Here is a 144,179-nt window from a genome sequence, read left to right on the forward strand (position 1 = left end):
ACAGAGTTACTCACCTGATTTGAAAGAGATGACATGGCAACAGGAAAAAATAAGATTCAGAGTCCTAATAAGAAACAGCTTTATGTGGAACAAAATGAGTGTGATTGTGTAATCCCAGTTGGCCGGTTGTAAGAACAGGGAGGAGAAAGGAGTATGGGGAACATGTTTCAGATGTGATTCAAGAGATCCTGGAGCCAGTCCTGACCCTCTGGGTTGGAATTTCTGACTCTCTCCTTTGCCTTGACTCAGAATAGGAAACCATATCCTGACCGCGCATTGCTTTTTATAGCATTAAACTTTCTTGCCAACTTCCTCCAGAGCACAAGATCATCCCTCATCGTCTCTAAACAATACGCCAATCATCAGATGGAAGTGAGGGGGTGCACTGTCCTGCTTGCACCAAACATAACCCAGGCCCAGAACAGAAGACAAACAACGGGAACAGAGTTTGGCTTTTGTACCCGGCCTGGTAAATACAACATGTTCTTACAGGTTGGAGAACCGTCTGGCTCATCTTTGTACTTTCTCTCTTTCTCCCACTTTCTTCTAACTTGGATCTCATCGTTCTGCTTTGACGCTGGCCAAGTTCACAGTTGTCGAGTGGATAATGGATGGTTTGTAAGATTGGTAATATGCTAGGGCTGAGGAGACAGGCAGCCAGGCATATACTGTCTGTATGATAAAGTGACTTCTCTTTGATCCCGAATCCCCGCCCAGCCCTATTGGCCGTCCATCTGCTGATAGGAGGATAAGAACAGAAGGACTTAATTCCTATTCATTCAGTCACAGTACTTGTGTTGGCAACGGAACCCGCGGAAGACCCTTTACCCCTGGTAGTCTCACAAGAAGTTGAGTGGGAGCCACTTCATGTGTGTAAGGTATGTGGGTGCTTGGAAGCCCAAAGGGACTGTTAATAGAATGCAAAGTGTTTGGTAGTCCCTCATTAAAAATGGATTTTGTTTTCAGTGCTTTAAGGATGGAACAGTGAAGTTGGAAACTGTGCTTGTAGTTAGGAGCAGGTCTCCTGCCAGATTCCAACAGCTTTAAGGGATATCCAGTTTTAGGTTTACAGTACTACATTCTGGCTCATTGAAATTGCATCTAAATGTTGCCAGAATGTGTCATAAACTACAAAATCTGTACAAAAATATATTGACATAATGACTCTGTAGCCTTAAGTCAGAGGGGTAGGAGAGAAATTCATTCCCATCCACATTGTTCTTGCTCTGTCTTATGGCACACTTGGGTCACCTGTCACCTGGGACAATTATCATTCATGAGATTCCGACCCTGGTCCGACCAGTTCTCTCAGCTGCTGAGAACACAGTGTTAAAGGACTAAGGAATCAGCCTCGCCCTGTCCCCATGGCCATAGACAGCATCCCGACTTGTGCTACACCCCTGGACTCAGACCTGGGGATCAGACCAAGCAGGACCAATGCCCACCTGCTCCTAGGATAAAGTCCCACATGTCCTGCTGGCTTTGCCATTCTTAGTTTGTATCACTCTTCACTCACCAGGCTCTAGACACAAAGTATCTTCTTCAGGCCAAGTTCCTTCCTGCCTCTGATCCTTTGTTCACACTCTTCCCCTTGCCTGGAACCCTCTACTCCTGGCTACTTCTTGCTTCTCATCTAATACTCAGTTTACAGGCTGAGTTTTTATGGGCAGCTTTCCCTGACCCCTGGGACTAGGTTCCATTGTTGCATTTATCAAATTGCCACTTAAAACTTCAGTTTAAGTTATTATATCTAAAAGATACCCGCAACTGTATGTTTATCACAGCACTATTCACAATAGCAAAGATACGGAATCAACCGATGATTGGATAAAGAAAATATGGCTCACATCTGTAATCCCAGCACTTTGGGAGACTAGGACTGGAGGATTGCTTGAGCTCAAGTTTCAAGAACAACCTGAACAATATAGCAAGACCCTATCTCTAAAAAAACAAAAAAATACAATGATTAGCCAGGCATGGTGGCACATGCTTTTAGTCCCAGCTCCTTGGGAGGCCAAGCCGGGAGGATCACTTGAAGCCAGGAGTTCAAGACTGCAGTGAACTATGATCTTGCCACTGCACTTTAGCCAGGGTGAGAGAGCAAGACCCTGGCTCTTAAAAAAAAAGAGAGACAGAGAAAATGTCACACACACACACACACACACACACACACACACACACACACACGCCTTGGAATACTACTCAGCTGTTAAAAAAAGAATGAAATCATGTCTTTTGCAACAAGGATGGAATTGAAGGCCTTTATCTTAAGGTGTTTGAAACCAGCCCTGAACAGGAGTGCGAACCCTGTCTCTCCTAAAAATAGAAAGATTAGCTGGGTGTTGTGGGGGGTGTCTGTAGTCCCAGCTACTAGGGAGGCTGAAGCAGAAAGATCACTTGAGCCCAAGAGTTTGAGGTTGCTGTGAGCTAGGCTGCTGCCACAGCACCCTAGCCTGAGGCAAGAATGAGACTCTATCTAAAAAAAAAAAAATTAGGTGAAATAACTCAGAAAAAAAATGTCAAATACTACACTTACAAGTGGAAACTAAATAATGAGTACGCATGGACACGGGGAGTAGAGTAATAGACACTGGAGATTCAGGGCGGGAGTGGGAGTGGAATGAGAAATACCCTAATGACGGCTACATATGCTAATTGAGTGAGGGTTACACAGAAAGCCAGGACTTCCATACTACGAAATATATCCATGTTACAAAACTGCATTTATACCCCCTAAGTCTATAAGAAATAAAACAAACAAACAAATAAAACCCTTCTGTTTCACGTTGAATTAGGCCCGTGATTCCCAAGCTATAATGTACCCATGAATCCCCCAGGGATCATGTTAAAATGCAGGTCCTGATTCAGCAGGTTTGGTGGATAGTTTGAACCATCTGGTCAACGGCCTGCATTTCTCTTAAGCTCCCTGATGCTGCTGGTCCATGCACCACAATCTGAGTAGCCACGGGGCCAACATTTCTCAATCAGAGTTCCAAGAAAGAATAAAGCCGAACAGGAAATGAGCTGAGCTACTATTTTCTCCATTCTCCTAAAGATGATGCTTAACAAGAACCATTAACTAGAACTTACTTCATTACACATCTTGGATATCTTAGGGCAGGATTTCTTGATCATTGTACTACTGACTTTTATTTTTAGACTGGATAATTTTTGTTAGAATGTTTAGCAGCATCTACCAATTAAATATCCATAGCACCATCTCCCAACTTTCACACCAGAAATGTCTCCGGACTTTGTCCAAGTCCTGCGGGGGGGGGTCAACATTGCCACCTATTGAGAACTATTGCCTTAAGACCTTAGGATGTCATTCTCTGCCAGCGCCAGATTGAGAAGTGTGGGGAGGTGAAAGTATATTGTTCATGGCTATAATGCCATTGCCTAGCACAGCGCTCTCTACATGGTAGACTCTCCATATATGTTTGCTGATTGAATAATTGAATGAATGAATGAACAAATGGAAGTAAATGAATGAAAATGAACTTTTAAATCATTCTTGGCTGGTGGGTGATTAGAATTTCCTTCACACAGCCTTCAACCTCCTCTGCCCCAATCTCCCCCTACCAAAAATCAGCAAAACTTAGTGGGATAGTTGGCATCTAAGGCATAATTTTCTAAATGTAGCATTTTCCAGGGTAAATATCCCTTTGGAAAAAAAAAGGTGAGGAAAGATTCTCACTTGAGATCTTTTTTTAAATGTCTCCCATGACTAAAATCCTCTTACAGTAAGTACCCAGAGAATTGCATTTGCTTAAAGAAAAAAACAAAACTGCTGTTTTTAGTCAAGAGTGCAGAAAGTACTTGAAAATCATACACTTCTTCTTCTTTTTTTTCCCTGCATCTTACTGAGCAAATTGTAAAATGGCAGAATTAATTTTGGTTCTAGATTGTTTTTAAAACTACTCAGACTGAAGCCTCGTGGATAAAATGACATCAGGGACTTATTTGGAAAAAAAAAAGTCCCTATAGTAAAAACCCTGGGAATTCAAAATGGAAAAACAGTAGTTGTCGTGGTTTGGTTTTGTTTTACTTAAGTGGGTGTATCTTATATGATTTCAAGAGGCAAATCACAAATAAACAAAATAAGCACCTTACTTGAAACTATGGATTCAGGCTGTCTTCAAAAAGAAGGTGAATTCACTCAATTCACTTGTTTCCGCACACTCAGCAACTTTGGTGTCACATTTTCAAATTGTGATGTAGAAAGCAAAATGGGGAACCAGCCTGAGCAAGAGTGAGACCCCATCTCTACTAAAAATAAGAACATTAACTGGGTGTTGCGGTGCGCACCTACAGTCTCAGCTACTCAGGAGTCTGAGCTGGGAGGCTCGCTTGAGCCCAGGAATCTGAGGTTGCTGTGAGCTATGATGCCACAGCATTCTAGCCTGGGCAACCGAGTGAGACTCTGTCTCAAAAAAAGAAAAAAATCTAAAATGAAAAGAAAATTAACAATAGACTTAACTTTCAATATTAGTCTTTATTTTAAAAATAAGGGGAAGAAGGATTAAAGTGATAAATTTACATTTGAATAAAGTCCAAATGACTTACAAATTATTTGGATTCAAACATTTCAGTTGGACTAGGGGTGATTTTTAAAGTTATGTGATACATTAAGAATTGAGATAAAATGGAAACATTTCCTTCATTTAAAAGCAGATTTCTTGCCTTTGTGGTCCTTGAGAGTTTCCCAAGTTGTGAGGGCTACCTGGCCTCCCACTTGCTTGCTTTGGACCCATGAACTCCTATTTCAAATCCAGCCTCTTAGGGGAAAGTAGAGTTTGTGCTCCTGACAGCTCCTTTTTTTTTTTTGAGACAAGGTCTTGCTCTGTTACCCAGTATCATAGCTCACTGCAGCCTCAAACTTCTGAGTGCAAGTGATCCCTCTTTCTTCAGCTTCTCAAATAGCTGGGACTGGAGGTGGGGTGGGCAGATACCACCACATCTGGTTAATTGTTTTTATCTTTTGTAGAGATGGACTCTTGTTATATTGCCTAGGCTGGTCTTGAACTCCTGGCCTCAAGCGACCCTCCCACCTAGGTCTCCCAAAGTGCTCGGATTACAGGCTTGAGCCACCACGTCCAGATGAGCGCTCCTTTCGTAAGAATCATGTGGTTGCAGGGGAAGATTTTCCACCTGGAGTTGAAAGAGGTCATTGTGAATTCAAATCAGAGTGTGGATACTAGTGATAGAGCAGAATCATATTCTGGTGTGGCTTTAGGGCCTTGCTCTCATGTAGGATATTTCCATGAGAGCAATCATGGTGAAATAGAAAATACCAGCTCGGAAAGACAGGAAGCAGGTGATGAGTTCTTCTCTACCACATTTCAAAAACAGAGTGTATGTGATGGGCCCCATTAAGGTTTAACTTCAAACCCAGCGAACGTTTATTAAGCACCTATTATGAGCCTGGCCCAGTGTGAAGGGCTCTTAATATGCGACATCTCTTTATACCCCATCATAAACATCCCGGCAGACTCCGCCCCCCTCCCATTCCTAAGTATAGATTTGATAGAAGAGCAGGGTTTTCAGACCTCAGCCTGAGCGTCATTTTAGCTTGGATAATTCTTTGTTTGGGGGCGCTGTCCTGTACATTGTATTATACCATTTTGACACCAGGGACTGGTTTCATAGAAGATAACTTTTTCACAGAATGGCATCAGGGGGACATTTTCGGGATGATTCAAGCACATTACATCTCTACCTCAGATGGCATTAGATTCTCGTGAGGAGCACACAACCCAGATCCCCCCCATGTGCCTTTTACAGTAGGGTTTGCACTCCTCTGAGAAGCGAATGCAGCTGATTATCTGACAGGAGGTGGTGCTCAGGCAGTGTGATACCAGCAATGGGGTGCAGCTGTAATTACAGATGAAGCTTCACTTACTTACCCACTGCTCACCTTCTGCTGTGCAGCCCAATTCCTAAGAAGCCATGGGCCAGTACTGGTCCACAGCTCAGGAGTGGGGGACCACAGATTACAGGATGTTTAGCAGTATCCTTGGCTTATTCCCACTAGATGCCAGTAGCATGCCTTGCCTAGTTATGACAACCAAAAATGTCTCTAGAGACAATACCAAATGTCCCAGAGGGCAAAATCCCCCCCCAGTTGAGACCCACTGCCTTAGAGACAGAAAGGTTTGAATGCCCCAGCAGCTGTCAAACCCCCCCCCCACTTTTACGCCTTTCTATGGTCTGACTCAGGGGTTCTCAAACCTGAATGTTTTCTACCCAATACCGTATGTGTGTATATCCCACTCTCTGGGCAGGGAATTTCCCAGGGTAATTTGAACCATGCATTTTTGCCTTACGTGCTTACATGTGAGCTTAACCTCTCCTTAAATTAAACCAGGCATCCTCAAACTGCGGCCCGCCCGCCACATGAAGCGGTGTGAATTGTATTTGTTCCTGTTTTGTTTTTTACTTCAAAATAAGATATGTGCAGTGTGCATAGGAATTTGTTCATAGTTTTTTTTTTTTTTAAACTATACTCCGGCCCTCCAACGGTCTGAGGGACAGTGAACTGGCCCCTGTTTAAAAAGTTTGAGGACGCCTGAATTAAACACCATCAGCCTCCCTGAAGAGCCTCAGTGGTCACAGAGGTCTTTCCAGCACAAAATATCTCTATGCCCAGACTGCTTCTAGACTCATGGTGATTACCACCATTACTGAACACTTCCCTGGAGCCCACTGAGTCACCCCGCTGACTCGTACTGTTGACAGAGTGAGGTAGTTCCTATTACTGCCCCATTTCACAGAGGAGACCCAAAGGCTCACAAAGGTTCAAAGACTGGCCCCACATTGCACAGCTAGTTAAGTCCTGGAGCCTATTTGATGCCAAGCTGTACTGCTTTTCGGCAGAAAATACGCCTAGTGTGCACTCAATAACCATTAACTACTGTTTACTAGTGGGAAACAAATCTGTCTAATTTGATCATAAGCAGTTATTCAAAATTACTTCCCTGAACCAAAAAAGACTGATTGTATTGGCCAATCATCCCAGTAACATGGCAAGCAAGGATACGGATATTTAGGATGTATATAGACCTCAAATTGTGTTTCTTTTCTAAAATATAAACCAGAAGCTGTCCAAACGTGCATTAACTAACTGTCAAAACAAAACCAATCATTTCATTTAGAGCTACAAAAAGACTGGAGTATTGGCGGGTACTCTAAAATAATCACAATAACACTTGCCACATCACAGGATCATTATGTGTTGGCTGCCCTATCTTCTCCACGTAGCTGACACTTCCTAAGGTCAGGAACTGACTGGGTAATCATCACAAGACCCTGTTACCATGCTGAATTTGTTGAGTTAATAAATAATACGTGAATGCACTTTTTAACCTAACAGTTGTGTGGGTTCATCTTCATTCTCTCAGCAGCTGTGGGTGGTGAATGTTTTTAAGATCCTCCTTTTCCATAGGAAGAAACTGAAGGAAATGAAGTGACCAGGCCAAGGCCACTACCTGGTAAATAGTGGAGCCAGGCTTTGGACTTGAGTCTTACGCTTTGAACTCTAGATCGTACTCTTTATACACCAAGTAAGTACTTTACAGATAAAGGAGGGTTGGGAATCCCAGGTGTTAGCTAAACTTGGCCCTGATGTCTACCAATAGTTCTACCATTGAACTATCTTAATATTAAGCAAAATTAATTCTAGCAACTTGCATCCTATAAGCCTTGAACGTACATGGATTTAGTTACGTATGCTTGTGGAGAGAAAGAGAAAAAAATGTAGTAAGTGCAGGCTCAGCACCCATAGCTCAGGGAGCAGGGTGCCAGCCACATACACCAAAGGTGGTGGGTTCGAGCCCGGCCTGGCCTGCTAAACAACAATGACAACTGCAACCAAAAAATAGCCAGGCGTTGTGGCGGGTACTTGTAGTCCCAGCTGCTCAGGAGGCTGAGGCAAGAGAATCGCCTAAGCCCAGGAGTTGGACGTTGCTGTGAGCTGTGATGCCATAGCACTCTACTGAAGGTGACATAGTGAGACTCTGTCTCAAAAAAAAAGAAAATAAGAAAAGAAAAAGAAAATGTAGTAAGTGCAGCCTACTCCATCTGTAGGCTACGGAATGGGTGCATGCACTAGGTGAGGTCAGGATGGAAGCTGGGGATGGCTGATTCTATGCCATTCTCAGGAGTCACCAGCTTCTTTTTGTTTGTGGACCTTTTCCAGCCTGACTAGGAGCCAGGAGCCAGTGTTTATAAATGTTTTTAAAGCATTTATAATGCTGAACATTTATCATATAATTTTATCTCTAATTACAAGGAAACAACTTCATGTAGTTCTCAACCAAAGAATAATATGGGATAAACTGGCTGAGCAGGACTTACTGTATTGAGAGATGGTTTTTAAATGGCTTTGTGGTTGCTTCCAGAGGGATTGGTGAGGGTAGTTTAGGATATATGTGGCTATCACCAAACATCCTGATTTTTGATCCCAAGATGTATCTGAGAGGTGTCAAGGAACCATCGAAACATCAAAATCAGAAATAAATCAGAATAAAGAAGAAAGACAACTTTTGACATTTTTTCTGAATGCTAGACATTGTTCTACAAAGTTCATATAAACTAGCTCATTCAATCATTGTAACATGCCCATTAGTCACATACTATCATTATTATTCCTATTTCACAGACGAAGAAACTGACGCACAGGGAGATTTGGTAATTTGCCCAAGGACCTGGTTAAAAAGTGACAGAACCAAGATGTGAACCCAAGTAGACTAGGCTAACTACATTAAACCTCATTTCTATCTCCCCAGCCAGGTAGTGACCCCCAGGAGACCTGGATTAGGGTTACTCATCTTTTCATCATTCCCTGGCCCTGTCCTGTAAACACTGGGAAGTCAATAAAGACTCATTTAGACTTGAATTGACCTGTCAGATTGTTGAGTATTCTTCAAAACATTTTGACAAGGGGCAGCGCCTGTGGCTCAGTGAGTAGGGCTCCGGCCCCATATGCCAAGGGTGGCGGGTTCAAACCCAGCTCCGGCCAAACTGCAACAAAAAAATAGCCGGGCGTTGTGGCGGGCGCCTGTAGTCCCAGCTGCTCGGGAGGCTGAGGCAAGAGAATCGCGTAAGCCCAAGAGCTGGAGGTTGCTGTGAGCCGTGTGACGTCATGGCACTCTACCAGAGGGCGGTACAGTGAGACTCTGTCTCCACAAAAAAAAAAAAAAACATTTTGACAAAGGAAAAAGAACAACTACCCAGGAGCTCAACATTTAGAAGCAGTCTATAGCTTGGGAAACACACCAAAAGAAGTGGAAACAGGGTGATAAAATAAAATATAAATAGCCTCACCATCATCTGTAGAGCACATTCTGATGCATAACAGTGGCTGGTCTCTCCCCCTCTCTCTCCTTCTAGAAAATACAATCTCTTTGCAATGTTTTGTTTTTGTTACTGTTTCTGTTCGCGTATTTCAAGGATTTCAAATAAAGAGGTAAACATTTTAGTGAGAATTCTATCAATTGGGCCACAGGTTGGATGCAGGCAGGACTATATGTGTCCTGGCTCTGAAAAGTGCCTTGCAAAGCCCAATCATGGATTCGAGGTAGCAGGGGAAAGGCTTAGCCTACTCAAGAAGACTGTTTTCAAGTAAGTTGACAAGCACTTTGCCAGGGTTCCTTTAATGAGCTAATTACAAAGGGCTCTTAGGTGTTCTCCAAAGCCAGTCCTAGAGGGGCTGTTCTTAAGAGACGCTGAATGAGTCATTAGCACCTGAAATACTACTATACACAATGCTGACTCTTAAAACATATAATGGAATTAATGTTTCTGCCACTTCAGACTGATCTTCTGTAGTAGTCGGAACTTTGTCTGTTGTCAGCCTCAGAAAACCAACTCAGATTGGCTAGCGTTAGGCATGGCTGACTGTCTAGGGCTTAAAGGATGTCAGCAGGGATTTGACTTTGTCCATTTCTTGACGGTCCTTTCTTTGTGTTTGTTCCATTCTCCTCAGGGAGGCTTTCCCTAAATGGTGTTAAAGCTGTTTCCAGCAGTTTCAGCCTTAATTCTATCAGGTAGCACGTCCGAGGAAAGAGAGCACCTACTTCTCAATAATTCCAGCCCAAACCCCAGGGCTCTGATTGGCTCAGCTTGGGTCACATGCCCATCCTTGAGTCAATCACGTGGCCAAAATAATGCAGTATTCTTGTTAGTCAGAACTGGGTCACCTCTACTTCTACAGCCAAGACATGAGTGGGCCCCTTGAACCACATAGCTCTAAGGGAAAGGGGGCAATTTCCTAGCGAAATACCCAGGTTCGGATGCCAGAAGATGGGGGTAGGAGTTGGGGTGGGGTGACGATGGACTCTGGGCAGGCAAAACCAATGAATGTCCCTGGAACCTTTAGATTATTTCCAACAAGGTGTTACCGAACAGAGACTTTGTGTGGTTTACAAGCATAACTTAGATATTTGAGGTTTAAAACATGGTCTGTATTGGCTACAACATTTTGAAAATATTTTCTGCAAATTGCATGCACCCACATGGCTTGAAGTTTGGGGATTTTCCTTTTTTTTTTTTTTATTAAAAAAAATTTTTTTTTTAATTCTTGGAACAAGTCCTTAAGAAAAAGAGGAACAGAAATGCCACAAAATGATTCGAAACAGACGACTCTGAGAGCAAAATTTGTGTGGCAAATCACCACACAGTTGACATTCCTTCTGTCCTGATGACATTTCTGATGCAGAATAATAGTCTCAGGGCTCTTCTCTAACCTATTATTCCTTTTCCTTTTTATGTTAATAACCTTCTTCCTAATTGCAAAATCAATACTTGCCTAATTCGGAAAGACCCAACTGCAGCAAGAAGCATCTGCAATGAGCACACACACACACACACACACACACTGTTTTGGTTAAGACAATCTATTTAATGAGTATCCTCCCTTAATTATTAGCTGGTCACTATCCTAGCCCCATTTCACAGATGAGGAAGCTGAGGGTAACTGTTCAAGTTGATAAGTAGTGGAGTTAGGAATTGAACTCACGTCAGTCTAAACTCAAAGCCCTTGCCCTTCATTGCTCAATTATTCCTCCATGCTATCCCTAGTACTTAAAGATTTCCACAACTAACTTTACAAAAGCCATGTATTGTTCATAATGCTTCCTGGCCTGTTTTTTAGTATGTCACATTTTCCCAGGTCATTTAATACTCTTCTCCACTTTTTTCTTTTTGGACTGCATTGAGTCTATTAGATGGACGTGCCAGCATTTACTTCGCTAGTCCCATATTTTTGGGCATTTAAGTTGCTTCTAATTTTTTGGTATTATGTTAATGCCACAGTGAACCATGTTGGGGGAACATTTTCTCATACATTTCTGATTATGGCCTTAGGATAAATTCCTAGACTTGCTGGATCAAAAGGATTGTGAATTTTTAGTGCTTAATACCTGTGGACAAATTGTTCTTCAGAAAGGCAGGCCCACGTGCAATCGTGTGAATGTCTGCCTCCCCACTCTGTACCACTATGCCTCTTTTTCAGAGATAACCAGCCACGAGCTAATCTTGCCTCTCATCCTCTGCAATGGGGATATACAGTTCCTTTCAAAGTATAAATCATTTAACAATATTCAAATGGTGCAATGCAAGTTCAGTGGTAAAAAAAAAATGTTCTGTGATAACTTGCATCCCCACCATGGACACCATATGCATTAGGAGAGTTTGTAATCATTTTTTTCCAACCTCTGTGACTGTTCGAATGTCCTGGGTATAGGACTGTACCCAGCACCAGTACAAATCTGTTGGTAGAGCTGAACTCAGTGGCTCATGCCTATAATCCTAGCCTTTTGGGAGTCTGAGGTGGGCAGATCCCTTGAACTCAGGAGTTCAAGATCAGCCTGAACAAAGAGTGAGACCCTATCTCTACTAAAAATAGAAAAACTAGCCGGGCATTATGGTGTATGCCTTCCCTACTTGGGAAGCTGAAGATCACCTGAGCCCAAGAGTTTGAGGTTGCTGTGAGCTCTGATGATGCCATGACACTCCACCCAGGGTGACAGAGTGAGACTCTGTTTCAGAAACAAAAACAGCTGGACGTCGTGGCTCACGCCTGTAATCCCAGCACTGTTGGAGGCTGAGGAGGGAGAATTGCTTGAGCTTAGGAGTTTGAGACTTGCCTGAGTGAGAGGAGACTCCAACTCCTTAAAAAAATGGAAAAACCCAGCCAGGAGCCAAGGCGAGTGCCTGTAATCCTAGTGGCTTCCGGAGACTGAGGCAGTGGGATGCCTATAGCCTGAGTCTGATGTTGCAGTGAGCTATGATGCCATTGCACTCTGCTCAGGGCATAAGGTGAGACTCTGTTTCAACAAAAAATAAATAAATAAAAATAAAATAAAAAATAAGCAAGGAAACAAAAACAAATCCGTCGCTAATAGGAGTGATGCATTGGGTTCAGTGATGTGGCTGACCTACTGTAAATGATCTTTGCTTATGACAGTGGGGTTATGTTGACATGATGCCTGTCATACCCCACTTCCCTTTGTACAGAAACCACCCTGCCTGCAGCCCTCTGCTTTGGGAATTCCTGGTCCACTGTTTTCTATGCCAGGATGTTCCCTGATTGGACTAGCTCATGACCTATAATATAGGTGGACTCGAAACACAAGAGAATCAGACCTAGTTCAGAAATTTAAACTTGAAGAACAGAAGCAACCAACAGCAAGCATTGGAGGGACAATTCTGTAGTCCAGGAGTCCATGGCTCTATATCAAGCATAAGCTTGGCATATAGTAGGCGTTCAATAGTATTCATTGTTGAACGAATGAATGGATTTGATACAACCAACCTCTCTCTCCTGACTCTGCCCAACATGATTCACCCTTCTGGTTGCAGCATCCCATTCCATTTGGAATCTTCCTGTAATGTAATTCTAACTGGGGGAATTCTAGTTGAAATTCTAAAATGTAATTCTAGCTGGGCACAGTAGCTCACAACTGTCATCCTAGCACTCTAGGAGGCCAAGGCAGGAGGATAGCTTGAGCTCAGGAGTTTGAGGATTCTGTGAGCTATGACATCATGGTACTCTACCCAGGGCAACAGAGAGAGACTCTACCTTAACAAACAAAAACAGCAAAAACAAAAACATGAGAGCAGGGGGAAAGGAGGTTCCAGAAGAAATGAGGAAGAGAGGTCCATTCTGTGTGAACTGATACCCTCCACTTGAACCCTCTGAATTGAAAGATGATGTATGATGTATAATCTCAGCTTTTGAGGTTCTCCGGGATGAGACACTTACATCCTTTCTGCTTCTATGCCCACACTTTTCCTTGGCTTACTTCTATTCCCTGGACATGCCCTGCACTTTCTGTCTTTTCTGAATTTATTTAACAATTTCCCAAACCTAGCTTTGTATTGCTCCTCTATCTTTCCCCTACAAGTCCTGTCACAAATGCTCCCTCTTCCAGGAGCCTTCTCTGGATCTGCCCTATTTCATTTTCTGCAAAGCCCTAGTTGCAACCTCCGATTCCCTTCCTTGATTGTTTACAGGACTGTGGTCTGTTTTCTCCATGCTGAGACTCCTCAGGTGAGACCTTGTCTACGTTGTCCATGGCTGCATGTGTAGGCCTTACCATAGAGCCCGGGATGCAGTTGGGGTTGAACAAACCTGTTTCAACTGAGCCAGCCTTGAGGTATAATCCAAGCAAGGCCGGTGAAGGATTCCACCCAGGAGTTTGACTCTGGAGTGGGGCATGCAGGTTTGGGAGGGTGGGCTCCTGCTCAGTCATCTGGTGGTCATCTGTCTTGAGTTCCTGTGACCGTGTGTCTGGGTCACACTCTTTGTCAGGCTAGAGATTCATTTTTTCTTTGTCTAGAGCTACCCCACAGCCTCCCAATAAATTATTTCTTTTTTAACTGGATCTGTTTCTGCTCCTCCCCATCACAGAACCTACATGTATACTGATCTTTACAACAAATGCTCATTTGCAAAGAAGGAAATCGAAGCATGGCCCAGAGTCACTTGTGGGTTTGGGAGACTGTTCCTAAATTCCTATAGAGCTTAGCTGATTGAAAGCCAACTCAGAACAAGATGAAGCCTGTCCACTCTATTTCCTAAGTTCCCACTTCCTTTTTGTCAGCCTGACCTCTAAGAGGCTCCTTCCCTCTCCCAGGCTATCTGAGGTTCTGGGTCCACACGCCCTTTGTCCCTTCTCCATGTTCCTGTCCACTCTGATGAGACTTGCCATAGAATTTAAGCCATGACACTGGAATGATTTCTTTGTCATCTGTCATGACCCATGTCTTAGCAAATCAATGTTTGGTGAATTCATTTGTTCATTCGTTCACTCACAAATATTTCTTGAGTACCTACTATGTACATGGTCCTATTCTAGCAAGTTAGGATATATCAGATCCCGGCCTTTACCAAGCTTACATTGTAGCAAAGGGAGATCAATAATAAGCAACAAAGTAAAATAAATAAGCTAATTCTCTAGCACTCTGGGAGGTAGAAGTGGGCGGATTGCTTGAGCTCAGGAGTTTGAGACCAGTCTGACCGGGAGTAAGACCACGTCTCTAAAAAATAGCCAGGTGTTGTGTCAGGCACCTATAGTCCCAGCTACTTGGGAGGCTGAGGCAAGAGGACTGCTTGAGCCCAAGAATTTGAGATTGCTGTGAGCTATGATGCCATAGTACTCAACCAAGGCTGACAAAGTGACTCTGTCTCAAAAAAAAAAGTTAATTCTGTGTTAGGAGGTTATAAATGCTCTGCAAGAAAAATAGACCCAGGTAAAAGAGATTAAGTAAAGGTGGGGGGTGGGGGTGCAGATTGCAATTGTAAATAGGGCAATTAGGGAAAGCTTCACTGAAGAGAGACTGGAGAAAACGCAGGTTGAGCTGGGTGTGAGTCACACGGACATCCGAGGGATGTTTGTTCCAGGCTTAGCAACCACCACGTGCAAAGGCTTTCACTGTGGAGCTTTGGAATCCATCTAATTTAGGTTTTAATCCCTAATTTTCTACTCTGTGGGAGATTGGGAAAGTTAATTAACCTCTCTAAGCCTCAGTTTCCTTATCTGTGAGATGGGAATAAAGGTGAGTTATTCAAAATGGCTAAACAGGGCTGATATTTAGTATCTGTTGCTAAACCCAAGCCCTGCCCAATCCCAGAGATTTGGGAAATAACTGCAGGAAAGTCCTTGGTGGCAGTGGGCCGTCTAGCATGACTACTAAGAACATTGGCTCTAGCTCTGTCATTTTGTAGCCCTGTGACCTTGAGTAAGTTTATGTAACCTCAGTCTCCCCACTTTAAAGTGGGATAATAATAGCAACAACATCACAGAGCCATTGTGAGGGATAAATGAGAGAATTGTGGACCATTCCCAGGAGGTGGGCTTAGCTCTGAAGAAGCACTCAATGAATGGCAGCTATTTTTTTGCTGAAACCATGGGGAGAGAGGCTTTCTTTTCTCAGTGAGACTGCTAAACTGATAGAATGTGAGCCTAGAGCTGCTAGTGGCCACCTGTGGGAGGCCCTGGCTGCAAAGGAAGCCAGGCCAAAGAAGGCAGAGCAGAGAGGTGGACAGGAAGGGACTCTTGGTAACTTTTTTTTTTTTGTAATGCAACTTGTAAAAATAACATTAAGAGCTTCTTACCAGGAGGCTGCACCAGAAGTCCATTTAACTTATGCAGATCCAACTCTGCAGTGCTCACCTTGGTGATGAGAAAGTGAGTGTGAGCCACAGAAGACAAAGGGCCAGGTCGGGGGCCCAAGTGCCAACCCAAAATATGAGGACTGAACTTGTCCTTCAGGACCTTGAGTAGCTGTAGCTGAAAGAGACATAAACCTGATCATCCCTTTTGTTGTGCAGGGATGATTCTCAACCTTATCCCAACGCTTAGTACCAGGATGCCCTTTTGAAAACCTCCCCAAATCTCACTAAGCTGTGCATGAATCTGGCAAGAGAAAAGGCATAGCAACATAAAGCTACTATGAATTATTATACACTTTTAAAGAATTTTTAAAAACTGCACGGGCGCTGAGAAACTAGTCATATGTCTACGTGTGGGAGGTATTGTTTATTCATTGTACGGACAATTCCAACTGCACTTTGAGTAGGCAGACTCTTGCTGTAGGACTGTGGAGCCCAGCCCCCACACCTCTGCAGCCTGCAGGTCGCAGTGGAGCAGTTCTTGGTATGTGGCCGGCAGCCCACTGCATGGGTCTAAGCTCTCTTCTAAAGGTCACCAGCTGATCCCAAAAGGCCACACTCCTCCTCCGGTTCTCATGAATAAGTTGCACATATATCCATCAATTTCCAGCCTTATGCATGACTAAGTGCCACTTTCTAGGAACCTACTAAGTGAGTTACTACAATTGACGAGTCATAACTAAAATTAGTATGTTACTGGGGCTTACCCAGAACTCACTGCAGTGTTCTTCTTGGAAGTCTGTGTCTGGCGTGGTGCTGACCAGCACTGCCAAACTTCCCCCGCACCAGTCAGAAAGCCGGAGCTGGTGGTTGTAGATGGGAGCAAAGGTCTTTGGCCTTGCCTAAAAATTGAGCCAAAAATCAAAAGCATTCAAGAGCTGTTGTTCTAGAATCTGGGAATTCATTAAATCTCCTCTCTGAAGTGCTTTAGCTTCCCACATCAAAATCCCTGACACTTCCAGCTACTCTCTCTCTTTTTTTTTTTTTTTGACACAGAGTCTCACTTCTGTCACCCTGGATAGAGTGCTCTGGCATCATCTCACAGCAACCTCAAACTCTTGGGCTTGAACATTCCTCTCGAGTAGTTGGGACTGCAGGGGCCCACCACCATGCCTGCACTCTTTTTCTATTTTTAGTAAAGATTGGGTCTTCCTCTTGCTCAGGCGGGTCGCTCCCTCCTGATCTCAAGCTATCCACCAGCCTCGGCCTCTCAGAGTGCTAGGATTACAGGTGTGCACCACTGCACCCTGCCCACTTCCAGCTACTCTTAATGTCAGCCCTGACTCTGCACCTTCACACCACAATGAGTTACCCACAAACCACACTTTAAACAACTGGTATCCATAAATAACATTAACATTTCCATTCTGACCTCTAAATGTCTGAAATGTCCTTTATTCATTGAATAGTTAGTCATTAATACTCAAATATAAGACTATATTTTCAGAGATAGTTTCTATAGTTCATTGCTGGAGAAGTTTCTCTGAGTATGTGGAGCCCTGGAAACCAAGAGGATGAGGTGCAGCTTCTCTCCTTTGCGTGAAGCCGGCTCTTGGGGTTGCTTTCCTGCAAACACCATTTGCAGTGATGATCAGTTTTCTCTCCCTTTGCTTCCTCTCTACTTATGTGATCTCTGCACACATCAGCACCCCTGCCCTTCTGTAGCTTCTGCTAACGTGGAAGCAGTTTGAGGCCCTCACCAGAAGCAGATACTGGCACCCTGCTTCTTATACACCCTGAAGTACTGTGAGCCAAATAAACTTGTCCTTATAAATTATGCAACCTCAGGGCTGAGTGCTGTGGTTTGGGAGGCTGAGGCAAGAGGATCACTTGAGCTCAGGAGATGGAGACCAGCCTGAGCAAGAGGGAAACCTCATTTCTGCTAAAAAAAAAAAAAAAAATATATATATATATATATATATATATATATGACAATTAGCCAGGTGTCTTGGAAGACACCTGTAGTCACAGCTATTCTAGAGGTTGAGGAATCCAGGAGTTTGAGGTTGCTGTGAGGTAGGCTGATGCCACAGCACTCTATACTGGGTGACAGAGTGAGAACCCAAAGGGTGACAGATATTGCCAATCCCACCACATACTACTTCTTGTTTTGAACTTGGATATAAAGCCTGGAACAGCATCTATCTGCTCTCTTACAACCACAAGAGGAAGCCCAGGAGAATCATAGAGATGCAAACCATGATATTGCTGTGTGATATTGCTGAACCAACTCTGGAATCACCTGAGCCAGATCTCTTGTTTGGTGAGAAAAACAAATCCCTATTTTGTTTTAAGTAATTGCTTATTAGGTAGTCTTCCGTAAATTGCAGCCAGACGTATTTTTAGGTAATTGTGGTAGATCATATTATCATTCCCAACTGTTTGCTCCCTTCCCTGTAATGGGATTATACATCCATGTTCATTGCCATGAAAATTACAGTGCCTCCCACAGGTGGAGTCTCCTTCCCCCACCCTGGCAGACTTGGAAACATGACTTGTTTTGGTCAATGGACTGTGAGCAGATATGACGAATGCCAAGTCTGGTCAAAAGCTTTAAGAGAGATTGTGTGATTCAGTTCTGTCACCTGCTGTTTCCCATCTGTCATAAGGGCAGAATGTCCCAAATATGAGCTGCTCCTTCAGCCTGTGTTCCAGAATGGCAGATGTGTGGAGCAGAGCTGCAGCAGCTGAAATGTAGCAAACATGAAATAAATGGTTGTTGTAGGAAACCATTAAACTTGGGGTTGTTTGTTACTGCAGCAAAGCTGACAAATACACCAGAAATGATGCTGTTACTCCCCAAATGGGTATGAATACTAGGTATACAAAATTAATGGTATCCACTGTTGAAGGCCTTACGGAGAAGGTGACAATAAAGCTTAGGTCTCAAGCATGTAATCAGCCATGCAAAGAATCAAGTGAAGAATATTCTAGGTCAGAGAACCACATGCTAAAGATCTAAATCAGGAAAGTGGTTGGTATTTTTAAGAAATCAAAGGAAGGTCAGTATGATCTTAACCATTCTCTCTCTTTCTAGTCCTTTTAGGCTAGATTCATGTTTCTAGTTTCTTCTCCTTAGACTTGTTAACCTCACTCAGCTTACATTGTCCTTAATCATCCCCATCTCTAAGGACTCAGCTTGCTCTCATCTCTGGCTTATTCTGCACTTAGCTATTTGGAGTTTCATACTTGCTCACTCCAGCTCTGACCCCAGAAACCAAACACCAGCCTAGACCCAGCCTGGGGGCCCAGAGACAAAAGTCTGAGGAATCAGGCAAGATAGGGTCCTTCTCGTTCCCCAGGCTCATAGTGTGGGGTTCTAATTCAGCATACAGAAAGAGGAATCTCTTTTAATTTATGGCCACACAGCTTGTTGAGCTTAATTAATGAGGCTTTGTCAACTGATTCCTGCTGCCTTGGTGGAAGGTTGAATTCTACATGCAGGATGGGAAAACAGGTGGGTCAGTGGTTGTCAGCGTAGGTAGTATTTCTGGTGGGTACTCACTGGACTTGGTCTAAAACCCTAGTAATCTTGTGCTTATTAAACCCAAGGACACATATGCTCCTAAATCCTAGGAAACAGACCCATTTTAATATACTTGCCTGCCCCCAAGTCCCATCTCTGGGAATCGGCCTTGTCACAGCCCTGGAATGCCTCCCCTTCCCTACTCCCTGTTTATTTCTCAGGAGACCTTTCTGATTTTTATTTCCCATCCTTGTGTCTTTAAAATAAATCCTGTCTTGTTCAGATGAGGCTGTGTGGATCTCTGTTCCTTACAACTGGAGATGTTCAGACTAGATTACCTACCCTCCGTCTTGCCCACAGCTGTGGCATCTGGTGGAGACCATAGCACATCATCTGCAGAAGTGCTGCCCACCTACCCCGAGCTGATTCTTTGGCAGAAAGTTTGGCTCCTCTCACAATGGAGTTGAGGTGAGCCCCAGCAAAGAGAAGCTGAGAAAGGCTGGGGAAGTGGAAATGGGAACATGGAAGCAGATGCAGAGACAGAGATGGAAGGGCTGAAGACTGTTCTGGAATTCACAAGCTGGGGTCTGCAGGGGCCCAGTTCAGGCCTTCAGGCTTGCAAACCTGTTTTGTTGGGCCGGAACTATAATCCATCCTTCCTTCCTTCCTTCCTTCCTTCCTTCCTTCCTTCCTTCCTTCCTTCCTTCCTTCCTTCCTTCCTTCCTTCCTTCCTTCCTTCCTGTCTAATTTGTTGCCTGGACTAGAGTGCAGTGGCATCATCATAGCTCCCTGCAACCTCAAACTCCTGGGCTCAACCTCCTCCCACCACAGTGCCCAGTTAATTTTTCTATTTTTGTAGTGATGGGGTCTTGTTCTTGCTCAGGCTGGTCTCAGACTCTTGGCCTCAAGCAATCTTCCTGCCATGGCCACCCAGAGTGCTGGGATTATAGCTATGAGCCACTGAGCCCAGTCTGGAACCATAGTTTTTTAAAATAAATTTTGAGTGTAAATGCTTTGGGGATAAGAATGCACTTTTCTGTTCCCCATAGTCCTCACCACTCCCTTTTGCACATCCCCCAGCTTCCTTTACTTAGTTGTGTTCTAATAGTCCGTTTCTGTAGCCAATTGAATTTGCCATCTTTAAGTAAAAGACCTGGGAGGGAAGTACTAGAAAGACTCTGTTGTTAAGTTCAACCCTGACCTCATACTTGAAATCCTTCTACCTGACTGCCGCTGTATTAGCCTCTGTTGATCATTTCAGTGCATCAGTAGTGCTGGATAAAGAGTTATGAGCAACCAGCTGTAGAAGTAAAGGCAGTATCTCAGTTTGTGTTGAACTCATACAGTAATGGGTAACTAACCTCACCTGTTACCAAAAACAAGGAGGAAGACAACCTCGAGAGTTCCCTTTAGAAGGGAAGAGGTTTCTCAGTGGGATCATTTCCGCCTCTAGGACCATCAGACTTTACATGAGAGAAAAAGCCAAATGTGTCTCCCTAAAGTGGGGGAAGGGGAAAAGAAAATGCACTTGGGGACTGCCAGTGATGGGGAAGAGTGCAGAGTGCAGGGGGCAATGTGTCCGGGTCTGGCAAGGGACACTCAGGCTACATTCTGGGCTCAGCCTGAACTTTCGACCCCATTGTCTACTCTAATTACTGGAACCAGCAGGATTAATTCCTCGACCTACTTTCTAGTTCTTTTTGCTGCCACAGAGACATAAGGCCTCACTGGGCTCTTCTCTGTCATTTGAATGCAGCAGAACTGGCCGAGGGGTTACATGCAAACTCGCATCTGAGCCAAAGAGCATCCCATCTTTGAACTGGAGAAAGGGGCTCAGCTGATGCTAATGTGAAGCTTCTCTAAAACTACTCAACAAAGAGCAATCGGACACACGGAAAACATCCCCTTTGAGAACAACCAGATGTAGCAATGAAAATAAGTTACCATATTATACCTGCTGTATTAGCATAAAATTTAAACTGAACCACCAAATGCTGGTGAGGTTGTAAGAAACCTGTATGTTCACAAGTTGCTGGATGGCAAAATTTTATAATATGGCAATATATATTTCATTAAAAATGATGCTGCTTATTGATCTAGTAATCTCATTCCTGGGCTACTATACAAAGGACATGGTTCAAAGGAAGGAAAAATCTTGTATGCAGAGAGACCTTCATTGCAGCATACAGACAAGGATGGGTGACAAAATGATCCATAATCTGGCCAACTATGGGCAAAATCCAGCCAGATGCCTGTTTTTCTGTGGCCAGCAAGTTAAGAATGTTTTTATGAAAACATTGTTAAAAGATTATTCAATAAGCAATCAAGAATATGTGAACTTTGCTGACCTCTGGAATAAGAGAAACTTGGATGAAGATTGTAAAACAACATGGGGGAATGAATGTTTACAATACATTAAGCATTGCAGAATATAAAATTGAATGCTCACTATGATATCAGCCATGTAAAAATATGTCATATGTACCCAGGAAGAGAAGGCAAAGATGACATCTGTTGTTTGAAAATGATCTGAAGTAATTTATTTACTTCAAATGGTCCAGATGCTCGTGGGTAAGGAGTTTATTATTTAAATGTGGCATCCTTATGATGGAGTACTATGCAGCCGTTAAAAATGATGCTGTGGGTCTGTATTTACTGAGATAGAAAGATGCCCGTGACATACTGTTGAGTGAAAAAGAAACATTACGGAACAGCGTGCTCAATGTGATCTCACTTATATAAAATGAAAACTGGTCCATCTCTGTGAAGGGCAAGCACAGAATGTGTTTACAGAGATTATCTCTGGGTGATGGGATTTGGAGTGAATTTTATTTTCTTTTTACTATTTGATGGTTTATATTTTTTCTCAACAATCGCTTATTTTTAAAATTGGCAGGGGAAGTATTTTCACGAAAACTTAGATAACATTGTTAACATGTTTTTTTACAATATAAATGAAAAATTTGTCATTTATAAGGCAACCTGGGTCCTAGGAATTAGCCTTTACCTTAAATACCACTTCCTGTAACCAGGGGCTCCCCTCTCTTTGGTTGCAAAATTTAAGGTGACATAAAAATAAACAGTAATAGGCCAGGGATAGTGGCTCACACCTGTAATCATAGCACTCTGGGAGGTTGAGGCAGGTAGATTGCTTGAACTCAGAAGTTTGAGACAAGCTTGAGCAAAAGTGAGACCCTGTCTCTTCTAAAAATAGAAAAATTATCCAGGTGTCATGGCAGGCGCCTGTAGTCCCAGCTATTCTGGAGGCTGAGGCAATAAGGATCTTGAGCCCAGGAGTTTGAGGCTGCTGTGAGCTATAATGACACCAGGGCATTAAACCCCCAGGCAGTGGAGTGAGACTTTGTCTCAAAAAAAAAAAAAAAATCAGGAATCAAGATAAACATTTAATGTCATATTTAAAATATCAAAAATCAATGGGAAAAAAAAACCATGAATAAAATATTAAAATTTTAAATGAAGACAGGATCCGTATTAGGGATTTTTTCCTTTCTTGTGGTCTCCAGTATGCTGTGGGATACTGACCAGGCTCTATGTAAAATGTTGATACTTTGTTCATTATGGATTTAAGGGGGGGCATTACTTTTAATTTTAAAAAATTGTAATAGGGTGCCACCTGTGGCTCAGTGGGTAGGGTGCTGGCCCCATATACCAAGGATGGCAAGTTTGAACCTGGCCCCCGCCAAAGTACAACAAAAAATAGCTGGGCATTGTGGCGGGCACCTGTAGTCCCAGCTACTCGAGAGGCTGAGGCAAGAGAATCACCTAAGCCCAGGAGTTGGAGGTTGCTGTGAGCTGTGAAGCCACAGCACTCTACTGAGGGCAATAAAGTGAGACTCTGTCTCTAAAAAAAAATTAAACACTACTTATCTACTGATTTTTTCAGTACCCCCTTAAATATACTAAAAGCCACTGACTTGCTTTCTGGTGTACAAATTATATCTCCATAAAGCCATTTAAAAACTTCATTTGTGGATACTGAAATTTGAATTTTGAGTCATTTTCATATATTACAAAAAGGAAGCAAATCTGCAGCTTGTTTTTGTACAGTTCATGAGCTAAGCATGTTTTTTGCACTTATGAATTCTAGGGGTGAGGAATAAATCAAAATAATAATAATATTTTGTGATACATGAAAGTTATACTAAATTCAAATTACAGCTGACCGCTAGGATTAAATATGGGAAATGCTTAACATAGAAACTGACAAGCAATAGATTTAAGCTTAAAAAGAGTCAACTGGCTGGCTCAGTGAGTAGGGCGCCAGCCCCATATGCCGAGGGTGGCGGGTTCAAACCCAGCCCCGGCCAAACTGCAACCAAAAAATAGCCGGGCGTTGTGGCGGGCGCCTGTAGTCCCAGCTGCTCGGGAGGCTGAGGCAAGAGAATCGCGTAAGCCCAAGAGTTAAGAGGTTGCTGTGAGCCGTGTGACGCCACGGCACTCTACCGAGGGCGGTACAGTGAGACTCTGTCTCTACAAAAAAAAAAAAAAAAAAAAAAGAGTCAACTGGCTTTTTGTTTTCCTTGGTTTTTTTTTTTTTCAATACAGATTCTCACTCAGTACAGTGGCATTACCATAACTCACTGCAGCCTCAAATTCCTGAGCTCAAGTGGTCCTCCTGCCTCAGCCTCCTGAGTAGCTGGAACCAGAAGTGCCCCCCACAACACCCAATTAGTTTTTTTATTTTCAGTAGAGACAGGATCTCGCTTTTTCTCATGCTGGTCTTAAACCCTTGAGCTCAAGGGATCCTCTGGCCTTAGCCTCCCAGAGTGCCAGGATTACAGGCATGAGCCATCTGCCTGCCCAGCCTAACTGGCCTCTTTGATGCTGTTTGTTCCCAGGGAAGATGGACTAATAGCCACCTCCTGCAGTTGTTTTGAGGAAATGTGGGCTAAGCACCTAGCACTGAAGCCTCCCTCTAGGGTGTTGATTTTTGCAGGAGTCAGGGAGCTGAGCCAGGGTTTAGGAAGCTTATTGTGGAAGCCCAGGGGCCATTGACCCAGCTCAGATCACTACTTCTCTTCCTCTCTTTTGGTCTCTTTCTACCAGATATTTTCTACTTCTTGCCCATATTTCTCAGCAGAGTTTTTAATTACTGACCACCACCTAGCCACCGCCTAGGAGTTTATCTGCTTCATTACTGCGTGACAGGGCTATAAAACTGCAGATAACCCTGGCTCTCTGGGCAGGAGGGCGGCTGCCTTATCAGACACTGGCTACAATAATTAACCATGCAGGGAAATAAAAACAAATATTGGACAGTGGATGCCTCATGTTTGGCCGAAAGCCCTTGACTCCACAAAAGCCTGTGGTTTCTGCTGTTTCCTTCTTGCCCTGTCTTCATCCTCACAGCAATGTTTCTGAAATTTCCGCCTTCAGAGATCCTGTTGCACCCACCTGTTCCCTCTGTGTAGCACCCACACACATCATTAGCCTTCTGGTTTTGATTCACCCTTACTCCTTGAATTCCCTTTCTTCATCCCTCCCTCTCCTCTCTAGACCAAGACTTTGATGGCCCTCAATTCTTTTTTTTTTTTTTTTATTGTTAGATCATAGCTGTGTACATTAGTGCAGTCAAAGGGTACAATGTGCTGATTTCATATACAATCTGAAATATTCTCATCAAACTGTTCAACGTAGCCTTCATGACATTTTCTTAGTTATTGTATGTAGACATTTGTATTCTGCCTTTAGTAAGTTTTGCCTGTACCCATTCTGAGATGCGCCGTAGGTGTGGCCCCACCCATTAGCCTCCCTCCACCCTAACCTCCCCACTCCCTTGCCCTTCCTTGGCCCTTTCCTCATAGTCTTGTGCTATAGTTGGGTTATAGTCTTCATGTGAAAGCTATAATTTAGCTTCATAGTTGGGCTGAGTACATTGGATACTTTTTCTTCCATTCCTGAGATACTTTGCTAAGAAGAATATGTTCCAGCTCCATCCATGTAAACATGAAAGAGGTAAAGTCTCCATCTTTCTTTAAGGCTGCATAATATTCCATGGTGTACATATACCACAATTTGCTAGTCGATTCGTGGGTCGATGGGCACTTGGGCTTTTTCCATGACTTAGCAATTATGAATTGGGCTGCAATAAACATTCTGGTACAGATGTCTTTGTTATATTGTGAGAAAATGCCTTTCTTTATCATAGGAAGGATTAAAAAGATAAAATATTTGAAGGACCTGGCTTGGTGCCTGACCCAAAGTGGGTACTTGTCCAGTAGCTGTTAATATCATGTCAGTAGACGTGTTAAATAGCCATGCCTAGTATTTGTAGACATGTCCTAATTCCCAGGAGCAAAGATTATCTGTAAGTCATACCTCATCACTCAACATGCAGCGATCATCCTACCATGCCAAAATGGCCCACCATCAGCTCATTCATCCATTCACTTAACAGCAAGTGGCTTCTATACCATGTAGAGTAATTTGGATACTTTTGTGGGCATTGGAGACATTGACATTTTTAAAGTGGTAAAAAAACATAGACTTGGCTCAGCATCTGTAGCTCAAGTAGCTAGGGCGCCAGCCACATACACCAGAGCTGGCAGGTTCGAATCCAGCCTGGGCCTGCCAAACAACAATGACAACTACAACCAAAAAATAGCCGGGTATTGTGGTGGATGCCTGTAGTCCCAGCTATTTGGGAGGCTGAGGCAAGAGAATCACTTAAGGCCAGGAGTTGGAGGTTGCTGTGAGCTGTGATGCCATGGCACTCTACCCAGGGCAACAGCTTGAGGCTGTCTCAAAAAAAAAAAAAAATAGAAAAAAAGAAAACAGACTTATCAAACCATGTAACCAAACATCTGCTAAGCTCCAAGTGTCATTTTAGACATAGGCACTAAACATGGAACAAGAGTGACATGATTCTTGTCCTCAGGGAGTTTAGTAAGTTCAGAAGGGAGAGCCAGGCATGGAATGCAGGGAGCTTGCAGGAAAGATACATCAGTCCAGGCAAAATGTACAGCACCAGAAATTTCCTGAAGGAGGAACAGCTTGAGTTCCCTTGAAGGATAAATGGGAGTGACCCAGATGAGAAGGGAAGATTAGACATCCAGATCTCAGTACAAGGGGATAGTACAGATGGTCCTCGAAGGGTCTTTAATGTACTGTTATGCCAGCAACTTGTTCTTAAACTTTTTTCATAAGCCCACAACATCTATACCATGGGTTGAGTCTTGGCTGCTGTGGAATATGGGTTCAATGAAGCTTTCTGTGCTTCAGTTTCTGCATCTGAAAAATGAAGATAATAAAGACAGCTCCACAGGGGTGTTAACAGAGTAAGATGAAACAACATCCTCAGAGCATTTGGAACCCCAGACAAGCTAGATATTGTCATGCATGTTTATCCTTGCCAGCTTTTCCCCTGCCTACTCCCCACCCACAGGCAAAAAAGGATGGGATGGATTCTACATAGTCACTAGCACCCCAATAAAAACAGACCTTGTATCATTGATAGCACCCAGTGATTTATTGATGAATATCGTTAGGAGAAGCTGGTACCTGCCTTTTAGCTGCCTTAACAGTTGTGTAGACACTCTCGGTTGCTTACTCAATATCTATTTCCTCACTCTGCCTTGCTAAGAGAATGCAATTTTGTTAGGGGTAGCAATGTGTCAGCCTTGGGTGTTGGATCATGATGAATCTAAGCAATCTGGTCACGCAGCCCAGTTTGGCTGGTGAGATCTAAGCAGAAGCTTTTTGCTTTCTTGACAAATGAAATCACAGCCGATATTGCCTCTGTCATCCTCTTTTTGCCTCGAATCAGGAAAGTAATGGCTGGAGCTTTGGCAGCCACTGTGTGATCATGAGCAAGTGGTCAAAAGAACCTCAGCAATAGCAATTTTAACGTGACTGAGCCCCTCAACCAATACCAGAACTTTTGTTTGGTTAAAAAAGGTAGACATTTATGAGTTTGGCTACTATAATGTTTGGGTCAGGGACAGCCAAATGTAATCCTGACTGGTTGAGCTGTGTTGATCATAGACAATTCAGAGCTAAGAGCACCAAACCACAACACCAAGCCATGGGTGTCTGGGGTCTAGAGTTAGGTTATCGGGCTGGCTCAGCAACTTAGAACTCAAGTCCTGGCAGTGAGGCAAGGACCAGAACACAGGGGAAGCTGAGCCCCTTTGCTAAGGCAGATGAATTTTAGAGGAAAATGAAGTGCCTCCAACCTGGTAGGATGGAACATGTTGCAGACAGAGGAATGGATCTCTGGCAGAGACAAGAAGGGCTCAAACTCCCTGACACTGGCTGGATCTGGGGTTTTCATTCTATTGCCTGCCCTGCCCTCCTGCTTCCTCAACAGGTTGAGACATCTTGTTTCTCATGAGGCCTTGTTTTTGCAACTTTCCTCCTTTGCCCACTTGTTGCTCATGCTCAGAACAAGGTGGAAACCTGATAGAGCAGCAGGCTTACAACTCCAGGAGACTCAAGCCCCTGCTCTGCCCACCAGCTCTTGCATAAACATTTGCTGAGCAGGTGACTGAATGCATGAACAAGCACATCCGCAGATTCCAGCCTCTCACGATCTGTGCTAATCCATAATAATTTCTATTTGACTTTGGCATGCATTATGTAATTTGAATTCTGCAAATTTACCTTCCTAATTATGTTCTTCTTTGACTAACACAGAACCTAATTTGCACAGATTGAGTGATGGTGGTGGGAGGTTTGCTAGGTGTTGGGATCATTAGGTGCGTAATCCACACATTGGCAGTCAAGAGTTGTCTATACCGGGAAGGTCAGATATCAACAAGACTGATATTTGAAGCATAGTTGGTGTGTGTGTGCGTGTGCGTGTGTGTGGGTGTGTGGGTGTGTGGGCATGCACAGGTGTGTGGCTGGTGTCCTGCTTCTGCATTAGCCAATCCAAGAAACTGGGTCTAATAAAAACCCTGCCTACTAGCTCAGTCCTGGCCTAGACTTTCTGGCTGATTCTACTGTTCTGAGAGCCACATGGTAGTCTATGGCTTCAAAGACCCAGCAGTGAGTTCGATTTATGCCTGGCCCTGCTCAGACTTCCAGACCTCAATGCTGGGGACTAGGTTTCTAGGTTACTGCAATCTCTCTCTGCCTAATGCATAAAAGAATGAAGGATTGAATAAATGGCTGGCTGGCTAGATTGGTGGGTGAACTCTATACAACAGGCTCCCAGTCTGGAACCTCAGTTGTGTAGAGATGATAGCTGCTTGTTGACTCCTGTAGCATCCACCCACCTGGAACTCCACAGATTGACCCTTCTGTTTAGGCTGGGTCTGGGGTTCACTTGAGACTTTTCCCTGAAAAGGATCCCAAGCTCCTAATCCTCTTGGAGATTGGAGATCCTGTGTGCTTGGGCTAGGGGATGGCTGCTTCCTGGTCCTGCTCAACTGCAGATATTGGTGGGGTCTGGCCCAGCCATATGTGCTTAAGCTGGCAAGTCTCACCGCTGTCATGTGGCTAACATTCAACACAAATAAACAGCTGACACTGTCATCTCATTCACAGCCTTTGTCTCGAACCGTTTGCATTGACCCAGTTAGCTTGGCTTTTGTTCCTAATATCCTTTAGGTATCTTACCTGCTCTCCCATCCTTTTTCTGAGACAGAATCTCACACTGTCACCCAGGCTAGAGCCTAGCTCACTGTAACCTTGAACTCTGGGGCTTAAGTGATCCTCCCATTTCATCTGGGACTCCAAGTGTGTGCCACAATGCCCTGCTAATTTTTAAAATTTTTTTGTAGAGATGGGATCTCAATATGTTGCCCAGGCTGATCTCAAATTCCTGGGCTCAAGTGATCCTCCCTCCCAGACTTCCCAAAGTGCTGGGATTACAGGTTTGAGCCACCACACCTGGCCTCAACCTCTATATTACCCTCCAGATCAATTTATGATTCCACACCATTCTCTGTGATCTCATGGTTTCCTCTTGGACATCAGGTCACCCTTGACTTCCTAATTCACAATTGTGTCACTGAGCTCTGCCTTCCCTCCTCCATGCTGGCTCACAGCAATTTCATTGATCACATTACCCTTGGCTGCTTTTTAGCACTTGGCAACATCCAGTACCCTATATTCAGAGCATCTTAAAGCTTTCTCTCTCTTGCTTGGGTCCATCTGGTCTCTCAGGAACTACAGCAGAATGTTCACACTGATGAACCTGCTTGGGTCCCTAACATCAAGCTTCCCTGATCTCTCCTGGTAGTTGTCATTCATCCAATATTTGTGTCCAATTTGGGGGCAACTATGTGTCCAACTACCAACTCTGTGTCCAGCGCTGTGCAGAAATGCTAGGGATTTAATGACAACCTGGACATACAGAGTCATTGCATTGAATTGTGTCGGAGAGACACGTGTGTAAATTGCAATGGCGATGAACTGGGAACCAGCACAGCACCTCCAAACAAAGAAAAGTCAGAAATGGAACAAGGAAGATGAAAATGATGCCAAATACCAAATGGGTTCCAAATAGAAGGCCCAGAGAATTGTTGGCCCAAAGTTCCCTAGCCTGGAAACCAGACCTGCTTCCTCTTTTGGGGGTGGGGAGAAGGCACTGATGGCCCAAGAGACTTCCCCTGCCTTTACCAACCACGAGTGCTACATGAGCTGAACTGATAACCAAGCGGTGGAGAGCCCCAGCCACCACTCTCAATAGCCAGCTCAGTTTTAGGCACACAGGAAGACTTTATCAAGCCTCACCATCCGAAGGAAGTATTGCTCCATAGTGAACATGGTGTTTCTGCCCAAAAGGAGAGATGGAGGAATTATTAAAAACATGATGACTGCAAATTCTGGTCCAAGATAATGTAAAAAAGACTTCAAAAGAACTCCCTGATTCTAAGAAAGAAATTAGAGGGAAGCTGTTGTTCCCACAAGATAAGGTGAGACGTGGAGACACAGATAGTAAAAAAGTCCTGCAATAAGGCAGTCAGAGTAAAGAGCAAAATACACTAAATAAATGAAGGTCTGTTTCTCTTTCCCCACACCCTCCTACTCTTAGCTAACACTTGGGGTATGGCACCCAGAAAGATGAGCTTCCTAATTGAACTGTGTGGGAAGAGAAAGTCTAAACGAGTAAGTAAGTGGTTCTAGTGATAGAATTTATTTGTTAAAAGTTATTACATATACTAAAAAAATTTGTAAAAAGAATTTTTTGGAGGCCAGGCATGGTGGCTCATGCCTATAATCCTAGTACTCTGGGAGGCCCAGGTGGGTGGATCACCTGAGCTCATGGGTTGAGCTCATGAGTTCAAGACCAGCCTGAGCAAGAGTGAGACCCATCTCTAAAAGTAGCTGGGCATTTTGGCAGGCCCCTGTAGTCCCAGCTACTCAGGAGGCTGAGGCAAGAGGATCTCTTGAGCCCAGGAGTTTGAGGTTGTTGTGAGCTATAATGCCATGGCACTCCGAGGGTGACAAAGTGAGACTCTGTCTCAATACATACATACATACAAATTTAAAAGAATGTTTTGGAAATAAATTATTTAATTACTTGGAAAAAAGTATAACAGCAAAGGAGGTAATGTCAGGAAGTGGGGGTAGGTCTTCTTAAATGAAGAGATGAGGCTTAGAGGGTAAAAGGATGTAATAATTGTCTTATGCAAATGATGCCAAAAGCCCTCAAGAAAATGCTTGCCCTTCTTCTTCCTGTCTGGATGAGCTTCTCCTGTGTTATATCCTGTGCTTTCTGGAGAAGATATTTTCTCTTCTTTTCCCCTGAGAATACGAGGTGGACAGCATGCAAGGGAAGAAACTAGCTTATCAATAAAGAAGGGTCCCAAGCTATGTTCCCTGTGACACTTGGTATAGTCTTCATTTCCTTATCAGAACTTTTTGTGTTAGTCCTGTTTTTTCTAGAAGCAGAGGCTAAAATAGGATTTAAAGCAGAGGGGTTTAATTAGGGGAAAAGTCTATGTAAGCATCAGGGAGGGAACCCAGGAAGCTGGGAGAGCCATCTAACCTCAGGTGAATGGGAAAGATAAAGAAGGTTGAGTCACGGGATCCTATGCTCCCTCCAAGTCTGGGGAGGATTTGGTAAGGCCCTTGGAAAATCCTCAAGCTAAAGTTTCCAAAGTTCTGCTGAACTCAGTTACTGGCTGGGAGCAGCAGACGCAGGCTGTCAGAGCCAGCATTTGGGGCCCTTGGTCAATTACACACTGCATTCATCAGGGTTCTCTAGTAACAGAACCATAGGATATATGGAGATAAAGAGAAAGAGATTTCTTATGGGGAGGATTGGCTCGCACAATTATGAAGACTGAAAAGTTCCACAATCTGCTTTCTGTAAGCTGAAGGCTCAGGAAAGCCAGTGGTTGAAGGTCCCAAAACCAAGAGTGTCAGTAGCTGAGAGCAAGAAAAGATGATGTCCCAGCTCAAGCAGAGAGTTGGAATGCACACTTCCCTGATCTTTTTGTTCTATTCACACCCTAAACGGATGGGATGAAGCCTACCCATCCATAGGGGTAAAGGTGATCTTTACTCAGTCTACAGATTCAAATGCTAATCTCTTCAAGAAACACCCTAATAGACTCACCCAGAAAGAATGTTTTACCTGCTGTCTGGGCATCCCCAAGCCCAGTCCAGTAGACATATGAAATTAACCATCACATGAGGAGGTCTGCAAGGCACATTGTCATGGTTACTCACTATCTTTTCACAGTGATTGTGACTGCAGTTTATAGTTCAAATCAGTGTACGTTCAGGACAAGGGCTTTCTGCACAGCTTTTGGCAACCGAAGATGTAAAGTTTGCATGCTAAAGCATTTCATTTGCTGACATATTTCACCGGTTTGTGAACACCATGGAGAATAAATATTTAAAATTGAAAGTAACTTGAAACATCAAGGCAAAGTTTCTCAGTGGTAGTTCCCTTTTGGAAGAAATATTTGGGGCACTTGTTATAATTTATTTCTGTCCAGACCTGTTTAATCAAGAGAATCAGAACTATAATAGATACAGATGCCATCTTTATAGTTAGCACCAAAGTAAAAGAGAAGTACGTGATTTAGAGCAAACCTAAATTAAATGATACCTGAGTAAATGAAATTTGACTACATTTTAATAATCACAATCTCTCTACATTATTCTTGCCATTAATTGCTACATCTACCCTTTGCTTCATATTCCTTCTATTTTACAAGCTCTCCTATCAGACAGCTAAAAAAATAAATATAAAAATGGTCACGGTATTTGTAGAAAACTGTGCTTCAGAGAAAGCAGTAAGGTTAGTCAATTGTTTCTCCCCTGTTAATTTGAGGATCTTAAATTATGCATGTTGTTTTGCACAATTTGCATGTTCAATTCACATGCCTGAGTTATCAGTCTGCAAGATAAAAACCAAGCATAATGATTCGAGTAAACTGTATCTGGTTTCTCTTCATCCAAATTTTAGGGCCAACCGAGTTTGAGTTAAAGGATAGGTCAATTAAATCACTTGGGACATGTAAGAGGAATGCTGGTGGGGTTGATGGGCAAAATGTAGTAACTGAGCCATCCCTCCTGGATTGCCAACACTGTCGGCTTCCAGGCCTTGCTGGATTTCCTAACCTCCAACAAGGCCCCTTTCCCAGAAGGAACTGACTGCCCCAATTATCATCCTTAAAACTATCTGGGCAGGAAGGCCAGAAGTGGAGTTTGTCGTCTGCCTGGTGATGATAACCTTGAACATAAAGAAACCACTACAGTATAAAGGGCACTGAAATTTGAACCAATGTAACGGCAATATGCAGATTAGGAAGTCGGAACCACCTGTCCATTGGCTGACTGCTGGCCTGACGTCACAATGGTCCTGCCCAAAAGTGGCCAGAAGTGATGTGGGCAAGTTTCTGGACTTGTTGAAAAGCTTGTGTGAGCACTCTATGGGGGCAAGACATGATTGCAAGAGGGACTTTACCTAACAATTGCAATCAGTGTAACCTGGCTTATTGTACCCTCAATGAATCCCCAACAATAAAAAAAAAAAAAAAAAAGAAATTAAAAATGCAAAATTACCAACCAAAAAAAAAAAAAAGAAAAGCTTGTGTGAGTGTGTGTGTGTGTGTGTGTGTGTGTCCTTGTCCTTTTTTGTTGTTGTTGTTAAATCAGCTGGTGCTTATTTCTGCATTTCCCGTGTTGGGGTGGGGGTGTGTGTGTGTCAGAAAAAAGGGTGTTCATGTACAGTGAGAACCAGCAAAGTCAGGGTCAAAGCTCATTTTGTTCTGTGTGGCAAGCTTTGTCCCTTTCTTTAGGGTTGACTGGTATTTGAAACAAAAGTGACATGGGAAAAAGCTGTGAATTCTAAATGAGCAATGGGGACCTCCTGAACCTTTTCAGCTTAGTGGTTTTCCAGGAAGCCCTGGGCTGACCTAAACTCTGTGCCTCAGCTAGTGAGAGTCTTTGGGCTGTGATCCTGGCCCCAAACTTAAAGAAATGCAAGCATGGGAGGTTGGGGGCCTCTCTGACCTTTCCCTGCTTCACTTTGTCAGGTTCAAGGCCAAGACAGAATCAAGACCCCTGATTTGCCAGCTTCTGATAACCGCCCTCTCCATGTGAGGTTCTCAATTTCAATACCTCTGAAGAGTTGAAGTCTATTAGAGCTGAGAGAGAAAGCTTCAGTAGAGATAACAAAATAGATAACATCAAGCTTAACACACCCTGAAAGCTTGTTATTTTCCCAAACAATTGCTCTTGAAATGTCTGGCAGCTCCTGTGGACACTGCCTATTTGGTCTCCTAAAGCCACTGGGAATTTTTCCAACATCTTTCACCACAGGGAGTCTCTTCTCCCCAAATTGGCACAGGCAGAGATGTAACACAGCAGAAACATTTCATGGGGGTTGGGTAGGTGGAAGAGAACTCTATATTGTCTGGTTTGCCCCAAATTCATTTTAACTCCTAAAAGTAGCATCCCATTTTTCCTTTGGGGAGATCATCTCTTTCTCATTTTCAGTTTTGTTTCAAATGGAGGAGGATTCCCCTCTCTCCAACTCTAGCGATGTAGGCATGTGTCCCCAGATCTGCGTAATCTGTGCATTGCACTCTCCTGGCTACACGGTGACTGGGTCAGAACTGGACTTGTCCCACTCTGTGGTCCAATGACAGACCTGAGACTTCGATGAGAGGTCTTTGGAAATAGACACTTTCTTTTCCCACTGAGATTGCTAAACTGGGAAGCAGCAGCGATGGAGCTGTTAGTGATCATCTTTGCTCCTACAAAGAAAGAGGCTGCTAGAACAATGAAGTCCATACAAAGAAAAGATGAGCTTAACAGAGAGAGGGAGATTTGCAATGTTGTTTGAGCCCCTGGATCCAGCTGTACCTAAAACCATGTCCCCCTGCAGATTTTAGTTATCAGAACCAATAAATTTCCATTTTGATGTATGTTGAATTGAGTCAAGTTTCTGCTGAATCAATAAAAGAGTCCTCAATTGTATATCCAACCTGAGGCCAAGCCTTACCCTCAAGGATGGGTATAAGGAAGCAATAAGTCCTTCCCTGTGTGGCGCCTTACTGGTTTCTTCTGCTTCTGTGATAGATGGTTAGTGTGGTGGCATGTGGGTGACAGGAAGGGTAGTTGAGTCACTCCAGAGTAGTATAGCACAGGGATCAGATGAGGAAGGCTAGGGGCAGATAGACCTGGGCAACTAATACGTTAATCCTCTCTGAGCCTCCATTCTGTCATCCGTAACATGGGGAGAATGACAGTTCCTCCCTCTTGAGATTGTGTAGAGGTTTTATGCAGTATCTGGTGCATAATTAGTGCTCAAGAAATAGTGGCCATTAGCTAATCTTAGACAACCCACAGCAGAAGCGATCAGGTCCCCTCCAGGCCTCCAGGGTAATACAGGGGCAATGGAGGAGAAGGCTCTGAAAGCATTCACCGGGGGTTGTAAGCAGCCACCCTGGGCCTCTGTTGTCACTATCAGCTACTAGCACCTGCTGAGTGAGCAGTACACACCTGCCACCCATCACTCGCAGAGGGGGGCTCCAATCCAGCCAGAGCAGGCGGCCTCTATTCTGGGCCAGATCCTGGCTGTCGCTGTGTGCAGCGTCTGTGAGCTCGCCCACCTGTTCTGAAACCCAGCTGGCTCCAGTCTCAGTCCATCCCACCTACCACCCCCAGCTTCCTTCCCAGAGCAAACGCTGATCTGACACCTTCCATGTCCTAGGGACTGTGCCAGGGACTGTGCCGGGAACCGCAGAGATACAAGGAAAGAGACCTGCATTGATGAGTTTCATACCATGCTCAGCGTGGACCTCGTGTATGTTCATCCCTCCACCTCCCAGATCCCAAGAGTTGTTTTAAACACACCAGGTTTACAGAGGAGTGAACTGAAGAGCAGAGGTAGAGTCAGGACACAAATCCTAGTGTGTTTCTTCAAAGCCCACCTTCTGTCCTTGATTCTAAAATGCTACCTACCACAATAGGGATTAAATTAGGAAATAATGTTATGTTAAAAAATGTAGCGCACAATTGCACTCTTGGGGCATTATCCCAGAGAAATAAAAACCTATGTTCATACCAAAACCTGTACATGAATGTTTAATGAGATTATTCAAAAGTGTCCCAAACTGGAAACAACCTAAAATCCTTCAACTGGAAGATGGATTAAAAATCTGTGGTATAGCTGAACGTGGTGGCTTACCCCTGGAATCCTAGCACTCTGGGAGTTTGAGGTGGATGGATCACTTGAACTCAGGAGTTTGAGACCAGCCTCAGAAAGAGTAAGACCCTGTCTCTACTAAAAATAGAAATAGAAAAATTAGCTGGGAGTGGTGGCAGACGCCTGTAGTCCCAGCTACTCAGGAGGCTGAAACAGGAAAATTGCTTGAGCCCAAGAGTTTGAGGTTGCTTTGACCTAGGCTGAGGCCCAGCACTCTAATCTGGGCAACAGAGTGAGACTCTGTCTCAAAAAAACAAACACAAAACAAACAAACAAAAAACTATGTACATCTGTATCACAGAATATTATGCAGCAATAAAAAGGAATGAACAATTGATACATGCAACAACTTGGATGTATCTCAAGGGCATTATGCTGAGTGAGTGGGGAGAAAAAAATCCAATTGCAAAAGGTCTCATGCTGTATGATTCTATTTCTATAACATTTTCAAAATAACAAAATGGAGAATAGATTAGACGCTGCCGGCGGTTGTGGGCAGGGGAGTTGTTATGTGAAAGGGTAGCAAGAGGGAGCTTTGTGCAAAAGGAAAGGTCCTGTATCTTGATTGTGGTGCTGGTCACACAAATCTAGACATGTGATAAAACTGCATAGAATTATATATACAACATGCAAACAAGTGCCAGTAAAACTGGTGAAGTCAGAATAGGTTCTGGGAATTACAAGGATGTCAATTTCCTGGGTTTTTTTAAAGGTGATTTTTTTTGAGACAGAATCTCCTTTTTTTTTTTTTTTTTTTTTTGTAGAGACAGAGTCTCCCTGTACCGCCCTGGGGTAGAGTGCCGTGGCGTCACACAGCTCACAGCAACCTCTAACTCTTGGGCTTAAGCGATTCTCTTGCCTCAGCCTCCCGAGCAGCTGGGACTACAGGCGCCTGCCACAACGCCTGGCTATTTTTTTGTTGCAGTTTGGCCGGGGCTGGGTTTGAACCTGCCACCCTCAGCATATGGGGCCGGCGCCCTACTCACTGAGCCACAGGCGCTGCCAATTTCCTGGTTTTTATATCATACTCAGTTACATAAGATGCTACCATTTGGGACTCGGTTCCCATAGCACAGTGGTTACGACATCAGCCACATACACAGAGACTTGCGGGTTTGAACCCAGCCTGGGCCAGCTAAACAATAATGACAATAGCCGGGTGTTGTGTCAGGTGCCTGTAGTCCCAGTTACTTGGGAGGCTGGGGCAAGAGAATCGCTTCAGCCCAGGAGTTGGAGGTTGCTGTGAGCTGTGATGCCACAGCACTCTACCGAGGGCAACATAGTGAGACTCTGTCTCAAAAAAAAAAAAGATGCTACCATTTTGGGAAACTGCCTGAGAGGTATCCAGGCCCGCCCTGTACATTTTTTGAAACTTTCTGTGAGTCTATAATGTATTTTTTAATATCTTTTTAAACAAAATAAAACAAAACATAGTACTCAGCACATAGTAAGTACTCAATAAATAATAGCTCCAAAACCTAGGAGGATACTGGCTCTCATGCAGCCATGGTACATGGAATAGGGGGGCAGATTTATAATATTAACAATATACTCAAAATCAGAAGGTATCAAACAAAGCTGTGCAACAGAAATTCTGTAAACTACATATGTAATAAAAAAATGTGTTAGTGGGCTGGGTGTGGTGGCTCATATCTGTAATAACAGCACCCTAGGTGGCTGAGGAGGAAGGATCACTTGAAGCAGGAGTTTAAGACCAGTCTAAGCAAGGTCGAGACCCCACTCTACGAAAAATAGAAAAATTAGCTGGGTGTTGTGGCAGGTGTCTGTAGTTCCAGTTACTTGGGAGGCTGAGGCAGGAGGATCACTTGAGCCCATGGGTTTGAAGTTGCTTCGAGCCAGGCTGAGCCCACAGCACTTTAGCCTGGGGCAACAAAGTGAAACTCTGTCTTGGAAAAAAATACACGAAACCCCCCAAACCCAATAATGTTCTAATAGCCTTATTAAAAAGGTAAAAAGAAACAGGTGGAAATAATTTTATAAAATATTTGATCTAACCCAATATGCCTCAAATGTTATGGTTCTAACATGTAATCAATATAAACAATATATTTACTTGAATTATCAATGAGATATTTTATATTCTTTTTTTCCGGACTAAGTCTTTGAAATCTTTATGTAAATATAACACATACCAATTCAGATGCTAAATTATATTAAAAATACTTGGTCTGTATTTAGATCCATTAAATTTATGGTTGAAAAAGTAGATTTGCATACCCACATGTTCTAAACATAAAGTTTTCCAATAACTGCATGCAGTATTAGTTTTTTTAGCTTAAATTTAAATCAATTAAAAGTAAACAAAATCTAAAATTCATTTTCACAGTCCCATGTGGCACATTCCGGTGGTCAGTAGCACATTTGGCTACTGTGTTGTTCAGAAAGTTAAGTGTGCTGGGTAGAGGATTCCAGGTAAGACTTTGGGGACGTAGTGGCGTTTGAACTAGGCCTCAAAGGATCGGTATGATTTTAACAGGGTGAGACTGTATCTCAAGTATACAGAATATCATGGGCCAAAAAATGCAGATTCCGCTGGTTGTCCACCCAGTATCTCTGCTCCCTTTCCTATAGCAACTCAACTTTTAGGGGTGGCAATGTACAATTTTTTTACTTTTTTATTATTTAAAACATAAGTTTTTTTTTTGAGACAGAGTCTCACTTTGTCACCCTCGGTAGACTGCCATGGAGTCACAGCTCACAGCAACCTCAAACTCTTGGGCTTAAATGATTCTCTTGCCTCAGCCTCCCAAGTAGCTGGAACTATAGGCACCTGCCACAATGCCCAGCTATATTTTGGTTGCAACTATCATTGTTGTTTAGCAGGCCTGGGCCGGGCTCAAACGCACTAGCTTTGGTGTATGTGGCTGACACCCTATTCACTGAGCCATGGGTGCCGAGACTTTTTTTTAAGACAGAGTTGCCCAGGCTAGAGTGCCATGGTGTCAACCTAGCTCACTGCAACCCGAAACTCAGGTTTCAAGTAGATCCTCCTGCCTCAGCCTTCAAAGTAGCTGGAGGGACTACAGGTGTCTGCCACCATACCTGGCTAATTTTTCTATTTTTAGTAGAGACAGGATGTCACTCTTGCTCAGGGTGGTCTCCAACCACTGGGCTCAAGTAATTCTCCTGTCTTGGCCTCCCAGAGTGTTAGGAGTATAGACATGAGCCACTGCACCAGGCCTTGGATTGGATTTTTCTTTTTCTTTCTTTTTTTGTTGACAAAGAGTCTCAGTTCATGGCCCCAGGTAGAGTGCCGTGGCATCACAGCACACAGCAACCTCAGACTTTTTTTTTGCAGTTTTTGGCCAGGGCCGGGTTTGAACCGGCCATCTCCAATATATGGGGCCAGTGCCCTACTCCTTGAGCCACAGGCGCTGTGTCATCAACCTCAGACTCTTGGGTTCAAGTGATTCTCTTGCCTCAGCCTCCCGAGTAGCTGGGACTACAGGCACCTGCCACAAAGCCTAGTGGTAGTGGGGGGAGTCTCGCTCTTGCTCAGGCTGGTCTCGAACCTGTGAACTCAAGCAATCCACCCGCCTCAGCCTCCCAGAGTGCTGGGATTATAGGTGTGAGCCACTGCACCTGGCCTTGGACCAGATTTTTCAAAAACTACATTTCCCAGCTTCCTTTGCAGATACTATAGCCAAGTAGTTTCTTATTAACAGTATTTGGGAAGTGGTTGGGTGAAACTTCTAGGAAACACCTTAAAATATAGGATGGACTCAGCTAAAACATCCTTTTGCCTTCCACTCTTCCTCCTCCATGCCTGGAATGAAGACATGATGGCTGGAACTGCAGCAATGATTTTTGTGACCTTAATAATTGGAAAACGTGCTCTGAGGATAACAGAGTAGAAAGACAGAATGAACATGGGATAGTGATGATTTGGGGAACATGCCATGCCACCCCAGACTTCTTTTTCAGTGAGAAGAAAAGAAGCCTCTGCTTTTGTGTTAAACCGCTGTTAATTTCAGTTCTCTGTCACTGGCAGCCAAGCACAATTCCTAACTGACGCAAAGTACAGAAGTGCCAGGAGAAAAGTGAATCATTTGAAAGTGTGACTGGTATTATACTTGATAAACCATCTTAAGAAAATTATTATTTATGTATTGCGTATTACTTGCAGAGCTTATAAAGTATCATTTGCGTAATCATCATCACTTTGTAGATGAAGAAAGTGAGATAGAGAAGTTAAGCAATTTGATCATGGTTGCAAAGCTAACAGGTAGTAGATCTGGGCTTTGACCAAAGGGCTACTGTCTTGAATGGAAGTCAAGGAATTATAGCTGTTTAAGGAATTTGGACTGGACTTAGATACATGAACCTTGGCCTGAATGTTCAGTTCTCACTTGCCTGCAATTTTCAGGCCCCTGTCAGAACACCAACTTCAGCTCATCTAAGTGGATTTGCCATGCCAGTGTGACCACCCCAGCCATGCTCCTGGGATTTGCCCACTTCTTTGTGGTGTGCTAACTATCTTGTACAGGTGGCCTCTTGGCTACACACCCGATTCTCCATACCCTGGCACTCGGGTTGGCTGTATGACTTACTCCCAAGTTGCTTGACCCAGCAGGGAGCTCCTTCATTTTGGTTCCGAAGGTAGTGGCTTCCCTGGGAATGGGGGTGGCAAGAATGGGAAGCATAAAGTGTTAGAGTCAGTCTTGCCTGAGCCAGTGTTCAGCTGGTGGGCTTCGGTATGCCAGGTAGGGCGTTCACAGCTGATGCCTTTTCTCATTGGCCAGTGGCCATGCTGAGCTGCTTATTAAAGATTTTTAATATTACTCCAGCCTGGGTTAAAAACTCCGTGTCTTAGCAGTAATGTGATCATGGTAAGCCACTTCACCTCTGAGTTTTAATATATTCATCTATTAAATGGGAATATAATACTTACCTCTAGGGGTTATTGGAAGGGTAAAATCAGATAATGTCTGCGAAATACTTAGCAGCATACTTAGCTCCCCGACCGTGCTTGGTGTCTGGTAGTTCCCATTATTTTGCTAGTGATGTCTCAGTTTTCCAGTGCTATGGTTTCGGGGGTCAACCCTGAAGGGTAAGGAGCATCTTTGGTATTGAACAACCACAGCATCTTGGCTTTAAACTTTGGTCTGGTGTAAGGGAGGGAACTCCAGTCTTGGATTTGGCTACTGGTGTGGGGGAAGATCCTATGCTGTAAGTGGGGGAGATTGTAGACAGAGGCCCTTGGGGTCAGGTAGGCTGTGGCAACAGGAGCAGCTGAGCAGATGCTGGAAGAAGGGCAGGGATCGTGAGGCTGGGGGCTGGGGATAGGGAGGGTCCTCTCTTAAAGGAGATCAGTTCTAACAGCTGGGTGTCTTCTGACAACTGTGTGAAGGGGAAGGAGATGAAAATGGCCATCTTTTAGGTTCCTACCAGGAGCCAAATTCTGTCTGTCTATATATTATCTTACTTAATTTTTATAAAATAGTTCAAGGAAGATGTTTTTATCATGGAAGAGATGAAGGCCCAGAGAGGGAGGCGATTTGTGAATGGGTCACACAGCTGGGAAGCACAATTCAAACCCAAGCCCTACTGTCCATGGGGTTGTCTTTTCAGCTCTTTGCAAAATACCAATCGTTGACCCGTCTCAGGATTTTCTCCTGAAGGCGCCCTCTGCTCTACCTGAAATCTCTGCAACCCCTAACTGCTTTCCAGGCTGGCTCCTTCTTGTGCTGAAGGCCTCAGTTTAAACATCACCCTTTTGAAAGCCCTTCTCTGATCACCCTGCCCCCAGCCCCTGCCACACCCTCCAGTGTTATTTTGTCTCATGGAGCAGGTCACTGCGTCACAAGTCATGATCACTTATTAACTTTTTGTTTGCTTCCTTTATCTAGACAAGAGCTTTACGTTCAAGGAGCTCACATTTAAATGGTGCAGAAAGGCACTGAACACAGAAAGAAATAGTTTATCTAGGTTGGTGATAAGTGCTGAGAGGAAAATAAAACAAGTCAGAAGGAGAGAAAGTGACAGAGAAGGGAAAGAAAGTTTAGATGGGGTGGTCAAGAAAGGCTTCCCTGAAGAGGTAATTTTTTTTTTTTTTTTTTTTGAGACAGAGTCTCACTCTGTTACCCTGGGTAGAGTGCTGTAGTGTCACAGCTCACAGCAACCTCAAACTCTTGGGCTCAGGCAACTCTCTTGCCTCAGCCTCCCAAGTAGCTGGGACTACAGGCGCCCACCATAACGCCCGGCGGTTTTTTGTTGCAGTTGTCATTGTTGGTTAGCTGGCCCGGGCCCGAACCTGCCACCTTTAGTGTATGTGGCTGGCACTGTAATCACTGTGCTACAGGCGCCAAGCCAGAGGTGATGTTTTTGATGTGATCTGAGAGCTAAGAAGGAGAAAGTCATATGAAAATCCAGGGAACAGAGGGAACAGCATGTTCCCCTTAAGGTACAAGTGAGCTGAATGTGTTCAAGAGACAGAAAGAAAGCCAAGTGGCTGGAGCTTGGTGACCCAGGGGAGCAGGGAGGAGTTGAAAAGGGGCAGACCCCATGAGGTCTTTGAGATAGGAATTGGCGCACTGCTTGCTTATGGTTTGTCTCTTAATTAAACTGTGAGCTCCATTGGGGAGGGACCGTGTCTGTCTTGGCCACCACTATATCTCTAGACTTTATACATATTTAGTCCAGTGCTCGGCACACGGCAGGTACTTGGTACATACTGGCTGAGTCAGCAAACAAATGTGTCCCCATACTGCTTCCTAGACTCTTTTTTTTTGTTTGTTTTCTTGAGACAGAGTCTCACCATGTCACCCTGTGTTGTGGCGCCACCAGCTCACAGCAACCTCAAACTCTTGGGCTTAAGTGATTCTCTTGCCTCAGCCTCCCAAGTAGCTGGGAGTACAGGCCTGGGCTGGGTTTGAACCTGCCAGCCTCAGTGTGTGTGGCTGATGTCGTAACCACTGTGCTATGGGCATTGAGCCTGCTTCCTAGACCCTTAACAACTCAATCCTCTTTCAGGGTGAGCTACACATTTTGGAAGCTTTCTCAAAGCCTTATGATATCAAATGGTGTATACATGTATATGTCGAGGTTCTGGTGGTGCCTGGCATCCACACAAGAAGGCTGCCTTGACCCTCCAGCTGTTTGGAAACTCATCACATCAGTAATTCTTGTGACTTGCTCTACTGACGCCCGAGAGAGTGAGAAGTTAATTAGCTTTGCTAGAAAGGGCCTATAAAATGTTTGGAACTCTGTGGCCTGAGAACCCTTGAAACTCAAGGTGCAATTCTGCATTCCAGCCCCAGCCTGGGCTCAGTCCACCAGACCTTACACCTGTTCACAGTGTTGGGTGGTATTTACAAACACTGGACACTCGTGGGTCAGCAGGAGAACAGGAACGGGGACGCCCCCCACACACACCTGTGCAGCGACTGAGTTGTCACAGAGTTAATTTAACGATGGAACAATGACCAGACGGTCTCCCTTCTCTGGGGAGTGCAAATAGCTTTATAAACACCAGGCCTACAGCTAGTGAGGGAGGCCGAGGTAAACGGTTTACCTTGGGTGGGGAGTGAATGTTCAGTCCATTAAAGGGAGTCGGAGAGCAGAAGTTAATGGTCCCTCCAGGCCTGGAAGTTAATTTGGCCTTGAAAATAGTTCTTGAAATCCATTTGCAGACCACTTCGGGCCACACTGCTCTCCTTCTGTACCCCCACCCCCACTGGCACATGTCTACTCCCCTTTTGCTTAGTCTGACTTACTCCAAGAAGCCTCCGGCCCAGGAATTCACTGCCAGGGACTGGGTTTCTCAAAGTGGGGAGCACTTTTTTTGCATGTCTCATACATAGAGCAGGGAACAAGGTGAGGCACAGGAGGCAATTATCTCAGGCCCAAAATTTTAAGGGAGTTCCAAACAACTCAGTAACTAGGATAAAATATTCAATGCAATATTTAAAACAAATTAAAACCAGTTTGGGCATGGTTTTAATCCCAGCACTTTGGAAGGCCAGGGGTGGGAGGATTGCATGAGGCCTGGAGTTTGAGACCAGCCTGGGCAACATTTTAAGACCCCCATCTGTACAAAAACATTTTTAAAAAAATCAGGCATGCATGGTGGTGCACACCTGTAGTCCTAGCTACTCAGGAGGCGGAGGCAGGAGGATCGCTTGAGCCCAGAAATTGGAGGCTGCAGTGTGCTATGATTGGGCCCCTGCATTCAAGCCTGGGTGACAGAGATAGATGCTATCTTTTAAAAAAGAAAAAATTAAGATCAGGCCAGGTATGGTGGCTCAGGCCTGTAATCCTAGCACTCTGGGAGGCCGAGGCAGGTGGAGAGCTTGAGCTCACGAGTTTGAGACCAGCCTGAGGCAGAGTGAGACCTCATCTCTACTAAAAATAGAAAAAAAAAAAAAAAAAAGACTGAGGCAAGAGGATCATTGACCTCAAGAGTTGGAGGTTGCTGTGAGCTATAATGCCATGGTACTCTACTCAGGGCAACAGCTTGAGACTCTGTCTCAAAAAAAAAAAAAAATAATAAGTTCAACAAAAAACATCCATGATGAATAAATAGTAACATTTATAACATAGACAGGATTGTATCTGCACTTGCTCAACTTTGACCTTCACTCACATGACGTTGACCTTTACTCTTGATGCCGTACCCCTCACTTACTTCACCTATGCCAGATGATTTCAGGTAATCCACATGTGAACATTTTTGTATTTTAATACTTAGGTATTTATTTTTTTTAAATTATGGGCAAATGATTCCAGCTTTCCATTCGTGGTAGAATTATAATTTTTTTCCTCTTAAAAAACATTAATTGCAATAAAAAAGAACTGAGTTCATGTAAAGAAAAATACTGAGTAATTAATAGCACAGGTGGTCGGTGGATGTGGCCAAGGCCCTGGTGGAGGGGATCCTTGTGCATATCCTAGGCCAGGGTACTTTCTCTTTGTCCCTCATGGTATGATGGCAATTTCTGACTTAAAGCAGACACTCACTACGATGCATAAAAGAGCACCAGGCTTCTGGCTCATCACAGGTGTGACCTGAACAGTCACCAAATCTCTCTTCCCCTCTAAAATGGAGATACCAACACCTGCTGGAGGGGACTGTGAGGTTTAAGGGAGGTGATCACGATGTGCTGAGCAGGGTCACGTCATGACTTTGGGGTCCCGAGATACTTTTGCCTTTGTGGTCCCCTTCTCCCATAAAAAAACACTAAAAATTATATTATATTGTATGACTGCATGGTTATACGAATGAATATAATCCAGCCTCAATTACATTCACCTTTACGTATCCAAGGTATACTCTTGCATCTAAGATATGCATATATCCAAGGTATGCATCTCACTTATTTCCAGAAATAAAATATTTTCTTTTTTTTTTTTTTGTAGAGACAGAGTTTCACTTTATCACCCTCAGTAGAGTGCCATGGCATCACACGGCTCACAGCAATCTCCAACTCCTGGGCTTAAGCAATTCTCTTGCCTCAGCCTCCCGAGTAGCTGGGACTACAGGAGCCCGCCACAACGCCCAGCTATTTTTTGGTTTGCAGTTCAGCCAGGGCCGGGTTTGAACCCGCCATCCTCGGTATATGGGGCCGGCGCCCCACCAACTGAGCCACAGGCTCCGCCCCAGAAATAAAATATTTTCAAGGGCTCTTGCAGGTATCGTGGCCTTAGGCCGTGTGCCTGCTAGGCTGAATTGGAGTGGCAACCCGGCATGCATAATCCTTCAATCTTCACTAGGAAACAGGCAGGCACCATTTTATCAAGGTCCAAAAAGAAGGCCCCGAGAGGTTCAGCAACTTGCCCAAGGTCACACAGACAGGAAGTAGCAAGGCAGATATTTGAGCCCAGTTCTAATTCTGGAGTCTCCTCCTGCCTCCCCTGAGGCCCAGGAAGTGAGATAACCTGAAGAGCTGCCAACCCCTGACTGATTACGTCCTTTGGAAATTGCACTTATGCTCCGGGCTGGTTTCTGGCAGAGCCATAAGATAAAAGCAATCTTCAGTGTCCAATGTCCCAAGTGTCCTGGCCTCGTGGTCACCTGCTGGGCTGGGTGGGAGCCGCACAGCATGCTCAGCCGGTTGTCAGAGGAGTCTTTGGGTGTTTAAGGTGCCACCCCTAGGCGGCAAGATGTCCTCAGAGCCTCTGAGACGAGGAGCGCTGTCCTCCAAGTCTCAGCTTCCAACAGAGCAGGCAGCTATTTGCTTCGTGCTTCTGTGTTCTTGAAAAGGACAAAGGAAAAAAGAGAGATAAAGAACTTTGGACGCAGACCAAAGCCGCTCAGGTTTTTTAGCTCTGTGTCCCCTTGCAGGCTCCTCCACAAGGCAGGCCTGACAAGTGTCACCTGAACAAGGGGTCAAAACCATTTCATTCCACTCATGCGACACTGCAATTTTAAACAATTGTGGCTTGAGACAAAGATCCTCTCGGGGAAGGAAAATCCAACCGAGTTTGCAGTTTCTAGCTTCGGCGCTTCTTGAATTATACATGGGCAAAACCCCCTTGAAGGCTGCTTTTTAAGCCGTGAGGGGAAGGCATGTAATTTTGGTCTCTGGCGTTCTGCTAAAACACTTGCTGAGGACAAGGCCCCTTCCCAGCCAAGTGGTGTTTACCTTAGAACCAAACGGGGGACGTTTGACGCCTCAAATAGCTTCAAGCTGCCAGCAGAAAGGATGCTGAGGGGACCAGCTCGCCTTCTCCTTGACAGTCTTGTCTCCTTTGGGCTAGAAAGACAAGCTGAACTTCTGGCCCTTGGAGGCCCTCAAGGCAGCTGTGACCCAGCCTAGAGTGACATTCTTCCTCTTCCAGCTGGAAAGAGGGAAAGTTCCATAGACCTCCAGATAGGGAGGCAGGGGTCTGGCAGAAGCAGGTTGGGCCAGGGCCAGCAAGGCATAGCAAGGCCCAGCCAGCATGTGGGCAGCCTGACTATGCTCTCATCTTCCTCTGAGATATGCCACTTCCAGGTCCAGACTGTCCCAAACCTGCACCAGGCCCCATGGGGACATTGCCACTTCTGGTTTCTATAATGGAGCAACTGTTGTCCAGGACTCAGTAGCTGCAAAATGCTACTGACTGGGATTGGCTCGTTGGCACTCTCTCCTCTGCCTGAGGTTTACCCCGGGTCAGAGGGCAGGGAAGTCTGGAGGACCTAAGCTGGTTAAGGCCATTTGGCTTGGTGGTGGCATGTGCCCCGCTGACAGTCAAGGACTACAACAGCACTTCGTAAATTATGCACTGTATGACTACGATTCTCACACCCTCAATTTGCCCATCTGTACAATGGGCTGATTACCCCATTCAAGTATCACAGGGTTGTCCTGAAGATGAAATGCATGCCGAGTGCCTTTAGCCAGTAACTGGGCAGATTTAAAGTGCTCAAAAAACAGGAGCTGTCTTGATTATTTGGATCCTGAAGAGAAAGCAATGACAAATGATATTATTGCCCATTCATAGCTCAGAGGGTGTGCGTGTGTCATCCAGTATGAATGCATGTGGGTGCACGCACACAGCAAAGGTCAGGAGCAGCATTCTCCCCACTGGAAGTGGGAACCTGAGAAGGGCAAATACTTCGTTATTTAGACTCAAAAGCTACTCATTAGGCAAGACTAGAGCACTTAGAAAGAAAAGCTGACCTACAAGTGTAAAATGTTATTATAAGTAATGACAATGATTATAGGATGAGGGTGTGAGCGAGAGAGGGGAAAGCCTGAGAGGTTAATGTCCATTAACTACTGGGAATTAGGAGATTGCGTGTCTTCAGACACCTCTGGCTAAACCTAACGGTCTGTTTATTTACCTCACAGGGAGCTCTTTAGCACATCAAAAGGTATTTAAGACAACACCCCCCCCCCAACAATTAGCTTTGTGAAGAAGAGTAAATATGGATGCAATTTATCACTCTTGGAGGGCCCGGCTATCAGAGACAGATGCCCACCAGTTAAAGAAAACAGACCCTAAGCCCCACCAGAAAGATCAACCCAGAAGCAATTTGCTAATTTGTTGGTCATGGGTGGACAGTTGCTCAAGGGCTTTGGTGACATGCAAACAGTCCACATCTTTCTGCTAATTCGCATAACCTAAATTGGATGTTTCTTTTTGTATGTAGTGGTGGAAGCGGGTTGAAGTGATTTCACTAGTTTTGTCTGCTTTTAACTTAATGTAGTTAGAAGGAAGCTGAACAGTGTTGGCAGAGAGCCACAGAATTGGGGCTTTATTGTAGGAGGTCAACCATCCCAGTTGGCCTGGGACTGAGGGGTATTTGGGGGTTATAAGACTTTTGTGCTAGGATGGTGACAAGCAGGGATAGTTGGTCACCAGGCCCCAAGTGCAAAGGGTCAGGCAATCCCAGTCAGGAGTAACAGTGGGTAAAAGTTGGCTTGCTGCTTGCCTTTAAGAAATTCTACTCCCACCCCTACCCCCCCATATGGCAAAACAGACTGTGAACCCATTAGCAGCAAGAATGTGGTGTCGCGTGGGGCCTGCGCAGGAGCTGCACAAACCAAGGGAAAAGTCTGGAGAGAGACCCCTGATAGGCGATGTGGCAGGCTGAAAGCTGATCTTGTGCAGATTGCTTTTACCTTCCCTGAGAACCCTTGATGGAAAATGGCAGAGCCCAGTGACACTCTGCAGATTCTAGAATCTCTGCTCCCTCCTTCATACATATCTGAGTGTGTTATACAAACCAGGGCAATAATGCATACTTTATACGTGAAATGCACATAATTCTATCGTTTCAGCCAGTTCCACTGCTTCTGAGATTTTGTACATAAATATCTATGCGTGTGCGTTTGTGTGTACATTTCTTGACATATTTACAAAGTCCCAGTTTGCCAACCTTCGGGGCATAATGCAAGAACTATTTTTCATCCTAATCTGCTGTAATGACATGTTTTATTATACTATTTCAGCTGTTTCCATTGCTTTTGCTGTTTCATGTTTTATGTATTTTAACTAATGCTTTAATTTTAGTACGTTGTGCCCTAAGGTGACTTCATGAGGCTTACTTTGGAAAATCGACGGGGATTCACAGCCATGGCAATTGGAGGCTCTACTCACACACAGCGTGGCACAGAGGAAAAGAGATCAGAATGGAGGCCCCACATTCACGGTACCTAGATGTAGGGTGACCCAGAAAGCCAGCATCCTGGAACCCCCTCAGTTCTGGACAAACCAGGCTGGTTGGTCACCCTGCCAGGATGGTGGGTTTGGTATTTGGATAGGCTGCTTCTCAGGAGGTAGGGGGTGACTGTCTCAGTGTACTGTAGAAAGGGCCTGAGGTTTCGCGTCCCCTCTTCTTAGTTTCCAGCCCCAGTTCTCCTAATACTGTAATACTCATTTGAGCCTGATGAAGTCACTGAAGCCCTCATTAAGCCTCAGTTTTCTCATCTGGAAAATGGGGCAAGTCTCTCTTGCAGAACTGCAGTAAGGGACAAAGGGAGTGATACGTGTTCTCTGCCTGGCACCTGGGGAGTGTTTGAGAGATGACAGCACTTCACTCACCAGTTATGGCCCTGGCCCCGTAATTCCCTTTTCAGGGGCTCCCTTTCCCTGTTCCACCTAATAATAAAGGAGTCAGACTGGATACTTTGGAAGTGCTCAAAGTCCATGTTCATGAGGCCAGGCCCACCCTCCCAGACTCGGGCACCAAGAAGTCCCTATCACCAATTTTGTCCTTTTGGTGGTGGAAGCAGAAGGATTCAAGAGGAATAACAAGAAAAGTAATGAGAAGGCCAGGGATGGTAGCTTAAGCCTATTGTCCTAGCACTTTGGGAAGCCACGGAGCAAAGGAGGATTGCTTGAGGCCAGGAGTTCAAGACCAGGCCGAGCAAAGAGCTCCCTTCTCACAAAAAAGCAGAAAAATAAGATGAGTATGGTAGTAGCACCTGTAGTCCCAGCTACTTGGGAGGCTGAAGCAGGAGGATCGCTTGAGCCCAGGAGTTTGGTTCAAGGCCACGGTGAGCTGTGATGAGGCCACTGCATCCAGGCTGGGGTAACAGAGTGAGACTTTAACTCAAAGAAAGAAGGAGAAGGGGGCGGCGCCTGTGGCTCAGTGGGTAGGGTGCCGGCCCCATATACCGAGGGTAGCGGGTTCAAACCCAGCCCTGGCCAAACTGCAACAACAATAAAAAATAGCCAAGTGTTGTGGCAGGCGCCTGTAGTCCCAGCTACCCAGGAGGCTGAGGCAAGAGAATCGCCTAAGCCCAGGAGTTAGAGGTTGCTGTGAGCTGTGTGATGATGCCACAGCACTCTACCGAGGGTGACAAAGTAAGACTCTGTCTCTAAAAGAAGGAGAAGAAGAAGAGGATAATAATAAAAAACGGTGTCTTCCCATGTCAGTCCCCTTGCAGAACAGCGTAGGGGTAGGTGAGATGATAACCTCCCTTTTGCAGTGAGAAGATGGATGCTCAGAGAGGCGAAGACCTTTAGTGAAGCCACGTAACAAGCAAGTGTTTGAGCAGGTATGGACATGGCATTGGTGACCCCATTTACAGAATGTCCTGTAGCCTTCTTGTCTGGAAGGAGTGGAGGGTTACTCAGGGCCGTAAGGCCCTGAAAACAAGTAGGGAAGGACGATGGAGCGAGCCCTCTGGTTGTTAGGTCTCATCCACCCTCCCAGGCATGGGGCACCCCTTTCTGTTCCCAGCTCAAGGAAGTGAATGGGGGAGGGGCTCAGTTCTGATACCCACCTATCCCCTTCTATCCCCGCCTGCTGCATCCTCTGGGCCTTCTTGCCTCTGTATCTTGAACAGAAATGTCATTTCTTTTCCCTTTACCCGCACAGCCTCTCTGAAAACCTTCTATTCATTCTGCAAAGCCCAGCCCCTCAGCGCCCAGGCCCTTATCCCCTTAGACACCTGCCTGGGTTACAGAGAGCTGCCAAGCTGCCAAGCTGCCACGCACCACTGTTTCATTCTTTCTGGTACACAAGGATGTAGACATAGGCATTTCTATTTTCTAGATGAGAGGTAAGCAAACTACAGCTTGTGGACCTGGCTATTTTGTAAATAAAGCTTTATTAGTCACAGCCACGCTCATTCATTTATGCATGTCCACGGCTGCTGCTTTCATATTATGGCCGCAAAGCTGAATAGTTGCCACGGAGACTGTATGACCCCAAAGATATTTACTAGCTGGCCCTTCACAGAAAAAGTGCGACAACCATTATAAGCAAGATGAAATGCTGACGGTCAGAGAGGCTTAACACCCTCCCAGTTATGGCAATGAGCCCAGGACGCCTGGGGCTCACACCGGGAAACTCTGGACTTGAAGGGGGTGCTCTCCCTAGGCTCCCAATGCCATCCTTACCTCCTTCCAGGGCCTCCTTCCAGGGAGGTTCCTTGTGCTGTGGATCTGCCTGGTGGTGGCTCAGGGCTCAAGTATGGTGCTTAAGGCCAGAAAAAAGGAAGTGGGCTGAGGAAGTTTTGTTTCTTTGTTTCTGTTTTCTAAGAATGAAATGCATTTGATAAAGAACCTCACCTTACCTATTGATCTCATTTTCCAAGTACTTACAAATAAGCCAGTGGTGCAGAGTGAGTCAGCTCTTTCTGACTGGTTCTACTGTCTTCGGTTTCTAAGGGGCCATCTCAGGAGAGGCTTGCATGGGGCAGGGCCTGCTCTGGGTCCTGGGACCTCCCCTCATTGCAAGAGACAAAATTCCTTCCCACTTCCCACAGCCAGGCCCCCCTGGTGTCCCCTCCCCCGCCCTCAGCCTGTACCTGCCTTCCCTATCTCCAGCCCCAGCTTCCCTCTCCCCTGCACCTCCAGGGTTCTGCTTCTTCCCGCCCAGCCCTGACAGCTTTATTTCAAACGGAGATCCAATTACAGATCTTGTTGCTTTTGCTTTTTCCCTTTTCTTTTCACTAAAGCTGTTTTGTGTCTCCACTCCCTCCTTCTGCATTCCTCCCATCTGAGTCTTCCCCTCTCCCCCTCCTATAGGAAATGTCTTGGATTCTCTCACTGGGGTGTAATGGTTAAATTGCTACCAGCTGATTAAACAGCAGCAGTCGAAGCTGTAATCCTCAGCGTTCAGGACCCTGGAAGGCAGGGACCGGCGCCCTGACCGCTTAGCCCCTGCTGACCTGCCTACCATGGCCTGCACCAGCCCAGCTTCACTCCTTTCATTTGTCCTGAGCTGCTTAATAGAATCTGCTGAGAGGGGAAGGAAGGAGGGAAGGAAGGAAGGGAGGAGGAAAAAGGGGAGAAGGGAGGGGGTGGGGAGGAGGAGAAGAGGGAGGAGGGGAGGGGTGAGTAGGCAACAGGGAGGAAAAAGAGTGAGGAAGAGAGAAGGAGAGGAGGGAAGGAGGGAAGAGAGGAGGGGGGGAGAGGGAGGAGGGTGGGCGGAGAGGAGGGGTGGGCGCCTTCACCCATCCAGGCCCACCTTGGAGGAATGTCAGTTCCGACCCCTACCCCTTTGCTGCCCTACTGTAAAACCACACCTACTTACACTTGCGCACTCATACCCACATGCCCACAGACATTTGCACCCTCACCAGAGTTACATGCAGTTTCTCACTCTCATATACACATGCTCACACACAGTCACGTGCACACACACACAGTCACAGGCACTCACACCCTCCTATACCCTGCAGACCCAGGCTCTTTCTCATCCCTTGCAGAATGAAGACCAGATGAAGGAAAGACACCGCCCCCCCACCCCCAACCTGCCTGAGCCCCTCCTTCTAGGAACTCCCCCTCCCACACCTGTCCCAGATGCAGGGAAGAGTCAGAAAGATGGGGACATGAGAGATCAGAGAGAAAGCAACCTCTGGGTGTGGGCTGCTTGGGCTTGGCTTGGGCTCTGATAGCTGCAGGATTGTGGAGTGGGGACTGCCTCTCTGCTAGCCTCTCTGAGTCTTATTTGAGAACCAGGAAGGACAATGGTCTCACAAGGTGGCCACAGGTGGGTAAGTGTACATCAAAGAACCCAGCCCATCCAGGTACAAACAATGTGTTATCACTGTAGTGCCACCAGCGTAGCCTTCTAATACAGGCCACCCCTGAAGGTCGCCTGCCCCTGGGCTCCTCGCTGGACTCTTCTGACCCCCAACTCTGCACCTGCAAACTGGCCAGTGACCATGGCATGAGACCCTGCATGTATAGAGTTACAGCCAGAGCTCAGCACGTGCTGGGCTCCCACGGATATTGTTTCCTGTGTTATTAACGTAGCTGTCTCTGCCACTGCTGTCTACTCTTTCAGTAAGAATAGCAGGGGGCAGCTGCCCCTTGAGAAAGTTTATGTCCTTGGAAAGTATAGTTTAGATGAGTGGCGCATCTGGCCTTGATTCACTGCCCTCCCTCACACTTACTCAGAAACTGAGAAGAGCCTCAGGGATGAAGATGGGATTGCCTGTGAGCACAGGGGAAGTTTGCCACCCCTCGAACCACACTACTGTCCAAAGCAACTTTACTCTTTTTCATGTGGAAGAAAAAAGCTCCAAATGCAGGAGGGAAGAACAGAAGGGATTTTTGCCCAAGGATCACGTGCCAGGCTGGTTTCTGTAGAGGGGGTTGAATAGTGACCCCTGATTCCTGTCCACCAGAACCTTAGAATATGACCTTATTTGGAAATAAAGATCTTAGCAGATGTAATTAAGGTAAGCGTCAATATGGGATCACACTGGGTTAGGGCGAGCCATAAATCCAACATGAACATCCTAACAAAAGATAGAAAAGGACTACAGACACAGAAAAGGCCGTGTGTGAAAACAGAGGTGGATACAGGAGTGATGCAGCCACAAGCCAAGGAGCTCAGGAAGCCACCAGAGGGAAGAAGGGAGGAAATCTCTAGCCTGGAGCCTTTGAGGGAGTGTGGGCCTGTGTACACCTTGATTTGGGGATTCCGATTTCCAGAATTGTGAGAGTTAACAAATTTCTGTTTGTTTTCAGCCACCCAGTGTTAGATAGTTTGTTAGAGCAGCCACAAGAAATGAATACACCTTGCAAACCATGCAGCAGTGATCCCATTTTACAGATGGGGAAACTGAGGCACAGAAAGGGAGAGTCCTCTTGTGTAAAAGTCACACAGTTGGTTGGAAGTGAAGGCAGAATTCTAACCCAGGTCTGTCTGATTCCAGTGCCTGGACCCTGTACCACTGAGTTCATGGAGAAGGGACATTCCTGCAGGGGGAACTAGACAGGAAGAAAGGCAAGCTTTGGCTTCCTTGGAAACTAGCAAACAGGTTGGCAAGGACACTGTGGTAAGGGGCTTGGGAACTGTGACACCCTGGCTCAGGCATCCTTTCCTAGGCTGAGAGTCTACCAGGGCCACTGAAAATTCTGCTGGCATTACTCTTAATCCCAACCCAAACTTCCCCAGGGCTACTTCTCATGCCTCCAGCAGGAGAGCCATAGAGAAGCTGTGGGACAAACAAGCTCTGATCCAGAACATTCTTTCTTTCTGGGAGCCACCCCCCGACCCCCACCCCGCGCGCCACCCCCCCGCCCCCCCCACCACACACACACACCTTGTCCTGGGCAGTGAGCTACTACACCTGCCCAGGGAAGGCTCAGTGTTTACCCAAAGTTAGGGCTGGGCTGGTGTCCAGGGAGCAAAATTTAAGGAGACACCTGCTGTCAGGGATGTGCACAGGACTTGTGTGAACCTGAGAATGAGTGCCTCCTTAAAAATTGCACCTGGCTTGCCATGCCCTATTCCTGCCCCCTTCTCACCCAGGGATAATTCATCAGAGGAACAGAAGGTGTTCCTGGGCCCATTGGCAGCCATTGGGTCCAATTCATACAGACCTGGGTTTGAATCCTGACGTTAGCCAGTCAGTAGCCAGGTAACTATGAATGAGTCTTATTTATTTTTTTTAACATATGAATGAGTTATTTTGAGGTCAGTTTTCTCATCTCTAAAATGGAAAGTATAGAATAAAACTTACCTCATAGGTTACTGAGCAGATTAGCTGAAAGTCTGCACCTAAAGCATAAACTGCCTGGCTCTCAATAATGTGCTTTTTTTTTTTCTGCTCACAAAGAGGAAGTTAGTGGGTAGCGAAGTGAGTAATTGCTGCATCTGGGAACAGATCAAAGGTGGCCAGCCAAGCTGACTAGCCGGTTGGGTGTATCTTCAGCGTTAACAACACTGGTAATTTCTTGTTTAAGAAAAACCCAGACTGGAAGGGCCAGGCAGGGGTGTGAGGCTGCAGCAAGCATGCAAAGCTGCAGAGAGCCGCACTCTTCCTCCTGTCTGGACAGGACTCATTAAGTTCCTCTGGGTCCTCCTGATGGAGGTGCGCTGGAGAGAGAGTCTCAGCTCCCCCCTGATTTGGCTCTGACCATATGAGATGGTGACCTCCTGTTGTCCTGTGTTTCCATCTAAGCCAGTGAGGACGTTGAGCTGGGTCATCAGCGATAAGCACAGGTTGGGTTGAGCAACCGAATCCTTATCCAAGCAGCAGATCTTTTCTGAAGTTCAGCTCTGGTTGGAGCCCCTGCCCACGCAGTGGTTCGTACTCCCACCACTATGAGTTCACAATTCTGCAGGCCAACGGCGTGCGGTCTGCTAGGCTCACAACCACTGGCAGGTGAAGAAGACAGACAGTTCCTCAGACCCGTTTACCTGCTTTTATTTTTTTAAGGCAAATGATTTGCTGTCCTTACCCTTGTGTCCACCCCAGAGAGAGGGGTGAAGATCCTGTTTCTATTTCAGTTCCTTTTTTCTTTTTTTTTTAAAGACTGGGTTGCCATCTGCCCTAGGCAACTCCCTCCTCCTTTTCCAGCTCTAACTGCAGCCCTAGCTTGCTTCCTTGTACTTGGCTTGAACCCAGCACCTTAATCTGTGCAGGCTCCCTGCAGATGGCAACGTTTACACTTCTCCATTAGCATGATTATCACATTGCTAATGAGAGCTGCTTCTGTTTATTGAGTTGCTACTATGTGCCAGGAGCTATGCTAAAAGCCTTCCCCACATTATCTCATTTAGACCTGGCAGTAACCGGAAGGGGACTGCCTGACCAAAGCCTTCCACTTAGGGAAGCAGAGTGTGAATACAGGTCTCTTTCACCTTACACCCAGGCACTGAACTTCTCAATAAACTACACTGTACTTTAGTTACCTGCAGATTTGTCCTCCTACCCCCAGCCTCGGCTTCCATGTCTCCTAGGGTATTGGATTTTCAAAAGCAAGGAGGCACAGCTATTTTTTAAAATTATATGAACTTACAATTAAATAAATCATGTTGAAAGATAAAGGTAATAATGCTCAAAATTCCTCACCTCTTAATTTACTACGTTTTCCCATTACCTACTCTAGTTTTTTTTTAATTAGAAAACTAATTTTTTTTTTTTTAAGAGATAGGATCTTGCTCTTTCACCCCAGCTGAAATGTAGTGGCATCATCAGAGCTCACTGCAACCTCATACTCGTAGGGTCAAGCCATCCTCCTGCCTCAGCCTCCTCAGTAGCTGGGACTATAGGCACATGACAGCATATCTGGCTAAGTTTTAAATTTTTTTTTAGAGATAAGGTCTCATTGTGTTGCACACACTGGTCTGGAACTCTAGGCCCCAAATGATCCTCCCACCTCGGCTCCCAAAGTGCTGGGGGTGTGAGCTACCATGCTCGGCCCTTCCATTACCTGTGCTCATGAGATTATTCACGTCTGTTGTATTTCTGTGAAATACAAACCTGCACAATGGTATGCTACTGCTCATTCCTTCCCAACTTTGTGTTCGGTGACCTCACATTGGTAGCTTGAGATTAGCTGTGGTGGGAGTTATTCACACCATAGAAATTGGCGAATGCCACACATCAGGGTTTTCTTCCAGAGTCGCAGCACACGACTGTTCACAATGATCGTGGTAGGTCAGTCTCCCTCTGTCACCCAGGCTAGAGTGCAGTGGTGTCATCATAGTTCACTATAACCTCAAACTCTAGACTCAAGCAATCCTCTTGCCTCAGCCTCTTGAGTACCGGGGACTGCAGGTACAGAGGTGCAGACCACCACGCCTGGCTAAATTTTGTATTTTTTGTCTTGCTATGTTGCCTGGGCTCGTCTTGAACTCCTGGTGTCAAGTGATCCTTACCTCAGTCTCCCAAAGTACTGGGATTACAAATGTGAGCTACCACACCCAGCCCCACATTTTCTTTAATCTAATCATCAGTTGATGGGCACTTACATTGATTTAATCACTCCTGGCCTCAAGTGTTTTTCCCTCCTCAGCCTTCCAAAGTGCTGGGATTACAGGCCTGAGCCTGTACAAGGGCCCATATTCCTTTTTTTCTTTTCTGAGACTGAGTCACTCTGTTGCCCAGGCTAGAGTGCTGTGACATCAGCCTCTCCCACAGCAACCTCAAACTCCTGGGTTCATGTGATCTTTCTGCCTCATCCTCTCGAGTAACTGGTACTACAGGCACCTGCCACCACACCCAGCCAATTTTTCGATTTTTAGTAAGAGACCAGGTCTTACTTCTGCTTAGGCCGATCTCTGAACCCCTGAGTTCGAGGAAGCTGAGAGAGGATTACAAGCGTAAGCCACCATGCCTGCCCCCACCCCTCACCCCCATTCCTTTTTTAACAGATGAAGCGATTGAGACTTGGGAATGCTAAGTGATTTGCCCAAGATCAACTGCTAGGAAGTGGTCAAGCCAGAATATGATTCTAGTTCCTGCCATTTCTACTATGAGGATATACCTTCATGACTGCTGAAGGAGAAAAAAATTCAGACACTGACTCCTTCCCAACCTACCCCCATCCCCGATGCTGCCTCATGTTTGGTTCATGGAAGCAGAAGGTTGTCAGAGTTGATTCAGATAGAAGAGTTGTAAATCCTTGGACTGGGAAGGAGGGAGAGTGAGACAAAAAGATGACAAGTTGAAGTTTTAAACAGACTGAAATCTCATTCCACTCACTTGAGCATTCAAGAGCTAGTGCTAAGTTGGCCAATTAAAAGTAATTTCATCTCCAGTGTCTCTTTGAGAGTTATTTAAATAAGACTTTAAAATTAATCTTTCATTTATCTCAAGAATGAAACAACATTCCTACCTCCCCCTCGAATCGAGCCACTCTTTTTTAAAATGATGAGGTGCCGTGTTAAATTAACCTTATTCATCTCAGACCTGAGCCACAGTTCTTTCTGAACTCTGTAAGTGGATCTAGTTTCGTTTAGTTACACATGTATTTTTATGTAGATTCAAAGTCCCGCTTGTGAAAGAATCATGAGCTCAGCAAATATCAGAAGAACCTGAAATTCATCAGCGGGTAAATATCATTTGTGCAGTGGTGAAGAGGACAGAACACTTGGCCTGGGTGCCCCAGAGGGCCATGATCCTTGCTCCTGGGAATTTTCTAATCCTGCTGGGAACTCTAAGGCAAGAAGATACAAAATGGTTGAAGAACAGTTAGAAAGGAAATGCAATATTAAACAAACATGGTTAATGATAGTTGTGAAATTATTCACAACTTCATTGAAGAGCTGCAAAGGAAAACAGCACATAGAAATAATTTTTAGGCTGGGCGGGGTGACTCACACCTATAATCCCAGCACTTTGGGAGGCTGAGGTGGGAGAATTGCTTGAGGTCAGGAGTTTGAGACCAGCCTGAGCAAGAGCGAGACACTGGTCTCTATTAAAAATGGAGAAATTTAGCCAGGCATGGTGATGCACACCTGTAGACCCAGCCACATGGAAGTCTGAGGCAGGAGGATTGCTTGAGCCCCAGGAGTTTGAGGTTGAAGTGAGCTATGATGATGCCACTGCACTCTCTAGCCTGACAACAGATCCAGACCCTGTTTCAAAACCAAAAACAAACAAAAAAACTAACCTTCCCCCCCCCAACTCTCAGAACCCAAACAGATAAAAAGAAAATGAAAAAAAGAAGTTAACACCTGTAATCCTAGCACTCTGGGAGGTCGAGGCCAATGGATTGTCCCAGCTTATGGGTTCCAGACAGCCTGAGCCAGAGTGAGACCTCTTCTCTAAAAATAGCTGGATGTTTGGCAGGCACCTATAGTCCCAGCTACTTGGGAGGCTGAGACAAGAGAATTGCTTGAGCCCAAAAGTTTGAGGTTGCTGTGAGCTATGATGCCACAGCACTCTACTAAGGGAGACAAAGTGAGACTCCGTCTTAAAAAAGAATAAAAAAAGAAAAAATAAATTAAGAGAAATAAAAAAGAAAGTTTTAGGCTGGGCTGAGTGGCTCACGCCTGTAATCCTAACACTCTGGATTGCTTTAGTTTAGGAGTTTGAAATCAGCCTGAGCAACAGGGAGACCCCATCTCTACTAAAAATAGAAAAACTACTCTGGTGTGATGACAGGTGCCTGTAGTCCCAGCTACTCAGGAGGCTGAGGCAGGAGGATCACTTGAATTTGAGGTTGCTGTGAGCTATGATGCCTTGGCACTCTACCAAGGGTGACAAAAATGAGACTGTCTCAAAAAAAAAAGAAAGAGTTTTTATAAACTTTCAAATCAGTGAAGTTGAGGGTAAGACACCTTCCCGCCCCCAAATGCTCAATGATGGTGAGAATTTGGTGAGTTGAACGTTTTTCATTCAAGGGTACCTAGAACAACCTTTCAGAATCAGGGAAGGCAGCAGATAACACCCATCTCCAGCTTGATGTTTATTTGCAAACTCCCTCAGTTACAGAGCAGCAGACTGCCTTAGTTGGGGGTGCTATAACAATGTACTACAGACTAGGTGGCTTACAAACAACACAAATTTATTTATCACAGTTCTAGAGTCTGGAAGTCTGAGATCAGGGTGCCAGCATAGTTGAGTTCTGGTGAGGGCCCTCTTCTGGGTTGCTGACCGCTGCCATCTCCTTGTAACCTCATGTGGCTGAGAGAGGGCAAGAGAGCTCTCTGGGGTCCCTCTTATAAGGCACTTATCTATTTATGAGGGCACAACCCTCATGACCTAATTACTTTCCAAAAGCCCCACCTCTTCATACCATCACATTGGGAGTTAGGAGTTAAATATTTGAATTGGGGGGCAGGCACAAACTTTTAGTCCATTGCAAGGAAATTTGTCTTGGACCCATTCTCTCTTCCAATAAAAGCATCCCAATATTGTTTGGGGAGTTACTCTCTGCACACCCATGTAGTCTGGGAGGAGGTGATTCCCCATCTGGCTTATATAGATATATGATGATGTATGATAAACAGACTTCCATTTTGTTTTTTTTTTTTTTTTGGAGTCGGAGCCTCACTGTATGGCCCCAGACTAGAGTGGTATGGCCTCAGCCAGGCTTGCAGCAACCTCAAACTCCTGGGCTCATGAGATCCTCCAGCCTCAGCCTCCCAAGTAACTGGAACTATAGGTGTCCACCCTAACACCTAGCTAATATTTTCTATTTTTAATAGAAACAAATTTCTGCTGTTTCTAAGTCACCCAGCTCATGCCCAGACTGGTTTCAAACTCCTGAGCTCAAGGAATCTTCTCACTTTGGCCTCCCAAGAGTGCTAGGATTAAAGGCGTGAGCCACTGTGCGCAGTCTAGGCTTTTTAAGTGGCCCTATGACCTCTGTCTTTTTTGTATTCACAACCTATGTTATCCCTTCCTCTTGAGTATGGGCTGAACCTAATGATTGGCTTCTTATCAATAGAATACTGCATAAGACTGGTGTAGTGGCTCACACCTGTAATACTAGCACTCTGGGAGGCTGAGGCAGGCAGATTGCCTAAGCTCAGGAATTTGAGACCAGCCTGAGCCAGAGTGAGACCCTGTCCCTAAAAATAGCTGAAAAATAGCTGGGTGTCTTGGCGGGCACCTGTAGTCCCAGCTACTCAGGAGGCTGAGCAATAGAATCACTTGAGCCCAAGAGTTTGTTGCTGTGAGCTATGATTCCATAGCACTCTACCAAGGGTGACAAAGTGAAACTCTCTTACCACCCCCCCCCCAAAAATAGATTATAGCAAAAGTAATGGGATGAAGTTGTAAAGATTGTGCCTCTGCTTTATTAGTGGACTATCTCTATTTCCCTCTCAGCTTGCATATTGTGATGAAATGAGCTGGTTGGTGGGAAAGCTAATGAGGCTGAAACTAGGAGCAACCTTGAAGCAACAACTGACAGGCACAGCCAATGGATCCCATCCCCTAGTCCAACATCCTTCCAGGAGGTCAATACTACTAGCAACCACTGAGTGAGCTTGGAAGTGGATTCTTTTCCACTCGAACTTCAGATCAGACTTTGGACTCAGGGCCACCACCTTGATAGCAGCCTCATTAAAGAGTGGGAAACAGAACCCAACTAAGCTATGCCTAGATTCCTGACCCATAGAAACTATGAGATAGTAAAACTTACACTGCTAAGTTTCAGAGTAATTTGTTATGCAGCAATAGCTAACTAATACAGAGTGGACATGTGATGCAGATCTAACCTATCAGAGCATTTTACTCTTTTAGCTGCAATGATTGGTTCACAGATGTCCATTTGATTCAATGAGAGTCAAGCAGAGCTGATCCTGGAACTTGGGCAAGATCAGCGAGGGAAGAGAAGCTTCTTGGTGGCTTTGTTTAAATCAGTGGACAAGATATGCTTGGGTTTATTTCTTGTCTATATTCGTTCTATTGTTCCATGTGCCTATTTTTAAGCCTTTTAAATGTGTCTTCTCTCACTTAGCACATTGCATTTGCAATTTATCCATGTCGTGGAGTATATCAGTAGGTTTTGATTGTATGGCTGTACTGCAGATCATTTATTCATTTATCTGTGCAGGGACATTTGGGTAGTTCCCATGTAGGCAATTATGAATAAAGTCACTGAAAACACTTACATATAGGTTTTTGAGTGAACATCAATTTTTATTTCTCTTGGGTAAATACCCAGAAGTGGAATTGCCGGTTTCTGTAGTGAGTGTATGTTTAACTTTATAAAATATTGCCAAACGGTTTTCTGAAGTAGCGAAGCATTTTACATTTTCGCTAGCCATGTATGAACATTCATCTTACCTTCAGTTAATACCCAACCTGTTCTTTTTAATTTTTTTAATCTAAAATTCCTTTTTTGGTTTATTTATTTGAAGCAGAATCTACAAAATGACCACATGTAGTATTTAGTTGGTATGTTGATTAAGCCTCTTTTAATCAATAATTGTGTTCCATCCTCTCTCCTTTTCAATATCACACATTTATTTCAGAAATCAGATGACGTTAAGAGACCTAGGAAGAAGGCGGCCGTCTATAAGCCAAGGAGAGAGGCCTAGAACAGACCTTTACCTGACAGTACTCAAAAGGAACCAACTTTGCCTACATCTTGATCTCAGAATTCGAGCCTCCAGAGCCATGAGACAATAAATGTCTGTTGTTGAAGCCACCTAGTCTGTGGCTCTTTGTTGTAACAGAAGCCCTGGCAAATGAATATGTGGTTTTACAGAGGTCCCAAGTCACCCAGTAATCATTCCAACCCAGGTCTCTCTGACCCCAAAGCCCATGCTCTTAATCCTGGCTTTAAAATAGATTGTATCCTGCAGGCAATGGGGAGCTAGAGAATGTTTGAGCGGGAGAGTGAGCCCATCAGAACCATGTTTCAGGAGGAACATCATCATCATTTTAGAGGTTGAACAGACCCTTTTCATGTCTATCAATCTCTTTTGTGCTAGGCTCACTACCTCTGCTCTGGTTTCTAGGAGACAGGCAGAACACCTTGAGGCCTCCCATAAAGGCCTGGAGCAGATGAGAAGTAGGTAATTAAGTCCGTCTTGGCATCTCCTCCCAGTGCCTTTATTCTTCTGTTGAGGATCTGTGGTCTCAGTCTTTGATCTTTCCTGGCTCTGCCCCCAAGCTTCCCCAACCACCGTAAGAATTTTGAGCAGAGTGTGAGAATGGCCAGGTGAGGGCAAGTGTCTGAGGGGACCATGCACTGACCCAGAACCAGTGGAAAGATGGAGAAGCACTGGCATGAGGTGTGGCTATGTTGAGGCCTGGAGCCCTGTCCAGCGAGGGACAGACAATGTTGTCTCCAGGCTTCCTTTTATGGTTCTGATGGCCAAAGCCACTTAGTGGCTTGGAACTTCCATTCTCCACTTCTAAAGGTTAAATGTGGGGCAGGCACAGTGGCTCACGCCTGTAATTCTAGCACTCTGGGAGGCCGAGGTGGGAGGATTATTTGAGCTCAGGAGTTTGAAACCAGCCTGAGCAAGAGTGAGACCCCATCTCTACTAGGCAGATGTCGTGGCAGGCACCTGTTGTCCCAGCTATTCAGGAGGCTGAGGAAGGAAGATTGCTTGAGCCCAGAAGTTTGAGGTTGCTATGAGGTACCCTCATAGCTTTTAGTGCCATAGTGTCAGCCTAGAGTGGGAGACTGGGCAAGAAGGTGAGACTCTGTCTCAAAAAAAAAGTTAAACGCACATATATTTTTGGTGCGAGAGAGTGTGTAAGCAAGTAAGAGGATAAGAGAGAGAGAATGAATAAAGAGCTGGTTCTTATATCTTGAGTCATACAAACTCCTCTCCCTCCAGCCCGCCACCCGTGGCTTCCTCCCTTTCCATTCTCTACTGAATTAGGCTGTTATTTCTGCCAAATGAGTCATTGATGTGGGAAATTTAATTTATTTTGGCAGACATCACCACTGCTCTGAGAAATGGAGACGACAGGCCTACTGTTACAGAAGACACAAATTATGGTGGTGATTCATTCATTCATTCCTCCCCACATTCATTCATTCTCAGAACGTGTGATCGTTTCTCTAATATACGCAGGTGGGCGACCCCAACTATTATTTTCTCTCTCGGGAAGTAGATGTGAGAATTAAATGAGGTGATATGCAAAAATGCTTATATAATAATAATATTATAATGATAGCTGATTCTATTCAAGCACTTATTTTGTCAGGCTGCATGGTGAGCATTGTACTTGCTTTATTTTATTGTCTTTAATCCTAATCCTGTTCCGTGGGGCAGGGATGATTATTATCTTCATTTTAGAGATTCTGAGACGGAAGCTCTGAGAGGTCAAGGTGACCCAGCCACAGTCATTACAAGGTGTATAAGAGTCAGAGAGAAGTCACTTAGGAGAGACCAGCCCTGAGTCTGGGCTGAAAAACACTTTAGTTCCTCTGATCATGAGCCACATTTACGAGGTGTTGACCACATAGCAGGCAGTAGACTTAGAACGTGCTTCTCCTCTTCCATCTTACTCACTGTTCACACACCGTCCCTGTGATGTACGTACCACGATTAGCATCTCTGTTTTCCAGTTGAGAAAACTGCGGTTTGGAGGAGCAAAGCAACTTGGCCTTAGAGGCCCAGCTATGACACAGCAGACCCGGGTGGAGCCGCAGCCGTCCAGGTTGAGAGGACACTGTCCTCATTGTGAGCAGAGAGCCTGGCACTCAGGACATGGAAGCATCTTTCTTGTTAACCACACTCACCGCTGGCACCACTGTCATTTCTCTTGGTGCCCACACATGGTCCCAGGCAATAGACTGTGTGACAGAGACAAGGCTGTTGTTCACGGATCTCATGTCCTCATTCTCTGGGACACACAGATGGACCCTGGCAGTGACTGAGCTCTGACTGCTGGAATATGGGAGTAGGTGATGACCATTACTTCCAGGCTGAGCCCTTAAAAAAAAAAATCCCATGATCCTCTGTCTGCTGGCCAGATGCCAAGGAAGATCCCAAGGAATATTCTGAGACTCTGGGGACAGAGAAACCCCAGAGCAAAGCTCTTCCCAACTTCCCAACTGAAGCCGTACTGAACTCTCATATGGACCTCAACTTTTCTTTTAATTTTTTTTGAGACAAAGTCTTACTTTGTTGCCCTTGGTAGAGTGCTGTGGTGTCACAGCTCACAGCAACCTCAAAATCTTGGGCTTAAGTGATTCTCTTGCCTCTGCCTCCCAAGTAGCTGGGACTACAGGCACCCACCACAACGTGGGTGGGCTATTTGGACCCCAACTTTTATTGGGGTACCCACTGAGTTGGGACTGTTTTGACAGTTGTTAGCTACTTCACTCATGTAGATGTCTCAAGAAGTGTTTTCTGACATAACAATAGCCTTGGGAAAGGGCTCACCTCCACTAGAAATCAATCTTCAGAAATGTGAGTGTGGATTTCCTTGTGTCGGGTGCAGGGGCCTGGCGCACTCTTCGCGTTCAGTAAATATATGTGGAAGTGACGGAATGAAATTCCCATCCCAGAGGTCCTTGACCCACGTGAAACGTCTTGGGTAATGACGAGGTCTTATTCATGTGGCTCAGTCCTCCATCCTGTCCCAATGGGCACATAGTCAGCCTGCATGTCCCCATACTGCTGCTGGGGAGACAACCCCAGTGGTAACTTCAAAAACCTGCCTGTCAAGCCAAATGTCACTATACAAATGTCACGCTGACTTTCTATCATCCCAACTGGCTGTAAAATCCAGGGAAAGCCAAGTCGAGTGGGCTCCAAACTGCATACACCACATTTAGGTGTTTACAGAAAAACCAATGCACAAGGATTTGCTCGAAACCTAAATTTCCTCTTAGCCAAAGCCCAGAAATACCCTTTAAACCCTGAGCAAATAAGCCGGAAGAAGGCATTTTCCCTGTGACAGAGCCTTCAGAGCCTGAAGATCTTCCACTTTTTCAAGGAAACAAGCTTGTGCAAAAGGCAGACTTCCTGAGGACCCCCTTGCTGCCCAAAGCAGAGAGACTTTGCAGACTTTGGTCCCAGCCCAGGTGGTATGAACAGCCACAAGCCTCAGACCCAATGTCAGACTATAAATAGAAGCAGCCCTGAGATACACATCTAGGTCCACTCAGAGGGATGATACTGGCTCAAAATAAAATAAAAAGAAGCAATTGGGTTGTGTCCATGTCCTTGTGATTATGAATTGTGCTGCTATGAACATTCAAGTGCAAGTGTCTTTTCTTATACAATATCTTTTTTTTTCCCCCTCTCTGGTTAAATATCTAGTAGTGGAATTGCAGGTCTGAATGGTAGGTCTACTTCGAGTTCTTTGAGGAATCTTCATACTACTTTCCATAGAGGTTGTACTAGTTTGCAGTCCCACCGACAATGTATGAGAGTTCCTTTCTCTGCATCCACAGCAGTGTCTATTGCCTTGGGCTAGCTCACAGCAACCTCAAACTCTTGGGCTCAAGCGATCCTCATGCCTCAGCTTCCTGAGTAGCTAGGACTACAGGCATGCACTACTAGGCTGGGCTAATTTTTTTAGTTTTAGTAGAGATGGGGGGGTCTTCCTCTTGATTAGGCTGGTCTCAAACTCCTGACCTCAGGTGATCCTCCCTCTTCAGCCTCTCAGAGCGTTAGGATTACAGGCGTGAGCCACTGCACCAGACCCACCCTTCCATTTTCAATGTACTTGTATCTTTCCGTTTAAAGTTGTCTTCTGTAGATAGCATATATCTTGATTATATAAAAACTCATTCTGCATATTTCTGCATTTTATTGGAGTGCCTACTCCATTTACATTTAATGTAATTACTTATAAGGTGGGGTTTAATGTAATTACAGATGAAGTATCTACAATTTTTCTACTTGTTTTCTAAATGCCTATGTCTTTTTTTTTTTTTTTTTTTTTGTAGAGACAGAGTCTCACTTTATGGCCCTCGGTAGAGTGCCGTGGCGTCACACGGCTCACAGCAACCTCTAACTCTTGGGCTTATGCGATTCTCTTGCCTCAGCCTCCCGAGCAGCTGGGACTACAGGCGCCCGCCACAATGCCCTGCTATTTTTTTGTTGCAGTTTGGCCGGGGCTGGGTTTGAACCCGCCACCCTCGGCATATGGGGCCGGCGCCCTACTCACTGAGCCACAGGCGCCGCCCTGCCTATGTCTTTTTTTTTTTAACCTGTATTTCTCATAGCTTCTTTTTGTGTTAAATAGACATTTTCTAGTGTACCATTTTAATTCTCTTATTGTTTCTTTATATATTATATATACATATATATCACATATATACATATTTGGAGTTATTTTCTTAGTGGCTTTCTTGGGGATTACAAATCACATTTTTTTTTTTTTGAGACAGAGTCTCACTATGTTGCCCTCGGTAGAGTGCCGGGGCATCACAGCTCATAGCAACCTCCAACTCTTGGGCTTAAGTGATCATCTTGCCTCAGCCTCCCAACTAGCTGGGACTACAGGCGCCTGCCACAATGCCTGGCCGTTTTTTGTTGCAGTTGTCATTGTTGTTTAGCAGGCCTGGGCAGGGCTTGAACCCACCAGCTTCGGTGTGGGTGGTGCCCTAACCACTGAGCTATAGGCACCGAGCCTACAAATCACATCTTAATTTAAAATAATCTAGTTTAGATTAATACCAATTCAAGTACAAGAGCATGCAAAAACTTGGCTTCAATATAACTCTGTTCCCCAGCCCCTCTTTTGTGCTATTGTTATTACAAAAACGACATCTTTCACATTATAAGCCCATCAACACAGGTCTGTATTTATTACTTTATGTAGTGGTCTTTTTTATTTTTTGAAACAAGGTCTCATTCTGTTGCTAAGGCAAGAGTGCAGTGGCAAGATCATAGCTCTCTATAGACATAAGCCCCTAGGCTGAAACAATTTGAGCTTCTTTTTGCTTCTTTGTATTTTATTTTGAGCCAGCATCATCCCTCTGAGTGGACCTAGATGTGCATCTCAGGGCTGCTTCTATTTACAGTCTAATGTTGGGCCTGAGGCTTGTGGCTGTTCATACCACCTGGGCTGGACCAAAGGGCATTTCTGCAATCTTCACATCTCAGCCTCCCAAGTAGGGCTACAGACATGTACCACCATGCCTGGCTAACTATTGTTCATTGTTTTTAGGGATGGAGGTCTTGCTACATTGCTGGTCTTGAATTCCTGGCCTCAAGTTATTCTCTGGCATCAGCCTCCCAAGCAGCTGGGATTATAGGTGCAAGCCACCACAGCTGGTTCTTTTTTCCTTTCTGTTGCTCAAACTGAATACTCTCAATTGACCTTTCAAAAGTTTGCTGATTCTTCCCATCATTTTAAGTCTGTTGTTGAATTCCTCTAGTGCATCTTTTATTCCAGCCATTGTACTTTTCTTTCTTTCTTTCTTTTTTTTTTTTTCCAGCCATTGTACTTTTCAACTCCAAAATTTCTATTTGGTTCTTTTTTTATAATTTCTATGTCTTTATCGATATCTCTCTTTGATGGTAATCATTCTCATAGTTTCCTTAGTTCTTTAGAGACACTCCCTTTAGTTCTTTGAATATATTTAAAATAGCTCAGTCAAAGTCTTTGTCTATTGAGTTTAATATCTTGGCTTCTTAAGAGGTAGGTTACTGTGTGTGGAACATATATTTCTATAACTTTGAACGTTTCACTTTTTAAACAGAAAACAGGACATTTTTTAATAATATAATGTGGAGATTCTGGAAATCAGATTTTCCTTCTTCCCAGTATTTTTGCTTAAGTTTTTAATTTTTTTTTTCTTTTTTTTGTAGAGACAGAGTCTCACTGTACCGCCCTCGGGTAGAGTGCCGTGGCGTCACATGGCTCACAGCAACCTCTAACTCTTGGGTTTACGCGATTCTCTTGCCTCAGCCTCCCGAGCAGCTGGGACTACAGGTGCCTGCCACAACGCCTGGCTATTTTTTTGTTGTTGTTGTTGCAGTTTGGCCGGGGCCGGGTTTGAACCCGCCACCCTTGGCATATGGGGCCGGCGCCCTACTCACTGAGCCACAGGTGCCGCCCAAGTTTTTAATTTTTTTGAGACAGAATCTCACTCAGTCCCCCTGTATTGAGTGCTGTGGCATCATAGCTCACAGCAACCTCATCTGGGCTCAGGTAAACCTCCTGCCTTAGCCTCCTGAGCAGCCAGGACTACAGTTGCCCTCCACAAGGCCCAATTAGGCTTTCTATTTTTAGTAGAGACCAGGTCTCACTTTGGCTCAGGTTGGGCTCAAACTCCTGAGCTCAAGCAATCCACCTTCCCCAGCCTCCCAGAGTGCTAGGATTACAGGTGTCAGCCACTGCGCCTGGCTAGTGATTTTGTTTGAGTTGTTTGTTGTTGTTGTTCTGTTTGTTTAGTGATTTTCTTGAACGGATTCTATAGACTCTGTATTCTTTTGCTTGATTTGCTTAGTGGTCAGCTACTTATTTGACAAAGATTTCCTTAAGTCAAGGCTGCTGGTCTTCCTACTCCTTGGAAAGAGTAGAATGAGAATGGTAAAAAATTTATCTTCTAGCTGTTCCCTTTGAGACCAGACCCGAACAGTTGCCTTTGTCCCTCTCCTTCTGCAGCTGTAGATCTTTCTCCTGTCAAGCTCCAGATGAGATTGCAGCCCCAGCTGACCTCTCGATCTCGGCCTTGTAAGAAACCCCAAACAAAGCACTAAGATAAGCTGTGCCTGCACTGAAACTGAAAGGATAAATATGTGTTGTGTTCAGCCTTGCAGCTTATGGAAATATTGTTATGAAGAAATAGATTACTAATATGGAAGGGAAGGACAGGTTGCCAACCTTTGTAATTTTATGAGTCTATTTTATTCATTTACTTATTTATTATGAGACAGAGTTTCACTCTATCATGCTGGGTAGAGTGCTGTGGCATTATAGCTCACAACAACCTCAAACCATTGCTCTTGGGCTTGAGCAATCCTCCTGCCTCAGCCTCCTGAGTAGCTGGAACTATAAGTGCCCACCACAACACCTGGCTACTTTTTCTATTTTTAGCAGAGATGGGGTCTCCCTCTTGCTCAAACTCCTGAGCTTAGGTGATCCATCCACCTTGACCTCCCAGAGGGCTGGCATTGCAGGCCTGAGCCACCATGCCCAACTATAGGAGTCTACTTTACCCTGAGAATCTGTGGGTCTCTCACCCCTGAGATAGCACAGGGCCTGGGTTCTGAAGGCCATTTACTTTTCTCTCTCCTTGATGTTGGGCTCTTGCTGGCAGGAAGGATGACTACACTCCCAGTGCCCCATGTAATGAGTGGCACAGCCTGAGTGACCTATCTTTATGTGTTGGAATGCTAAATTGATGAAGGGGATCCTACACCCTTCAGAGGGTCAGGGGAAACCCAGCTAGGACACACCAGTAAGGCCTGAAGCTCCCTGGGAATGAGATAATAGCTAATTTGTTTCTATTTATGGAGAGCAAGCCAGGAGTAAGAGGGAGGTAAGAGAATGAAGCCAGGCCAGGATGGTAGCCCCCTAAGTGTGTGCTGGGTCTGGAGAGAAACTTAGACATTAGAGGCAATGTGGGGCAGTGATTAGCTTCAGAGTACTGAAGCTTATCAGATTGAGCTGAACAACCTGACAGCCATTCTTGGTCCCCTTTCACTATTGTGCCTCAGTTTCTCACCTATAAAATGGAGTTAACAGTGGTCCTTATATTGCATGGCTGTTGTGAAGATTAACGAACACTTGTAAAATTCTTAGCACATAGTAAATGCTTAGTTAATATTTCTCCTGACAAACAAGTCAGAAAGATCCTTTAAGTGTAAGTTGGTGAGCTCCAGGCAGCTAAAATCATGTGGACTGCAGTCTAATTTTCCTTTTCTAGGACCATAGGAAGCTGATTCTACTGAAGGCAAGCCAAAGAGAGGAACTTGGGGAGGGGCACCTGGGCAAGGATTGGGGGGTGATGCTGTTTAAGAAGTTGCTAGTTCCTCTTTCTCTTCTTTGGGGAAGAATTGCTGCCCAGACCCAAAGAGTTATTGGAGACAGAACTAGTCTGACATGTAAAAAGAATAGTCTTGGTTGGGTGCAGTGGCTCACCCTTGTGATCCTAACACTCTGAGAGACCGAGGCGGGTAGCTTGCTTACGCTCAGGAGTCAGGAGTTCAAGACCAGCTTGAACAAGAGGGAGATGCTGTCTCTACTGAAAAGAGAAAAACAAAACTAAACTAAACTAACCCAGCACCATAGTGGGTGCCTGTTACCCAGCTCCATAGGAGGGTGAGGCCAGAGGATTGCTCAAGCCCAAGAGTTTGAGGTTGCTGTGAGCCATGATGTCACATCACTCTATTGAGGGCCACAAAGTGAGACTCTATCTCAAAATACATACATACATGCATGCATGCATGCATGAATGAATGAATAAATAAATAAATAAAAATAGGAAAAACTAGCTGAGTGTTGTGCAGGCTCCTATAGTCAAAGCTACCTGGGAGGTTGAAGCAAGAGGATTGCCCAAGCCCAAGAATTTGAGTTTGCCGTGAGCTATGACGCCACAGCACTCTACCAAGGGCAATAAAAAAGTGAGACTCTGACTCAAAAAAAAAAGAAAGAAAGAAAAGAAAAGAGTAGTCTCCATGCACTTGAGGCAAGAAAGAAGGAAGGCGTGCAGTGTCCATCCACCCCCAGACTCACCCCTGGACCTGTCATCATGCCTGACATTTCCACCATTCAACGTGCTCCTAAAGGGCCCCAGGAAATGCATTCTGTCCATTTACTTAAATTCAGCCATCATGTCTATGCAGGGCTTAGGCATATAATCCACCATGGGGGAAGGATCCACACACGTCTGCTTTATACTTCCTAGGGGCATTGACACAGCTGCTGATTGTCTCCACGAGGCTGTGAGGTAGGCATTTAGATGATCTTCATTTTGCAGAGGAAGAAGCTCAGGCCCAGAGAGGTTAAGGCACTAGCTGAAGACAAACAGGCATTATGTGGCGGAGCTGGAAAGCAAACCGGGTCTGCCTTCTAGTTGTTGGTGTTCACTTGTCCCTCCCGGCGGCTCTTAAGAAGTTTACAGAAAACAGACAAGTCAGCTAATCAAGGAAATGGCTGCGGGCTTTCAGACTTGGTTTCCTGGTGTTCTAGGGGTCCCCTAGGTGCTGGGAGGGAGGAGACGGGTGAACAAGGGGGTGGTACGAGGCCCTGGGGCTCCTCACACGCCTTGGTCTAGATCTTCCCTGTTTTCTGTCTATAGGGGGGCAGCAGTGTTCGATATTTCAGGGCAGACAATACAACAGTTAAATCAAGCAAGATCTTCTTGAACAAATATGGTGCACCCAGCCTGGACTGGGCAGGAGAGTGGCTTCAGGCAGTATAAGAGAGGAGCTTGCAAAACAAACTCACGTGTGAAAACTTGAAGAACAAGAAGAAATTAAATGATGGCTTGATAGAGCAACGGAGTTGCTGTCCCACGGCCGCGTCTGGTTCCCTAATGAATGGCTTCGACAGTGACTTGGGTGGTCAAGGGGGAGTCCGGATCTGTTTAGCTGAGTAACCCCAGCACCACCCAGGCTTGGCAATGGGGAGCAGAAGCCCTGAGCGATGAAACTTGGGCAAGGCAAGTTTAGACAGAGAGAAGCCACTCGGGGAGGGCCTCAGTGGGAGGGAGGAAGGGTGAGTTAGGTGCATATCCCAGCATCGCCGAAGCACCAAAGCCTCCTGGACCCACACCTGCCCCAGGGCTGCACCCTGCAGATGAGGACTCACTCTGGTGATCGGCTCCCCGATCCCTGCCTCCCTTACCCGCTTTGGTTCCCCTTCCACTTGCTGGCCTGTTAGATGCTGTTGGGCAGAGGTCGTATGACGTACAGTCCGGCAGGCTGGGTTGGGATTCCTGTCTGGCCTCTCTGTATCCAAGTTTAAACACATCGATAGTCACCACACCCACCTTCCAGGGTTGTCTGAATAGTGAACTAGACAACGCACTCAAAAGACCCTGGCACCGTTCATTCCTGGCACATGTAAGTTCTCCATAAATGTTATTGGCTATTATCTACAGCTATATTCAACAAGGGCAGGCTGGGAGCAAATCTCTTCTTGGCTTTTATTCCCTCATTTAACAAGCATTTAATGAGCACCTACCCTGTGCCAGCCACTGCACCAGGAGTTGAGGCCAGAGATTGAAGAGTTCATTTTCCTTAAGTAGCTCTTGGTCCACTGGGAAGGCAAAAGTGTGAACCATTCTTATTCTAGTAAGTATTGGTAGCAATGGTTAACGTTAACACTTACTGAGTACTTCTCATGTGCTGGCCATGATGCAATTTAGAGATATTGTTATCTCATTTGGTTCCTATGAAGTTAAGACTTGATCCTCTGTTTTGCACAGGGGAAACTGAGGCTCTGGAAGGCTCTGAAAGGTCATGTCTCTACCCAAAGTCCTGTGGCCAGGAGGTAGCAAGTCTGGGCTTCCAAACCAACATGGAGGAGAGGTCATCAGTAGGTGGAGAGTCTGGCAAATCCAAAGGTTTGGGGGTTTGGAAGACCCCCAAAAGAAGATGTCAGATGGGTGAAACAGGAAATCCTTGAACTGTGGGCCCCTGGCAGGTAACTCATGCCCTAAAGCAAAGCCACCAAGCTGACTTGGCAGTTCTAGCCTCACGTCCACTTGGTTTTAAGGATTTGACATTTATCAGATGAATTGATATTGGGGAAGCACTTAGCTTTAGGATTAGGGTTCAGTTTCGGTTTATGCCTGCCACATAGTCAGTGGTCTGAAGCTTTAGCTCTTATTCACTATTACAGTCTTCCTCGAGTCTGCAAGGGATGGCCATGCATGAATCTCAGTGACCATTTTTAAAAAACAACACCAGTTCTCCCACAACATGGTTCAAATTTCACTTTCCATGGTACAGCCAAGTGTGAATAATTGCATCGAGTGTGAACTTTGCTGTTAGTGCTTCGGCCCACAGATCACTGTGTAAATCGTAGATGCCCATCACGGATGATTAGGGAGCTGGCCTGGGTCACTTCTTTCAAAGTCTGTTGGTGACTGTCACCGAGCAGGTGTTATTCAGTTCATGCACAGCTAAGTGTTTAGTTTCCTCCTTGACTTTATTTTTTTTTCTTTGAGACAGAGTCTTACTATGTTGCTCTCAGTAGAGTGCCGTAGCATCACGGCTCACAGCAACTTCAAACTTTTGGGCTCAAGCGATTCTCTTGCCTCAGCCTCCCAAGTAGCTGGGATTACAGGTGCCTGCCACAATGCCCAGCTATTTTGTTGTTGTTGTTGTTGTCATTATTGTTTAGCTGACCCAGCTAGGTTCGAACCCCCAACCTGGGTGTATATGGAGACAGGTGAACAAGCTGTAACCACTGTGCTACAGGCGCCAAGCCCATATGACTTTTTTTTTACACAAATGAATAACAAAAAGAAGGAATTGGCCAACAAAGATGCGAGTGCAGCATAGCAAAGAAATGAAAACTGATAATGCTTGATTTGAATTGAATACAGGTGGAATTTGTATTAATCAGGGTTCTCCAGAGAAATGAGACCAATAGGAGATCTATAGATAGATTGATCAATATTTATCAATAGACATAGATGATTGATAGATAGATAGATTTTAAAGAATTGGCTCATACCTTGTAAAGGCTGGCTATTCCAAAATTTGCAAGGTAGGCTGGCAGGTTGGAGACCTAGGGAAGAGTTGCTACTGCAGTTGTCTGAACACATAATCCCTTCTTATGTAGACAGAGTCAGTCTTTTTCTTTTAAGATCTTCAACTAATTGGATGATGCCCACTGTATAGAGAGATAATCTGCTTTACTCAAAATCTATTTTTTTTTTTGAGACAGAGTCTCACTATGTCACCTTCAGTAGAGTGCTGTGGTGTCACAGCTCACAGCAACCACAAACTCTTGGGCTTAAGTGACTCTCTTGCCTCAGCCTCTCAAGTAGCTGGGACTACAGGTGGCCACCACAACACCTGGCTATTTTTGTTGTTGTTGTTGTAGTTATCATTGTTGTTTAGCAGGCCCGGGCCTGGTTTGAACCCACCAGCATTGGTGTATGTGGCCAGCACCCTAAGCATTGAGCTATAGGTGCTGAGCCTCAAAATCTATTAATTAATTAATTTATTTGAGGTAGTTTCACTCTGTCACCCTTGGTAGAATTCCTCACATAGCTCATAGCAACCTCAAACTCTTGGGCTCAAGTGATCCTCTTGCCTCAGCCTCGCAAGTAGCTGGGACTATAGGTACCTGCCACAACACTTAACTAGTTTTTCTACTTTTCTTTCTTTTTTTTTTTTTTTCTAGTACAGATGGGCCATGCTCTTGTTCAGGCTGGTCTTGAACTTCTGAGCTCAAGTAACCCACCCATGTCGGCCTCTTAGAGTGCTAGGATTATAGGAAAGTCCCTAAACCCAGCTTGATTTAATTGTTAATCTTTCTTTTTTTTAAGATCCTGAATTCCAGTGGAATTAAGTGTTAATCTTATCTAAAAATATATCTTCACAGAAACACCCACAGTAATGTTTGACCAAATATCTGGATACTGTGGTCCAGCCAAGTTCACACATAAAATTAATCATCACCAAGTTACAGAAACAGATAAGAGAAGTCATTGCAAAGAAAACCATGGCTGGCAGGAACACTCAGGGATGTATCACAACATTGAATGTGCAAAGGATAAAAATCTTGGAAACAGATCCAACCTTAGAAAGGTGTGGGACAATTTGCCAACGCATATAAGAAGCTGCTGCCTCTGTACCATTAGTTAAACAACAAGCACTGTTCAAGCTATTCTTGGTAGTTTGTTTTTTGAGATAGAGTCTCTGTTTCCCTGGTTAGAGTGTGGTATCAGCCTAGCTCACAGCAACCTCAGACTCCTGGGCTGAAGTGATCAGCTCAGCCTCCCACGAAGCTGGGACTAGGCACCCACAGAGACACTTGTCTAATTTTTTCTATTTTTAGTAGAGACAGGGTCTCACTCTTGCTCAGGCTACTCTCGAACTTCTGAGCTCAAGGGATCCTCCTGCCTCAGCCTCCTAGAGTGCTAGGATACAGGCTAGGATTACAGCGAGTCACCACGCCCAACCATTCTTGATAGTTTTTGTGCAAATACAACACTTAGGAAGTTTCTAATGTTCTCAAAGTATATGAAAAAAAAATGTTAGTTTTACTATTTTTTTTCCATTTCCTAAAACATTTATAACTGACTGTAAAAGAGTTTGTAACATTTGGATAAAATAACCATTAAAGGTCAAAGAGTAATCTTATTTCATCCCATTGATTTTATTGAGATTGCTTTGCACAATTTCAGCTTGCACGGGCATTCTTATAGTCACAGGAACGTGCAAAGCGAGGATTGTCTGTGTTATTTGTGTCATCCACATCATCATCATCACCACCATCTTCTCCACCAGACAAGTTAAGCAAATGCCTGGTGTTCCAGGAGCAGGGTCAAGCTCCTTTTGACACCCTTTTCTGACTCTGGGCAGAGGGGTTTTTGCAACGTCCAGGTCCACCCCCTCTCAGCTCTGTCCAACACTGTCCTGCCTCTGCAGGGGCTGGGCTTTTCAAGGAGTGTTTGGTTTATAAACCAATAAAAAGAACTCGGGGTGATAAGCAGCTCCAGCTGGTCCCCAGGGGATGCTCTTATGCAATCTGCCTTGATTTTGAAAGCCCCACATGGCACTGTCAGCAGAGACAGATTTAGATGCCCCGGCTCACACACCACAGGGCAGGGCCCCCTATGGCCTCAGTGACGTAGGACAGTGACTTTGGCTATGACATGGGGTGGCCAGAAGACACACAGAAATAGCCCAGCAGACTGATGGATTGGTTGGTTGGTTGGTTGGTGGACTAATTTAAGTACAGGGTATTTCCTTTTCCTTCTTTTTTTTTGGAGCAGAGTATATAAATAACGGATGGTCTTAGCAGAAAAATCAGAATATATATGGGCCAAAGGAAACCATTCAAAACTACCCATAGTCCAACCATCCAGAGTATACCACTGGTTTTGGGGGAGGAGGGTTGTTTGGTTTTGTTTTTTTTTTTTGAGACAGAGTCTCACTCTGTCGCCCCGGGTAGAGTGTCGTGGCGTCTTAGCTCACAGCAACCTCAAACTCTTGGGCTCAAGTGTTCCTCTTGCCTCAGCCTCCCAAGTGCCTGGGACTACAGTAGCCTGCCACGACGCCCGTAGAAACAGGATCTTGCTTTCACTCTTGCTCAGGCTGGTCTTGAACTCCTGAGCTCAAGCAATCCACCCACCTCGGCCTCCCAGAGTGCTAGGATTACAGGTGTGAGCCACCACACCCGGCCTAGAGTGCACCACCGTAACTTCAGACTTTCAAACTTTTCCAGAAGGTACCTGCCAAGAATGCTCAGTGCAGAGTGCAGACTGCAGGCTCTGGGGTCTGCAGGGACACATGAAGTGTGTCCTGCTAAGTCAGGCAAGTGATTAAAACCGGCTACCTGGGACCTCTCCCGATGTGGGCACCATAAGGAACCATCAGAGGGGGACAGGCCAGAGGTTAAGCCTCCTGCCTGGGCACATGAAAATCACAATATTCGAATGTCAGCTCCACAAGGGCAGGAATCCTGTCTGTCCTGTTCACAGCTGTGTCCCCACTTCCTCCCACGATGACTGAATGAACTCAGAAGAACCAGAATTTTCTGAGACCACCTGGAATCTTAGGTCTCCACACGGTTCTGCTAATCACTTTATCATAGACACTAACCTGGATTCTTTTACCCATAGTCTTTGTTAAATTCTAGAATGAATAAAATATTAACCAGTGCACTTCAAAGAGAAAAGGAGGGCGTGATACCCCTCCACCCCCAGAAGGAGAAAGCTGGAACAAAGCAAGCCAACTAGCAGAGGCAAAAATAAACAAATGCATCATTTGTTTTGTCATTTGATTGACACGTCTTGAATCATTTATTTTGAGCTCCACCTCTTTCTAATAATATGGAAATTGAGCACACGTTACTTTCAGTCATGATTAGGAGTGAGTTTCAGAGAACATTTGCAGGTGAGGGAGACAGATGTTGGTGGTAGCACAGTCATTAAGGTGTGCTGTGATTTATGAATTTTAGCGGGCGGCCACCGTGGGCTTCCTGTGGCGTGCTGGTCTCTGACACGTGATCAGAGCTCTCTCGTTTCTCTGGGTGATTGTCCTTGCAAGAACGATCATCCATTCATCAAATATGCATTGAGCACCCACTAGGCACCAGGCACTGAGTGAAATGCCAAGACATACAGAGAATGATGGTTTGCTTCACTTGGAAATAACACCACCTGGACACCTACTGTGCGCTGGGCACCGTGTGGGATGCCATACACACAGAGAAGAATAAACTGAGTTTGGAGTGGAAGACGGACACAGAACAAGTAGCCACTCCTCTTTTCAGACAGGGCTTATACATTTTTTTTTTTTTTTTGAGACGGAGTCTCAATCTGTCGCTCTAGATAGAGTGCTGTAGTGTCATAGCTCACAGCAACCTCAAACTCTTTGGCTCAAGTGATTCTCTTGCCTCAGCCTCCCAAGTAGCTGGGACTACAGGCCCCCTCCACAATGCCTAGCTCATTTTTTTATTTTTAGCAGAGACGGGTTTTGCTCTTGTTCTTTGGGAAGTGGGGTCTAACTCCTCCTGAGCTCAAGGGATCCGCCTGCTTCAGCCTCCCAGAGTGCTAGAATTATTGGTGTGAGCCACCACACCTGGCCTCTGTTTTTCATCTTTAGAAAGGACTGTTACCAGGTAGAACACAAGCCCCTGATTACACCTCAGTGTCAGAGAACCCCTGAATAATTATTTAGTATACGTGTATCCCGTCTCTTGCATGAAACATATTTGTATTAAAAAATATTTTTCTTCATTCTTCTGAGGTTCCAGTAGAACTGAGTGCCTGCTGTTTTGTTTTGTGTTGCTCCCCCCCACACACTCTGTCTGGCAGCCCTAAGAGCAGAGACCGTGTTGGTTTCTGATGGCTGCCTCTCCCGAGCATGGCATAGAGTCACAAGGCAACTGAGTGGGATTCACTCCTCCGTAACGTTCATGTAAATTAAATGCACACAAAAGAGTTTTCATTTAGATTTTCACTTATCGGTAAGCAGACACAACACACAGCATTGTCCTATCTGACGCGTGCCTAGCTGGCCTAGAAGTCCATATGCTAAATAGGGGGGTGCTGAGGTTGGAGGTGGTAGCTAGAGGGGACAGAGAGATGAGAATTGAGAGAGAATAGGAATATCAAGGAGATCAGAGGCTGCGCCTGGTGGCTCACGCCTGTAATCCCAGCACTCTGGGAGGCCGAGGTGGGTGAATTTCTTGAGCTCAGGAGTTCAAGACCAGCCTGTGCAAAAGCCAGGCCCCATCTCTACTAAAAATAGAAAAATTAGCCAGGCATTGTGGCAGGTATCTATAGTCCCACCTATTGGGGAGGCTGAGGCAGGAGGATCACTTTAATGCAAGAGTTTGAGGTTGCTGTGAGCTAGGCCAATGTCATGGCACTACAGCCTGAGTGAGACTGTCTCCAAAAACTAAAAAAATAAAAAATAAGACAGAGTGAGGTCTGGCGCAGAGAAATTACAATGAACCATGCACTAAAGGTTTGTTTAACGCCGAGCCCTTCAGGGACCAACGCATTCAGATCTCAGAGTTAGGACGATCCGGCTTCAACTCCTGGCCTGGCCTCTCACTGGCTGTATGACTTTGGCAAGTTGCTCCCCAGTGTTGGGCATCCATATTCTCTCCTGGGCTACCATGAAGCCATCTCCTAGGGAGGGTTGTCATGGGGGTAGAAAGGACGGGTCAACAGGACTGGGTGTATAATCTGACACTGACCATGAAGATGGTAGTAGTAGTAATTATTATTATACAGACCCATGGGAAGATGATTATACAGACCCATGGGAAGATGGTTTCTCACACACATGAGAGAGACACGGAGAGCACCAGCTGGTCACAGGGGCATTCTGTGGGAATGCTGGAGAGAGGAGGCTTTGGCCAGTGGCATGGAGGCTGTTATGTACTGAAGGTTTGTGTTTCCCCTCAAATCCATATGTTGAAATCCTAATCCCCAATGTGCTGGTGTGAGGAAGTGGGGCCTTTGAGAGGTGACTAGGTCATGAGGGTAGAGCCCTCATGAATAGGATTAGTGCCCTTTAAAAGAGGCTCTCTCTCCATGACATGAAGGCACAACAAGAAGGTGGCCCAGAAGAGAGGGCGGAACCCAGAAGAGAGGGTGGAGCCCAGAAGAGAGCCCTCACCAGAACCTGACTGTGCTGGCACTCTGATCTTGGACTTCCAGCCTTCAGAATTGTGCAAAGTAAATTTCTGTTGTTCCTAAAACACCCAATGTACGGCACTTTGCTATAGCAACAAAGTCTTTCTGTGTTTCTCTAGGAGCTGAACACACACAGAGGCCCGAAATGCTCAGAATTCATATGGCCCTTAAAAGTGATCCTCTCCACTCAGCCTCCCGAGTAGCTGGGATTGCAGGTGCAAGCCACCTGCCATGCCCAGCTGTAGCCTGCCTCAGTGCCTCACTCCTTTTTAAGGTTGAAGATAATAACACTCCAGGTAGGGATAAACCACCACTTTTTTTTTATCTATCCATTGATGGTTATTTGGTCTATTCCCATCTTTCAGCTATTGTAAGTAGTCCAGGGCTCCCTTTATAAGGGACGTAGGGCCAACTGATCCATTAGGTCCAGGACCTGTGAAAAATCAGAAGGAAAAAAGCCCCTAACTTTTAGAGTTGAAAAAAATATTTTAAATTTTGATTATGCCTGAGTGACATTGGTCTTCATACTGACATGGCATAAAATATAATTATGGAGGAAGGGGCCCACAGAGGCAGAAGTGCCTGCAGCCCGCAAAAGTGGCCCTTTTAGGGACACAGAAAGTCAAGGACTCTGGAGTTGGGAAAATCACTTTACTAGTGTTGTGACTGTTGCCTCAGGGGCTGGTCTTAGTCTTGTCCGATGTTGCCCTTCTCCATGCCAGAACAGCGCCTGGCACATAGTCACATAGCACAGTGGTTACGGCACCAGCTACATACACTGAGGGTGGCTGGTTCGAGCCCGGCCTGGCACAGCTAAACAACAATGACAACTGCAACAAAAAGAAAAAAAAAAAATTCTTTCCAGGCTCAAGTATAGTGGCCTCATTGCAGCTCACTGTAACCACAAACTCCTGGGCTCAAGCAATCCTCCTGCCTCAGCCTTCTGAATAGCTGGGACTATAGGCGCCTGCCACTGCACCAAGCAAAGTATTTTTAGTAGAGTCAGGGGTCTCACTCTTGCTCAGGCTGGTCTCGAACTCCTGAGCTCAAGGACTTCTCCCACTTTGCTCCAGCTTCCCAGGGTGCTGGGATTTTAGGTGTGAGCCACTATGATCAACATCAATAAATATTATCAGAAAAGTTAATTAATCTGAGATGAGTCAGATGAGCCTCTCTGTGTCTTGATGTCCTCATCTGAGACCCAGGAAAAATGGTCTTCATCTCTCAGGGTAGGTGGGAGGCTGGGAAAGTTTGGCCCAGGGAGTGCTCCCTTCCCCTGGTTTCTGGGCAGGTGGGGGGCAGGGTGCAGCTGATAGAGGCAAATTCTCTCTGAGACTCACAGCACATTAGGAATTTGGAGATCTTGGCTGAGGGGCCCTGGGTCTAGACGAGAGGCAGATGGGCTGCAATCAAGACACCAAAGAAAACGGTGCCACGGAGAAGTCAGGCCAGTGAGCGCGTGTGCACGCGCAGGTGTGCAGGGGTGTGCAGCTCTGTGCACGTGTGAGCGGGTGTCTGTCAGTGTATGTGGGTGGGGGAATTGTGAGTGCGTGAGTATGAACGCGTGTCCGTGAGCATTTGTGCGCGTGTCATGAGTGTGCGTGTTTGAGAGTGTGTGTGCCTGTGAGACTGTGTCTGTAAATGTGCATTTGAGAATCATGTGAGTGTGTGAGTGTGAGTGTCATGTGTAAATGTGTGGTGAGCGCGTGGGAGTGTGTGTGAGGGGGTGTGCCTCCGTGTGTGTGAGCATGTGTTTGACTGAGGGCTTGGAAGTGTGTGTCTGTAATTGTGTGTGTCCGTGGGAGTGTGTGTATATGTGGACTAGTGTCCAGTGTGTGTGTGTCTCTCAGGGGTGAGGGTGTGGATGGCTGTGAAGGAGGAGCAGGGAACTAAAAACCACCCCAGGGATCACAGTTGATGGGAATTCTGCACATTCCAGTTGGATTCAAGAGGCGGGTCTGAAAGGGGGAAAATGACCATATCTGGGTTTTGTCTTGACAAGAGGAAATTCTTTGCCCAAGGCAACAGTCCCCCCTGGGGTGTGCCCTCCGCAGTGGGTGACTGGGAACTCCAGAGAGCCGGTGATCCTCTTCAAACCCGATTTGCATTAGAAATCAATGTGGGTTTCTTTTTCCACCCCCTTGAAGACCTGAGATGCTCAGGCCCTCAAGCAAGTAATAAGGATGCTTTTCAGACCAGGACTTCAAACTGTTTAGCTGTGATTAGCCTGCTTTTAGACACAGGAAAACTGGGGTGACTTTAAGGAATTCCACTGACAAGTCAAAGGGAGGCTGTGGCCTCCCCGCCAAGGTGACCCCAGGGGTCATGAAACTTCAGCCACAGGCTGGGTCTCGCTTACCTGGGGGCCACACCACAAGGACATCCCACTGGTTTCTGGGCAGAAGTAAATTGAGTCTCTTATTGCTGTCTGGGGGCAGGAGGAGGGCGAAACCCCCACAGGCTGAGGAAGTTGTCAGGCTGAGTGTAGATTCCAGATTCTTCTGAGGTCAGCTTTGTTTGGAAGTAACCAAGTGTCACAGAATGAGAAGCAGCTTGCTAGACAGAATGAGATTTTGAGTGCTGGAAAAGTTTCCTTACCGGCAAAATGGGGATAGCGTCCTCCTATGTGGGAGTTGTTATCTCAGGACTACACTGATGTTTAGCACAGTGCTTGGCACACACTCAGAGCCCTAAGGTTTTACAGTTATGTCATCATCGTCATCCTCACCGTTGTCCATAGTCAACATCATCTCCTCCTGAAAAAGTTATTTCCCTAGCAATAGAGATCCAGAGAATTCCAGAGCTCAGGGATCTGAGGGAACTAAGAAAACTCACCCCACATTCCCAGCCCCTCCAGGTCAGTGCTGCTGATGAATGATGACAACTTTGCAAAAGCAACGACAAGATTTCTGGTAGGGGGTCACCACAGGGCTGACCTTGGGGAGAGGGGCTGAAGAGGTTCTGAGAAACCCACTGTCGAGAAACCCGCTGGGCGTGGTAATGCCTGTAATTCCAGGTACTCTGGAGGCTGAGGCAAGAGGATCTCTTTTTTTTTTTTTTTTTTTTTTTTCCACAGAAAACATTTTTATTGGCCTTTTGGATAGAAACGGGAATTTATTTGCCAGGAAGGATGATCCCATCATACTTCTGCTGGAACCAGCGCATGGCCTCCTCTTTGCTGATTCTGTGTTTGGCCCCAATGCAGCCTGTTCTGCGCTTCTTGTCTGCAATGCTGAAACCTGGCCTACTCAGCACCACATAGAAGTCCAGGCCGTAGATACCAATGCTTGGGTCATATTTGATACCCAGATCGATGTGCTCCTGGATCCCAAAGCCAAAGTTTCCAGTATCTGAGAAGTTATTTTTTCTTAATTCATACTCTCGCACCTTCAGACCTTTCTCCAGGATTTCCTCTGCCTTAGCCCCTCTGACTGTGCAGTGGACTGCAATCTTCTCATTTCTCCTGATGCCAAAGGATCTGACAGTGTATCTAGCTTTGGAAAACACAGGGGTCTGGCCTGTGAGCTGCTCCAACACCTTGGCTGCCCGCGTCAGTCTGTCTCCACTTTCCCCCACACAGATGTTGAGGCAGAGCTTGCGGATACGAAGTTCCCGCATGGGGTTCTCTTTTTCACCTTGATCCGCCATGATGAGAAAACCAGGCAAGAGGATCTCTTGAGCCCAGGAGTTTGATTTTAGTGTCTGAGAAGTCTGGATGGAGGGTGATTGGTTTGGAAGGAGTAGATACACTCTAAAGGGGCTGGGTTTGGAGGAAATCCGGAGTCCTGCAGGGCTGAGTTTGAGTCCCACCTCTGCTCTGTCTTAGCCGTGTGGGCACCAAGTGAAGGCCATTGCCTTTCGGATCCTCAGTTGCCTCATCTGTAAAAATAGCCATAATCACAGATCCCCTTGGATGATATCAGGCACATAGTAAGCAGTTTTAAATGGTGATGCTCCAGACACCTAGTAGGAAATTTAAAATTGTGGCTTTTTGGTTTAATCCATTCAATCAGCGACTGATGGTTTCAGACCATCAAGAAGATTCTTGATGGTGAGTCAGGGGTTTCTTCAGCCCACAAACATTTACAAAGAACCTACTATGTGCTGGATCCCAGGAACACAAAGGGGAGTAACAGGACCACTGCCTAGTGGGGGCGAGAAGGAAACAAGTGCAGGAGGAGAATGTCCTCTGATTGCTAGTCCCCTCCTCAAACACCTTCTGGTCGGGCGACAAGTGGAGCGTGAGGGTGATGAGCTCCTCTCTGGAGCCTGCCTGGCCGCCGAGCCTCCTTGGAGGACCCACTGTAGAGACACAGGGTGACAGTGGCAGACCTTTAGCCACAAAACAACAGGAAGAGGAAAATGTTGCTGAGCCTTCAGCTGGGAGGGTGTCCTGGAAGTAGAGCTATGTTTGGAACCCTGATGGGCAGCCGGTTCCTCGGGAGCCCGAAGAACACATGGGTACCTGGCTTCTCTGAGGCTTCTCTGAGGGGACCCACCCAGCATCACGCTGACCCTCGGAAAAGTAATTTGCTGCCAGAAAGGGGACATTTTTTTCCTGTTATGGTCTGCACCAGCAGAGGCCTACAGGATCAGTTGGAGTGGGTTCCTGACAGAAAATGGGAGAGGGGACAGGCCTGTCATTTTGGCTTCTGGTCTTTTGTTTCTCTCCTGTCAGTGGCCAGGAAGTGGTGTGGTCCCTCGATCTGGGGCTGGCGGGGAGGAGATGGACACAGCTGACTAACGACAATGGAAGACAAGATGTTACAGTCTCCCCTACCTCCCCCGGGCCCAGACCCTGGCACAGCACTCTAGCCTGGGGAAACATGTGAGACTCTACCTCAAAAAAGAAGCATGCCCAGGCCAGGCGCCGTGGCTCCTGCCTGTAATCCCAGCACTTTTGAACCATGAGACAGGAGGGTCCTTGAGGCAAGTAATTTGAGACCAGCCTAGACAACATAGCAAGACCCTGTGTCTCTACAAAAAATTAAAATTTTAGCTGGGCGTGGTGCTCAGGCTGGTAGTTCTAGCTACTCTGGAGGCTGAGTTACAAGGAACCCTTGAACCCAGATGTTAAAAAGTCACCATGAGCTATGATCGTGCCACTGTACAATCTGTACTCTAGCCTGGACAACAGAAGAAGACCTAAACAAATAAATTAATTTTTACAAAAAGTGGCAGAGCTGGGATTTGAACCCAGGACTTTTTTGGGTTTTGACTCCAATCCTTGGGTACCATATGAATAGAGTTCTCCTCCATTCCACTCCAATTCAGGTCCACACCAAACCTGTGAATGTGACCAAATTTGGGGATAAGGTCTTTCCCGATATAATCAGTTAAGATGAAGTCCTACTAGATTAGGAGGGGTCCTAAATCCGATCTGGTGTCTTTATAAGAAGAGGGAGATTTGGACGAGAGATGAACAAACCCCAAGGAAGACAGAGGCAGAGAGATGAGAGTGCTCCCCGGCAAGCTGAGGACCTGCATGGATTGCCAGCACCCCCAGAAGCTAGGAGAGATGAGCGAGGTGGTCCCCTAGAGAATTGCCTTGCAGACCCCTTTGAAGACTTCTAGCTTCGGTGACAGTGACCCAGTAATTTCCTGTTCTTTCGACCCGCTCAGTCTGTGGCACTCTGTATGGAGGCCCCAGGAGACTGCTGCAGCTTCCCCGGCAAGGTGGACTTTTGTGCCCGGGTCTGGGCCCGGAGGAAGCAAGGGAGACTGTGACACCTTGTCTTCCATTGTCGTTGTTCAGCTGTGTCCATCTCCTGGATGAAATTAACAGGTTGAGAGGGTTCAATCGATCCTCTTGCCTCAGCCTCCCCCAGAACCTGGAACTATCGGTGCCTGCCACCATGCCCAGGTAGTTTTTCTATTTTTAATAGAGACAGGGTCTTGCTCTTGCTCACACTAGTCTTGAACTCCTGAGCTCAGGAGATCCACCTGCCTCAGACCCTCAGAGTGCTAGGATTACAGGCGTGAGGCCCCCTGCCCAGGGTATGCTTCTTAATCTCTCTGGGTCTCTGTTTCCTTACCAGAAGAGTGGACACCTAACACACGTCCAGACAGGGGCTTGGGAGGATTTGAGCTAACACATGTAGGTCTCACAAAATGAAAGTGATCATTGTGTTCATTGTATTGTCTGTATTTCTGGAAGAGTCTTCCTTGGTCCTGCCCACGCCTTGCAACTGATTACTGAGATGCCTGCAACTAGCTTTTGTACTCTAGACACAAGCCCCCTGCTCCTCCTGGGAGGATGAGGATGGATGAAGAATGTTCCCATCACTAGGGCACCTGTCCACCTTCTGGGCAGCAGCCAGGAAACCACATCCCCTGCAAGAGGAATATGCATGCCCTGGAGAGGGGACGGGGACAGAGTTGTGTGATCTCAGCAGAGGAATGTCCCCAGGATGCCTTCTGTTGTTCTCAAGGTCTTCCCAGACTGAGTGGGAAGGAGTGAGGATGTGTCTTCAGACAGGAAGTCTCACTGCCCAGAACATGGGAAGGACCTAGCTGGAGCCTCGCTCTAACAGCTGTGTGGGTATTATAAATCTCCCTCCTCTAGATGAGGTGCAGAGGCTCTTGACATGTCCCACTAATGGTAAATCTGTCAGTGCCCACGGTGCCAGCCCTGGACTCCGAGCATTGAGGTGAGATTTCCTGCCCTTCTCAACCTGTTAATTTCATCTGCATTCTATTCCTCTGCAAATGTGGATGGCCCCGCTCTTTCTTCATTGAAAGCATCAAGGGAGTTTTAACTGTAAAGCAGACTGTGCTTCAAATCCGATCTAAATGCCTCATCCTTAAGCTCTGACCTGCCAATTTTCTGCAAAAGACACTGGGCGCTTTGAATGGTTTTAGGCCCAGTGTCCCTTGGATATTGTGGAAGTTTATACTGTTAGTTTTTTGGTGCAATCTGTCTTTAAATATTCACTTTCAAAACTAAAAAGTAGTCCTTACCCTTAAGTTTTGATTTAGAGGATGTGAAATCAGAAGTTCAGTTTCCTATATGTCCCCTCATAGACTTATGACTTCAAATTTATCTCTTTAGTTTCCTTATCAGTAGAAAAATGATTATAAAATCTTTCTTATCGGCTGGACACAAAGATAAAATGAGATATCTTATGGCTGTCTGTCAGACATTTTAGTTGTAAACAATCTATGGGACAGACAGTCCCTGAGTTACAAACATCTGGCATATGTACAACTCAGACTTACGAACAGAGGCAATTACAGTGAGTCCCTGAGTTACGAACACCCGACTGATATGACTCACTTATGAATGGAGACTATTATAGGTAATAGCCAAATGTACCTGTTCCAACTTACATACAGATTCAACTTAAGAACAAACCTAAAGACTCTACCGTGTTCATAACCCGGGGACTGCCTGAATGCTGACAAATTGTGTCTTCAAATATAAAAATCTCTGATTTGTAGCAGCTGCCAACTTCTTTGGTGAAAATATACCTGTCACGGCAGATTTTAATCTAACAACATAATGTCACTGAACAAAGAGTTAGGAACAGATGCAAACAGTGGGCTCTCCTGAGTAGGCTCCAGAATACCCCTGAAGACAACAGACACAGGGCTAGCAAATTTTATCCATAAAATATATACCCCAAGGATGTGACGTAGCTTGCTGAATTTCTAGCTGGCAAATTAGACTTGGGATTTGTGCCTTCAGGAGTAACCCTCCAAATTGCCCCAGAAGTAGTCTAATAAGTAAAGATGCTACTTCAACATGTTCCCTTCAGCACAGATACAGTTATGGGCTCCCTCATCACTGGCAATTCTGGACACTAAATCTGCAGCCACTGACACTGCTGAAAATGCCACATGGCTGTGGCACCCACTGGTCTCCCCATTACCAGCACTGGAGAGGTGTGGTTTCCCCTTTCTCCCACCATTAGCATCTCATTTAATTGGGGAAGAAGCCCAGTGTCTCTGCCCTCGCTGCAAGGGTAGCTGGCAAAGAGAATGCATTTGTTGCCTGTGGCTGCCACCATCAAGCAGGTGGTTTAAAACAACAGAAATTTACTTTCTCACAGTTCTGGAGGTCAGAAGTCCAACATCGAGGTGCCTGCAGGGCTGTGTTCTGACGGTTTCTAAAGGAGGAAGCTCCCTGTCTCCTCCAGTTCCCACTGACTGCCAGTAAGACCTGAGGTTGCATCAATCTCTGCCTCAGTTTTCACATGGCCTTCTCTCACCTGTGATGTGTCTCTTATAAGGACACTTGTCATTGGATTAATTATCAAGCCCACTTGAATAATCCAGGATGATCTCAAGTTAACTACATCTACAAACACCTTTTTTTCAAATAAGGTCACAGTCTGAGGTTCCAGGCATTTGAACGTGAACACATCTTTTGGAGCCACGATTCAACCCACTCTAGAGGTTATCTGTTTTTTCAGCCTCTTTGGTAAGCAGAAACCTCTGCCTCAATATATGGGAGATTGTTCAATTATAAGAAGGGAGTTCATAAACTGGGGTAGTCAGAAAGAAAATCCAATGTCTTCAAGAACTTGGGTGGCAATTTTTTTTTTTTTAATAAAGAGTCAAAGACTAAATATTTTCAGCTCTTAGGATCACATGGTTGCAACTACTCAACTGCTGTTGCAGCATGAGAACAGCCATAGATAATGCATGAATGAATGGAGTGGCCATTGGCCAATAAAACTTTATTTACAAAAACAGGTGGTGGGCCAGATTCAGTTCACAGGCCATAGATTGCTGAAACCTTTTCCAAAACATGGAAGAGCCTAGCTTATGGTGAGTGCTCTTTTGTGGCGGTTGAGTCTCCATTCCTAAGTGTCTTTGAAATATATTGGACTTATGGGACCAAGCCAGAACAGAAATTAATAAAGAATTAAAGCTTATCACTAATGCTTTGTGGCTTACATTCTTGAATAGACTATACAAAAGCAAATAATTGTGGTGTCTAACTGGGGGAAAAAAAATTGTGAGATGAATTTTATCGGTTGTAGAACCCAGGGCCAATGTGGCTGGAAATTTGATCCCTGACTTCATGTTCAGTGACAGCATCTCTGACTCGGACAGAGACTGGGGTGCCCCCGTCACAGGAGGAGCAAGGAGGAGTGTAGAGTGACTTACCCAAATTAACCCCCTTGGAGAAGAAACAAGGGCAAAAAGCCTAAAAGGTCCTGCTGGCAATTGAGAAAAACTCTCAACTGTCTCCACAAGGGATGAGTCACATGAAATTCAGATTTCCTACTTTCAAGATTGCAAAACAGCATTAGAAACAGTGTTTGAAGGACAAAACAAAAGATGAGGGTGGGTATGGTGGCTCATGCCTGTAATTCTGGCACTTTGGGAGGCCGAGGCAGGTGAATCATTTGAGCATAGGAGGTTATGACCAGCCTCAGGAAGATCAAGTCCCCATCTCTACTAAAAAGAGAAAAATTAGCCAGGCATTGACGCGGGTGCCTGTAGTCTCAGCTACCCAGGAGATTGAGGCAGGAGAATCACTTGAACCCAGGAATCTGAGGTTGCTGTGAGCTATGGTGATGCCACAGCACTCTAGCCTGGGGTAACAGCCTGAGATTCTGTCTCCAAAATAAATAAATAAAAGAAACATGAGAGTGTTATAGTAAAAAACACATTAGCTCTGAAGGCTAAGAAACCTTGGTCCCTTGGTCCGAATCCCGTCTACACAGTGACCTAGCCCGCTTTAGTCTCCAAGCCTAGATTTCCTCATCTGTAAATAGTGAGAGTTAGACCCACCCTACCCCTTGGTTTATAAGTCAGACAAGTTTCATCATAAAACATCTTAAAGACATAGCACCCACCGAATGCTCAGTAAATGTTGGCTCCTTGCAAGAGTGACTATGGGATTAGGAGTGGATTTCTGAAACTGTACACACCAGAATGTATATAGCTAAGTAGGTGTGATCCTTCAAAGGAGCCCCCTGGGGGCTAGCCAAGTTGCCATAACATATTTGGGGAGTAGGTCTCCGAATTAGTCTTTCCTTGGTCCCTCAACATTTTCTCCTGACTCTCCTCATTGATAGCAGATCCTCATTCTTGGAGAGCAATCTTGATTTCCAGGCAGAGCCCAAAGTCAGAAAGAGTGGGATCTGACGAATAAAGAAAGATGAAGCTGGCTGCGAACGGTGCTCTGAGAGTTGTGCAGTGCGCAACCTTTGCAAAGATGCGCGTGCAACCTTGAGATATGGGATAAAAAAATAAGGAAGCAGGTGAGTTAGGGTCAAGCAGGCATTTAATCTAGATCATTAAGGAAGTGAAGGAGTTTTCAAGACAAAGGGGGTGGGGAGGAGAAGGGAATTCTAGACTCAGGAACAGTGTGTACTGAAATACAGAGAAGGGCAAATATGTTTAGGGAACGCTGAGACATCTGGTATCACTACAGTACAGGGAGGGAGGCAGGCCGACTGGGGCGTGAGGCTGAGGGGACAGATTGTCCAATGTGTGAGTCAAGATCCCTCAGGGTCTTCTTGGGGAGTCAGTGAGGCCACTGAATGTCACACATTCCATTCCTCTGAGTGGGCCTCCCAGACTCTGGTGGAGGGAAAGATTCGAAAAAGAACACGGGGCCTTGGGGCCTTGGTGTGGCAATCGCAACTCTGTGGCCTGTACACTGTGTGTTCTCCTGGAAGTCCCTTAACCTCTCTGAGCAAGAGTGTCCACATCTGCAAAATAGAGATCACAGTCATGCCCACTCTTAAGGGGTGGGTGACAGTAGATGTCGTGAAAGTTCTTTTCTTTCCTATCCAAGTTCTGGTCTCTGTCAACTTCTTTCGTTTAGGGGACAGAAACTAATAATTAGGGTGCCAACAGCACCAGGCCTCTGTAGGTTGGGTAGGATAGGTGATTGTTTGGGTTTCTAAAAGTCTTTCTTTCTCGGTTTCTCTGGCTATTTGGCCCAAGTCACCATGTTTCTTGTTAGCATTTGGAGCCCTCTCTCTGGGTTTAGCATTGCCCTGGCTCCACAGCGGTCCTTTAAAATGCAAATCTGTCCCTTTGAGTCCCCAGTGCCTCAAGGTAAACTGCTTTTATCAGTGTTTTCCATCTTCCCTGGAATGGAGAGGTATGGCTTGGAGAAATGGGGGTCGCATACCTAGTGGTCCGGGGAGGGACTGGGGTTTTGCTCCTAGAGAGATAGCGAGGAAGCTCCTGGATTGGAACAGCAGAAAGAAGGTGCAGAACTCGCAGGACGTACTGAATTTCTGCCCTGCACGGTGCTGTCCCGAGTTCACTGAGTCCACACATGCGTGCGGGGTGGGGCGGGGTGGGGCTGTGGGCTGCAGGCCCTGCCCTTTAGGGGACTCACAGTCTGGTGGGTAACCAAACATAAACAGATAAGCGGGACACTAAGGTGCAAGATGATGTCGTAACCACCAGTTTTAAGCCTTTGCTTTGAGCGAGGCCCCATGCTGAGAACTTTGTACCTGTTATCTCTTCCTTGAGGGGGCTATTAGTAACCACTTTCTACCACTGAAGAAACAGAGGCTTGGAAGGGCTAAAAAGGACTTGCCCAAGGTCAGAAAGCTAGCAAGTAGCTGAGATTCCACAAGTCAAGTTTTCTACCACTAGGTTGTAGGAACCAGCCCTGGAAGATCGATTCTAGTTTGGAGTTTGGGGGATTATTTCCCTCCTCTGGGCTTAGGAGACTTTCACTGCACCATCTTGGGCAGGACCGAACCCCTCTGAGCCATACTGTCTCATTCATGAAGATGAAATAAAAGAAAGAATTGTAAATTTGAAATAGTACTATACAACTTCAGGTGCACATGTGGAATAATGCAAACCTCCTCAAATTAAAAAAAAAATACATCAATATTATTTCCAAACCAAGGGAACCAGGTGAAACTTAAACTGTGGTGCATTATTGCCATGTTAGTGACACTCTATTGATAAAGAGATGGGCTCATCACCCTTGTCAGGGCTGTGCTTGACTTATTTGAGGTTTTAATTACCTAAAGATTTTTAAGAATGCATCCCTTTTGAAAATGTGACCTCTTTTATTACTGTATGTGTGCGTGTTTAAAAAGATATAACATGGGCGGCGCCTGTGGCTCAGTCGGTAGGGCGCCGGCCCCATATGCCGAGGGTGGCAGGTTCAAACCCGGCCCCGGCCAAACTGCAACCAAAAAATAGTCAGGTGTTGTGGCGGGCGCCTGTGGTCCCAGCTGCTCGGGAGGCTGAGGCAGGAGAATCGCTTAAGCCCAGGAGCTGGAGGTTGCTGTGAGCTGTGTGAGACCACGGCACTCTGCCGAGGGCCATAAAGTGAGACTCTGTCTCTATAAGACAAAAAAAAAAAAAGATATAACACATATAAATTATGGGTCCCTGTACGGCTCCTACTGTGGACTTAGCTGCGTTCAAAGAACTACAGTCTAGTGATCCAATGCTAATTAAATCTAGGCTGTGTGTAGTCCAAAGCCTGCAGCAACACACTGAATACAAGCCGTGCTCTCCATTCCAAACTCCAAAACTCCTGGACTACATTGTCCTCCCTATTCTCACCCCAGCCGATAGAACCTCGAGCATTAGTAGACTGTGGCGTTCTAGTCCACAATCATCCCTTGGTCTCCCCTAAAGCTCAGGGTGCCTGTGGATTACCATTCCCAGCTGGGAGTTTCCCAGTGTGCCTCCCCGCCTCCCACCCTGGCTGCCTCTTTTACTTGCCCATCCATCCCTTCTTTCAGAGTCGTCATCCTGGTTGAGTGTGGCTTGAGCCTGTGGTCCCAGCTACCTGGGAGGCTGAGGCAGGAAGATCTCTTGAGCCCAGGAATTCGTGGCTGCCCAGAGCTAAGACTAGAGAGGGGATGGGTCAGACCACCATTGTCCTTTCTGTGTTCCTTCCTAGGCACACTTAGTCACTCCGGGCTCTAGGTTTCACTTTCTATATACAAGTTTCCTAGACAATGATCTACAGTTAAGTCTAGCCTAAAGCTGCCTCTTAACATATTCAAAGTTAAGCCTAAAGTTTTCTCTTTACTTAGTGAACTGTAACCTAACTGGATGTGTAAACAGGCTGCAACCTATGTGCCAATCACTGATTTTGACCAATCACAGAGGGAGCCAACTGTTCAAACCGTGTTCCTAAAAGACAAATGCCAAGTTGTAACCAATCCAGCTGTTTCTATACCTCACTTTCATTTTCCGTATGCCACCACCAGAGTCTCTCTGAACCTATTCTGGTTTGAGGTCTGCCCAGTGCATGAATAATTCTTGGCTCAATTAAACTCTGTTCAGTTTAATTTGTCTAGGTTTTTCTTTTAACAAAGATAAATTTTATCTCTGGGCTGTGAGCTCCCAAAGGGCAAGGACTAAGTCACTTCCATCCTATATTCTCAGCACTGAGCCCTGTAGACATAGGAGGAACTCATAACATCTGTGCTACATAACAGATGTCCATCAAACATCTTTATCATTGAACTGAATTGAAAAAGGAGAGTGAAAACTAAATATTCAGACCACGGGGACTGATATTCCTCTAGAAAAGGCATAGCAAAGGCTGATCGCCCACTTCCTTATTTGCAGCTCTCTTGGACAGTCTGAGTGTATAAGCAGGCATCCTTGGTGTGCTGTAGCCTCAGCTGGTGTAGACTGCTGGTAAAGTGCCTCAAAGATGGACTGTTTCCAAAGATCCCATCTCACTGTGCTCTCTTACGATGAACTTGCCAGTCCTCCCATCCAAAGGAAGAGTTACTTACCCTCTGCTTGAATCTGAGCTGGCCCTATGCCCGGCTTACATCAATAGAATTCAGCAGAGGCAAGGCTGGACAACCTCTAGGTCTTATAACTTCTATTTTCATTTCCTTGGAATCTAGCCACCATGGAAAGAAGTCCAAGCTATCCTTCTAGAAAGGCTACATGGAGGAGAACCAAGCACCGCAGCCAATAGCCAATACCAACAGCCAGACATGTGAGGGCATCTTGGGTCTTCCAGCCTCAGCCAAGGTCGAGGGGCATGCAGCCCATGTAAAAAACCCAGCTGATACCAGGTAAAGCAGAAGAACTGCTCAGCCGGGCCCTACCTGAATTCCTGACTCACAGAAGCACAAACAATAAAGTGCGTAGTTATTTTAAGCCACTGTGTTTTGGGGTAGTTTGTTACGCAGCCATAGATAACTGATACATTCGGGGTTTTTGATATAAGTAGAAAAATTGGTGATGGGGATGATGGTCTATGGTTTCTGGGCTGGGACTGCAAAATAATATCACTAGAATTCAAGCATCTCTTTTCTGTTGGTTTGTTTGTTTTATGTTCAGTTTTAAAAAAATTATAGGGTACCTGAACCCAGCAATCAAAGTTAGCATCACCAGACTGGGACAAATTGATAGTGTGTGCCACCTTATAGGACACATTGAGAAGAATCAAAGTCCATAACCTGAATCCTGAATCTAATCATGAAGAGACAGCTGACAAACCCAAACTTAGGGACATTCTATGAAATAGCGTGTTCTCTTGAAAAAATGTCCAATGTCATGAAAGACAAAAAAGACAGAGGAACTGTTCCAGACTAAAGAAAGCAAAACAGATGGGACAGCCCAACATCATGTGTCATTCAGGTTTCCTTTTGTGATAAAGGACATTATCAGGACAGATGTTGAGATCTGAGTAAAGTTTGTGAATTAGACAATAATGTAGTATCATTGTTAATTCCCTGATCTAGACCATTATATTTTGGTTTTGTGAGAGAATTTCTCTTGTTTTCAGAAAACCCACACAAGTATTTTTGAGGTAAAGAGGTGTTGTGTCTACAACTCACTATTAAATCGTTCTGGAAAAACAAGCATTTCCCCCCCCCCAATCTCTATTTCTCTATCTGTAGTGAGAGAAAGAGACAAGGATAAAACGAACATAATAAAGTGTTACTATCTGGGGAATCTGGGTGAAGGGTCTGTGGGAATTCTTTGTGCTATTCTTACAACTTTTCTGTAGGTCTGAAATTATATTCAAATAAAAAGTAAAAAGAAATTTTTCTTTGAAGAAAGACAGAAAACAAATTATGGTGTGCATATGGTTGCCCCCCAAAAGGAGAGAACCAGCCGCCTGGGGCAGGACTGTTCAGTCTCTCCCAGGAAGTACCAAGCTTGAGCAGATTCTGTCCCTTTCCCCTTTCTGGTGGCCTGCAGGCTTGGGACGAGGAGCCACTGGCTGGCGGGGCTGCCTGCAAGGCATGGAGCCTGGCATCTGGAAAGGATCAACTGCTACTGCAAAACTCATCCCCTCCACCCCCAGCTTGCTCCCGGGAAATTCTAGGGGTGAGGCTAAGTTTTGGCTGTTTTGCAATAAGAATTCACAGGAGACAGTCAGGAAGAAGGAGAGATCCCTGGGAGCACTTTCCTAAGGCCTCTTTGACACCTCTGCCCTCCTTTGCTTGTCTGAATTTTGGGGAATCCTATCCCAAGACCACGAAGCACAGGTTAGTGGAGGTGATGGCTTACTAGCTCCTCTCTGCCAGGAGCCATCCCGGGTGGTTTAGCTCTTTTTTGTCTGCCTGGGGTAGGAGCTATAGGGGCCAAAGGATGATGGATATGGCCCTGGAGATACTGGAGTTTCTCCAGGCTTTTGTGCTGAAATCAATATTTCACCTCTCTCATCCTTCCTGCCCTTCTCATGATGCCATTCATGTGACTCAGGCCACAAGAGACTCCCAAGCTTAGCTCCAAGCTAAGCCATGCCAACTGTACACGTTTCTGGGCAGAGCTTCCTGGAGGGGAGTGGGCTAGGCCAAGTGCCAAGAATTTGGAATTCAGGAGAATCCAAAATCAATGACTCGAATACATTCATGTTCAATAAACACCAACTCGGGATCAGGCAGAGAACGATGTCCCTCAAGAACTATCTCCTGGCCCACAAGATCACACACAATGGCTGCTCCTTTGTGCTCCCTCACCTTGTTCTTTTTCTTGCATGAAAATATCATGGTTGCAGCTCAGCTGCTGGGGCACTTGGGTTCAAATCCAGGCCTTGCCTTCGAATGATTGAGGTGAAATCACCTAACCTAGGTGTGCCTTGGTTTCCCTACCTGGTGCCAGATGTAATGATAGCATCTGTTACACTTGAATGTTCATAGCTGCTCTGTTCACAATGGCAAAGATGTGGAAACAACCAAGTACCCATTAACACAGGAAAGGATGAATAAACTGTGGTATCTGTACACCACGGAGTGGTGTTGAGCCATGAAAAGATGAAGAATTCGCATCCTTTATGACAACCTGGAAGTATCACAAGATTGGACAAACAAGCATCCCATGTAATCAGCACCAATTTAAAATTAGGAAATTAACAATCACAGACCCACGGGAGAGAAAAATCTCAATTAAATTCAAGAAGGAAGGAGGGATGGAAGAGGTTGAGTGGCTTCCTGCCTGGTGGCTACAACGCATGGATAGAGGGCACACTCCCTGGGCGTAGGACAGAGCTGCCACTCTGACTTAAAATTTCATGTGTAAATTATATAATCTAATGGTTTGTATCCTCATATTATTCTGAAATTTAAAAATGAAAGAATAAGAATTTTTTTTTAGTTTTTTTTTTTTAATTTTTTTATTGTTGCAGTTTGGCCAGGGTTGGGTTTGAACTCACCACCCTCAGTATATGGGTCCAGCACCCTACTCACTGAGCCACAGGCACCACCCAAAATGATGCATCTACCTCGTAGATTACTGTGGAGATCAGCTGAGTTGGTACACATAAAGTAACTAATAGTGAATGCTTCCCTACCAGATACTGCATGACAGACACAGGTCTACATTCTTTTTTTTGTTTTTTCTTGAGACAGAGTCTCACTATGTTGCCCTTGGTAGAGTACCATGGCGTCACAGCTCACAGCAACCTCAAACTCCTGGGCTCAAGCGATTCTCTTGCCTCAGCCTCCCAGGTAAAAGGGACTACAGGCACCCGCCACAATGCCCGGCTATTTTTTGGTTGCAGTTGTCATTGTTGTTTAGCTGACCAGGGCCAGGCTCGAACCTGCCAGCCTCGCCATAACCACTGTGCTACAGGCACCGAGCCAGGTCTATGCTTTTTATTAGTATTGCCCCATTTTCAGAAAGGAATCTGAGGTCCAGAGAGATTGCTTTATTTATTTAGTTAGTTATTTACTTATTGTTGTTGAGAGGAGTCTCACTTTGTCACCCTCAGTAGAGTGTCATGGCATCACAGCTCACAGCAATCTCAAATTCTCAGGCTCAAGTGATCCCCATGCCTCAGCCTCCTGAGTAGCTGGGACTCCCGGCACCGGCCACAGCGCCCGGCTATTTTTAGAGATGGGGTCTCCCTGTGGTTCAGGCTGGTCTCAAACTCCTGAGCTCAGGTGATCCACCTTCCTCAGCCTCCCAGAGTGCTAGGATTATAGACATGAGCCACTGTGCCTGGCTATTTTATTTTTTTATTTAGAGATAGAATCTTACTCTGTAAAAAAAATAAAATAAAAGAATCTTACTCTGTCGGCCTGGGTAGAGTGCCATGGTGTCATTATATTTCACAACAACCTCAAACTCTTGGGCTCAACAGATCCTCTTACCTCAGTTTTTCTAATTTTTTTTTTTTTTTAGTAGAGATGATGTATCGCTTTTGCTCAGGCAGGTCTTGAACTCCTGAGCTTAAGTAATCCACCTACCTCGGCCTTCCAGAGTGCTAGGATTACAGGCATGAACCAGCCACCCACCACACCCAGCCAAGATTCCATAATTTAATAAGAGGCAGAGCTGGAATCTGACCCAGGAGTCTGGGTTCAGAGTCTGTGTTCCTAACCCTTGAGCTCTACAGCCACAAGCATACAGTAAGTGCTCAGTTCATGTTAGCTGTCAATAATGTTCAGAGCTGGGGCCAGCTTCATGGACATGAGACCAGTGCAGACAAGAGAGCCAGTGCTTAGAAGCAAAATGCTCATTTAATCCTCTGCTGTTGCATTGAACTTGTGAGTGATTTTTTAAGCAAATGGCCCTGCGTTTTCATTTCGCACTATGCCTCACAAATTACGTCGGAGGTCCCGCCAGTATTTTACAATTGCCCAAGTCTAACTTTTTCTCCCTTCCTAGACTGTGAACTCCTTGTGATGAGATTCAGCTAACTTGTCTCTATAATCTACCCCTAGCCTATGCCCAGCATGTAACAGGTGCTCACATTCTGTCCGGGAGGGACTGAGGTGACCAGAGCCACAGCTGCTATTCTCACCCCCACTTCCCCTTAACACCCCAAGAATAGCTTCTAGCCCAGGGAGGCTCAGGAACTGCCTGAGAAAGAACCTTCCTGAAGTGTGCAGGGACTCTGGTCAGTGGCCACTAAACCAGGCCCTTCCAGGATGGTGCAACCAGGCACACAGCAGACTGGGCAATCCCGGCCAGGCTGATAGACCCTAATATATAGTTCATTAAGATGACAGCTTGTCGACAGCGGCAAGGAGACCCAGCACAACTTGTAATTACACCAGTTGGGGCTGGAACTGGGCAGGGTTTGTTAAGCTGGCAAGACTGGAGGTAATGCCGGGCGCGAAGTGCAGGCTCGTGGTCAGAGTACAAGGTAAATAAGACCCTCCCTAAGTGGCAGATGTGATTCAGTCCAAAGGTTCAAGTGTGCCAGTTATAATGGGTAAGAGACTGGTTCCCCCTTTATATAAGATGCATGCAGGGTGGGGGCAGGGGATGAACGAACGTTTGTTGAAAGCCTACTGTGTGGTGGACTCTATGCTTGAATTACATTACAAGAAAGGCGTTCAAAGCCAGAAGTGGGTTTGGGTATTTCTAGGGGCGGAGCTGAGTGTTATTTCTCTTTTCTGCCAGCCTGATGCTTCTCTGCTCCATTTGTAATTACTGAAGTTTAAGAAAAATGAAGTGAAATGCACATGGCAAAATTAACTATGTTAAAGCATACAATTCAGTGTCGCTTAGTACACCTCCAGGGCTGTGTAACCACCACCTCTATGGACTTTCAAAAAATTTTTGTCACCCAAGAGGAGACCCTGTATCCACCCATTCTTCATTCCCCCCATATTCTTTCTCCCCCTGAGCCTTGGCAGTCACTAATCTGCTTTCTGTCTCTGCTTTATCTACACTGGATAGTTTTTTCTGGGACAGAATCTCACTCCATTGCCCTGGGTAGAGTACTGTGGTGTCATAGCTCACAGCAACCTCAAACTCCTGGGCTCAAGCGATCCTCCTGCCTCAGCTTCCCGAATAGCTGGGATTACAGGCACTCACCAGACACCTGGTTAGTTTTTCTATTTTTAGTAGAGATGGGGTCTCGGTCTTGCTCTGGCTGGTCTGGAATGCCTGAGCTCAAGCAATCCACTGGACTTGCCTTCACAGAGTGCTAGGATTATAGGGATGAGCCACCATGCCTGGCCCTTTGGATAGTTCTTATAAATGAAATTATATATGTAACGTTTTATGTCTGGTTTTTTTCGCTCAGCACCATGCTTCTAGATTCATCTAGATTCATCGTGGATGAATCAGTGTTAGTGCTTCATTCCCTTGTGCCAGAATGGAATATACTCCATTGCATGGAGATGCCATTTCTTTACCTCTTCATTCATTGATGGACGCCTTTTGGCTTTTATGACTAATGTGGTGTATGTACACTTGTTATGTGTACAAGTTTTTGTGTGGAGATATATTTTCAATCCTCTTGGCTATGTACCTAGGGGTCGGATTGCCAGGTCATATGGCAATTCTATATTGAAATTTTTGAGACACCCTCAAACTGTTTCCTGCATCATTTCACTTTCCTACCAGCAATATATAAGGCAGGGTTCAGACTCCACCACACCCTCATCGGCTCCTGTTATTTTCTGGCTGGCTGTTTGGTTTGTAATCATTGATTTTTCATGGGGCCCGAGGTAAGTCCCCATCTGCCACTGGGGCTTCCACACAGAACCATGTCTTCCAGATATATAGGCAAGCCCTATAAAAATGGATCGCAGGAAGAGCAACCCGAGGCCCTCCCCAGAAAGAATTCATCATGCAGGGAGGAGGCCCGGTGAGCAGCTCTAGTCAGCCCTGTTCCTAAAGGGCCTGGTGATGATGTTAGCCGTACAAATTGCTCCCAAGGTGGCATTTGGGTGTCTTGGAGGGAAAATGGCTGTGTGTATAAATTGAGACAGAGTTGGGTCACTTGGAGCCCAGGCAGCTTTGTCATAGATGCCCCCGCCCGAGTGTCACTGAGGTAGGCAGCATTTTGCCCATTCTGTCACATCATTGATGAAGGCAGTGCTGGGCCAGGGTGCCCACAGACGACTGGAGCAGTGCCAGACTGTGGGAATTAGTCATATGGCTTCTCCCACCCAAAAATTGACTAAGAAATGCCATTAAAATTTTTTTTTGTTTGTTTTGAGACAGTCTCACTCTGTTGCCCTGTGTAGAATACCATGGTGTCAGCTTAATTCGCAATAACCTCAAACTCCTGGGCTCAAAGCAATCCTCCTGCCTCAGCCTCCCAAGTAGCTGGGACTACAGGCACCTGCCACAATACCGGACTAATTTTTCTATTTTTCGTAGAGATGGAGATTCACTCTTGCTCAGTCCAGTCTCAAACTCCTGGGCTCCAGGGATCCTCCCACCTCAGCCTCCCAGAGTGCTGGGATTACAAGCATGAGCCACCGTGCCCAGTTGATTACTATTACCCTTAGAAGGAGAGAGAACCAAAAATATTTGGCAAACAGCTCCAATAACTACCACATATACCTGACTGCAAATAATGTATTGACTATAATGTATTGACATGTAAGTAATAATGACATTAAAATTGACTGAGTGTGAAATTAATCGTTTCATGAATTCTCACAGCAATTCTGGGGCACAGGCACTATGACCTGTGATGATGCTTAGAGAAGAAAAATGCCATGCTAGTCTGTTATTTAGGGTGCTTGAGGCTGTAAGTTATAGACAACACAACGTAGGCAGGCTCGAATAGCTTTAAACAGTAAGAGAAGCCATGACTTCACACAATAGAAAACCCAAGGAAGGGCACACTCAAGCTGTGATACAGCCTACAGCGGCAGTGTTATCTCACATCGTGAGTTCTTTCCAACATGAATCTGACATTCTTGGGGGCACATCACCTCTGCTGCAGGGATTCCCAGCCTCCTACTAAGACACAGCCATAACTGCCCAGCCAAGTGTCTCTTCTTTAGATGGAAAGATTTCCCAGAAGACGCAGTGGGCTCTCCTGTCACTGGATCACACGGCCACTGGGGAACCAATCACAGGCAAGGGGAATCATTTGTGTAGAATAGACCTGGAGGATGTGGAGTTGAGGGGGAAGAAAGACAGGGCTTCCCAGAGTAAACAGAGCTATAGTTTGACCTCCTGAATTTCCAAGAATGCATATCCCAGGCAAGTGTCCTGCAAATCTCTGGCCCAGGGAAGGAAGCTCCACCCCTGACTTCCTTTTTAACCATGGTTTCCAGCACCTGGGCATCATCCACCTTTGATCTGCCCTGGGCTCCCCTGGGGTCCAGCCAGCCACTGACCCTGAGCATCCCTTCCAATCAGCCAGCCCAGCTCAGAGCCCAGGCAGGGAGCTTCTCGCTGTGCTCCTGATCATGTGTCCACCTGCATCAGCCTTCCCTGACTGCCTGCAGGGCCAAGGCCTTGGAAAACCACTCCTGTTCAGTCAGACACATCCGACTAATCAGCAGTTCTGGGCCTGGGGCCGGCAGGGCAAGGGCTTTTGGGATCAGCTGTCTGTCCACATGCATCAGCTGTTCCCAGCCTGTGGCTCCAGCAACACTTGCAACATGCCAGGCCTGGAGGAAGACAGAGGGGACCATGCAATCAGCACTCCACCTTCTTGTTCGAGACCCTGAAGCTTGAAACTGGGCATAAGTGAAGGAGTCAGAGAAGGGTGGGGAGTGTTCTGAAGAAGTGACAGGGAGGGATGTAGAGAAAGAGGAACAGAGGAAAGAGAGATTGAGAGAGAGAGAAGACAAGAAGACTCTTAGACAACAAAGGGACCTCCTCTTATTCCTGTCTGCGTCTCTGGCACCTAATATGATGCATGGTACAACGCACCAAAGTGTTAGTTAAAGTGGCCTGAAAAATGAGGGGGAGAAGATCCTAAGGAGGAGGAAGTTGAAGGGAGAGGGGACAAAAGAAGAAAGAGCTACAGAGAAGATGGCACCATGGCAGGACTGGAAGGGGCAGCTGTGACCCTAGGGGACAGTTAGTATTGTCTTGCTGCGATTCACATCCTCTTTGCTACAGTCTGAATGTTTGCATTAACCTCATCCCCTGCTCATATGTTGAAAGTGAATCCCCAGCATGTTGATATTAGGAGGTGGGGACTGTGGCAGGTGATTTGGTCATGAGAGTGGAGCCCTCCTGAATGGGATTGATGCTGTCATAAAACAGGCCTGAAGGAGCCCATTTGTCCCTTCTGACACATAAGGACACAGCAAGGAGGTGCCATCTAGGAAGTGGAGAGCAGGCCCCCACTAGACACGAAATCTGGTAGCACCTTCATTTTGGACTTCCCAGCCTCTAGAACCAAGAGCAATACATTTCTCTGTTGTTTATAAATCACCCAGGCTCAGGTGTTGTGCTGGGGCAGCCCAAACAAACTAACATACGCATCATGAGCACAGTCTCTGGAATTCTGTAGTAGCTCAACAAATGTTTGTCTTGGTGAACTAACAGAAAGGAAGGAGTGTGGAGATAGCACAGGGCGGTAAGGGGGCAGAGGGAAGAGGGGATGGGGTGGAGATACAAGGGACAGTGAGAGGAGGCACAGAGGACAGGGATAAAGGAAGTGTCTGAAAACACAGGGCACACTGTAATCCCAGCACTTTGGAGGGCTGAGACAGGAGGAGCACTTGAGGCCAGGAGTTCAAGGCCAGCCTGTGCCACACAGCAAGACCCTATCAGTACAAAAAAAATTTTTTTTAATGTTAGTCATGTTTGGTAACACACACTGTGGTCCCGTTACTCAGGAGGCTAAGACAGGAGTAGCACTTGATCCTGGGAGCTGGAGGTTATAATGAGCCATGACCAAGACACTGTATTCTAGCCAGTGTGCCAGAGCCAGATCCTGTCCCTAAAAAAAATGAAAAAAGAAAAAGAAAAGTAGGAGGAGGGAGGGGGTGAGAGCAGGCAGGGATGATGAAGCCAGGGAAGTGAAAGCAAAGAGATTGGGCAGGCCGTGGGAGCCAGAGCAGGCGGATCCCTTTGATGAAAACGCACATTAGCAAACGTGCTAGGATCTGACAAGCGCCAACAGGCCCATGACAGAGTTAAAAAGCGCTACATCTGTCAGGGTTTCAATTTTTAAGTCAGCACTTTCCTTCTTCTCATGCTGGGATTCTGCAACCGTGGTTTCCACCACACGTCTCCCACTGGCACCAAGGGCTGTCGGGAAGCATGGAGGGGCAGAGTGGGCATGTGGGTGTTGGCGGTGTCAGTGCAGGAGGGGGCAGCAGCTGGTACAGGGGTGGCTGGTGCACATAGGACACTGAACTGGGTAACGTTTGTAGCAGATGCTGTGTCTGGGAGCCTCCAGGGCAATGAACTTCTGTAGTGGGTTGAACAGTGTTTCCCACCCCACCCATACACACAAATCACCATCTACCTGGAATCTGACCTTATTTGCAAATCGGGTCTTTGCAGATGTAGTTAGTTAAGGATCTCAATATGCGATCATCCCAGATCTAGAGTGAGCCTTAAACCCAATGACTGGTGTTCATACAAGAAGAGGAAAGGACGCAGAGACAAAAAGAAAGGAAGGGCTGGGCGCAGCGGCTCACACCTGTAATCCCAGCACGCCGGGAGGCCAAGGCAGATGGATCACCTCAGCTCCTGAGTTGGAGACCAGCCTGAGCCAGAGCGAGACCTTGTCTCTAAAAGTAGCTGGGAAAAAAAAGAAAAAAAAGAAAGGAAGACCAAGTGACAATAGAGGCAGAGATGGGAGTGACATAGCCACAAGCCCAAAGCCCAGGGTTGCCTAGAGTCACCAGAAGCTGGGTGAGGGACAAGGAAAAACTTCCCCGAAGCTTCTAGAAGAAACCAATCCCATGGAAACCTTGATTTTGAACTTTTGGCCTTCAGAATTGTGATGGAATAATTTCTCTGGTTTTACTTTTCATTTTATTTTACTTTATTTTTGAGACAGTTTCATTTTGCCACCCTTGGTAGAGTGCTATGGCGTTATAGCTCACAGCAACCTCAAACTCTTGGGCTCAGCCTCCCAAGTAGCTAGGACTATAGGTGCCTGTCATAATGCCCAGCTACTTTTAGAGACTGGGTCTTATTATTCTTGGTCAGGCTGGTCTTGAACTCCTGAGCTCAAGCAATCCACCTGCTTCAGCCTCCCAAAGTGTTAGGATTTACAGGTGTGAGCCCAGCCTTTTTCTCTGGTTTTAAACTGCCGAGTTTGGGGCACGTTGTTAGGAGACTGGTATCATCTCCTGGCCTTAGGGACCTGTTTATCCTGCTCTTGTGTTCACTGGGCAGATGACAGGACTGTTAGAAATAAGGGAAAGTTCCAAGCCCTTAAACTTGGCCCTGTCAATTTCCAGAACTGGAGAGCAGCGATTTTCTCCCCACTTGGGAGTTGTGGTGACTCTCTCTAGAGCTCAAGTTTTTGGATTGACAGCTGCAGGACGGGACTCCAGGTGACGTTCACCTAGCCATGTATTCAGGGGCCACATGAGGGCCTCAGGAAATAGCCATGTGCCCCAGGACCAGGGCCTGGCATGTGGGAGAAGGACAACCTCTTGGTGCCCACCAAGCATGGAATTGGGAACCCTAATGATCTGTTTTAAGTGCTATGGGCTTCCCCAGTGTGCTGATAGGTCACTTTAACTCCAGGCTTTAATGGTCTCATCTATAAAATGAGAAAGAAAATATATACTTCATGGGGTTGTTGGGGCATTTAAAGAAGAAAACATTCATGAAAAGCTTAGACAGGATCTTAAGTGATGATGGCAAAGACCTTTTTTTTTTCTTGAGACAGAGTCTCACTTTGTCACCCTCAGTAGAGTGCCATGGCATCACAGCTCAAAGCAACCTCCAACTCCTGGGCTTAGGTGATTATCTTGCCTCAGCCTCCTGAGTAGCTTGGACTACAGGCACCCGCCACAATGCCTGGCTATTTTTTTGTTGCAGTTTGGCCGGGGCTGGGTTTGAACCTGCCACCCTTGGTATATGGGGCTGGCACCCTACTCACTGAGCCACAGGCACTGCCAAAGACCTTTTGAAGCCCATTTCTGTTTAGCTTTGAAGGGTTATTGTGGGTCATGGTCAGAAAAGATGATCTTTGCTCTCAAGCAAAATCAAGTGACTGGATACAAATGTGTGAAATAATTAGGAAGCCACACAATATTAGCAAATGACCCTATACCTTATAGGGTGTCATGGACTACCTCTGTGGTAGAGGAGGGTGACCAAATTTTCCTAGTTTGCCTGGATTTACCACTGAAAATCCCATGTCCTGGGCAATCTGGGACGGTTGGTTACTCTGCGTGGAAAACGCCATTTCACCTAGGCATTTAAGGAATTTTCCTTTCATCCATTTGCCCATCCACCCAGCTATTCATTCATTCAATTAATGGGTGCATGCCATGGCCAATCTCTTATGCACTAGTGACTAGGATGGGTGCAGGCTCCACAGCACTAACATGCATACCTGCATACATTCATCCCCTCACTCAATAAAGCATTGATTATGCGCTTACTGTGTGCCAGGCACTTTGGGGGGCAGTGAAGACAAAGACAAGCAGCATTGTTTGTGTCCTCCAGATGTTCACATCTAGTGGGGAGGAGAAAGACAGGGCAACAGGCAGCTTCCTCCCAGGTAGGAAGGGCTGCCGGAGTGTCGGGTAAGCAGAGGGGCCTTGAGGAAAGAGACAAGGGACTCCCAATTGCACCCTTGGGAGGGGTTGGTGGAGAAACTTCGGGAAAGAGGTGGTGCCCAACTGGCTCAGAAGGGGGTGGTGGTGGGAGGCAGTTGGAAGGAAAGGAAGTGGTGGGGCACGTTGGGCTAGCAATGGTGCAGAAGAAGGAGCCAGCCAGACTTGTGGAAATGACCAGTGGTGTCGTGACAGAGGAGAAGAGTTTAGACTCTGTGTCCTGGCCTAGTGGAGGGCCAGCTGTCCTGGCTGGTGGTCAGGACTGAGGGCCTGCTGGGACAGGCACTATGGAAAGATGAAAGGAGGAAAGAGACACACGTTCAGCTTCAGGAGAGACCAATACAATGTCTGGGAAAAGAAGTAGAAGAAATAAAGGCCGGCCTCTCTGACAGGCTGGATACTGTTGTGGACTTGGGCTCCAGGTTTTAGGACTGCAAAGGGGCACTGGGTCTTCCTGGATGTTTGGGGCCAATGAAGGACATTACCCCTACTTTATAATTTTTTCTATCCAGTGATAAAACATTTATTGATCATCTTGGAGGTGAGCCCCTTTCCTGGGCCCTTAGTATACAAAGAGAAGTAAGATGAAAGCCTTGCCCAAAAGGAACTCATGATACAGTGGTGAAGACAGCTGTGCACACACCCCCCAAGACCCACTGCAGTGACTACTTACTCTTTGCCAGATTCTGTGCTAAGCATTTTGCTGACATCAATTCATTGCATCAACTAGTTACCATGCACCTACTCTGAGCCTGGCACTGTTCCTGGCACAGAAGAATTCAACAAAATAGACAAAACATTGGCCCTTATAGAGTTTATGTCCATTCTCTTCCCAAACCCCCCATGATGGATTCCATTCAGATCTTCATTTATACATTTATAGATGAGGCTCAGAGTAGTGCAGTGACTTTTTCAGGGCTATACAGCTTGTGGCAAAGCTGGAATCAGGATGCAGGTATATCTGAGTCTAAAGCCCTGTTTCCAGGCTAGGCACAGTGGCTCATACCTACAATCCTAGCACTCTGGAAAGTTGAGGCAGGAGTTTGAGACCAGCCTGGGCAACACAGCAAGGCCCTGTCTCTACCAAAAATAGAAAAATTTGCCACATGTGGTGGTATGTGCCTGTAGTCCCAGCTACTCAGAGGCTGAGGCAGGAGGATTGCTTGAGTCCAGGAGTTTGAGGTTGCAGTGAACTATGACAACACCCCTGCACTCTAGCCTGAGCAATAGAATAAGACTGATCCTGTCTCATAAATAAATAAATAAATAAATAATGAAGTCCTACTTTTATACCATGATGTCCTACTGTCTTCTATAAAGGCAAAAGGTTACTTTTCAAGGCTCTATTGCTGCCCTAAAGGCTTGGCTGTCTGGGCAGTGGGGTGTTGACCCCAGAGCTCATTCGGAGCCAGCCCTGGGCTCTGCTACATAATCTTTTAGGAGACTAAAAGCAGGAGGCCCAGGGAAATAGGTTAATTTTGAAGCTGGATTGGGGAAGGATGAGGAAATTTGGACAAGGCCTCATGGCTGGGTTCTGAGGGTGGGCAGAATTTCAGTATTCACCCTACAGATATTTCATAAACTCCTATTTTGTGCCAGACATTATTCTAATAAGCCCCAGGGAGATACAAATGTGGAAAAGACAGATGAGGTCTCTGCTTTCGTGACATACATGAATTCTATTGGAGGAAGGCAGACAAGAGCTAAAGAAAAAGGTAAATAAACACAATCATTTCAGACAGTATTAAGTGCCACGGAGCAAACAAAACTGGACAGAGAGAGAGAGAGACAGGTGAGGGGTAGGAGGGAGCACGGTGGTCAGGGAAGGCCTCCCTAAGCTGAACCCCAGTCTTGAGAAGATGGGGGAAAGGAGGACCCTTCCAGGCAGAGGGAACAGCATGTGGGAGTGCTCAGAGGTGGCAACAAGCATCTTTTGTAGAACAGAAAGCCAGGTAGGAGGAGGTGGCAGAGTGGTGGGGATAGGCAAGGTGACATGAGGACAGAGGTGGGCCAGGGTCACATTGCACAGAGCCGGACAGAGCTGAAAGGTAATCAAAGACCCTCTCCTTCTCATTTGACCCTGAGACCCAGAGAAGCCAAACAACCTGTCCCCAGTGCCACAGTTTACTAGCATCAGATCCCCAGGCCCCTAGGAACCAAGACCCCCACACTTCTGATTTCCTCTTGATCAGACCCAGCTTCCCCTCCTGGGGAGGTGAAGACAGCAGCTCTGCAGGCATCAGAGGGGGACTTTTCAAGGCTCTGTTGCCGCCCTAAAAGGCTTGGCTGTCTGGGCAGTGGGGTGTTGCCCCCAGAGCTCCTCGGGAGCCAGCCCTGGGCTCTGCTACACAGTCTTTACATCTGCCCCTTAATTTCCAGGACTTTCAATTTCCTGATCTAAGAGAATTTTACAGACATGTTGTGCGTGGCTGGCTGTAATAACCGTCTGTTGAATAAATGACCCCTTTTGTCTTGACTTGCAGGTAGTTAAACCTCATGCTGAGAGCAAAGGTGAAATATTGGGGGCGAGGGGTTTGCTTTGCCAGTGACCTGCAGGCTGTCCTCACTCTTGGGGGCTTCAATTTGTCATTGAGTGAACATGACTAACAATGTTTATTTAACTCCTTTGGTGTTGGGAACTGCTTAAGCAAAAATATTTGGCATAAAAAATGCTTCCTGAATGCTGCTGTTGGGTTCCCCCTGGGCTAGCACCCCATTTCCCTCTGGGGAGTCACTGCTCCCTTCTCCTCCACGTGTGCACCTGGGCTTTGAATGGTATGAAATGCATACTTCAATGCCAGGCTGCCATATGACTCAGGTTAATCAGCCAATCAAAATGCTCCCAGACACAGGGCATGGATTGAAGTTGGTCATGTGGTCCAATCAGAACCACTGGACACAGGGTCTCTACAACATCCTTGGATGTTGGAAGGCTACTATATCTTGTCTGCTGGACTTGAGCATGAGGAAATGGGACAAGACCTTCTGGCAGCCAATTCATGGAGATGGAGGTGGACGCAATGTGGAAAAGAGTCCAGATGCTGATACTATTTGTAGCCCTGGATTCAATAGTACCCAAAGCCCACTGTGATGGTTAATTTTATGAAGTTGCCGAGATTAAACATTGTTTCTGGGTGTGTCTGTGAAGGTGTTTCTGGATGAGATTAGTATTTGAATCAGTGGGCTCAGAAAGAGTAGACTGTCTTCTCTGAGGTGGGCATCATCCAATCCATCGAGGGGAGAGAGGAGGAATTCACCCCTTTTTCCTCCCCTTGCCGTAATGCTTGACCTTATCTTCTGCTCTTGGACTGGGACTTACAATCTGAGCTCCCTCGGTTCTCAGGTCGTTGAACTCAGGCTGAATTACACCTTGGCTTTTCCTGGCTCTGCAGCTTGCTGGTGGCAGATCACGGTACTGCTTAGCTTCCACTGCCACATTAGCCAATTTCTCGTAAAGTATAATAATGCTGTCTGGAAAGTATCCAGCCAGGTACTATGAAAAATAGAGGCATGTATAAAAATACTAGAAGATAGTGCAGGGAAAACTCTTGAAGAAATTGGTCTAGGCAAATATTTTATGAGGAGGACCCCCAGAGCAATAGAAGCAGCTTCAAAAATACACTGTTGGGACCTGATCAAACCAAAAGCTTCTGCACAGCCAAGAACACAGTAAGTAAAGCAAGCAGACAGCCCTCAGAATGGGAGAAGATATTTGCAGGTTATGTCTCCGACAAAGGTTTAATAACCAGAATCCACAGAGAACTCAAACGTATAAGTAAGAAAAGAACAAGTGATTCCATCGCAGGCTGGGCAAGGGACTTGAAGAGAAACTTCTCTGAAGAAGATAGGCGCACGGCCTACAGACATAGGAAAAAATGCTCATCATCCTTAATCATCAGAGAAATGCAAATCAAAACTACTTTGAGATACCATCTAACTCCAGTAAAATTAGCCCATATCACAAAATCCCAAGACCAGAGATGTTGGTATGGATGTGGAGAAAAGGGAACACTTCTACACTGCTGGTGGGAATGCAAATTAATACATTCCTTTTGGAAAGATGTTTGGAGAACACTTAGAGATCTAAAAATAGATCTGCCCATTCAATCCTATAATTCCTCTGCTAGGTATATACTCAAAAGACCAAAAATCACATTATAACAAAGATATTTGTATCAGAATGTTTATTGCAGCCCAATTCATAATTGCTAAGTCATGGAAAAAGCCCAAGTGCCCATCAACCCACGAATGGATTAATAAATTGTGGTATATGTACACCATGGAATATTATGCAGCCTTAAAGAAAGATGGAGACTTTACCTCTTTCATGTTTACATGGATGGAGCTGGAACATATTTTTCTTAGTAAAGTATCTCAAGAATGGAAGAAAAAGTATCCAATGTATTCAGCCCTACTATGAAACTAATTTATGGCTTTCACATGAAAGCTATAACCCAGTTACAACCTAAGAATATGGGGAAGGGGAGAGGGAGGGGAGGGAGGGGGGATGATGGGTGGAGGAAGGGTTATTGGTGGGATTACACCTGCAGTGCATCTTACAAGGATACATGAGAAACTTAGTAAATGCAGAATATAAATGTCTTAACACAATAACTAAGAAAATGCCAGGAAGGCTATGTTAACCAGGGTGATGAAAATTGTCAAATGGTCTACAAAACCAGTGTATGGTGCCCCATGTGGGTATTAATGTACACAGCTATGATTTAATAAATAAATAAATAAAAGTTCCCAGAATTAAACTGAAGGAAAAAAAAAGAAAAAAAAAACAGAGGCATGCACAGCTGCATACATTCTGGACAGCCTTCATACATGTATATAAATGCATACGTGTGCACACGCAGATGTATATTTAATACATGTACATGTATATATCGTATTTTCTTGGTTCTGTTTCTCTGGAGAACCCTGGATAACATTTCACCTATTCTCTAGACTTTTCAATTGTGTATGCCAAGAAATTCCTCATTTTGCCTAAATGAGCTTGAGTTGGATTACAGCCTACTTGGAATCTAAGGAGTTCTGATAACCCTCATCATTTAGATTAAGGGTTAGCAAACCATGGCTTGCAAGCCAAATCCAATCCATCGCCAGTTTTGGGCTTTATCTCCTTCTTTAAGAATTTTTTTGAAGAGTAATTTACATAGGATTAAAGTTACCCATTTAAAATGTACGATTTGATACATTTTAGTAAATAAACATAATCATGCCACCAGCACCAAAATTAATTGTTGGAACACTTCTATGTAAACACTGGAACACTTGCCCCAAATTTCTTTACTGTCCTTTTTTTTTTTGCTTAATCGGTAAATGGAATTTTTTTTTTGAGATTAAGTCTGGTTGTGTCAACCAAGCAAGAGTGCCATGGCATCAGCCTAGCTCACAGCAACCTCAAACTCCTGGGATCAAGTGATCCTTCTGCCTCAGCCTCCCAAGAAGCTGAGACTGCAGGCGCCCACCACAATACCCAGGTCATTTTTCTATTTTTTGTAGAGATGGGATTTCTCTCTTGCTCAAGCTGGTCTTGAACTCCTGACCTCCAGGGATCCTCCCACTTGATCCTCCCAGAGTGCTAGTATTACAGGTGTGAGCCACTGTGCCTGGATAGTAAATGGAATTTTTTATAATGGTTTTATTGAGATATGATTCACAAACTGTACAATTTATTCATTTAAAGTATACAAGTCAGTGGTTTTTAGTATAGACACAGATATGTGTGACCCTCACCATGGTCAATTTGAGAATATTTTCATCATTTCAAAAAGACACCTTGTGTCCTGATTCCCCCCAATCTCAGCCCCTGACAACCATTAATCTGCTTTCTGTCTCTATGAATTTGTCTACTCTGGACATTTTATATTAATGGAATCCTACAATCTGTGATGCCTGGCTTCTTTCACTTAGCATTATCTCAAGGTTCATCCATGCTGTAGCCTGTACCAGTACTTCATTCCTTTTTATGGCTGAATAATATTCCATCCCATGGATGGCCACATTTTGTTTATCCATTCATCTAGTGATGGGCATGTGGGCTGCTTCCACTTGGGGCTGTTATAAAATAATACCACCATGAACATTCATGTATAAGTTTTTGTGTACACATGCATTTTCAGTACTCAGTTATATACCTAGGGGTAAAAATGTCAAGTCACATGGTAAATCTATGTTTAACTATTCGTATTCTCACTAGCAATGTATGACTTCTTTACATACCCACCAATACCTGTTACTATGATGTTTAGATTATAATCATCCTAGTGGGGGTGAAGTGCCTCTGCCTGTTTTGTAAATAAAGTTTTATTGGAACACGCATGCTCATTTGTTATTTACATATTGTCTTTGGCTGGTTTTACACTACAAGGGCAGAGTCAAGTAGTCACAACAAAGATGATACAATCCACAAAGCCTAAAATATTTACTATCTCACCTTTACAGAAAAAATTGACTAATTCCTGATTGACAGCACTCCTTTGATTTCTTAGAAAAGAAAATTAAGGCCCAGAAAGATTCTATCTCTACTTAGAGGCACACAGCCAGGACTGGAATCTTTCTGGGCTCAGTTCCTACCTTTATAATATGGGATACAGTATCACCTTAAAGGATGCCGTGAGACTTAAATAAAGCAAGGGCATTCAAGTGCTCAGCCTGGGAATAGTAATCATTAAACCCGACACTTCTCTAGAATCCGAGATGCCTGATTCCTGGTCTAATGGCCCGCCTACCCCCTAATTTCTCATACAGATGCTTTTTCTGTCAGCCATCTGGACGCAGCTGAGTTACCAGTGTTCATACTGAGTCTTTCTTACTCTGATCTGGAAAGCCTAAGACGTGCATCTTACATTAAAATTAGGTTCACACATCTAGAAATACCGCTCAGCCTGTAGAATGGAGCCCTTCTCTCCTATGTCCTTTCTCTTGGGTCTCAGGCATGCTGGCGCTCTTGGCCTGCAAGCCAGCCCTCTTCCTAGCTTATTGCTGACAGTGGATCAGCAAGATTTACACAACGTGGCCATGCGCTAGGGGATGGGGCCACAATTTGGCTGTTGGAATCACAGGTTCTGTTTGAAGTCAAGCACTTTCTGTTTGAAGTCAGGGCAGTAGGAACCCAGTCCTGACACCTGGCTGTGGGACCTTGAGCATGTTGCTTAACCTCTCTTGGCCTCAGGTTCCTTATCTATAAAGCATGGACAGCCATGTTTACCTCATAGGACCACCTGTATTAAATGAGCTAATATATGGGAAGTCTGGAACACGGTGCTTGGCCTGGCTTGGTAAATGTGTTCTCCAAAAAGTAGGTAGAAGAGTGATCCTCTATGCCACAGCTCTGCAATGTGCGCTCTTACCATTTTGCAATGGGGTCAGGGGCTCAGAGACTCGAAGTGAGCTCCCCAAGGCCACACAGAAAGTAGGGAACGGAGCTCTCTGCACCTAACTTCCTGAACCATCTCAGGCTAGTTCTTCCTCTCTTGGGGTCTCCATGTACTCATCTGTTCTCTTCACTGGACTGATGATCTAGAAGTTCTAGTCTTATGGCCCCTCAGGGTCCATCTCCTGGAGTGGGTGAGAACAACTTGCTTCCCTGGCCTCCCCACGAGCAGGCAGTGCCCCACATCTGCCCCAGAGGCTGCTGGCCCCTCCCTCTCTCCTTTCTGCTGTTCAAGAGCACCATCTGCTTTCTGAAAACTGACTCTTGCTGGGAAGAGCTGGCTCTAAGTCCTACAGATGTTTTCACCTGCGCCAATCTGACAATTCTGCAGGGCTCCTTGTGAGTTGTAAATGGGGTTTTCTGGCAGGTCCAGAAGCTTTCATCAACTTATACTCATGGCAACAATGATTCCTCTTTATAAGCCCTCTCATTTGAGTTAGCTGTCCAGGAATTTTGTAAAACACATGGGAAGTGGTCCCTAGTAGGAATGGTCACTCTGCCTGGCACGGGCCATCCCTGCCTTAGTTCCAGCCACCTGCTCCTGCTCTTTATGGCTGATTCCTTCTTCTCCTTGTCTAAAAGTCACCTCCACAGAGAAGCCCTCCTGGGTTGCTCATCTAAGTAGCCTAGCTTCCTGTTTGCATCCTTCAGCACACTAAACCCAAATGATGATTTTCCACATTCATGTTGTTCATGAACTTGTTAAGTATAGTAGGTTCTAAGGGAACAGGGCTGCTGTTGAGTTTTTCATCAACCCAGCTGTCAGTGTTTAGCCCATAGTAGGTATGCAATGCTTTTCCGGAGAATGAATGAAAGCCTTGTTTGGAGCAGGGGAGGAAGCCCAGGAAAGCTGCTTGTTGGCAGTGAGAACATGCCAAGCCAGAGGTCCTCCTGCAGGGAGCTGACTTCATCCTTCTTGTTCCCGTCCCCAGCCTTGTCCAGAGGCTACAGGGAGGGAACTGTATGTACAACTATTTTCACAGCTTTTCAGACTTCCGAACAAGCTGCCTTCCCAGGAAAACACATTACACAGAGCCTTTTTTCCTCCCTCCTGCCCAGACAGCCAGTGTCCCAAGGAACAGCCCTTTGTTTACAATAATATAGCAGGACCCATGGCAACGCATTGTGATGTCATGGGAGTGTGAGGTCATAAATCCTTCCAGGGGAAGAATGACATGGAGTGGACACAATGGATTCAGGGCCACCCCTGGCTTGACAAGGGATTGTAGCTAGATACGTTTTTCTTATACCAGGTGCTCCATTTCTTTTTAATTTTTTTTCATTTTTCCTTTTTCTCTTTTCTCATCCCTAAAGCTAAAAATAAATACATAAATAAAAGTTTTAAAAGACTCTGAGTGGAAAGATTTGTCCCAGGAATTTCCTGTTGGCTGATGTCCAGTTAGCAGGGAATGCCAGCAATAATGTGAACAATGCTCACTCGTCCCGGACCTGCAACGAGAAAACTTCCCCAGTCCCCCAGTTCCATGGCTGAAATCTCGCAAAGCCTTGGGGAGTTACTGGGCTATGGGTTTTCGAGTCAGGATTTCTCTTGCTCACACGCTTGGTCTGTCCTTCCCACTCTCAATCCTTCTGCTTTTTGCTCTTTCTCCTTCCCTGGTTTTCTTTTTGAGACTCGATCCCTCTGGCTCTCTCTCAGTCTGGTTTTCTCTCTGTGTGTTTCTCTGGCCCTCTCTGTTTGCCTCCTTCCATCACGATCTCGGTTCCCCTTTCTCAGCCCCAGCTGGTATTTTTCGTCATGCTTCTTTCTCCTGTTCAGTCTGTCTGTCCCTCCCAAGCTCTGTCTTGGTAGTAAACAAATTCACATTTTGAACTACAAAAGACTGAAGGGCACACACCCACTGCTGAGGCTTTGTGACATGCAAGCTGAGTGGCGAGGGGTCTCCCCACTTCCAGATTGAGGGCTCCCCTCGGCAAGCCACCTTCCAATACAGGACATCTACACCAACTCAGAGAACATGCAGGTCCTTTAGTTGGGAGCTGGAGAGACGGTCACTGTGGCCATCGTCTGTCCTGGTGGGCAGACCTTCCTGCCTTTCTTCCTGGCAGCCCCAGTCACACCCCACATTGCGGTGGGGAGGGGAGGATGCTCACTTGGCAGGGGGAGGGGCTGGGCGCTGGCACTTCCTGTCTTTGGCCACCCCAGGGCCCTTGCCCTGCCTAGAGCCTCCATTTGACAATCCAGATTATCTTCTGCACCAGCTCCCACATTTAATCTAAACCTAAGTTTTTCAACCTGTCTTATTGACATTCTGAGCTGGATGATTCTTTGTTGTGGGTGGCAGTCTTGGGTGGCAGAAACATTACAAGATGTTTCATAGCATCCCTGTCCTCTGTTCATTAGATGCCAGGACAAACCACTCCTCCACCCCATTGTGACAACCAAAGTGTCGCCAGGCAGGGCCACATCACCCCAGGGGTGGGTTGAAATCACCCCGTTAAGAAGCACGGGTCTAACCCATCTTTGCTGTTTCCTTCCATCCCCGTTCTTTGCTATTACTCTCATTTTCACTCTTGCTGTCCTCCAGGGCCCTGTATCACCATTATTATTACTATTACTATCATAGCAAACATCATTTATAGGGCTTCGTGCCAGGGATTGGGTGACCTGCTTTCCGTGTATATATATATATTAACAAATTTAGCAGCATCTGTTGTGAGGTGATTGGGACAACACGACAGAGCACTTAGCCCAGTACCAAGTGGTTGTTGTCATTACCCCAAGCCTGTGGGTCTTAGTGTCCCCGGAGTTACTCCCTTCCAGGCCTCTGCGCTCTTGTACCTGCCCTTCCTGCGGCCTTCCCAGCTCCCACTCCCAACACCCCTACCTTGGTCTCTGTGGTACAACCATCCCCCCAGCCCCACCTACTGGAGGGCACGTGACCCCATAAGCCAATAAGAGGAAGCCACGTCGCTGGCCATAGTAATTGGATGGACCTGTGACTACACTTGGTCCATTGACAGTTTTGGAAACCCTGCAGGCAAACTCCCACAGGGCTCTTCATAGGTAGCGGCTCTGGCCCCACCTGGGCATTCCGCTGGGACCGGGAGATGTGGCAGGGGTCCAGATGTCACTGAGGCCCTTAGGCAGGTGGTGTGGCCGCCCCACTTCTGGGGCCCAAAATTGGGCTGCTTCACTTAGTCCGGAGTTAGCCTAGCGTCTCTCTGGGTTAGGCCTCCTTCCTTGCCCTTCCCAGCCCACCTTCCTACAGAGCCCTGTCCTTAATTCTGATGGCGGATGCAGAAGCTTCAGAAATTAGGAGGCCCGAGGAGGTCCTACTGAGATCTGCACTAGCCGGGTTTGTGAAGTCCCTCGGCAAGCTCTGGGTGCTACTTACCTCAGGAACTGAAAGCGGACCCGCGGGCCCCCAGGGAGGGAGAGGGGGCTGCCGAGGGCCTCTCACCTTGGGGTCTGTGTGCTCAGGGCCAGATCTAGGCACGCAGGCCTCCTGCAGAGCAACGGCAGGCCCACACCTTCCTGAGTGCCTGCACCAAAGAGGGGCCCAGGGCGTCCCAACTGCCACCTCTGTGCACAGCCCTGCCACACCCCACACCTCGCGGCTCATTAGAAAAGTGAGCCTTGGTGGGGAGGATTAGGAGGTGAGAGGGATGGCAAAAAATCACTAATATGGATGCAACTGCACCTTCTAGAATAAAGAAGTACAGATGGGCAAATAAGGGTGTGTGTCTATCTGCGAACCCCGTGTGTGAAGTAACGTGCGTGGCATGATGCAGACCGTATTTTCATACTAACAGCGTGGCTTTGGTGCATTAGGCACAGGTCCGAGTACACACACACACCAGTGTGAAGCATTGTAAGTAGCACTTCATGCAAAAATCTGAAATCCTAAATTGGGGACAAATGTGGGGCATAGTGTAGTTAGGCAGCCAATCTTTAGAGTATACAAGGTGCCCTCCACGTTGCCCAAGTGGAAATATCACCCAATATCTGGGGTTCTTGGAAGTCTGCAAAACACCCCCACCCCCAATCCAGCTACTTTCCTGCCACTTTCCACACTCAACTCCCAGATGGTGCCCGAGATATAATCACCATATAACCCCCCTCAAGGCTGCGAGCCATGGAATAAATTTCAAGCCATGCTATAAACTGTGCTTTTGGATGTCATTGAGCGCTCCCGTGCCAATGACATCACTGTTTCCATGGCAACTAATATAATTAACATGAGAGAAAGTGCAAGGAGAAAGAGAAGGGAAAGAGGGAAAACACTAAGTCCAACCCCAAACAGAGAAAATTACACGGTGGGGGGAGGGGGGCAGGGGGGCCTATAAAATGTTTTACTGCCACTTGTTAGAAAAGCCCGACAGAACTCCACTAACGGCTGTGGGGGTAATGAGATCACTTCCAAACTGTATCTCTTGCAAAATACAGAAAGGGCTTTGTCGCCTTCACAGTTTATGGAGTTGAAACAGAGGCGTCTACTCCAGGTAAGGGGGGAACACCGCCACCTCCCTCACAGTTCAAGGTTCTTATTAAGCAAGGGTCTACTCTACCCGGGACCCAGAGGGATTTAGCGGATCCCAGTTTGGTCCTCTGGACAGGGGGTTCACATCCCCCTAACAGGCAGGGTGGAAACATGTCCAACCATGAAGCTGAAATGGGCAAAGAGATGGAGCAATACTCATACTTGTTAATTTTTTTGTAAGAGATGGAATCTCACTATGTTGCCCAGGCTGGTCTTGAACTCCTGGCCTCAAGCAATTTTCCCACCTTGGCCTTCCAGGTGCTGGGATTACAGGTGTGAGCTACTGCACCTGGCCTAACACTCATACTACTGTGTATAACAATGACCCCTCATACCCATGCTGGGTATTCCAATGAGTGAGTCTCATGGGTATTATTTTGATTAAACTTAGCCCTGGGTACCTCGTGTCTTACTTTCATTCAATAGAAGAGCACATCAAGGCTCAGCAAGGAAAAAGAACTGGCCTGAGTTGGCCAAGTTGAGTCTTGAATTCAGTTTTGTCTGAGCTCATTCTCCACTATCTCAAGTTTGTTCTCACTGATTCCTCAGCTGTTGGCCAGTTTGGGTTGAGCCTGAAGAAATCCATAGTCCAATCTTGGTTTTCATCCTATAAGGCATAAGTTAACTACATAACTCAGGTATCTTAGTCCACCTTTGTGCTGCTCTAACAGAATATCTGAGACTGGACAATTTATAAAGAGCAGATATTTATTTATTATGGTTCTGGAGGCTGGGAAGTCCAAGGTCGAGGGGCCCACTTCTGGTAAGGGTCTTCTTGCTGTGTCATCCAATGATGGAAGGTGGAAGGCTGAGAGAAACTGAGAGAGGTTGTGAGAAAGAGAAAGGGGGCCAAATCAAGTTTCCAACATAAGAACTTTTGGCGGACACGTTCAAACCATAGGATCTGGTCTAACTACAAAAAAAAAAAAAAAAAAAAAAATTCCCATAGAAGGACTTTCTACAAAATATCTGACCAGTACTCCTCAAAACTGTCACAGCTGGATTAGCACAGTGGCTTAAGCCTATGATCTTAGCATTCTGGGAAGCCCAGGCAGGAGGATCCCTTGGCTCAAGAGCTCAAGACCAGCCTAAGCAAGAGCAAGACCTCATCTCGACCAAAAATAGAAAAATTAGCTGGGTGTTACGGCAGGTGCCTATAGTCCCAGTTACTCAGGAGGCAGAGGCAGGAGGATTACTTGAACCCAGGAGTTTGAGACTGCCGTGAGCGAGGCTGACACTATGACACTCTAGCCTGGACAACAGAGTGAGACTCTGTCTTAAAAACAAAACAAAAAACCTTCTCATAGCAATCGAAAACAAGGAAAGCCTGAGGGACTGTCACAGCCAGGAGAAACCTCATGGACGTGATGACTAGATGTAATGTGGGATCCTGGACAGGACTCTGGGACAGAAAAAGGGTATTAGGAAAAAACTAAGGAAATCTGTGTAATAAAGTATGGGTTTTAGTTAACAATAAGGTAATCGATACCAGTTTATTCACTGTGATAAATGCACGAGACTAACATGACATATTAATTATAGGAAGGACCTGAGTGGGGATATATGGAGAGTTTTCTGTACTATTTTCACAATTTTTTTGTCAATCTAAAATTGTTCTAAAAAAATGAAGTCTATTAAGAAAAGACATCCCCAGCCTGGTCCAATACCTTCATAGCACATATGAAGGCAACACAGTGAGATGGTCACAATGCAGGGCCCTAGAGGCAGGAGATGTGGGTTCAAATCCAGGCTCTGCCACGCCAGATGTGTGATCTCAGACAGCTGACTTAACCTCTCTGAGTTTTAGTTACTTCATATATCAAAAATGGGTGAGAGTAACAGATCCACTATCCCAAAATTGGAGAGATCAGAGTGAGGACTCCAAGCAAAGGCCCAAGGCAGGGAGCCCAGCCAGGTAAGTGAGACCGTATTCTGGGCTGGAGACCTACTATGGATACCAACCAGCCAGAGCCTTTGTCACCCACACAGGGGCAACCCTGGGACAGAGTGTACATTTTGAACATATCTACATACAGCAATGATTTAATTTACTCAATGATTCTGTTGAGTAATGGTGACTCTTAATTCAAAATGTGAGAGTTTTCAGCTGGTCACGGGTTTTATCATTGGCCTTTGAAAAAGATGGTGTGGTTGCAATCTCTCTATGAGGTAGACACATTCAAAGAGAAACATGTGCAAACCCAGACCCAGGAGCTACAGTATTAGAAGAAATGCTGCCAATGGATTTCTTAACAGTTCTTCAAAAAGAGGAGGTCTCCCCTCCCTGCCCTTCTCCCTTGAAGTGTCCTCATGCCTATGTTGCAGGAAAAGTCTTGGCAACGAAGATTGATCTCCTCCATATAAGGAATTTGTGTTCTGCCCCATCCCAACCTGAGTGCTGGGGCAGGGGGTGGTCTATGCCTCTCCATCCTAAAGACTTTTTGTAAAGATAAATAGAACCATTTACTGGGTTCTTTCTTGGATACTTTAGAGAAAAGGGATTCTCACGCACAGCAGAATGTGCTCAGGGCTAGGATGGCCTCTGGGATTCTCCTCGTGAGCGCTGCTAGTAGCAGGGTGACAGTCTCACCTCTCAGTTCTGGGCAAAGCAGGACAGTTGATCTCCTTACAGGTGGGTAGGATTTGGTGACTATAGTAATATGATTATCATCAGCATTTATCAATGTGCTCACTGAGTGCTTGGCACACATTAGGCCATCTAATCTTCACACCCGGCCAGTAAGGTGGTTCTGTTATTATCTCCATCTCACAGACGAGGAGAATGAGGCTTAGAAAGGATAAGTAACTCAGTCAAGGTCAAATGGGGGGTTGAGACTGGGCTGGAGTCAGCTGTGCCTTCTGGGGGAAGGGTGTCCTGTCCCAACTCCCACGATGCCGCATGGGCTAGTAGCAGCTCTGTGAGCAGAGAGGGGATTCTCACTCAGATTTATGTTCTATTGGTGACTGGGTTCTTAACCATAGGCCTCTAAACTGCCCAGATTATTCTGCAATAAGGTGAAAACACCTTTGGTGTTTTCCATAACCCTGGAACAGTGGGTTGAAGCATTTACTAATATTTACTAAATCATATCTTTGGAGCTTTCCAGGAAAGGGGAGCTATTCGAATCCAAGGTGATAATTTTCCTTTGCATGCACAGTATAAGGTCTACTGTTTGGGGCATTTGGTGTGAGGTGTGCAAACACTGGTGGCTGTAAATATTAATGTTGACAATCATGGCCAGCCCATTATCAGCAGGGCTCAGACTCACTGGTGGCCTCAGACAGGCTGCAGGTACAAGATGCTAAAGTCACCACCCCAACAGTCTGTCCCACTGGCCTATCATGGCCTGAATTTACCGTATTGGACTTGAATGCCCTCTAAGACAGTGTGTGGCTGTCTCCTGAAGGCTGCTAAGAAAATGCGTGGCGCCCAGGAAGGATTCTGGTTCCCACCTGGTAGGCAGCTGGCATTGTTTTTAGAAGCAGTCCCACCCAATTCCTAATTTGGAAGCTCCACGCTCGCCTGAGCATCATACGTCCCCTGCCCTCCAAGGAAAGCACTTTGTGTGTTTATAGAGCCCAGAGGAAGGGAAAGAATTGTTATTCCATTTATGTTTGTTAGTGCTGGATTCCTTGATCACATGTCTCAATATCCCGGCCCTCTCCCCTTCCAATCTGGGGAATTCACACACATGGCATCTGCTTCGTACGCAATTGCAGGCGAACGTGTGATAATGCCTGTCCGTCTCTCTAGCTGCTCTTCCTTCACTGCCTACTTTCTTATACTTTCCCCCATCTGCCTGGGTCAGGTTTCTGATACCTGAGATGTCTGGGTGACCAAGTCCAAGTGCACCTCACTGAGGCACACTGGACATGGTGCAGGGAAGGGTTTGGGGGTGGATTAGCAAGATAGTTAGTCTTGCAGGATGAATCAGGGTGTCTATAAAATGGAGGGAGAACTCTAGGTCAATATGGCCAGGACAATGTTTCCCAGGGATTCTTTGATTGGCTGCCATACCACCATGGAACCTCTACTGGGTGTGGTATGAGACATACCTTACCTAGTAGATGGGGGGATCAAATAATCATACATGGAGGGCACTAGTGCCATGCCTGATACATAGCAAATTACTGTTCTTGTTATTTGGGCTAATAATTTATGCCAGAATGTGTCCTCTCCTGTCCAGTGCTTATAATCACCCACAAACATTTACAAATCCCCTGAGCACCCATTATGTACCAGATGCAGCAAGTAACACCCAGATGTGGAAAGAAACTTCCCGATTATGTACCTAGTGCAAGGCACTTTTGACTCTCTGGGAACCCTTCTAGGAAGACAGAGTTACTCTTACTTTATAGATTCAGACACTGAGGTGTTGAAACGTTCAGTACCTGTCTATGGGGCAGGGCTGGGCTTTGAAGCCTGGTACTGTCTGGGATTGGAGCCCACGGGCTTTCCTCTGTGCTCTGAAGTTTCTCCTGCAGAAGACACAGTCCCTACCTGCAAAAAGCTTATAGTTATGGTGGAAAGGGTAAATGAGCATGTGGGAGAAAGAGCCATAAGTCAGTCAATGGTCCCAAGGAGGGCTAATAAGAGCAGCGTGAGTGCAGGGGGGAGAGATCTCACCGTGGGCTGGAAGGCTTCCAGGAGGTGCATTGAAGCGGACACAGAGGGAGGACTCTGATCAAAATAGGACACGCCTAGAGAGGGCAGGGAGAATTCAGGTGCCAGCGAGGCTTGGGAACAAGAGTTGAGAGAGAAGCAATTGTGATGCAGGCTGAATACAAAGCAACCAAAGAAGGCCAGGCTTTGTTCTGTAGGCACTGGGACACCCTTATTGATATTTTAAGGAAGACAGTGACAAGAAAGCAGTGTCTTGATTCCAATTGTGTACCATCAGGATAATTACAAATATGTCTACTATCACCTTTTGTTAATGTGGTTCTTTACCAGGCACTGTTCTGATCCCTGTGAGGCCTCATTTTATTAATGACACTGTGTGGAAGGTTTTAGAACCATCCCCATTTCCAGTGTCCATCTCTCTACTTCCATATGTTGGGATCGGGTGAATATATTCTGTGAGATAGATGTGAATGGTGAGGAGCGGCCAGAGGGTGCAGACTGTTGAATAGCATCCTCCCAAAATTCACAGCTACCCAGAACATCAGAATGTAACCTTACTTGGAAAGAGAGTTTTTGCAGATGTAATTAATTAAAGATCTCAAGACGAATCTAGGGTGGCCCTTAAATTTAATGACTGGTATCCTTCAAAGAAGAAAAAAAGACACAGAGGCAAAAGGAAAGAAAGACAAAGTGATCATGGCAGAGATGGGAGAGATGTGGCTATGAGCCAGCCGAGGCGTGCCACCATCACCAAGAGACAGGAGAGAGGCATGGGACTTGTCCTTCCTCAGAGCCTCGAGAAGAAACCAACCCTGTAGATGCCTTGATTTTGGACTTCCCAGCCTCCAGAACCATGAGAAATAAGTTTCTGCTGTTGTTCGTAGTTGGGCCTCCATCAAAATTGCCTCTCTCTCAACTCTTGTCCCCAAGCCTCATTGGCACCTGAATTCTCCCTGCCCTCTGTAGGTGTGTCCTGTCTATTTTCTCCTATTGTAGTCCTCCCTCTGTGTCCACCTGATTTGTAGCACAGGCAGTCCCCAAGTTAGAAACGTCCAACTTACATACAACTTGAACTTACAGATGGAGGCTATGACAGTAAGTCCCTGAGGTACAAACATCCAACTCATGTACTACTGGCACTTAAGAATGGAGGCTTTTATTACAGGTAATAGATTCATGTACCTGTCTGACTTACACACACATTTAACTTAAGAACAAACATCCAGAGCCAATCTCGTTCATAAGCCAAGTCCTGCCTGTGCTTTATTATGTCAGCCCTGGGAAAATCATACCTATGCTGGACGTGGGGATTTTGACTTCAGGCCTTAGACTCTCTCTGCTTGCTCTGGTGCTTGGGGTTAGAGACCAGAGCTGGATGCTAGTTAGGGGGCCTTGCTTCGGTCGAGAGCAGAAAGCACCCATGAGAATATGTGCTCCAGGCCCCGAGTGATGACCAGCACACAATGAGTACTCTGCATGTGTTCACAGGAATGGAAATTGCCTGCCTACTAGGTACTAAGTCCTACTAGATGTCTGCTGCTATGAATGGGAATGTGAAGATCCTGGAGATTGAAGCTCGTGGGAGGAGGGAAATGAAAGACGGTAAAAAGTCTGGCTCAGGGTTTGGAGGTCGGGAGGGAAGTAGAGACTGTCCTCTCTTCTCTCTGTTTAGCCATCAGTCAGGGGTTGGTTGTTTTGTAGTTTCACTCACATATTTCACAAAAAACTGAAACCTGCGGCTTTCTCCAGTCCAGAGAACTGGAGATAATTCCATGGTAATCCCAAGTGATAATTCTAAGTGCCAGTCTATTAAAATCATACTTTCATATTCTTGTCATTCACCCCCAAATCCATACAACTCTCACCACAAAAAGTCCTAAATGGTCCCTGGGACTCAGAAGGGCTGAAGAGCATGTTTGTCGTTCATTCAAAAAAAATTCTCATCTCTTTTAGCACAGAAGAGAGATAGCAGATATTTTTCAGATAGGCTGATATTTTTTAATCAAAAGGAAATTAAAGAACAGGGAATGATGTACATTTCTTATGGGGGAGCTGGAGTCTTATTCCTTGCCCATCTCAAAATAGCCTGACTGAAGGCAATATTTGCATTGTGCTGAGGGTCAGCTGCTCTGGGGACTGAGGCCCAGCCTTGCCCAGGGAAGGGAGCGAGGGGCTGGAGTTTTTAGATTTACTGCATTAATGCTTCTCTGGTTTCCGTGGAGTGGCCACTGGAGAGGCTTGGCTGCAGCTGTAAGAAACATGCAGAAACGCAGTATCAATAACTAAATATAACTCACATCTGAAATGCCTTTCACCTCACCCAGAGTGCTCTCCAAATATATTATCTCATTAAATCTACGAACAAGATGAAGGAGGTAGGGTCCTCACCCCCTCCTCCACCATGGGGAAAGAAAGATCCTAAGCCCACAGCTTGTAATAGCAGGTGGCACATCCCTTCCATTGCACCTATGCTCTTATGCATGGGCTTCCTGGAGGACCTGGATTCTGTGGGGATGCCCTGGGGGCAGACAGTGGAGATGAGGCTGTGCTAGTTATGCTACCGCCAGCTGCTATAACAAACTGACCCCCCAAAATTTCTGACTTAATAGACATTTATTTCTCACTGTATGGAATCCAAAACAGGTGTGCCTGTTTGTCTGGTAGCCTTAAACACATAGGGACCACTTCCAGCTTGCTGCTCTGCTCACCCCACAGCCACTAAAAGCTTGCATTTAGTCCACAGATGGGGCTGGTTTTTATAGGCCAGGTGTGGAAATGCCCTCACCTTCACTTCTGCCCACATTTGTTGGGTAGAGGTGGTCATGTGACCACACCTACTTGCAAAGGGGCTTGGGAAATGTAGTCCAGGTCTGTTTCAGGGTCGGGGTGTCAAGGTATGAATATGTTGAAGGAAAAGCTAGATGGTATGCTTCATTCACCGGACCCTCTACTCTTACCTCCTACTCAAGCAGCACAACTCTGACTTTCTTCTTCTTTTTTTTTTTAAAAGAGTCAAGGTCTCACTCTATCACCCAGGCTGGAGCATAGTAGTGTGATCATAGCTCACTGCAACCTTGAACTCAGCCTCCTACCTCAGCCTCCAAAACAGCTGGGACTATAGGCACATGTCTGGCTAATTTTTTTTTTTTAATTTCAGGATAATATGAGAGTATGTACACTTAGGTTACTTTATTTGCATTTGTAAGGTAAAGTCCAAAGTGTGCCATATGCTCCCTACATTACCTGATGGGTGGGATGCTTGGCTAACTTTTAAATTTTTTATAGACAAGGAGTCTGCTTATGTTTCTCAGGCTGGTTTCACACTCCTGGCCTCATGTGATCCTCTTACCTTGGCCTCACACAGTGCTGAGATAACAGGCATAGCCCTGTCTATTTTATGTATTTCATTCTGTATAAGATTTATTTTGGAAAAAAAAAATACATTCCCTCCCCCCACCTAGGACTTCATAAAAGATTTGTCAAGGTTCTGAATCGGTGATCCTCAAACAAGGCTAATTGTCTGGATCACTGGTCCAGGTTGCAAAAAAAAAATGTGTGGACTGTTCCCTTGGCAGTTCTGATTGTGTAAATACAAGGTTCTCTGTATGTACAGCCAGCATCTATGCTGAGCTTCTTCATCTGCCTTTGTGAATTCATGAACAGACTGGCGAAGGATGGAGATAGCAGATGATTGTGGTGAGTGAAAGATGGGATAGCAAGACTATGATCCAGCAATTCCACTCTAAAGTCATGTTCTACAGAAACTCTTACCCATGTGGACCCAAGACACATAGAACAACACACCACTGTAATGATTGCTGCTATGGTTTGCATATTTGTGTCCCCTCCAAAAGTCATGTTGAAATTTAATCCCCAGGGCTGTAGTCAGTATTAAGAGGTGGGGACTTCAGGAGGTACGTAGGCCACAAGGCTCTCAAGGACAGGATAGCACTTTATAAAAGAGCTGGGGGGAACCAGGCAGGCCCTTTTTCCTGTCTCCCTCCTACCATATGAAGATACAGCAATAAGGGGCCATCCTGGAAACAGAGTCTCCGGGTTCTAGCAGGTTCTAGCGGGTTCTTACTAGACACTGAACCTACCGTTGCTGTGTTCTTGGACTTTCCAGCCTCCATAACTGTGAGAAGTAAATTTCTGTTATTTATAAACTACCCAGTCTTAGATATTTTGTTACAGCAGCACAAATAGGTTAAGACTGTTGCCAAAACCTAGGCATGACCCAGTGTTTATCAATAGTAGAAGGGATAAACTGATGCATGTTCATACAAAGGAATACGGTAAGGCAATGAAAGCAAATGAACTACAGCTATACACAAGACAGTGTGTTTGAATTTCACAAATATTTTGTTCAGTACAAAGAAACACGAAAAAATGAATTTATGAGTCCATTCACATAAAGTTCTAAATCAGGCAAAACAAAATCAAATAGGCTAGGGGTATAAACATATGGGGCAAAACAATTAGAAATAAATATCTGGGGCAGCGCCTGTGGCTCAAAGGAGTAGGGCACTGGCCCCATATGCTGGAGGTGGCGGGTTCAAACCCGGCCCTGGCCAAAAGCTGCAACAACAACAGCAAAAAAAAGTTTAAAATAGCCGGGTGTTGTGGCGGGCGCCTATAGTCCCAGCTACTCGGGAGGCTGAAGCAAGAGAATTGCTTGAGGTTGCTGTGAACTGTGACATCACAGCACTCTACCAAGAGCGACAAAGTGAGACTCTGGTCTAAACAAACAAAAAAAGTCTCATACCCCTTTTTATATGCATGTGATCTCTCTCAGCAAAAGAGTATGGAGAGAAGGGTCCATCTGTTGTTTCATGTGGTTTGAGCAACATCCCAAAATCAAGAGAATAGGCTTTGGAATCAGGAAGTCCCAAGTTCAAGCTTTAGCTTTGTCCCTATTAGCTGTGGGAATATTAGTGTATTCTTGGACCAATTGCTTAGCCTTTATTTTTCTTGATTTTTTTCATATCTATAGCAGAGATGAAAATCCTTCCTCAAAGAAGAAAATACAAGAAGTGTTTATCCTTCCGTGTAGGAAAAGGTAGAAAATGGGTTTAGCACAGGAACTAACACATAGTAGGTGATTAATAAAATATAGCCTCCGCCTCAGCCAAACAAACACCTGATGTGCTGGCTGGATCTGAGCCAGCAGACACCGAGGACATTGTGGCCTTCCTCTTTGTGCTGGTGTCATTCTTATCTCTCTGTTGTCTTTATTTCTGTTCCTGCTCACCTCCTTCTAGTTAATGTCACTTGGCTGTATTTTCCAGAGCCCCATGAGCCACTTTAGATGACTGTGGAAGGAGACGTGGACACGTTGTCATTCACTCTGCCATGCTGTCTTGTCCAGGATGAGGGATGAAGTTGGCAGGAGTTCTCAGGTGCCATGAGCTCCTTTCACACCAGTGCAACCGTCTGGTGGGGTCTCAAGGAGTGTCACAGAGACTGCTCACAGCCTTATTCCTAGCCGGCCTGCCTCCCCTGGGGGCAACAATATTCCTTTTTCTCCTGGCCCCTTTGGAGTCTTCTTGGTTCAACCCAACACGGCCCCCAAGGTCACACTCCTATCAACTTTAGCACCAGGCAACGATTCTGTCCCAGTTTGCAAATTAGTTAGAAATTTCCCCCAAGGTTGGAAAATACTGACACATGTCAGTGAGGAAACCATGCCCGGCCGGACCTGGGCATGTGTATCCTTAAGGTCTGGGGCCTTCAGGTTCATAGACACAAGGCATTTGTTAAAGGGGAGAAAAGATGCTCCAGAAGTTGTCTTGCTGTCCTGATCACGAAGCCCATTCCCCACTGACGGCCTTGCCTACTTATACTCCACTGAAGGGCCTCTTTGCAAACATTCTGGGGACCCGAGAAGCCATTTAAATATCCCAAACACAGAATTTCTCTGAAGGACTCCCAGGGGATATTCAAGGCTGTTACATGAATGCATCATTCTGTGGTCACATACATTTTGAAAATACCTGGTTAATCACAGTTTAAAAGATGCCTTTCCTGCAGGACTTCTCAGAGCATTTAACATATTAATGTACTTAAGAGAATCCAGGGGAGGACTAGAAATTCAGCATTTTCCAGTTGACCACAAAGTTTCTTGTGAGACTGGCGCTCCCCAGAACAAACTTGGGGGAAATTCCACTGTGGCTGGAATTTCAGGTTGACAGCATAGGAAATATGATTTTTATTTTCACTGAGCCCACTGAAGAAATGTCCCTGATGAGGGAAGATGAGACAGAGAGCCCCCGGTCTCTGTTTGCCTCGCTCTACCCAGCAGCAAAATGGGTGCAGAGCCATTAATACCAAGGCTGTCAAGAGAGTTGATTACACTTTGTGTAATCACAGAGTGACCCTGGAAGGAGACATCATTATTATCATCAAGCATACATAATAGTGGGCAGCTTCACAGCATCATATAATTTCTGGATGACAAAAAGGGTTCCCATTAGATCATCTAATTGGTTCCTTTGGTTGGAACAGGAAGGTCCTGGCCGATCTAATCACACCCTTGGCTTTACAGGCACACCTTCCTTTACGGAGCTCAAAGGGTTTCGCTCTTATTAGGGTTGAGAGTGTTCCTGGAGGGGAGGGGAAGAGGGAGAGGTGGCTTCCTCAATTGCAAAACCTATTCATTCTTCCAAGTTACAAGGCAACCCTTACTGGCTGAAACAGTTAATAGAACCTCACAGTGGGACTTTCTCCAGCAATGTTCAGAATCTGTGCTTTGGATGGCACATTAAGAGGACCTTTAAGTAGCTCATCTTCCAGGCATGGCCATTCTCTGTTCCCTTCCTTGGCAACAGAGACTGAAGCCTGGTCCCCACTTTGCCAGCAGCTCAAGATATGCTGACCAGTGTCCCTTTGGAGACACACAAGGAGCCATGGAGGCTCCTAATTCTCACCTGCTTAGCCCCTCACAGTGGCTCATGCCTATAATCCTAGCACTCTGGGAGGCTGACGGGGGTGGATCGCCTGAACTCAGGAGTTTGGGAGACCAGCCTGAGTAAGAGTGAGACTCTATCTCTACTAAAAATAGAAAAACTAGCCAGGTGTTGTGGCAGGTGCTGATAGTCCCAGCTACTGGGAAACAGAGGCAAGAGGATCTCTCAAGGCCAAGAGTGTGAGGTTTCTGTGAGCTATGACGCCATCGCACTCTACCCAGGAAATAAATAAGTTAAAAAAAATAAATGAATCCTCGCCTATTCCATCTGGCACTTCAGAGGCAGCTGTGGACACTCTAACTGCTGGTGCACACATGGTATTGGAAAGCAGTACAGCTTCCAGCACTTACTAGCCATGCAATGTGGGGCCAGTCTTTGAACCTCTGTGAGCCTCTGGGTCTCCTCCATGAAATGGGGCAGTAATAGGACCTACCTCACTCTGTCAACAGTACGAGTCAGCGGGGTGGCTCAGTGGGCTCCAGGGAAGTGGTCAGTAATGGCCGTAATCACTATGGGTCTAGAAGCCACCTGGGCATGAGAGAGATTTTGTGCTGGAAAGACCTCTGTGACCATGGAGGGCTCTTCAGGGAGGCTGATGGTGTTTAATTTAAGGGAGAGGTCAGGTTCACATGTAAGCACGTAAGGCAAAAATGCATGGTTCAAATTCCCCTGGGAAATTCCCTGCCCAGAGAGTGGGGTATACACGCGTACAGTATTGGGTAGAAAACATTCAGGTTTGAGAACCTCTGAGTCAGACCATAGAAAGGGGTAAAAGCGGGGGGTTATCTACAGCTGCCCGGGCATTCAAACCTTTCTGTCTCTAAGGCAGTGAGTCTCAACTGGGGGGGATTTTGCCCCCACATGAGGGTTGACCTTTGGCAATGTCCAGTTATGGACGCCGTCATGAACTGCTGATGGGAACACAAACCTGCCAGCCAGCTGCTGTAGAGAGCACGTCGGCAGTCAGTAGCAACAGCCTTAAAATATGCATGTCCTTTGACCAGCAATTCCACTCCTAGGAATTCATCCCAAGGAAACAAGAAAGTGCCCCGCATGTCCCTCAGCTGTAATACTCACCACCATTTTGGCAGAAACAGCAAAAGGTGGGGAACAACTTCACTGCTCTACAATGAGGAACTGACTGAGAGGTCTGTGGCGCTGCCACATGATACAGCCGTGTATGTACACCGACATGGAAAGGCATTTTGGATGTCCTGCAGAGAAGGAATGCAGACAATAGCATGACAGTGTCATACATTGAACGTATAGAAAGCAGGCTAGTGACCAATAAACACAAAAGGTGACGTGCCACGTTGACCCATGAAAATAGCCACACACACAAAATTAAATGTTGATAATTTCTAGTGTCGGCAAGAGCACAGGGATCAGATCTTCCCATGCCCTGCTAGTGGAAGTAGGGTTTGGTACAGCCCTTTTGGAGAGGAATTTGACAATTCTTTTGAAATTTAAATGGTATATTATAGTGACTCTATAATTTCACAGATCTTCAAATCCATCCCACAAAGATACTTTCACAAGTGGACAAAAAGGTACACCTGGTATTGGCAATATGTATTTAGAATACGGGTATTTAGATCATGTCAAATGTATCGCTAACACAAGGCCATGAATTGTAGTTTGATGGTGCAGCGGGATGTTATTCAGTTGTCAAAGAGACAAGGGAGATCTCAAGGAGTCGGCATGGAAAACTCTCCAAGACATGTTGTTGGGTGAAAAAAAGCAAATTATGGAGATGGACACATCTCGTGGTCTTGTTTATGCTTTTTAAAAAAAACATGCTTCTTACGGATCTATGTACACATACATGTCTATAAATCCATGGGCAAAGGTTTGACTTAATTAAGAGTGTGGCCTCTGTGAAGGGTGATTAGGGGAGAAGAGAAGGCACTTTCTCTCTTATATTCCACATCTTTTAGAATGGTTTGCATGCATTCATGATTTCATACTTGGCTGAATTTAAGAAAACAAGCAGAAAAGAACCGGGGGAAGATATTAACACTGGTTCTTTCTGGATAGAGGAGTTGTGGGTGATTTTTTTGTTTGTTTCTTGTGGCTTGTTAGGATTTTTTTCTGATTTTTTCTCCAATGAACATGTGTTACCTATTCTATTTTAAAACATTCTTTCTCATTGTAAGGGGAATGATACTAACAGAATACCTGGTACAGGCGTTTTTAGTAGAGACAGCTAGGCAGAGTGTAGGCCATGGCTCTCTACCTTCAAGGCTTCTGAGATCTGGTTGGGCTGTCCCTGTCTTGCACACACACACACACACACACGCACACATCCTACAACAGGGCAGAGGCAGTGTTTCTAGAAGTGAAAGTATGAGAACTGTGGACAACAGGGGCAGCTGGGAAGGTGTCCTTGGCGCTGCGGGAGTTAAACTCTGCCTTGTAGAAACAGGAGGGCTTTACCAGACAAGACACCCTCCAGTAACTGAAATTCTATTATCTGTGCTGGTGGCACCCTGCTGTGGGCATCAGTAACCCTTGTTATCAATTAATTCTTCTTGAACTCGAAGCTGGATATTGGCTACTACGACGACTTAAGTGACTTTCATTCTCTTCCATTCTTCGTGGACACCGAGACCTTTCTGTACAGCTCAACAGGAAAAACAGGCTGTCCTGTCCATCTGTCTGTCAGATTAAGACCACAAACAAAGGAGAAGAAACTCTCCCTGACATGAAAACACACTCCCCTCCACTGCTGCTGCTACCAGGATCTCTTTGCTGATGGTTTCCTGGGTGTATATTTATCCCTCAAATCATTGAGATGTATACATTAAATATGTATGGCTTTTTGCATGTCAATCATTCTTCAATAAAGATGTTTGGTTTTTGTTTTGTTTTGTTTTTGTTTGTTTCAAAAAAGCAGTGAGCTTTTGGAATCCCTTTCCCCCTCCTAGGTTTGTGGCCTGTCTGATGTACATCTTTATCATGGGCGAACTATATCACTCTCCTCCATCCTTAAGAAAACCCCCAGGAGGGAGCTATGTATCATTACAATTATGCAGATAGGAAAGCTGAGAATCTCAGAGCCGGACTGAGTTCAAAGTCCTAGGGACAGGAGACTTTATCTGCATCTGCACCGCCTTGAACTGATGAGGTCAAGGTGGCGTTTTCTTTGAGCGAATGAGTTTCCGACCCTCTTTGAGGTAACTACATCCCACCCCATCTAACCCAGGGCAGACTCATCAGCTCTCTGCAGATCAGATCAGAATGTGTCCACATGGGCACATTCCCTCCCTCCCTCTTTGCACCCCAAATAGGGGCTGAGCATTTCCGCATTTCTAGGATCAAGAATAGGATGTATAAGGCTGGGCATGGCGGCTCACGCCTGTAATCTTAGCACTCTGGGAGGCTGAGGCAGGTGGATTGCTTGAGCTCAGGAGTTCAAGACCAGCCTGAGCAAGAGCGAGATGCTGTCTCTACAAAAAACAGAAAAAGTAGAAAGGCATTGTGGTGTGTGCCTATAGTTCCAGCTACTGGCAAAGCTGAGGCAGGAGAATCGCTTGAGCCCAAGAGTTCAAGGTTGCTGTGAGCTATGGTGATACCACAGCACTATAGCCTGGAGTAACAGAGTGAGACTCTGTCTCATGAAAAAAAAAAAAAATGACAGGATGTATAACAGACTACTGTCCTTAAGAGGAGGAGGCAGACACACAGTTCAGTGCGGCCTGGGAAGTGCTGTGAGAGAGAGAAACAGTGGGGATTCGGGAACGGCAGAGACCTGATATGCAAGCCCCATTTTGAAGAACAAACAGGACTTTTCTGGCCAACAGAGGAGGAAGAAGGAGAATACTAAGAACAGGGAATAAAATAGGGCATCATGGTAAGTGTGGATTACGTGCCGGCCTTGGAGCTGTTTTTCCTGCAGCATCTCACTGACAATCTTCCCAGCGTGTAATGCAGGCACCAGTTTATCCTCATTCAAAGTGACGTGGCCAGGGGTGTGGAGCTCTTAGGGGAAAGGCTGGCAATTGGCTTTGGGTCTTGTCTGGCTTGAGAGTGATCTGACCCTTCTCCTACACACTCCTGAAAAGCAGTGGTTCTCAACTGGGGGTGACTGGGCCGCCAGGGGACATGTGGCAATACCTGGGAGACGTTTTTGGTTGTAACAACTTGGGGAGGAGGATGCTACTGGCACCTAGTGGGTGGTGGCCAGGGATGCTCTCCAACATCCTACAATGCACAGGACAGACTTCCCCACCCCACCTCACAACAAAGAATCACCCATCCCCAGATGTCAATGTACCAAGGAGACATCCCAAGTGCTGCATGCTGGGTACCTTCCGGGCACCTGAGTAGGACAACTCATAGAGTGGGCTGAGCAAGGTCAAGTGGGCTTTGGTTGTAACCTGGGGCGACAGGCAGGATTTTAGGATTTTAGGCAAGGGCAGATTGGCACCTTAGGACCAGCAGTCTGGCATTGTGGGAGAGGACAACGACAGCCCTCCCGAGGTCTGGGTGAGATTCATGGATGGAGGCAGAGGGGAAAGAGCAGAAGAGAGGGAAGACCAGCCTCTCTGAGCAGCTGATGGGCTGACGTGGCGTGTCCCACTATGAAGGCTGGCACATTAAACCCTCTAAATGAGGGTAGTGACCTGATTAGAGATGGGCTGAGGGCCTCCCCCTTGGGATGAGCATAGATTAACACGGTTATTCAAGAAGCTTCTGCCAGCTGAGGAAGGAAGGAAGGAAGGAAGGGACGCAGCCCGGCAAAGACACCTGATCTGTGGATGCGGGCAGTCTCCCCGGGGTCCCCCGCTCCCACCAGCCCCCACTCATTTATCCTGCTCTTCCCCGAATCCACCCAGTCAATGCCACCTGCCCAAAATCCTCTTTCAGGGGTGAGGCTGGGGCTAGGGGAGTCAGACAGACTCACCCATCTCCGGGAGTGGACTCCCCTCTGGTCCACGCTCAGCAGCCACTGAAGCTTTCCTCTACCACCAGCCCTGAGGGAGGGGCTGCAGGTGGTGTGGTGGAGGGCGGCTCCTGCAGGCCGGGGTAGGATTCACTTGTGCTGGGGATCCAGATGGAGTCCTTTGGGCCAAGTTTAATCTTTTGCCCAGTTCTGAAGACACAGGATCCTGGAAGTGGAAGCGCTGAGGACCTCCCACCCGGGTTAGGACAGCTGGTTGCCTTCTTTCTGTCTCTATCAATTCACTATTCTGGACTTTCATGAGAAAGGAATTACACCACTGGTTTCTTTCATTCAGCATAATGTGTTTGAGTTTCATCCCCCTTGCAGGATGAGTCAGTATTTCCTTCCTTTTTATGGGCAATTAATATTCCAGCATACAGATAGATCCCATTTTGTTTATCCCTTCTTCTGTTAATGGACATTTGGGCTGTGTCCACCTTTTAGCTGTTACGAATAACACCACTGTGAGCATTTGGATACTAGCTTTTGCCCGGCATATAGTTTTATTTCTCTTGGGGTTGTCTCATTTTAATTGCTTTCTTTTTTATTCCTGGTTATGTTTTATTTATTTTGCAATTTCAAATAACATTAGAACATGACACAGGTGTATGCTGAGAAGGCACAAGTTTAACCAAGCCCTAAAAAATATAGCTCTTCCCATCTGAACAGTAACCCTCTGGACAGGCAGTGATCATGTCTTTCTTATATATTTCTTTCGGATCCATAGGAATTGCTCAATGAGTTCTCATGAAGGACTCAGTCAATTCAGGTGTTACAAACGCTTACTGAGCTGAGTGCTTTCCCATGCCTGGGTTCATTTATCCCACAAGGTGTAGAAGATTATACGGTACAAATATTCTTCCCCATTTCACGGATAAGGAAACTGAATGAGGGGCAAATGTCGCAGCCCCTTGCCTTTCAGGAGTCCCAGAAAATGAAATCATGAGAAGTCTTTGAAGCTGGAGGTGTAGCAATTCATTTTTTATTCTGTTGGTCTCCCCTGTGGGAATTAGATGTGGGGGATTCTGCTTTAAACAGGGAAATCTAGATTGTCCCAACAGATACACAATCTGGTATTACTCATTTTACAAAAGGATTCTTTATTGTACAAAAGAACTGAAGATCCCAGTCCTTGCCGGGTCCCTGGGGTCCCATGCTCCACAGCACAGCAGACTGCAGAACGTGTCGTCTTAAGTACCAATTGGGCTTCTAGCGGAGTTGTAAGTCAAAGTTTTGTAAATTGGATCGTATTTTAGAGAATGGATAAAAGATTAAGACCGCAAATCCTTGGGAAGAATTGGTGAGCGAGGTGATAATCAGAACCTGATTTATGATTTCTGTAAGGACAAAAATCAGAAGTAAATGTCAACAACTCAGAAATCCTCTGATAACTGATTGAGAGCCTAGTGGAGTAATAGGGTTGTCCTAGCTTTGAAGATTTTTTTAATTTAAATCTTGCAAAAACAGAAACAACAAAGGAAATAATTTTTTTGAGGTGGTGGTCTTTATCTCCTGTTTAAGCTTTGGGAAAATGGAAAACTCAAGGTGACAGGGTTCAAAGGTAGAGCAGGGATTCCAACCAGACCGGTACTTTTTGGAAGCTCTGGCTATTTTTTCTCTTTGGTTAATATGAGGGTACAAACAGACAGATTACAATGTTTGCATTTGTTAGGTAGAGTCCCTCTTGTAGTTGGGCCCTACACCCAAAGTTGTACCATATACCTTCACATTGTGCTCATTAAGTGGGAGCACGCCAATCCCCTCCCCTCCTCCCCCTTCCCCCTCAACTTAAATTAAATTGAGTTTTTCTCTTATGTGGGCCTGTATTGGATCATCTACTGGCTTATTATTATTAAGTACATTGGATATTTGCTTTTCCATTCTTTTTAATTCATATCTTTGTTGATTTTTTATATTTATTTATTTATTTTTGAGGCAGAATCTCACTCTGCTGCTCAGGCTAGAATGCTACAATATCATAGCTCACAGTAACTTCAAACTCCTGGGCTCAAGCGATCCTCCTGCCTCGGCCTCCCAAGTAGCTGGGACTACAGGTGCCCACCACAATGCCCAGCTAATTTTTCTATTTTTAGTACAGATGGGGTCTCACTCTTGCTGAGGCTGGTGTCAAACTCCTGATCCTCTTGCCTCGGCCTCCCTGAATGCTAGGATTACAGGCATATGCCACTGTACCCAGCCAGGTCTGGCTCTTCAGAGGAGGCAGATAGGAGTTCCATGTCAACTCTGAGGTCAGACTGCCAGGCCAGAGCCTTATCCTCTGCATCTATTTCCTGGGCTGTAAAATGTGTGGCAGAAGCTCTACCTTATAAAATTGCTGTTAAGTTTAAATGAGATAATTTATTGAAAGCACCCAGCACACAGCAAGTGCTCAATAAAAGTTAGCCATTATCATGCTGAACTGCTCCTATGATGAAATAATCCAAACAATAGCATTTATCAAGCACCTACAGTTCACAGCATGGCCCAGTGTGCTGGCAGCGTTATATACCAGTGCTGTGATGGGACAGTGTTCCATAGCCACTTACTCACTTGGGACTTTGGCAAACTGTTTAACCTCTCTGAGCTTCAGTTTTGATAAAAAACAGCTACAAAGAACACCCACCCCAAAAGAGTCATTGTGAGAATTCAGAAGTCACAATGTAAAGGGACTTAAACTTGGATGGTAGGTTGGTAGCAGCTTGGAGCTTTGTGCATGTTCTTTCCGGTGGCTCTTGCCACAATAATAGGATGTGGCTTCACAGAGGAGGAGGCTGAGGTCAGAAAGGTTAATGACTCTCCGGGTCCCATGAGCAGTCTGGGGTGGAGCTGGGCTTTGTGCTCAGGCCCGTCTGACCTTGTGCGTGCCTTGAAGGTTATTTCTCCATCAGCCATTCCTGGGTCCCCCCATCCCCTGATTTTGTTTTGGCGTACACCATCCTACGTGTAGTAAATGAGACTCACCCTTAGTGCCTGAGGAATAAGTGTGATTTGGGTCTTCTGGGAGGAAGATGCCAAGAAGACAAGAGAAGTGCAAGATATTTATTGGGGAGATGCCCGTGCGGGTGAAAGGGGAGAGAGCAGGAGTGGGCAGGGAGAACCTTCAGGTCTTGATGTGGGTCTAGCACCTGGGAAAGGAGGACTGAGGAAAAGGAGAAGGCTGAGACTGAAGCCCAGCTCTGAGAAAGCATCAGCCAGGCTGATGGGGAGTTAGAGCCCCATACTGAGCAGAAATGGCCCAGCCCTGGATCCCCACCGTGCACAGTTACTGTCTGGGAAGAGCAGAGCCTCTGCATGAAGCCAGCCCCATGGTGTGGCATCCCCAGGTTGTCAGGTAACTAATCCTGCCACAGCAGGTTCTCTTGAAGGGAGATTTGAGTGTTGCACCTGTAAGTGATTCGATTCCCATTGGTAGCATCTGGTTTGGACAGGAGTAGGCAACGCATCCAGACTAATGAGCCATAAGGGAAGTCTACTTCCAGAAGTGTGGGAAAGGTGTTTTTCCTCTACCTCTCATTGCTGCTGTGTGGGGATTGCTATCCGGAGCTGTGGCAGCCTCTTCAAGATTATGAAGCATGAAGGCAAAACCCAACACACTCAAGAAGGCAGAGTAAGAAGACAGAAAGAATGTGGAGTCTTGATGACATCAACATGTCCCTGAATTGGCTCGGCACCCATAGCACAGTGGTTATGGTGCCAGCCACATGCACCAAGGCTGGTGGGTTCAAACCCTGCCCGGGCCAGCAAAACAACAACGACAACTGCAACAACAACAAAAAAAATAGCTGGGTATGTGGTGGGCACCTGTAGTCCCAGCTACTTGGGAAGCTGAAGCAAGAGAATTGCTTAAGCTCAAGAGTTTGAGGTTGCTGTGAGCTGTGATGCCATAGCACTCTACTGAAGGTGACATAGTGAGACTCTGTGTCAAAAAAAAAAAAAAGCTGTTATGTAAGATAACAACATAAGATAATATGTAAGATTCTCTTGCCTCAGCCTCCCAGTAGCTGGGACTACAGGTGCCCACCACATCGCCTGGCTATTTTTTTTGTTATTGTTGTCAATGTTGCTTAGCAGGCCCTGGCTGGGTTCGAACCCACCAGCCCTGGTGCATGTGGCCAGCGTCCTAACCACTCAGCTACAGGTAGCGAGCCAGATAATAAATTCTTTATCATTCAAGTTATATAATGCTATATAAAAAATTACCTCAAATTTCTTAACAGCTTCTGAAAACTAACATTTGTATGTCACACAGTTTGTGGGTGTCAGGAATTCAGAAGCAGCTTAGCTGGGAGGTTCTGGATCAGGATCTTTCCTGAGATTGTGGATAAGATGCTGGTCAGGGCTGCAATCATCTGAAGGCTTGACCGGGGCCACAGGATCTTTCCCCAAGAAGGCACACTCACGTGGTTATTGGCTGGAGGCCTCAGCTTCTCACCACACAGGCCTCTCCACAGAACAGCATGGGTATCCTCACAACCTAGTGGCTGGCTTTCCCAGGATGGAAGTGATCCTAAAGAGAGAGGAAGGCCCACATGTTTGATACAACCAGTGTGGTCTCTGAAACCACACTGTCCCTTCTGTCTTATTCTTTTTTTTTTTTTTTTTGTAGAGACAGAGTCTCACTTCATGGCCCTTGGTAGAGTGCCATGGCATCACACAGCTCACAGCAACCTCCAACTCCTGGGCTTAAGCGATTCTCTTGCCTCAGCCTCCTGAGTAGCTGGGACTACAGGCGCCGGCCACAAAGCCCAGCTATTTTTTGGTTGCAGTTCAGCCGGGGCCGAGTTTGAACCCGCCACCCGTGGTATATGGGGCCGGCGCCTTACCGACTGAGCCACAGGTGCCACCCACCTTCTGTCTTATTCTTTTTGTTAGAAGCAAGTCATTTAGTTCAGCTCATACCCAAGGGGAGAGAAATTAAAGCTCCACTGCTTGAAGGAGTATCAAGGAATTTGGGGCCTTAAAACCACTACAGCTACTTTCAGGTGGACTCGCTTTACTTACAAAAGTCCTGAAATCAATTTCGTGGATTGTTCCCGCCACACAGCCCCACCAGCATAGGCTGGGGAAATTGTGAGCTCAGGAGGTTAGAGCAGACCCAACAACCCTCAGAAGACTTTCCAACTTGGAAACCCTCCAGTTCCATAAGATTCTGACAGAGTGGGTCTGCTTAATGGTAGAAGTACCTGTATAAACATGTCCTGCCTAAACATAAAGTTAAAAGTAGTCATTAATTAGAAAATATGAAAAATATACACAAAAGGATAAAGAATAACTTGACGACTCCTTTGAAATACCGTCTAGTTCAATAAAACAATACCCCTGTAACAGAAGCCCTGTGTGTTCACATACCCCGATCTCTCTTCACCACCCCCCGTGGGAACTACCATCCACATTTAAGGTGTTTTCCATTCCTGTGACTTTCTTTCTACTTTAACTGCACATGTCATAGACCTAATATGCAACATTGTTTTACGTGTTTCTAAACTTTGCAGAAATGAGATTGTACTGAAAATATCCTGCAACTTGCTTTTTAATCTCCGTTATGTCTGTAAGAGTCAACTCTGCAAAGACATGGAGGAAATGGAACCCTCAGACGTGGCTAGTCGAAGGGCAAAATGGTGCAGCCACTTTGGAAAACAGTCTGGCAGGTTCTCAAAAGTGAAACACAAATCCATCAATTCCACTCCCAGGCAGACACCCCAAAGAATCCAAACATATATGTCCACCAAAAATTTGTATGAAGGTCCACAGTGGCATTCTTCATAACAGTCAAAAAACCAGAAAAGGGCCAGGCACAGTGGCTCCAGCCTGTAGTCCTAGCACGCTCGGAGGCTGAGGTGAGTGGATTGCTTGAGCTCACGAGTTCAAGACCAACCTGAGCAAGAGTGAGACCCTGTTGCTACTAAAAATAGGAAAACTAGCCGGGCATCGTGGCAGGCGCCTATAGTCTCAGCTACTCGGGAGGCTGAGGCAAGAGAATCACTTACGTCCAAGAGTTTGAGGTTGCTGTGAGCTGTGACACCACAACACTCTACCAAGGGTGACAAAGTGAGACTCTGTCTCAAAAAACAAACCAAAAAAAGCGTGAACAACCCAAATGTCTATCAGTGAATGAATGGATGAACAAAATCTGGGCTTATCCATGTAGCAGAATATTATTCAGCTATAAAAAGGAATAAAGTACTAACACATACTACCACGGGGATAAACCTGGAAATTATGCTAAGAGAAAGAAGCCAGGTACAAAAGATAACATATTATATGATTCCATTTATGTGAAATATCCAGAATGGGCAAATAAATCCCTAAAGACAGAAAGCAGATTAGGGGTTGGCTGGGGCTGGAGGTAAGTAGGAATGGGGACGGCGTGTCTTTTGAGGTGATGAAAATATTCTGGAATCAGATAGCAGTGATAGTTGCAGAGCTTTTCCACGGTACTACAAAGCACTCCACTGTACATTTTAATTTTATGATATGTAAATTATATCTCAATAAAATTATTCAATCATGTTAATACGCAGGCTGAGTCATTCATTTTGACTTCCATACAGTAATCTGTTAGTGTGAATATTCTGTGTCTACCCATCCTCCCCGTAATGGGGATTGGTTTGTTGCCATCACAGCAGTGGGGCTAAAGGCACGAGGGTTTCTTGAAGGTACATACCAAGGAGTGTGCTTGCTGGGGCGTAGTGTTTATGCATCTTCAACACCCCTGCTCTCTAAAACTTCTTCCTGCGTCTAAGGAGAGAAGACAAGGAAGCAAGTTCTGCCTCCACCCTTGGCCTCTGCAAACCTCCCGAGGTCTCAGAAAATAGGGCAATTGAAATGGAAAACAAATAGCACAAATCAAGCGGTGGGCTGTTTCCCCCGCCACTGCCGCTGCTGTTCAGAGACCCACTGGATGGGCAGCGGTGCCTCCCCCACCAGAAAATATTAACAGCATTTAATGAATATTCACAAGGATTCATTAAACATTTCCCCGTGTGGCTGAACAAAACAGCGTTCAAACCCCCAAGCCATTAACAAAAAAGGAAGAAGAACTATTACAGGGACGATACGCGCCAGCTAAAAATGCCACAAGCAAGAAATAGCTTTTATTTATTTATTTATTTATTTTGAAACTCAGCTTCATCTCACCAGAAAGAGCCCAGTGTCTTAAGTCTTTGTGACATCTTAGAATAGGATAATCCTGATGAATATTACTATGATTATTACATGTTTCACTTTATGTACACGGAGAGTTGCCTTCATCACAGGGATAATATTTAAACAAGACATTTAAGTTGGAAAGGGCTTTTCTGGGAAGCCCATCACTAGCTGCTGGTAGCTACCTCGTAGGATAGTCCTAACACTTTTATCCACCTTTCATAGACACGGAAACTGGGGCCCATGATCATTAGTGGATTCAGCCAAGGTCACTGTACAGAGATGAGACTATCATTTGTTTGTTCGTTTGTTTTTTTGAGACAGTCTTACTCTGTTGTTCAAGTGAGAATGCCATGGCATTGGCCTAGCTCATAGCAACCTCAGACTCCTAGGCTCAAGTGACCCTCCTGCCTCATGCTCCTAAGTAGCTGGGACTACAGATGCCTGCTGTGTTACCTGGCTATTTGTTTCTATTTTTAGTAGAGACAAAGATTCGCTCTTGCTCAGGGTGGTCTTGAACTCCTGAGCTCGAGGGATCTTCCTGCCTCAGCCTCTCAGGATGTTGAGATTTCAGGTATGAGGCATTGTGTGTGTCCTGTTTGTTTGTTTGTTTGCAATAAGATCTCTCTCTGTCACCCAGGCTGGAGTGGTGTGATCATAGCTCACTATAACCACCAACTGCTGGGTCCAAGTGATCCTCCTGCCTCAGCCTCTGAGTAGGTGGAACTACAGGCGCCCACTACCACACCTGGCTAATTTTTCTATTTTTGTTAAAGCCGGGGTCTTACTATGTCACCAGGCAGGCCTTGAACTCCTGGCCTCAATCAATTCTCCTGCCTCGGCCTCCCAAAGTGCTGGGATGACAGACATGAGCCACTGTACCCAGCTGACACGAGACTCTTATGTTCTCAGTGCGTTGGCCATCTTCAGAGGAAAGATGACATCATGACTTTGTCACCCTGACCTTAGCAGACTAGATCAGGCACAGGCCTGAACCAAAGACAGAGATTCAGAGGTAGTCTTTTTTTTTTTTTTTTTTGAGTCTCTCACTTTGTCGTCTTCGGCATCACAGCTCACACCAACCTCAAACTCTTGGGCTCAAGCGATCCTCTTGCCTCAGCCTCCTGAATCCACAACACCCAGCTATTTTTTAGAGACAGGGTCTCACTCTTATTCAGGTTGTTCTCCAATTCCTGAGTTCCGGCAATCCCCTGCCTCGGCCTCCCAGAGTGCTAGGATTACAGGCGTGAGTCACTGTGCCTGGCCCCAGAAGCGGTCTTATGTGAGGGCACCGTTCAGCAGAGATGCCCACCGCTGCAGAGTGACCAGAAGAGCCAATTGACCCTCTCTCTGAGGAGTGTTAAGTCTGTGCAACGTGGACATAGAAGAGTCGGGAGCTGGGGCAGAGGCTGAGTGACACATAGGGAAAAGGCGGTAAAGCTTTGAGTTAGCTGAAGCCATGAGGCACTGGGAGCCCAAAGCAGCACAAGCCACGGGCCTGGGCTGGGCTGGGCTGGGAGCAACAGAAGCTGAAGAAGGGTGGGCCACTTTGTTGGAGGATCCCTTTAGAGGGGCACATCTCCTGTCAGCCTCTGAGGGAGCAACAGCAACAGGGTAACTGAGAAGTGGTGGATCGAAGTACTTTCCACTGCCAGCGAGACCTGGCTCCGCCTGGCTTGAGAACAACCTGTCTGCCCTATTTCCTGTGTATCTCTGCTTCGAGCCAGTGATTCTTAATGGGAGGGGACTTTGCAATTACAATATCTGGAGACGCCTCTCTTGGAGGGCGGGTACTATTGGCGTGTAGTAGATGGAGGCCAGGGATGCTGTTAAGCATATTTCAAGGCACAGTGTCAAGTTTATACCCACGGCAAAGCTGCTGTTCGTTCGCGTCTCCAGTCAAGCAACACACAGGGCAAACCCCTCCCCCACCACACACACACACACACACACACACACACACACACACACACACACACACACACACACATAGAAAGTCACTAGTGCAGAGGTGGAGAAATCCAACTTAGGCCCCCTTTACACATATGTTTTAGGATAGGTTCTCTGGAGCAGAAATTGACACAGATTTTGATGTCTGAGATGTTTATAAGGAACCAGCACTTGTGCAAGGGAGGATGAGGAGGCAGCGCAGAGCACAGGGAGATGCCGAAACTGTGATGAAGTTGCCACAAAACCTTGGCCAACCCCATGGGCTTTATGGACTGTCAGAGTTGTCCCTGCCATGGGCTAAATTGGCCAGACCTTTATATCCCTGCAAGGGTCAGTCATTGGGTATGGGCTGACCTAGGGAGGAGAAGCCTGCATGAGGTGACTGTAGGCAGCAGAAGCAATTTGTAGAGGGGCTGACGGCTGCAGGCTATCTATGGGCGACCTCCCAGCAGGACCTCCCACTAAGTCCTTCCTTGAGGGGGGAGCCAGGTGGCTCATCACAGTGTTTATTACAATGTATAACCATTTAACTGCTAGTTCATTTATCTACTAGTTCTAGAACTTACGGGGTTTGTTTCTTTGTTTCTTGTTTTTGTTGTTTTGAGACAGGATCTGGCTCTATTCTCTGAGCTAGAGTACAATGGTGTCCTCATGGCTCACTGCAGACTCAAACTCCTGGGCCCAAGCAATCCTCCTGCCTCAACCTCCTGAGTAGCTGGGACTACAGGAGCCTGCCAGAATGTCTGGCTAATTTTTAAAAAATTTTTCTAGAGGTAAGGGGAGGATGAGGAGGGCAACCTCCCAATATTGCCCAGGCTGGTCTTAAATTCCTGGCCTCGAGCAATCCTTACCCCTCAGACTTCCAAAGTGCTAGGTTGCATTATAGGTATAAGCCACCACACCTGGCCTATTACTTCAAGAAGTTCTGATGAGAAGACCAGATCCCAGATAGATCCTGCACGTAGATGAGTAGGTCTAGATAAGCCGATGGGATTTGCAGAGCTGAAGAGAAAGAAACATCTAGAAAATAAAATTTATATTCCTCGCTTTATCTTTCCTAAGTCAAATTAGATGCATAGAAACTATCTTGGTCAGCATGAAGGCAAATGGATAGATGAGTGAACAAAAGGGAGACATGTAGAAGAAAAGAACGGAAAATAACAATAGCAGTCACT

The 144,179-nt window shown here is 45.8% G+C and overlaps 1 protein-coding gene, 1 long non-coding RNA gene and 1 pseudogene across 2 annotated transcripts; 2 read left to right on the forward strand and 1 right to left on the reverse strand.

Moving 5' to 3' along the window:
- Positions 1 to 384: 384 nt before the first annotated feature.
- LOC128583071 (uncharacterized) lies at positions 385 to 93,619 on the forward strand. Its single transcript, XR_008379376.1, has 3 exons — positions 385 to 878; positions 7,445 to 7,562; positions 93,408 to 93,619. It is a non-coding gene; the product is annotated as an uncharacterized LOC128583071 (long non-coding RNA).
- LOC128585023 (uncharacterized) lies at positions 17,108 to 17,288 on the forward strand (annotated as a pseudogene).
- On the reverse strand, positions 82,662 to 83,242 carry LOC128583068 (60S ribosomal protein L11-like). The gene has a single exon (XM_053586926.1). It carries the CDS (start codon positions 83,236 to 83,238, stop codon positions 82,705 to 82,707), a length of 534 nt encoding a protein of 177 aa, XP_053442901.1. The 5' UTR covers positions 83,239 to 83,242; the 3' UTR covers positions 82,662 to 82,704.
- Positions 93,620 to 144,179: the final 50,560 nt, after the last annotated feature.

The sequence above is a fragment of the Nycticebus coucang genome, chromosome 4, assembly GCF_027406575.1.
Source record: "Nycticebus coucang isolate mNycCou1 chromosome 4, mNycCou1.pri, whole genome shotgun sequence".
NCBI classification, from domain to species: domain Eukaryota; kingdom Metazoa; phylum Chordata; class Mammalia; order Primates; family Lorisidae; genus Nycticebus; species Nycticebus coucang.

Coding starts and splice junctions, on each gene's coding strand:
- LOC128583068 (XM_053586926.1), bottom strand. CDS start 83,238: ATGGCGGATCAAGGTGAAAAAGAGAACCCCATGCGGGAACTTCGTATC.